Genomic DNA, 144,179 nt, shown 5'->3' with positions numbered 1-144,179 from the left:
ACACCGGCAATTCTGTCAATTACTCTAATACAACACACGCCACTCTAATAGAACGCACAGCTGGTAACAAAAAGTTCACTCGTCCATATTCCTGGTTGTGTAGTGCGACTGGCTTCCCAATGAAATTGTGCCCCTAAGGCTAAGTAAAGAAACCCTCCATTCCTTTGCCAGCACATGAAATAGCGGTCCTTCCTGAGGCTTGACCTCCATACTTCCGGTAACATGGAACGTTTCAGCGCGAACTCCGTTTCCAATCCTGGTCTGTTAAGTAACATACTATCTATGTCTGTATAAAATGTATGGGCTTCAGTTATCCAAACAATTCACTTATCTTAACACTTTTATCATTGCCTGAGACACATTTAAGCTCAGATAAGTGAGGGTACAATGAATGCACTAAAGTCAACAACTAGGGAAGAAGAAAGACAGCTTTGCCAAGAAGTTCACATTGTACTGAGACATGTTAACACAGAAGAGATTCACTAGAGCCAGTATGTCTATGCTTCATCTCATCCTTAAGATACATCAACACAGACACAGTATTCCCCAGGAACTTTAAAAAAAGATTCTACATGGTATTAGACTTGCACCATGGCTACATCAAGAAATTTAGGTTTACTTGGAGTACCTCACTTTGATACAATCAACAGCTTCATCTTTCAAACCGAGTGGTTAAACTGTATCTGATGGTCATCACTTGAACCATTCTGTGGACAGAGAATCAAACATTGCCCAACCCATGGTCTGAACTGGTTAAGTCCCAGGTAAAGGGTAACCACCAGGGAATCAAGAACACGCCATCTGGTCTCTTACCGTCATTATGGCAAAAACTGACAAGCTCTAAAACAGCAGCTAGCTCACCTCTAGACAGTCCAGGCATGGGGTGAAGTACCGTGGTACTTGTACTTAAGGACACTTAAGTACACCTTCTTGAGTACTTGTACTTATACTTAAGTCCTAAGTAATATACTTAAGGTACTTAAAGTACTTCAAAGTACTTATAAGTACTTTGAAGTACATGAAGTACAATGAAGTCCATTTACATATGTACAAGTGAAATAAGTTGTAGCTATATTGGCTGAATTTGGCTCAAAGATTATATATTCCTGGATTGACATGGTCAGCTTTTCGTTGAAGTCACAATTGCTGCATTTGCTCTAAAAACAGGTTTTAAAAGGTTTTTTTGCCAACCTTGAAAGCAGAGGATATTTCTTTTGGTTATCTTATTTGCTGGATTTTGGGCCATTGTTACTGCATTAGTTTCAACGTATTCATCCACCTGCTTAGTGAGTTTAGTGAGTGTACTTTGTTGTTGTTGACTTTCTGTTCAGGGCATAATCTTTCTTCTTAGCTGCTATGCTGTCTGCTTCTTTTATAATAAATCTTTCAGGCCAAAAGCAGTACAACAATTTCTAAGATCAACAGAGAAATGAATCAGAAGATGGGAAAAGAGTTAGTAGGAATACCATCTTCTTCTGTGCCTGTTAAGAGACTCTTTAGCATTGCAGGAAAGGTGTTTACTCCTGAAAGATTTCACCTTACTGATGGCAGATTTTCACAATTTTATTAGGTACAACTAAAACTACATAAATGTAATCGTGAACACTGTAAGCATAATCTGTACTTGTACTTAAATACTTTCAAAAGTACTTGTACTTTACTTAAGTACTTCTCTTAAAAACAATGTCATGTACTTGTACTTGTACTTCACCAAATGTCAAAGTACTTGTACTTTATTTAAGTACTTTCACATGTACTTCGCCCCATGCCTGCTGGACACAAAATCATGACGAATAGTTTCATTCACTACAGCGTGACTTGGAATACAGCCACCACTACATCTGCAAGACAAACACTTTACTACCACAAACATCAGTGTGGTCTACAACATTGGGAACACCAAGATGTAGATCAAAAGCAATCCTCAAAGACTCTTTATCCAGCTTAGTGCCCAAGGAAGGTACAGGGAAAGAGTAACAAGCCACACTCCAGACTCTGAGGAGGCAACTCAAGCCCTGAGCTGAAAAATGGTGTTCACAAAGCAGTTTGTCCCAACTGTGTTTACAAGTGTGAAGTATATATTGCAGTTACTCTTGATGCTCTATACTGCAAGTTTTGAGTCCAAGCTTGACAGTATTTGACTATTATTTCACGTCCAAAAACTTTGTTTGCTTTTACACGTTGTGTCATCGCTTTGCTATTCCCAAGCTCCTTTACCTCCTGTGTACTTCTCCATCCTGGAGGGTTTCTGGGCTTTCAGAGAAGTTTGATGAGTTGGTGTGTAGTTCTCTGTTATCACCAGTTTCTCTGTGTAGGCTCAGCCTATTCTCCCTACTGCAAAAGGAGACTTGGGGATATGTAGTGCTACAGATTTAAGTTTGCCCAGTTATCTTTCTTCCCTTCACAGTCCTCCAAACTAGTTTCCTCCATTGTACATCACTGTTAATTCTTGTCTCCTCCATGAGGCTCTAGACCAATGGTCCACTGAGTATGCTATGCCTCCTGAGGACCACAGTCATCTTCAAGGTTCAAGGAGAGCCCCAAGGATGAAGATAGTTCTAAAACAGACTGTGGAGAGTGCCATTATTAGATACCACACATTAAACGTTGACATCAGTTCACATAACTAAGGAATGAATGGCTAGACTAAAAAGGAGTGGACCCAAGGGGTTGCCTTGCTACACTCCAGTAGCAGATGAAATGATGGAGTCTCAGTAAGCTGAGGCAAGCTAGACAAACAACAGAGCTTCTCTTCAACAACATGAAAGGAGCAACATGACTGATGCTATTGATAGCATTGTGGCAGTTCACCTTGAGTAGAAGAAGTGGGACTTAATGACAAAATCAAAGAGTAGCATGAGCCACTGCTACACAGCCACTGAAGGTTTCCATAGTCTAAATGAAAATATGTTCCAATAGTAGAACGGCATAGTGCGCATTTCGTGCACTTTGTGATACAGTGAGCCTTATCCACAATGACGTTTTATAACATCACGAAAATAAAAATGGCCACAATAGTTGGGGGACTATTACCTGTATATAAGCGCCTATGAAGAAAAAAATTTAATTGTTCATATTTCAGTCAGGAAAGAAGATATCAAGCTCTAAACAACAGGTACAGTTAAGTTTTATATAAGACATTACAATTAACAAGTTTTGTCGCTTTTCAAAAATTGTATAGCCTCCCCACTCTTCAGAACTCACTTGATGTAGTTACGAACCCTCCGTTACACAAAATCTAGTAAGTGGGGCCCATCCTTAGACAGTAGAAGAAGGGGTGAGCTGTGCTGAAAGCTCACTTGTCCTTTTGGAGCAAAATCTAAAAACAGCTCATGGGTTATTGGATGTATTAGAGATCCGCTCTGTGCCCAGGCAGTTTTTGCATTACCTATTTCTAAAATTGTTACACTATCAATCACACACCAAAGTCCTACATATTCATAGTTCTAGACATTTACTAAGCTTCTCTGTCCCTTGGTAAACTATTGGTACTGCAGTGTACCTCAACAACAAGACAAGTCCAGTAACAAACTTAGCTTTAGTAGCGGGATGCTTCCACCAATATTGTGAGATATACATACAACATTGATAGAAACCAACGTAAAGCTCTGGAGAGGTCAGGGTGTAAGTGAGCCGTACACTGTATTATGTCCTAACTGCAAAGGAAACATAGAAAATGATTTATACACTGCTACACTGGTAGAGGTCACAATACTAAATTATTTGAAATATACAAATTCAAGGATTATCAAGTAATCAAATATATACACTCCTCTATGTGTGTTATATCTGTACGTGAGTGTGGTCCATATTGAACCATGTTGCTTCATAATACTGTCAGTAGCACCAGACTGATCAGTGAACAACCTTACTTGCTGATTGTCATCGTTACCACTTGAGCAACATCTTCAAGTTGTTTTAAACCCATGTTCTTCACACTGCCATGAAGCCATAGGCATTGACTATCTCTACTTTTACCAGTAGCCATTCTTACAATGTAACTTGCTCCCTCAGATACGTTTGTATTTAAATATCTGCCCATAAAATATCCACAACATTTAGAACATATCCAGAGGAGGTAGGACAAGCCCACGTGTATTACGTAATGTGTTTGAGTATTGTGCTTTGCCGTTGTTGTTTAAACCTACTAATCTCATCGTTTGTTAATACTCTGATTGATGTTGTACACCTGTCCAGTTTATTGTTATTGCTTTGTGGATTGAACCTCACCGAACCTCAGCAAAGTTATTTTATGGTGCATTTTAAATAGAGATGAACTGGGATAGCGACTCATGGTAGTAAGAACCTTTTTACCCCAGAAGAAGGCGCCTTGCATATAACCGTGGAAGAATGGACTAATACTGTCAGTAAAATGCGTGGATTGCGCCTAACCCCTAAGCTGGGGTAACCTTTTTTCCAGATTACCTAATGGAGCAAAAGGAAGAGTTCTGTTTCCCAGACAAGAGCAAGCAAACTTGAAATGGTTGAATGAAGAGGAACATGCACTTATTCTATTCCTGTTGTTCCATACTGATGGGAAGACCTGGGTAACGTATAAACATTAAAAGTTCTGGGAAGATGCTGGGTCAGCTTCATTTTCAATCTGCTCATTGCCAAACAAGTTAGCCAAATTTATATTTAAGTAACAGTGTAATCATTAGATACATATAGGTGCTTTATGTAGAGCAAGAGTTTTGAATGTTTTGGCTAAACAGTTTCCATCTCCTGTATTAGCCGAAAAGTATTATCGGTCATCGTCACAAGGAAATTCTGTGCAACTGTTTCTCAACCACCAACCATTACGCAAATGCCAATGCAGTGAGTTACCAACACCTAATGTAATGTTGCCAGCTTTGTCATTGCCAGAGTGCAGTTATCATCATCTCTGCCTATTGTTCCCCAGCTTTCAAGTTGTTCCTCTGTGTCAGTCACTCAGCCAAGTACATATTCAGTAGTCTCATCATCGTCTTTGTCAGTAGCAACAACTTTGTCCTGTGCAGCATCACTTCAGTGTAATCACAGTAGCACATGCAGCATCAGCACTATTTCCTGGTAGCATTTCTGATTATCCAACGTCTTTTACATGTGTAACAATGCCTCTTGCAACAATGGCTTCAACAACTTCACCAATGATCTCGAGTTGTATACCACTGCTGTGTTTACAAGTATCCCAGTGCACCTCATCAATAACAGTAGGACATGTACTGTCAGAATTGTCATCTGGTGATATTTCAGAACATAAACCAGGCCCCAAGAAATTGTGCTGAGAACACTTACAAGTGCTATCATGTGATCAGCAATGTGTAGTATTAACAAACTTACTTGGTAAGATTATGATGAGAAATAGTGATGCTGACTGTGTTCCTAGTGACTTTTTGCAACTTTGTGTGCAGGAATGGCACACCTGAAACAATGTCATCTATCTGCTGGCCAAAACACTAGGGACAATGAGATCAAATCAGTAAGATTCTCTTCTGCTGGCAAAGAGAATGCCAAAGATGGTGGGTCAGGGGAGATGGGACAGATGTCATTAAAGATCTATGGTAGTTAGTGTCTGGTGAATGGTCGGGTGATGTAGATCTGAATGATGGGAAACTCCAACACTTATATAACAAATTTCAACCCACCTTAACAAGGGTTGAGAAGAATTGGTCTCTCAACACCTCTGATGTATCCTATATAAAGAAGGATCGTGAGAACCTCTTGCTACCATCTCCTCAGATATTAATTTTATATCCACTGGTATGGAGTTATTATTTAAGAGATTAGATATTTGAATGCAGTAAATCCTATAGAACTACATACTGCTAATAGTACTTGTGAGGAGAAAAGTGGTGGTACCACCAATCAGACGATGTTTAGTTTATCCTGGGACGTTGAAGAGTTGAAAAACATCAGTATAGAATGTCGCCAGATGTACAGTGAGCTGACGGAGTGTATAAACAATTGTACATCTCAGTTGTTCCATCAATCAAACGTTCCTAGAAAACTTACACAAATCAGACAAAGATTAAGTGAGCTCACCAAAAGGATCAGACACTTCAGAAGGGAACCATCCATGCATATATTTGTGCTGATGATAAGCTATGATGCATGAGACAAGAAATCTTATGTTATACCAGTACAGTGGTCTCCATATGCTGGCCTTAAAGAAGTTGATCTTTGAAGAATTATTTCTGAATTGTGCAAGAAGATGATATCCCTAGGAATGAGAAAGTCTCAAGTACTTTATTAATACACATATTAATGGTGACTATGAAACATAATGACACTTAGGATTTAGTAGTGACGGAGAATTCAACTACTTACGTAGTAAGGGATATACATGTCCGTTGCCAGTATCGTAGATTCGCACCAACATGTGTACTAAGTATAGCAAGATGTGTACTAAATATAGCAAGATGTGTACTAAATATATCAAAATGTGTACTAAATATAGCAAGATGTCCCACTGGAAATTAACTGCCATGTTAACACCGAAAGGTAATTAACTTGTCATACTTGTACTTACAGTAGCTTACAATACATTTTTATTAGGGAGTCTCCCTGATGGCACTGTTGTAGCTAAGCTGTACAATGAAGCAGTACCCCAGAATGTCCTCCGTGACATATGGAACTGGAGAGAGCAAGAAATCAGTATGGAAGATATACTGCAACGTTTGAGGCCAAGGACCATTCCACCTGGTTATACCTGGAAGAAGTCTGGTATGTTTGTATATGAATCATTACAGATGGTTACACATTGTTGATCACTTTGTTTTGAACACAAAACATTACTTAGTCACCACAATTGACTTGCTAACTCTTACCACTCGTGATATTGTTGGTTTACAAAACGTTGCACCTATAGGCTAGGACTCCTACACAGATCTACTCTCAGAGGATTGTTTTAGTGTAGGGTCTTTATGTCAAATTATATAGGTTTTGTAAATTGAAAATTTTAAATCCCACCGTTACTTAAAGGTACTTCATATGGTTGTGTTAAAGTGAGCTACACTAAATACTGATAGTAATTTTAGAGGTTTATTCATTGCCTATTAGCGAAGGCAGATAAGATCAATATTGGCTCAGTTTGAATGTGCTGATGTTATGAGGCACAAGGGGTTCCATTTCGTACATACCTGTATGTTCCAGAAGAGTATCCTGAAACCAAGGCTATCTTTTATAAATGGGAAGACGAGGCTCATTTTATAAAGGTACTGGTGTAATTAATTTAGTGGTCATTTTCTGTATTGTTTAACGCAGTGTATTACAAGTCACACCAGAAGTGGAGGGCCAGCGAAGATCAAGCTAGAGTGTTACGCTGAAGCTCTCCATGATACCACTTCTGGTTTGACATACTCAGCACTTGTTGGAGCACGAAACAGTCTGTGGTTGATCAGGCTTGTTGCAATTGTATTTGTAATTGTAATTAATTACTAATCATTACCAATTTTCAAGTAATTGTAATTGTAATTGCTCACTGAGCATAAAAGTAATGGTAATTGTAATTGTAATTAGCTGTTCAGTCAATAATCATTATGTAATTGTAATTCAATGCAAGTAATCAAAGTTACGCTAATTATAACAGCACTACCCCATGACTTGACTAGTGACTATATATGTACACAATGATTTCTGACAATGCTCATCATACACCTACAGTAGAAGAAACAAGTGGAAAAGAAGTAGAATCAGTAGAGCCCCCAACTAAGAAAAGAAAATTGTGCTTGGCTGATACCTCAAACACAGTGGATGGTTTTAGAAGATTCAAAAGTAGAGAAAGAATTTAAAATGTACCTAGATGACACAGATTTTACAAAGGATGAAAACCCTTTAAATCTTTGGAAGATAAAAAGCAAATAAATACCCCATTTTAAGTACAGTAGCAAAGAATATGCTGGGAGTTCCAGCAACATCTGCACCAATTGAGCATACATTCAGCCATAGTGGCAATATTCTCAGGCCGAATAGATGTAGACTATTACCAAAAAAAAATTGAACAGTTAATATACCTAAAGATCAATGCTGGAGAATTGTACGTTATTGTTGTACCCCAATGTACAGTAGTAATTGAAAAGTAATTGTAATTGTTAATCATTATTTTACATACTGAAGTAATTGTAATTGTAATCATTAGATTGGCATTTAAAAGTAATTGTAATTGTACTGATTACTTTTGGTTGGTAATTACAACAAGCCTGTGGTTGATACAGAGCATCTGTTTTCCATCCAGCTGGTAACATTTATGAAGAAGGGTTATAATGTGGAGGCCACAAACACGACTATCTGCAATTGGAGAAGAGCTAGTGATGAACGTGGTCTCTCAAGTTTGACACGTTCAAAGTATAACTACTGCCCGTTGAATATGATTCTAGATGAATTGATGCCGTGGCACAGAAAATCATAAAATTTGCACTGCTGGAAGTCAACAGGTATGTATTTCGAGACATGACAAAATTCATAAAGCCTACTATAATATAATATACATACGATGCAATTCTTTCTCAGAATTTTCCCTCTGGGACCACACCAACATTTCAAATAACCGTATCAGTGTAAATGTGTGATTTTTTCCTTACCATACCAGCAATACTGACTGACTGCTCAACAGGTAAACTATAATGTATTCACATGTTTGTGTTATTTGTGTTATCCAGGAGCTTGAAAGATGTTCTGGGATTCTCAAAGGAAACTTTATCAGCACTGGTCACTGATATTGAAGGAAGGGAATGACATAGACGAGAGTGTTATGATGCCAAGCAACCAACTGAACACCCCAGGGCTAGCAGCACTGATGATGTTGAGTGTTTCATGAGGGATGCTATTGGATGTAATTTTTCAACCAAGGAAGTCAAGTTTGAAATTCACAAAGTTATAGCAGAATTTGTGAAGAGTTGACCCTGAGCTTCCACTCTATTACTATACGTCATACTTGTTTTCACAAAGGACCATTGACTTACCTTCAAAGAAGACACCAAAGAAGAGACGTGTTCCTAGATGAGAACAACCTGCTGCATTTTGGGCCCAGGCGTGCAACCATGCCAGTAAGAGGTAGCCTCTCAGTCAGACCCGCAATTCCACAACGTACCACTGTTACTTCCTCCTCCACCTGACAGCATTATTGTATTGTTTGAGCATTTAGTACATCAACACAAAATTAAATTAAAAAATAATATATCTACAATGTCATCTTAAACTAGTGGAACAGTGAACTGTTGTGCTCCACTGTCCCACTCTAGTAATATTGATACCAGCATACCATCTTGGACCAGACCATATCTAGTTCATTAGGAAAATTGCACAAGAAAACTTTACATCAAGTATCTTCCCATTTTGTTGAGCATCATGTACTTCATCTCGAGCCTCACTAACAATGTATCCAATCCTATTCCAATCATTTGATATCCAGCATTTGAATGCTATGGCCTTAGAATCACCTGGGTTAGTTGGTTCAGGATATATGTTGACAGGCACCTCTTTTCTTTCATCCAAGTGGCTGCTAACTATCTCTAGGATATGCTGTGCATGCACATCATGTTGAGTTCCAATACATTTAAAAGTCACTGTTGATGTTTGTTGATAGTTTTCGAGTTGAAGATTCTCCATGGAACAGTTTGTTTCATCAGAATCACTTTTTGCTGTCAAGGATGTCTCAGAAACATGATCTACTGATGCTTCAGTCTCTGAAATATGAGTGATTGCTGCATCACTATTACACTCTACCCACTCCCAAACCACAACACCCTGTGGTGGTAGGCACAGCTCATCAGTGATCACTCCCAGTTTGAAGTCTTCCTCCTGCAGGACACAAATGTGTAGTGACACACATGATTTTCTGTTGTACTATATACAGTGAATAATAAACACACTGAAAGCTAACCTAAATTACCGTAACTTCTTTCAAAGACAATTCACCAGGATAGGTTCTACTCATTGAAAAGTCATTTCTTACAAACAAGTCAAATGTATCCTTGGGCTTTCCCGTCTTCAATGAACCTTTCACTTGTACATGGCAAAGCTCCACTGCAAGAACATCAAACCCTGGCAAGACATACAAAAGCTTTCCTCCTACTGCCATGACACAGATGTCGTGATCTTCGATCAAGTCGACACCAACATCGCTGTACCGAGCTGACTTTTGTGATAGATATGCGCCCGTACTATTAGGGTCAGAAGGTCCTTGTGAATCATGCCCTGGTGAGTCACAGGGCCTGGGTAAATCAGAGGACATTGCTGACATCGCCATCTTCTGAACTTGTTTTTTTTTGGAATTCTAAGCATCCAATTACGGGCAGCCACACAGATGAATTGCATCATCTCACATGTCATGGTCTTGGATAGTGATGTACCGATTTCAACTTTTCTGAACTTTACCGATACCGATCTGATCTAGGAAATTAATTACCAATCTACCGATATTGTACCGATCTGACATCAGTTATCTAATATGATGACTGATCTCGTACAGGTAGTTTTTATAGCATTTTATAATCTCAGACTAAGCTAAGTGGTCAATTGCAGCATTGTTACTGGAGTCACTACCAATGGTGGTGTGGCCTCAATTACACCACCCAGACAATCAGCAGTGACAACACCCACAAATGTTTTAATGCATGCTCCTACTAATACTGTGTTCACACCAGCACGCATCTCGAGCCCAGCCTGGTACGGTACGGTTCGGTACGGAAAGTGCATCCATTCACACGTAACCTATTTGCGTACATCCACAGAAGTATAGGAATCACGTGTGGTCACGTGTTTGATGTTTATCTTGCAGCGGCAGCGCGTAATGGACCTAAGCGTGCAGTTGTTTCAGTTTCTCTGTGTGGAATCGACACGAAGAGCGAGGCTCAGAGCTAGGCGGGCCAAGAAGAGATTGCAGATCGCTAAAAGATCTTTAGAGAATTTTCGAAGGCAACAAGTGGCAAAACGAAGGATATTGATGGCCATCTCCCTCCTAGTTGCACAATTGCTGACACCAATAGAAAGACTATGCTGGACTGTGACCAGGTGACTAACTGCTAGCTATTATGTGTTGTTATGATTTTTACAGTCATTGCGTAGGTGTATGCTTGTCTTGATAACTGTTAATTGTAGGTCTGACACGTGGTGGAAGAACATTGTGTTAAGAACATTCACTCACCAGGATTGGTTGGAGAACTTCCGTATGAGTAAGGAGACTTTCTTGTACATTTGCAGGAGATTATCTGGAGTGTTAATCAGACAAGACACAGTTATGCGGCGTTCCATCTCTGTGCAACAAAGAGTTGCTATAACATTGTGGTGTTTAGCTACTCCAGCTGAATACCGCACTATCAGTCATCTCTTTGGAGTTGCACGATCGTCAGTATGTGAGATAGTGCATGAAACTTGCAACGCAATCGTAGATGTGCTACTCAAGGAATATATAAAGTTTCCGACTGGTAGGGACTTGGATCAAACAGTGAACTTGTTTAAAAGCAAGTGGGGTGTACCTCAATGCTTCGGTGCTGTAGATGGTTGCCATGTACCTATATCGGTACCATGTGAAAATCATACCGACTATTATAATAGGAAGGGGTGGTACTCTATGCTCATTCAAGGTTTGGCTGACGCCAATTACTGCTTCCTGGACATATGCGTGGGATGGCCAGGCAGTGTCCATGATGCACGGGTGTTCTCTCACTCTAATTTGTATTCAAAAATTACAAGAGGACAATTGTTACCGGATAAACCAGAACTCATTTCTGGCATCAGCGTTCCACTGTTTATGATAGGGGATTCAGCATATCCTTTACAGTCATGGCTTTTGAAGCCCTTCCAACATAACAGTGATTTAACTACCCAGCAACGTACTTTCAATTATCGAATTAGTAGAGCTAGAATTGTGGTTGAGAATACATTTGGCAGGTTGAAGGCTCGGTGGCGAAGATTGATGAAAAGGAATGACATGTTTGTACACAACATTCCACAGGTTATTGCTGCTGCTTGTGTTCTACACAACATTTGTGAGCAGCACAATCAACATTTCAATGATGCTTGGTTACAAGCTGAAGATACTCACGATCAACCAGCCACTACAATGTATAGAGATACGTCAAGTAGCAACAGTAGCAGATCAAGGCAAATCAGGAATGCTTTGGTCAGTTACTTTCAAACACATTAAGCAAGTATGTACTATGCAAGTATGTACTATGCATGCATGCATATAATAGACTACACGTATTAAAAACTTTACAAGATTAACTTTTCTTACTTGTATTTGATTATTATAATAACATTGGTACATTGAATGATGCGAAAAGTGTATACAACTATACAATTATGTTTCAGTAATCACATGAGATGTACCTTAGGGCTCTACAACCCATCTTGTGTGGCATCAGGATCATATGGGTCCGGATAAGGATAGGATGGGTATGGCAATTGAAATGAACTGGGATGTGGATTGACGTTACCTCTTGTAAGTACGTTCATCATTTGTAATTGGAAGTTTTGCTCATCCCTCCTCATTTGGGCCTCCAGTTCCATCTGACGTTCTTCCATTTTTGCTCTTTTGTTTTCTAGCTCCATCATCATCTTGTCTGATTTCTCCTGCATAGATATAAACTTGTCAAGCAAATCTCCTGTGACATCATACTTGGATTTCTTGCGCTTTCTTGTGTTGTTGACAGCTTCCTTTTCTGGTGGTGTTGTACTGTTGCCTGCAGGAGTCTCAGACGTTTCACTACTAGCAGATGGTACCAGTGTTATAGGGTCGGTTGTGTCACTCACTGCTTGTGACTCATCATTATCATTAAACTGCGTAGAATCATAGCTCGATGACTGATCAAAAGTGTCTGGAATAGTGTCTGGAATAGTGTCGTCCATTCTTGCAATCGGGTCATTCAGAGATGAATCTACAACCACTGGAGGTTGAGTAGCTGGCTTGTGACCAATTACTCCATCTATGGCATCAAAGTAATCCCACTCTGGGTATCTGCCTTGTCCAGTTTCCTTTCTTTTATCCTTTACTTTTTTATATTCACCTCTTAGCTTCTTCATTTTGTCCCTACATTGATCCATAGATCTAGTATAACCTGCATCTGCTAACTCATTGGCAATCTTTGTGTACACATCTCTATTTCTTCGACATCCCTCTAGCTGCTCTTGTATACTGGCATCACCCCATATGCTAATAAGTTTAAGTGTCTCTTCTTTGCTCCAGAACGTAGCCATAGCTGATTTTAGCTGTTACCATACGTAGCTATTAACGATCGGCTATTAACACACCACTTAACGACTGGTCACCACGTGTTGCACCACTAAGATTTCGATTTAGAGAGCACTTTAAATTGTGGGATGGTCCGAGTTGCCGACCCAAATTGTGTTCAGACGAGTGGCAACTGTGCGAACCGAACCGTACCAGTGCGAGCAGCCTCGTAATTTTGGCACGACTAGCTTGGTTCGGTGCGGGACGGTTGGTATGTGTTCACACGCGATACTTTTGCTGGACCGAACTGTACCGTACCGAGCAGTACCGAGCTTGCGAGCTGGTGTGAATGGAGTATAAGACTTGCCTGGAATGGTTTGTAGGCTGTTGTAGCAGAGATTCTAATAGTTTAGTCTATTTGATATGGTGTAGCACTATTCATTGTTTTCTGCCAAGGACCTCTGGTAAGTTCAATGGTAAGTTTCAGTAATTAAAACATCTAACTCACGTGTACTTATATGGCTCCTCGTAGTTTCAATGGGCACCAGGCAAAGAAATGGCACGATTCTTTAGCTTATTCGTAAATGGAGCAGAGAAATGATAGAAGAAGTGTAGTATGTTTGAAGAAATGATGATAAGAAAGATCGGTATCATGAATTGGTGGCTTCAACAGAAAATCGGTTTTACCAATTTTCTCAAATTTTCAAAATCAGCACCAATCCGATACTAGATCGGTAGATCAGTACATCTCTAGTCTTGGACCTATCGTGAAGTTACAGGTATCTACCAGGTGTCTAGTGCCTCTTACAGCATAGATTATAGAGTAGTACATCTATAATCTATATGCTTACAGCAAGCGCAAGCACTTTAAATAGTTTTTGTGGTGTTTAAATATGCTGCTCAAGGAAAGTACTGATACGGAAATTAACACCTCGATATGGTTCCGTTGCATGAAGAAGAAAGTGATCAGCTTAACTGAAGATAAACGGAAAGACAAGGCGCAGAGAGCACACACTTGTCAGAACCCCAAAATGCACATGCCACTGGTGAGAGCATTGTGGCCATGTGCTGGTTTGTTTGGCCTCCAACCTTGTGAATGTGATTGGGCAGGCGGGCAGGCAGTCCAAAATTCAAGTTTATATCCAGCCGCCTGTAAGTGTTTTCTTTGTTTAGTTCTTTAGATAGACTAGTAATATTCTGTGAAAGTGATTTTTGTCGCATAAGATTGTCTCCAGATGATCCAGGATGGTTTTTTTAAAAGGCGGAACTTTTAGTGGTGCCCGCCACTTTCGGTGTGATAACTACTTAAACAGTACTACCATACTGTTTGGTACACTATCAAACAGATCACACATTTTGTGTGGGGTATGCAAAATCATTCCTATATTACAAGGGAGTGATTTTGTGTATGGGATTCGCAAAATTACTCCTACATATTATGGGAAAACACCATAGCATAGGGGTACACTATTTGAATGCATGTACTCCAATCATATAGGAGGGCCTCTGGGATTGTGTATGTAAATAGTGTAGTTCTATCCTTAATCCTTAGTGGTCACCTCAGTAATGAGGCCACCTTGTTATAGTGGCAGCTACAGCAAGTCCAAACGTATTTTTACATTTACACTTCGGAAGGCTCTGTCTCAATATCAACATGTAATGGACATAATTACATTACTATCACAGCAAATTTTTAAAGAGTCCACGTGACAAAGTTCAAATGATGTCATATCTGGTCCAACGGGTATATAAGACGCCACGTGTCCCTTCTAGTTCGGCTTTTTATTTTGCTGTGACAGCACTCGTGACAATTTCGGCACTCATTGCGTTAGAACAGAATGTCTACTCCGCCAGAGAAATCAACGACGGACAATCTGTTGCAGGAACTATTGGCTTCTGTTGCAACCTTACAGAAAGACGTGAACAAGCTAAAAAATGAAGGAACAAGAGTTTACCCGCAGAAACGCCTTCACGATGGCGATGGCAATAATGATCCGGAGACCTCCGGTTGCAATGGTGACAACGTGGAAGGCAATCGCGATAGCGATTATGAGCAGGACCCATCCGAGGATGGTGAGATTCAGAATGTCACTGAGAGCGATGGCTCCAGTTTCAGACTGTCTGAGGAAGGCGAGGCCTTTTTAGAGACCGCTTGCGGATCCCGCCTAGAATATAAAACCAGGAAGGCAAAGGCTGGAAAATATGGAAAGCCTGACACAAAGTGGACGACTTGTCCCTCGTTGCCACCAGTGGTAGAGGCAACTCTTCCTAAAGATGCTGTGAAGGAGGACAAAATAGCTATTAGAACCCAAGAAATGTATATGGAGGCGATGGCCCCATTGGTATCATGCCTGGAACAGGCTAATGGTGAGGAGTTTACTCTGAAAGAAGCAATCCCGATGATCCAGTCTGCTCTAGTACTCCTGGGAGATGCAGTTCAACACCAATCCTCCTTGAGAAGGAAGGAGCTGATGAAACATCTAAATCCTCAGCTGCAGTCCTTGATGAAGGACTCAGACTTCAAAGATGCCCAACCATCATTCTTGTTTGGTGAAGACTTTGGGGAAAAAGCTAAAACCAAACTGGAGGCTGCAGCAGCACTAAAGAAGATGGTGTATCCACCATCAAGCAAGCCGAAGCATTCGGGTTTTCGGCCAAGCCACCCTCACAAGAACAACTGGGGCCACCAGGGTGGCAAGCCACTCCACTACGGCCCTGGAAAGAGCTGATTCAGCTCACTCCTTTGATTTCCCAACTGTTCGAAACCCTAGGCCTGGTTGTCAATCAGACAGTCAGTGTTAATTCCACAACAAAGGATGGAATTCTTGGGGTTTCTGGTAGATTCAGTGATACTGCATCTAATATTCCCAGCAGAGAAGCTGAGGAAGATCCAACAGTTGGCACAACGCCTCCTTCACCCACAGAGGGTCTCAGTGAGAGATGTGGCAAGGTTTGTGGGCAAAGCCTCAGCATCCATAAGAGCAATATGGCAAGCCCCATTGCATTACAGAGCACTGCAGTTTCTGATCAACTCAGTGATGCCAGAGAGCCTTGGCTAAACAGAGCATGCAACTATGAAATTCAATGCCAACTTGAATCTAACCAAGGAGGCAGAGAGCAACCTAAATTGGTGGATATCCCTGGACCGGAAAGTGCCCAATATTGTCTCGAATATCAAGTATGACAATAGAGTCAGATGCCTCCAACAAGGGTTGGGGAGCCCGACAAGGCGAACTGAGCACTGGAGGAAGGTGGTCACAGGAAGAATCCTCACACCACATAAACTACATAGAGTTATTGGCAGCCTTCCTTGCACTGCAGAGCTTTGCCAAGCACAGCCGCAGTATGACAATTCAGATGAAAATGGACAATGTCACAGCAGTGACATACATCAACAAGCTAGGAGGGACACACTCTCCCCTGTTGTGTCAATTGGCCTTGACAATAAGGGAGTGGAGCCTGCAGAGGAAAATATTCCTAGTAGCAGAACACCTCCCAGGGAAGGAGAATGTTGCAGCGGATCAGGAATCAAGACTGATGAAAGATAGCTGTGACTGGATGCTAAATCCCCAAGTATTCAGTCAAATACAACAGGCAATGGGCCCTCTACAAATCGACCTGTTTGCTTCTCGCCTGACAAAGCAACTACCGATATTTTACAGCTGGAGACCAGACCCGGAGGCACAAGGAACAGATGCATTCAATCAAGACTGGTCTCAGAGGAGGGGATTCGCCAACCCTCCATGGTGCCTGATCGCACGTTGTCTGAGCCAAGTAAAAAAGCAGGTAGCAAGAGTGGTGATGATCACTCCCCTGTGGGCATCCCAGCCCTGGTATCCAACCATCCTGGAAATGCTGGAGGATTTTCTCAGGCTTCTTCCAAGTTGGGAAGATCTGGTGATACTTCAGTCAGAACAGGACTTCATAATGAGTCAAGGTGTACCAGCACTATTGGCATGGCCAATCTCCGGGAATCCTTTACATCACAAGGAATTTCTCCAGAAGCTGCAAACCTTCTCCTTGCATCCTGGAGGTCTAAGACTAAATCAAACTATGATTCGTTGTTTGCAAAGTGGGGTCGCTGGTGTGAATCACAGAACAGAGATCCCACTACTGGACCTATAGAGGACATAATCAATTTCTTAGCAGAATTGTTTTGTGACGGTTACAAGTACCGGTCAGTGAATGCTTACGGGTCAGCTATCTCAGCACTACACTCAAAGGTAGATGGACACCCCATAGGGCAGCACCTTTTAATTACAAGGATGCTTAACGGGGTGTACAATGAGAGGCCCCCATTGCCCAGGTATTCATCCTTTTGGGATGTTGGAGCAGTCCTGAAGTATGTACAGAGCTGGGGTAGCAACGACAACTTATCACTCCGCCAGCTCACCCTAAAGTTGGCGATCCTTATGGCACTAACTAGACCAGCTAGAACAGTAGACCTGAGTAAGCTGGACATTGGTAACCGCTGTTTTACAACATCAGGTGTGCTTTTTAAGCCTCAGCATCCTCTCTAAACAGAGCAGGCCATCAAAACCTCTGGCAGATTTCTTCTATCCAAGGTATACAGAAGATGAAACAATTTGTCCTGTTGTCACATTACAGGCTTATGAAGTCAGAACATTAGAATTTTGAGAATTATCAACAGATAAAAAGAAGACTCTGCTCTTTTTATCATGGATTGGAAATCATGAACCAGTGACAAGCAGTACTATAGCCAGATGGTTGAAGACATGTTTAAGTGAGGCTGGTATCAACACTGAGATCTTTAAAGCTCACTCTGTGAGAGGGGCTTCAAGTTCAACAGCAGCAGCTGCTGGTGTAACTACATCAGAAATCTTGCAAGCAGCAGACTGGTCATCTGCCAGTACATTTCAAAAAATTTACCTTCGTTCTTTACAGGACACAGAAGACAAAATGTACTTTGAGAAAGCAGTTTTGTCTTCTTCTGTGGTAGCATCAAACTTACATGTTGATATTGAGACGGAGTCTTCCAAAATGTAATTTCCGAATGGCTCAGGGCATGTAATGCGTGCATGCTATTACGAATTACATGAGGGAGGTGAAGTTGAAATATCAACATTTCCACCCACCCTCAATACATAAGTGTATCACACTGTTATTGCTATTTTTCATTGTTCACGCACAGGTAGATTCTACAAAGAAAGCCGAACTAGAAGGGACACGTGGCATCTTATATACCCTGTGGACCGGATATGACATCATTTGAACTTTGTCACGTGGACTCCTTAAAAATTTGCTGTGATAGTAATGTAATTATGTCCATTACATGTTGATATTTCAACTTCACCTCCCTCATGTAATTCCTAATAGCATGCAGGCAATACATGCCCTGAGCCATTCGGAAATTATTGAACGGACCACTTCATTATTAAGGCCAGTACTACATGACCAAACTGGTAGAACTAATACAATGTTCCCTAGTAAAGAGGCCAGCTGACCAGCCAGTCAAGGTCACTGCGAAAGTTGCTGCTCTTAAGCGCATATTTTAACTACTGAAAGCTGTAACGGCAGTATACTTCATGCTTCTCCAACCATTATGTCTCAAGTAATGTTAGTACATTGTATTTTCCTACCTTTCTTTGTGGTAAACGCTTTTCATACTTATGGACCACCCCTGGTCCCCTTGGATAACTGAGGTTCCACTATAGTGTGTTTAGATCAATTGTAAATTGGTTTATTGAAAACCTCGATAGTAAGGCTTTAAGGCCACATTAATGGATATGCACATATTATTATTTGAACAAAAATTGATCAATAAGATTAGCAGCGTGCCCAAGAATTTTTGACAGTGAACTGAATCCCATACAAAATTGCAGGTGGCAAATGTGGCTCGGACTATAACTCACCACATGAACTACGTATGGAGCTCCTCCTTTCAGTTACTCTGTTATACATGTAAAGGAATCTATTGCTCTGGAGAAACTCTCGTAACTGGTCTACTTTATGTGATTCGCACTTTCCATGCATAACTACAATACATTCGTTCACTGTCGTGACGTAAGAAAACATCACGTTTTATTAGAATGTTTTCAGTCATAAAGTTAGTGGATATCCTCTATAGGACCACCTCAGTAACAGGACCACTTGTGGCCCTATTAACAAGGTTTCACTGTACTTGTGTGACTTCCACTATAGTGATAGAGCCAATCAAATCGCAGTATCTGACTAAGTATATGTGATGTAAGCCGTGTAGTTTGCACCATGAATAACACAATAATGTTGTTGTCGTACAGGTTTTCATTTTAGTTTTAGTACCAGTAGTAAACAAGTTGATGCTATGCTACTTCTAGAAACCAGGCAGCCATACAGTTAATACTTTCCCACTCTAACTAAATAGGCAATTAATCAACCATGTATATTTTATTCATGCTATTGCTATTATTAATTCAGCTAGATAACTGGATTTGTAAATATGTATTTCAAAATTCATGAATTATTTAGTAATTCTGTAATTACGTTGTTATACACAGCTAATGAAGCACAACTATAACAAACCACTTTAAACAGCAAATTACACACTGAAGTATCTTCTCAAGTGTTTTATAGTGTGTCTATTGTGTTTTCTCACACAAATTGTTTAGAGAAAGCCTTGAGGGTACCCTTCATTTTTGTTTGTGTAATATGGGTAACGCTCCCCTTTCAACTCAAAGGATACGTTATCTCTGGTAGCTTTAAGAGGCCTTCAACATTGTTTTGAAGTTGTGAAACATTTATAAAACCGAAAGGGAAGACCATCCATAAAGAGTCACCATAACCATATTTCAGACCACTGAGAAGAAACCACTGTAGAGCAAAGTTTGTGTGTGGAAGTTTAATACAAACTTAATTTAGCTTTCAATTCTTACATCCTGGCTAATTTTTACCATTTAACGATTTTGTTCACATGGGTACGTACAAACGAACATAGATAGATAGATAGATAGGTAGGTAGGTAGATAGGTAGGTAGGTAGGTAGGTAGGTAGGTAGGTAGGTAGGTAGGTAGGTAGGTAGGTAGGTAGGTAGGTAGGTAGGTAGGTAGGTAGGCACGCACCCACACCACACACACACACACACACACACACACACACACACACACACACACACACACACACACACACACACACACACACACACACTTTTACAAAAACAATTTCAGTTTAAAAACATTTTAGTTTTAGTTTAGTAAACTTAAGGTTATGGTATAGTCACGGGCAATCATTCAAAATTTTGAATGCCTATCGATTCTTTTTGAGAAGCCCATAAAACCAGGCTAGCAGCGTGAAAAGTTTTAAATGAAGGTGAAGCCCTTCATATTTAATGTTTTTATGTAGCTACAGTGTAGTTTGAGGCAGGTGGAACACTACAATTTGTTGTAGTAACACAAGTAAGCCAGCACGCACATTGCTCAGCTCCAGCTATCACTATCATGTTTTTCCGCTCAGCTCCAGCTGTCACTATCATGTTTTTTCCGCTGCCAAATACAGCAAAAGCTGTAGGCTCTATTGGAATTTCTGGGGCATAGTGATACTGTATATTAAATTTATTAGGTCCTGTGGAAGCGTTTTTGGCGTGTTTCTTCCCAGTGACTCAGATACAAGCCTTCAAAGAGCTTGTTTCACTCGAAAAAACTACTAAAAGTTCAATAAAACGTCTATACAACCAGAAACCTACCACACACCCAAGAACAGTCATAGTTCGTAGTAAAACAAACAAGCACAATTAATTGTATTGCTAACACAACACAGTTTTTGAAATTATTTATCCCGGCTTGGTTTATAGCAGGTTTTGTAATTTGTTCCGCCCACGCATTTTAAACTATTCTGTAACCTTAAGATAAAAATCTTTAGTTTTGGTTTGGTATATATAGAATACAGAAAGTAATTTATGCTTACTAAAATAGGTTTTAGTTTTAGATTACTACACAGTAACCATGGTGACCAAATTCAGATAGTTGAAAAGTTTATACTCTCCAAGCAAGACTCTGAGGTACACCTGCTGTAAGACTTATGTTGACAACTATGAAGTCTCATGCTTTCTTCACCGAGTTACAACAGCCTGAACAGGTAATTCATTACATCACTCACAATTTAAACCACATGCAATTGCATTCTGGTCACACACAAGCACCGTATACTATGGTCACCACTTTTACTCTAGATATGTGAAAGCAAGAGTCCATAATATATATACTAAGGAGGGTATCCTACTCTCATATACCCCTGTAGAAAGGCGTATCGTGAAGTTATGACATAACACTTCTGAGTTCGCCCGTTTTTCTTTGTATAATTAATGATGTCATTAGTTGAACATGGTATCGATTGAACGCGTGCCTACCAACGTCGCTAGCAACCAAATTCACTCCAGCTCTAAGCGTTTCTCACCCAACTACAATCGTTTCTTCATGGGTTAAGACCGCTTTGTAGGCGTTTCTTACTAGGCCATTCGCGAATACGGCTATCCTGAACGTCACAAGTGTGAAACGGTGCTAACGATTCTTGTACTTTTACGGCTTCATGTACGTCACAAACCACAACATCTTGTCATTGTGTCATAACTTCACGATACGCCTTTCTACGGGGGTATATGAGAAATGTGAATTCATCAGAATAACATACAAGAAAAAGCCTATATTTTACCATTACACTTTGTATGACACTGTTGTGCAGGAGGTGACGCACACCAAGTACCTAGGTCTTACTATTGACTCGAAGCTATCCTGGTCTGAACACATTAGACAGATAACTAACAAAGCTAACAGTATCAAAGGATTTTTACAACGTAACCTTCATAGCTGCCCAATCTCGGTCAAAGTGAGTTGTTACAAGTCACTTATTAAACCAATCCTAGAGTATGCCTGTGTGGTCTAGGACCCTTATACACAAAAGGATATCTTAGCTATTGAATCAGTTCAAAGACGATGTGCGAGGTTTGTGTATAATAATTATTCTTCATATGCAAGTGTCACAAACATGTTGCAAAATTTGAATTGGCCACCTCTGGCTCACTGCAGAAACCAGCTGAAAGCGATCACAATGTTTAAGATCATGCACCAATTAATAGATATACCGGCTGATACCATACTCATACCAGCTCCATCTAACTACTCTCTATGGGGTCATTCAATGAGGCTGTTACAGCCAAACACAATCATACCTTAACTCATTCTTCCCTTCAAGTATAAAGATTTGGAATAACTTACCCAACGACCTCATCACCTGTTCAAGTTTAGACCAATTTAAAGCAAGGCTAGCTGAACATCAATTAACCACATAATTAATTTTGCTGATTTATTATCTGTGCTTGTATGTACTCTTTGTAAGAGGTTTTGCACAGTAAACAATAATAATAATAATAAGAGTAGGATACTCTCCTTAGTATATATATCATGAACTCTTGGTGAAAGTGACTAGTTGACACCAAGGATCTGTACCTGTCAAGAGATTGTGACTGAACCCACAGAAATACAGTCATCAAGGCCATCATTACTTTATTCCTTGTTTCCCATCACCACCCACATCAATTTTTAGGTAGCCACACCAAAGTTTAATTGATTGATTATAGATCACATGAATGCACTATTTCATGATGGAGGGAAGCACAGAGTGACCAAGTGGTAAGGTATATGTATTAGATGTGTGTAAACATACTACAAGGATAATTAAAGGGGTTGGAGTCTCTCCACTGTTGTTCAGCAAGGTATGGGTGGACAGTTTTCAAGATCGAGATACTCTAATAGAGCAGTCATATACTCAAATGAGTGTATAACTAATGATCAATAATTACCTCCCACCCACATCAGTTTCTATTGCACTAGGTGACAGGAAACAAGCAATGTAATAATGATGGCCTACTGATGGTGTAAGACTGCATACAGGACCCCTTTGGAATATGCTGAAGAACACACACTTAATAGGTCACCTTAATGGAAACACATCCACTCACCAGGAGGAACGTCATAGGATCTATGCACCAACAGTCACAGGCCAATCAAGGACTGGTAGCTGTCCGGTCTGCGGCACGGCCACAATAGAACTGTAGGTATTTCCGTCCGGTCTGGTGGTCAAGGGCGACGAGTACTTCGATGTCGAGGCATGGTGAGGGTTCGGGTTCGGGTGACAAACGTTGAATACTCCAAATAACGATCACTAAGCGACGAAAGAATCAGCTAACACACACACACGAGAAAAGAACCTGCCTTGCCTGGGGAAGGGATCCAGCACGGTGAAGGAGTGGTGAAGAGAGGTGCAGGAGCAGAGCAGTCATTCTTCTATGCTCGAACCATGTCTGGCGCCTCCCGCCCTTACATTTTGCGAAGGGGCGGGCGCTGCCAGGTAAGTGGACACTTCAAATATTTGTATCATCTCCAAAACTGACTACGTGATTAATGCTGTGAAATCAGCTTAACGTCCTGCTGGGTTTTCCAAACGAGGTGACTTAGCTATTGCCATGTGACCAACAAAATTCAAATTCCCGACTGAGTTTAGCTACTCCCAAACTCAAATCACTATCTGGCTGATCAATTTTAATACAGTGTAGAGGGACAACTATGGACTGGCTGTGCTAAGTTAAATTAGCTCTACATGTTTCTGGTCCTACACAGCAATTTTTTTCCCGGGCTAGAAAATTCAATTCAACCGGCTCCATGGGTAAATTTAAACTACAGAAATGGTTGATATATTGTTACATCCCACAATCACAAGTGAACATGGAGAACATAGCAGGTTATACAATTTGAAACTCTATGAGATTAGGTATGTTTAAAGTATTAAGATGCAGTATGTAACACTTATCATGAATATGTGTCACAGATAGATTAATGTATGTTATTACTAGTGATGACTACTGACTCGTTAATTAATGTAAACAAACAAATATTTTGTGACGCAAGTTAATTTTACAACAGATGATTAAAATGACCATGTCATGATGATAAGATTATTTCAAACACTTAGCTATTGGTTGAAGAGACCATGGCTGGCATCTGAGTAGACAAGTACATCCTTGGGTCATTACTACCAACAAATTGCAGGTAGATCAACCCAAAATTTTGGGTCATTGTACCAAAATTTATAGGTGACCACTGACCAGGCTTGTTTATTTCTCGCTTGGAAAACTTTTAATGTGGTGGTCGCATGTTTGTCCGAGGATTCACATACTGCATGATCTTGATGGTTTTCTCTCCTTTAGTTCAGGTATAGGGTCAATGGCGGATCCAGGATGGGGCATTTGGGGCAAATCCCCCCCCCCCCCCCCCCCTTCAAGAAATTGCATACAAGATCGAGATACTCTAATAGAGCAGTCAATTACTCTAATAAAGCAGTCACAATGTTCATGAGGCAGTGTAGCTTACCTATGAAGCTATAAATAGGATTTTATTTTACATAACAGATGTGATATAGTTGGTAAGGATAACTAGCTATTATTGTTGTGGCCTTTTTTTTTTTTTTTTGGTCTTCAACTGGTTTTCAGCAAGTTTTTTTGGTCTTCAACTGTTTTTCAGAAAGGTGCCCCCCCCCTCTTTCCAAACTCTGGATCCGCCCCTGCAGGGTTTGTGCATCTCTTGATAAGAACAGAGTGTTTACAACACATAGCTAGCTAAAAGCCTTTCAGGCAACAGTACAAAAATTATAAACTGTTGACTATCATCACATTAGTAATGAAGAAGCTGTATGAATATTTGCAGAAATACACCTTGATTAGAAATACCTAAAACTTGACAACGCAAAGTACTAGCTATATGATTCTGAAAAATGAGAATGAAGTGGACAATAGCCTATTATGCCAATAGCCAGATGCAAGTTTAACTTAGCAGTAGTTTAATCAACTTATATGAGGTGCTGTTTCAGCTGTGATAAACAAATAACATTGTATAGAGAGTTCAGACACCAACATGTAACCCAGTAGAGAGTTCAGCTGCAAAAAGAAATGTCTGGAGTTATGTGGGAAATTTACAGAGTTGAATTTTGGAGCATATAATCAGTATCAAAAACATTAATATCATAATTAGCTATACAGATATATTATGTGTTAGTGATCACTTTAGCTTCATATACAAGCTCTATTGACACATGTAGTTGATTGGTGACAAATCTCTCGTGGTGAGTTAGAGTAAATGAATGGGAAAAGGTGTGCATTATTAGGAGATATTTATGTCACGACACCATCAATAATCTGGCCCAAACTGAAAAGTAATAGCTAGGTGCTTTGTACACAAAGCTCCTATTATTTTTGCAGTTTAGTTATTGATGGTGGGACAATACACGGACCTTGTGGCTAGACTGTGATGACATAATTAGTCTATGATGTGGCTTCCAGAGTGTATATTGTTCTTTTCAATAACTAATTCATTATGAGAAAACTACATGAACCTACTCGTGTAACTCAAACTTATTAGCATTATTAAATACGGGTACAAGCATGATCCTATTTTGTTGTGGAATTTTCCTCAGGGTGGAGCACCTTCTATTCTATATTTGAGTTGAATCTTCCCAGCAACCACTGAGATATGCATGTGCTAGGGATGCCACAATAGTCGACATGTCGTAACATAAAGCTCCATGGTATGACATGACATAGGCTTCTTTACCATTAATACTGGCATTGCTTATACCAGTACAGCTGCCACATGATACTACGATCCTTGAGAAGATATCACATCAGCCAATGGTGAAGAGAGGAAATTTATGCTATTCTCCTGGTCAAAACTGTAAACATTAACATTATGATGCCATAGGTTGTTGTTGACCTTTAGGGAAATACATTGAAAAAACATTTTATAAGTATTATTTCATTGTTGTGTTCATGTGTATGTAGCTATGTACAATAGTCGAGGGGGGGGTTGATTGCTATAGAAGCCAGAGTGTCATTTGAGTTTTACTACTGTGTTAAGAGTTTCACTGTCTTCCTATAATAAAATGTTGATTGAAACCATAACCATTACTATATGCATAACTTCTAGGGTAATTGCTAAGTTAATGTTTACTTACTCTATGTCTGTTATGACAAGATGGCCGACAGGATTGTTGTGCTGTATGTATGTATGTATAGTATGTTTGGCTGTTTTAGAACCTCATGCAGAGCCTCCCGAGCTACCTAATGTTACCGGAGGGAAGTTACAGTGAGTACTTATCAAGTTATGTCAGAACACACTTGATTAGTAAGTTTATACAAACCACATACATAAAAAATAATCTAACCATATATGGGGTAAACAGGATGTTACAATCACACAGTGTGTTGCATGATATTATCAGGTGATTGAGTTGGGTAAATCCTTCATTAAGAAATGGAGAATCTCTTGCTGTACTTGTTTTTCTCAGTGGCCCCATCTCTGGGTTCTTCTGGGCCTTTCCCCTCGGGAGTCTCCTTTATCCCCTCCTTCTCTCATGTCTTATTATTCAAAACTTTTGGTACAACAATGTTGTATCAAATTAAAATTTCTGATTACAGGTAATAATGTCAACATTTTGAAAAGCATAACTTGAATTCCTGGCAAATTTAACAGCTCTTCATTTATGAATACACACACACAAACCATGCAGGCCACTTGATCAGTTACAACTCTGATTTTCATCATTGCCACTTATGTGCTCCTGGATACAGTATGAAGTGTTGTTACAGTATGAAGTGTTGTTACAGTATGAAGTGTTGTTACAGTATGAAGTGTTGTTACAGTATGAAGTGTTGTTACAGTATACTATTATGCAATGTCACAATGACAGGTATGGTGAAAATACAACAGCTAATATTACACATAGCAAAATGAGTATATCATTAAGTATATTAGTAATATAACATTTTATCATTACTCCAGTACTTGTCATATAGCTAGCTCCAGACTTGGATACTCTTTCTACTACTAACATAGATGCTACCATTTCGACTGACAGCTATACCATCACTATAAGTCGAACAATCAAAGCAAGAAATGTAGTTACCAATGCAGTCAAAGACATGCACGCTACCACCAACACCAGTTACCAAGATTAAACCATCTGCATCAATTGCAATATTTTGTGGACTGATTTTGCCTGCATTAGGGGGACGTTTTTTTGTATCAAAGCTCTTTTTGTCTATACGATGATCCTTATATAGACCTTCAAGAGTAAAGGCGACTATGCAAGATTTTTTTGTATCAGTAACAAGCAACACATTCTCTTCAGAGTTAACTGCTACATCAGAGGGGCTATAAAATATCCCGGTATATTGTCCTCCAATGCAATTGTAGTACAAACCGTCACACGTAAACACTACTATACGCTTGTTTCCACAGTCAGCAACATACACTTTACCATTATGTACTGCAACACCGTGTGGATATTGTAGCTGGGAGTCACCGTTACCATACTTTCCAAAGCTACCCAAGTGTTCACCAGTGGTGGTATTAAACTTGTGTATGTAGTGACCATCCTGCAGTGATCCAACAACATACAGGTCATTGTTATCATCAAATGCAATACTTTTCGGCATAACTTTCTCACATTTTAATGTCTGAAAATGATCTGAACCAAAATACACGTAAACACAATTATTAGCTTCATCAGCTACTGCCCACCTCTTATCCCTAGATGAAAATGCAACACCTGAGAGTCTTCCATATCCATTTCTTTCCAGCTGGACATTCTTTTCCGTGTGGCTAAATTTTTGGTAATCCTTTGAGCTCACAATAATGCTACAAGGGCTTCCTTTAATTTCTTGACCATCTATAAACACTAAAAGTTTTGCCATTCCTGCTTGTGTTGCTGCAAATGAAGCTATACAAATACCATCATTGTTATCACTTATCTCTACCCTTGTATCCTCATTTGTACATGACATCAACTTGGCAGAGATATGGTTTCCACCTTTGCAGGGATATCCAGCACTATCTTTAACGAAAATGGTGACTTCATTTGTTTTGCCTAAAGAAAAATGAGTCAAAGGATTGCAATCTATCTTCGATTCGGTAGGGCTTGGTGGTGCATTTGAAAGCACTTTACCGAGCCATGGCAGCGACTTTTTTTTGATGGGAACAAACTCGACTGAATCTGCTTCAATAGGCCTTTTGATCGCTTTATTATACTGCTTAGTGACTTGTTCCATCTGGTCGGCAGTACTAGTACTTTTTATTGTCTCGAGAACTGATTTCAGTTCATCGCGCCGTACAGTGAGTTGCTCTTGCTTGGCTGCATCACAATATTGTTGCTTGATTGCATCTCTCTGCTCCGCCAAGTGCTCCGCTAGCCTCCGTTCTTCGTCACTGTAATGATTGTCAATTTTCTCTAATTCGTTTTTTATGTTTTCCTCCCCCGTATCAACACATTTCAGTTCTTCAGTTACATTTTGGATCATTTCTTCTTTGTCGGTCATTTTCAGTCGATTCGGTTTACTCAGTTTTTGAATCTCGTTATGTGCAGACTTTAACATGGCGCACGCCCCATCACGTGAGTTAAGACGTCAATTCCCGCGTGTATGATCAATCGTGTTTCTCCGCGTACCAGGTTTTACTGGTGCACGGAACTTTGGGGATTTGTGACTAATCCAAAGTTGTGATAACCACTGGATAATACATTAGTCGTCTATGCGCACCAACTCGTGTGTATGGTATTCAGAGACTAGTGTTGACTGAGTAGCTATACTATTTCCACACCAGTAAGCAGATTGTTTCAATGTATTAGTTTGCCTGCAATTCAGTTGTACCTCTGTATGATGCACACAATTTGTCAACTCTCCAAAGTGAAGTGTATGGGTTTCCTGTATGACAATAGGTATTACTCACAGCTCACAAAGTTGCATGCAAATTATCATGCTACCATACAGCAAAGGAGTCAAAAGATGGTATCAGAAAGAAGGGACTGATCTTAGTTTGACTACCACCTACTGACTTTACTCCATTCTTATACAACTCCTTCTCCTGCTTAGGAAAAAGCAAACTAAACTGTAAATACCTCATGGTTGGTGAGTGTAATTAATATACCGTGTAACACCTTGGAACCAGCTACCAAAAGTGTCAGGTTGATACCTTAACAAAGTATCTGGATCAGGTATTCTAAATTCCACTGTATGCTATTTACATGCACATACGTATGCACAAACACATGTACACACACACTACCCTAGATCATTATAGAAATTTGTTCTTCATCATGCATGGTCTCAAGGTATCCGGCAGAATTGAACGGTTTATAATGAAGTTATTTTTCATTCAGTTTGGCATAAAGTGAATATTTGTGTTGTCTCCAGTGTGTATGGAGATCCAGACAATTAAAAGTAGTAACAGTGAGAGAGCTATAGGGTCAATTCAAATGCCTAACTATTGTAGTATAACATGGTGACTATTCAGTGGACCTATCAGTCACAGTGTGCAGTGTATCAAGAGCAGTCTGAGCAATAACTGTTCAACTGTGCTGGAAAAGAGTACACAACACTCTGAGATAACAGCCAGTGATAGCTACATCAACTGTACACTGTACATACAGCTCAAGTATGGATAGTCTCACTGGACTGGCACAGCATCAGTAACAGACAATGTATCAACAGCCTCTTTATGAACCAAATGATAGAACTCAAGTGGAGTATAGTGCAACAAGACTCTAGCAATGATCATTGGCCTGAACCAATTACTGGTTGAAAAGTAGCAACAAAAAGGTACGACTGGACAGAATTGCTGTGCACAAGTGGAAACTGTTACATCCTAAAAATACCAGAGTGAGACATCGAATGTTGTTCCCATCCTTGGTGATGGTATCACAAACGTTTCTGGTATAGTTTCTATGTGTAATAATAAAATTTACTATTTTGTGCACAGATCATTGATATAGATTATTCTTAGTGATGAATTACTGAAATTTCTAACCCTGTGGTATGTTCAAGTATGGGAAATCAACTCATAAGGACACTTGGGTTGAGAAGCAGTTAAATACAACACTGCTAGCTTCACTTCATTGGTGATTGTTCAAAACATATGATGCTGCTGTCATCTTGTAAGCTTTCAGCATGTCAAGTTTCCTTGTTTCTTGTGAGGCTTCCCTTTTGGAACACAAGAAGGGTGACTACTGGATAGTTGATCTGTCTTGAAAAACCTACAGATTAATTACAAATACATAGCGTAATTCCAAATTCCCATTTTAGTATTCTCCCACAATATTATGGTCAGAACTTTTGAAGATATTTTTTACCGAGAGTTTATTACATTTTTATGGGCTTATGAACTTTCATTTTTGTCAAATGATTATACATACATCATATCCTTGTTAAGTTATTTGATTTCTCAAAAGTATATTTAAACACTTCTTTACTAGACTTTGTAGCAAGTCCATTGGAGATACTTGTGGATTACTTGTAGTAGCTTCTGGTCCAGTCTAAGTAGCCTTACCATTATCAGGTATATACTTGCAATAATAGGTTATAGTATTGTCAAACAAATCAGCCCCTCCTATACATGGAAGGAAAAATCTTAATACCATGGGTGTATAAAGCGTAGTAGTGTGTGTATGTATCTGTCTATATACGTATGTGTTACTGAGTGTGCATGTGCTGAGGCAGTATAGCCAAGTGGCTATAGCATCAGCCTGGTGTTCTACCTCCCGACACTGCTCCATTCCTATACAAGTTACCCTGGATTCATCTGAAACTAAACTGTAAAATGCCTCAATCATGGTTGGTTAGTACTTAAGAGTTATAGCTATACAGTGTATACATAATGTGGACAACCACCAAAAGTGTTTCAGGCCAGATTATGAACTAATATACCTGATTGTGCAGGTGTTTCACTGTACGTTATATTAGCACAGATGTATTATGCATGTGCACATCCTACACAGTGCACACACAAAGCCTCCAGAAGCCATGCAAAACACATGGTAGTCATTACTGACTGGTCCCATCCATCGTTTGACCTCTTTGCTGCTTGATGAAACCCATTGGATAACTTTAACTGTGTGTCATACATCAGCATTGAAACCGGGTCACTACTGCTGACCTGGATGACACACTGACCTGAATAACAATTTGCGTCAGATCCAAATCCAAGGCATATGCCAAGAATTATGTTTTGGGTGCTTGATTAGCATATTCATTTGAGTAAACAAGCAGCTATATAATAACTAAATGTATGTGCTGTTGGAAGTTTGCAGGTACACATGAAGCCTCACGGAAACTAGTTTTGCTGTTGCAATATCTTTCTGATAAATTAGTGTGGCTCACGTATGTCTATACGCAGTATTATCCATTTTGATATTATAGTGGGTGAGGCTCACAAAAGAAGCTGGCATAGACCATGATTTGTACAATAACAATCAATTTGTGGGCATGGCTTTTTGTAAGTCTGCAGAAAGTACTCGCACATACAGCTACATATTGCAATACACATATACTGATAAATAAGTATGGCTCTATGTACAGTAATCCCGATAAGTGGACATGCATACGTATGGCTCATGAAAGAAGCTAGGCTGCAAGACCATGATGTTGAACTAATTAATTCATTTCACACGCAATCCAGACCCATATAATCTATAAAGTGGAGGTGACCTGGACAAAGTCTGATCCGGTTTCCCTGGTTGGCCTTCAACACTACCATACATACAAGCCCACACATGGGAATGAAAGTATCCAAAATGTCATAAGTAAGTGCTTGTACAGTGGTTTGCAAAGTTCTTATCAAGTTCAGTATTTCCACCAAACTTTCGCACATGTACATACAATGCATACCTATAGGCACAGAAACAAATATGGCAGTGTCAACATGTACTGTAACATAACTGAATACCTATCAGTAAATAAGAGTATGTAGTTCTAGTAGACAACATTAATTTTGTGTTTACGGTTGAGATGAATGTAGAACACCATTGCACATGTGCAAAAATTTGAATTACGGGATTTGCTTGCAAGAACTTTGCAAACCCTTGTAGCAAGATCCACTGCCTTGTATGGTGAAACTGTACTTAACAAGTCCAAGGGGAATCACCAGCTATTGCAGTTAGCCAATGCCAGAAGCTTCTAAAAGCATGTGTTAAATGTGAAATAATTTCAAAGGGGGTTACATTGTGATTTTAGATATGAACAGTTACTCATAGGCACGTGTGGTAGGGCATGAATGAGTGTCAAATTTTAACATTTGGACTTTTTAAATTTTCATAACAAATATTGAATGTTGTTACACCCACTCGATTAATCTAATCAATGACAATAATGATTATGAACATGTACTATAAGCTGCACAAAAGGTAGATCTGCACACTTTTGTGAAACTTTTACCTTCAATTGCAAGAATATCAACCAATTTAAAGTAAAATGTTAAAAACAACTAGTTTAAAAGTGAAAACATACTTTTAAAATAGAGCACATGCAGGATAATGAACATTTGAATGTTGAAATTTACATTCAGATGTTAAGGTTAATGAATGTTTGACATTTGTTCATGTCCAAATGTGCAGTGTGTATAGTAATTGTATAGTGTGCATGTACACATAACATACATGTATACAGTATCTCTTAGTGGTAGTAGTGATGTAACTACTCAGGTGACAATCGATGAAATAAAGTGTCATGCCTTAGGGTCTATATTATTATTATTATTACTAGGCTCGGGGCACATACAACCACTAACAGGACAATCTACATATGGGGCATGTACAAACAGAGCACGGCCAGTACAGTGTGTGTTGGTGGGAAAGATGCACATACACAGTAGCACATACAATAAACATAAGTGATATATACAATTAGGATCGTGAGGAACTGTATGCAACAACAGAGGCGTAGCCAGGATTTTTTGAAGGTTCCAATAGCAGTAGTATTGAGTTACCAGAATCAGGGGTCTGGGGGTGCAGCCGCCAGCTGCTGAGAGACTTTCAATATTTTAATGAATCAAAACTCAGCAGTAGTGACCCGGTTTCAATGCTGATGTATGACACACAGTTAAAGTTATCCAGTGGGTTTCATTAAGCAGCAAAGAGGTCAAAGGATGGATGGGACCAGTCAATAATGACTACCATGTGTTTTGCATGGCTTCTGGAGGTTTGGGTGTGCACTGTGTAGGATGTGCACATGCATAGCAAATTGCTATAGTGTCCCTGGAATGAAGCTAGTACTAGATAAAGCTACCTAGTGGAAACAGACAGCATAACACATAGAGACACATATAGTAATCTGTAAGTGATAGTTATCTCACTGTGATAGGAACCATAAATCTACTGATACAAATAGCTATCATGACTTACAATTACAACTACACAAATATGCCCGCAAATATGCATAGCATGAATTCATTTTGCATAACACAGGTGATAAAACACTGCACACCAAAGCTACAGCAGTATAAGGTCATGCTCAGTTTTACATTAACGTTAGAATGACTGAAAAACTTCACTATAATGAAGTTCCTTAACATATGGATATTTACATGCATGTTTTATTAGAGTATATCTGACTGCTCTATTAGAGTATATACCTGACTGCTCTATTAGAGTATATAGATTTTTAAACTAGTTTTGAAGAGGGCTCACATTACCTCAGTAAATCCTTTCCTGAGAGATGAATGCAAGCTTTGTCAATTGTTGTGCTGTGCCATTACACTATATTACTTACTCGTTTTGTCCTACCACACTAAATGGTGTGTTAGGGTCCTAGCTGCTTGCAGAAGTCTATAAATTTTACAGGGGGGAGGGGAAGGGGGGTTCCTGAACCCCTTGGAATCCCCCCCTCCCTATGCCCCTGTAACAATATATTATTGCTGGGTATTGAACACTGGAGATGAAAATAATTCAGCTAGCAAACCAGGTAAAGGATGAACAGAAGTATACAAAATAATACAAACAAATACACAACAAACAAACAATCATGTTAACATGCACGAAAACATACTCTTTTTTCATCATTTGGAGCGTGTCCACTGGCACCTGGCATGCAGAGATGCCAACCTCTCAACAATTTTAGGAGTAAAACCTCAAACACACCAGCAATGGGACTAGTAGCTCCAGGACTTTGGTAGTGAAGACCCAAAAAAAGGTCACTGCATGCTCAAAGTACATAAAGAAACACAGGGATATCCAATTTTAAGCACAGGGCAAATTATGAAGTAGATCAGGCATGAGAACTAAACTGAAAGAGTGAGAAACAGAGGGTTAGGAGTGTGAGCGTGAGATTACCATCCAGAGACTCACAACTATTGCATGAGAGTTGGCATGTCTGGGCATGGCAACTTGGAACTCACTTTACCACCTGAAAACAGCTTAGAAACATTAAAACATACTTTTAATCTTGTTGTTTACATGTAAAGTAGCCTCTGACTCTCCTGCAATCACTTGCAGCTGTTTGCTAATCTTCTCCGGCCTGCTTTGAGCAATCTGAAATTAAAATGTTGTGTGGTACTGGGCGTTAGCTAGGGTCCGCAATGCGAAAAATCGATATCCTCCAATCAACTACCAAACTATTGTTATATGTTAGGCTAAGTGTAACTTGAATAACACCAGCGTGGCAGTCAAGTTTAATTTGTCACTTTCTTCTGGTGGAAAATGATACAGATGTCTTAAAATCATGTGATTTTTCATTGCAGCGGTTTGTAGGGTTCTTCATATACCATGATATTCACTCTCAACATTGTTGAATTAGTCTATCATTAATTCAAAGTATTGGTGGTTTAATTTTATTGGTCAGTTTCTGGTGGCAGCATAATCTGTGCAGCTTTTTGGTGACAAACAAAATGTTTCTTCCTCTGGAGCACAGGACAAGCAGAGCAGCAATTACACCGTGGGTCAACGATGACCAGTACGAGGTAAAGTACCTGCATGCGAAGTATGGTTATAATTGAAGCTTGTTAGCCATCCAGCTGAGCCATCTATATGCTGAAATTCAGCCAAAATGATGCAATTTTTGCAAACAAATACTTGATAAATCAGTGGAACAGTCTCCAACAGCAAGGATACGAAGCTTATAAACACCTAACAATATGACTATCTTACCCAATAAACGCATAGAGCAATCTGCCAATGCATGAAATAGGCACTCACATTATCAAAATTCAAATCGTGGAAAATACAACCACATCCTATTCCAATGACCTTAAAATCGCTTGAAATCAAGTGACAGTAAGTTTGTATGCAGTGAGTTCAGCATCTCGATTAGCCCAGCAGTATGAGACTCTCCTTATAATGCCATCACCTCGGCCATCACAGTATAGGACACACCTTCACTGCCCCAGAGTGAACAATTAACACAAATATTCAAAAAAGAAGTGCACTGCAAGGTTTCTTTTCAGAAATGAAAGCAATTTCATGGGTAATTCTGCGATTTGAATTTTGATCATGTGAGTGCCTATTTCATGCATTGGATTGCTCTATGCACTGAGCGAGATAGCCATATTGTTTGGTGTTTATAAGCTTTGTATCCTTACTGTTGGAGACTGTTTCACTGATTTATCAACCATTCTGGTATTTGTTTGCAAAAATTGTGTCATTTTGGCCGAATTTCAGCATATACATGGCTCAGCCAGATGGCTAACAAGCTTCAATTATAACCATACTCCGCATGCAGGTACTTTACCTAGTACTGGTCATGTACTGACCCACAGCGCAGTTACTGCTCTGCTCGTCCTGTGCTCCAAAGGAAGAAACATTTTGTTTGTCACCAACTAAAAAGCTGCAGAGATCGTGCTGCCACCAGAAACTGACCAATAAAATCAAACTACCAATACTTTGAGTTGATGATAGACTACTTGAACAATGTTGAAAGTAAATATCGTGGCATACAAAGAACCCTACGAACCACTGCAACGAAAAATCACATGATTTTAAGACACTGTATCATTTTCTACCAGAAGAAAGTGACAAACTTGGCTGCCACGCTGGTGTTATTCAAGCCTAACACATGACAATAGTTAGGTAGTTGATTGGAGTTTTTGCATTGCAGACCCCATGTTAGCTAAGAGTCCCTGGGGGTGAATTGTCAAAACCTTAGTAATTCTCCACCAGCACTGCCTGAACTGAGTAGATTGGGTGTGTGTTACTTCCATGACACCAATGAAGATTATACAGTAATTTTTAGTGTACTTTTTGCCTGCCCTGAATGATGCACCTATCAATGCCACACAACAAATGGGCGTGTTTATTGTGCATTTTGATGTTTAGTACATGAAGACCACTGTCCATACCACTATTCTGGGTTATACATCAGTGACCAGTCTATTATGCTGACATAATTTAGTGCATGAAGATGTCAACTATGTAAATTAATATATAGGAGCCTATGAAAAAAAGTTTGACTTGAATCAATTGAAAATGTGACCCAACATTTCGTGCAACTATCTAGTTACATCGTATATTGCAAAAACAATATGCTAAATCTTGGGTAGAGTATATTGCCAGTTGGCATCACAATACGGGTAGTATCGATAGTACATCGCAAAACTCTAGGCAAAAACATGGTAGAAACTGCCAACTTTTGCAGTGATACCTTAACTGTCTGCTCAGATGGTCTCAATGGGATACTATATTAGTTATACCAGTTTGGTCTTGCAGTATGTGGCCACTGGCCTTAATGAGTGTGACTCTATTAATGAATAGTAAGGAAATTACATCATCTGGACCTGGTCATGGCCTTATTAGTGAGGTGGCCACTAATTGAGGTTTTACTGTATAGAAAACTTCTAGTAAGACCTCATAATTTTATGCATCACGAGCACCTTGCATTGTAGATAGGCCCGAGTCCTTCATGCTCAAAAGTTTTGCCCAAAATGTTTCAGAAATTTCCCAAAATTTCACCTATTATGCTCTTCAGTGTTTAAATTCCCACTATGCTCTTAGGTTAGCATTACAGTTATCTTGGAACATTTTAATCAGTGAATGCTCTATTAAAGTATTTCACTACAAAGTGACTGTTCTATTAGAGAGCATCAATCTAATTTTAAGCTTCATAGTTTGAAATATCCACCATCATGCTGGCATAGTACTCCAGCCTATTATGTTTTAATTGTGCTGGCATATTTGACACAGGCTATACTGTAGAGGCTGCTGGCCATGCCTGAGGTAGCACATGTATCAGTACACTCGTGCTATACAACACATAGTCTGTAACACACTGTCACATACTGTAGCCAGTGAGACTACTTCTGGATTTTATATAACAAGTAGAAGGAAAAATTAGGAATTTTAAGCTGGATAAGGGATCAAAGAACAAAAAAGCAGGGGAACTAGGGAACAGCTAAAAAGTTGTGAAACAAGGGAGCTTGCCTATACCTGCAGATATACTAGTGAACTAGCTAATCCAGCTTAAAATTCCTAATTTTTCCTTCTACTTGTTTGTTTACTTTTTAAATAACACAATTATGACTACTGAATCCATGTGTACTACATTAAAAGAAAGAATGGCACCAGGCATTCCATAAAATATAATTTTGCATCTGAATGCGTGCCCCAATAATCAATTACGCACTGAAAAGTGAGGTGGCTATTACACTTCGTTTGTAGCTATGTCAAAACATGATACAGCCAGAGGAAAGCCATAATTTTTTTTCCCGGGCTTGATGGACTGCCCTTGCCAACTACCCCCAGCACTGATGGCATGTGCTGGTCAACCGAATAGAGGGCGTAATAAGAGACAAGGCCCAAGCTTTATTAAGTTAAGTGAGACTCCACTCTTAAAGATCCATTGGTGGTGGAGTCCTACTAAAGACACCAATGGATGAACATGCACCGCGAATGCACTGGATTGCAGAACGTAGCAGTGAGAAGCAGAGGCAACAATGAAGCCAACCCAGAACAACAGAATATTCATCTCCCCACTTGGTGGATAAAAGGCAAGCCAGATGTTTATAGAAAACACTAGCTTCATGAAAAAACCCTCTGGTGGCAGACAAAACAATTGGAGTAAAAGGAACATGCTCAACCTCATGAATGCATTGTCTATATTGATGTTCTCGTACTTCTTAAAAGTAGAAGACAGAGAGGAGGAGCTATTGGAGGGGGCAAGGGAATTAAAAACTCGCATGTTCACAAAGCACCTCTCTGACCAGCTGTCCCAAAACCCATTTGCAGCAATATCCAAGCATGCCCCCTTTCTGAGTGTTGGAAGTAGCAAGGGGAAATTCATCAGGATTGTGAACAGGCTGCAATTCATGCTCAACACACACCCAGGAACAAACCTCAGTAAGCAGATTAGCGGTGAGGTCCCTGATCTCGTTATGTCTTAATGAAGGTAAACCTCCTTTAGGACAGGATAAAACATGCTCCACTGAGAAGGGAGCTCCACAGGCACAAAGAGAAAGGGAACGAAGAGGAGGCCATCCATACCACAAAGCCAACGCATCTTGAAAAGCAGATTTGTGGAGGGCAAAACCATGCTCATTCAGAGGCAGTATTGTGCTATTGCAAATCGACACCTTGCGTTGTCAGCGAAAAGAACTGGAACACAAACAGGGGCATAGGAAGCATGGGTGCCATGGGTGATTCGGCACCCATAAATATTTCCAGTGGTGTAACTAACGGGTGTCAGCACATTGTACTATATATTACTGAAAAGATTGAGATATTCTAATAGAGCAGTCAATGACTCTAATAAAGCAGTAACATTCCATACCTTTTTTTGTTGTTGTTGTTGTTGGTCTTCAGCTTTACTACTGGGCACCCATAAGTTAAATATCTTCCTATGCCCCTACCAAAGGAGGACAAAAACAAGTCCATGGTACATGCATTGTATGTACTGCGGTTGGCGAAAAGGCATTTCTTGGGACAAAGCGATGTCGAACAGTGAAAAAATCAAGCCCGCCATAGTCTTATCCATTGTCAAGTTATATGCTTGGCTGAAGGCATCAGTTAGTAGATATTTAACTCCCCTCCCACTATTTGGTGATATTATGTTTTTATCAGAAAATTCCAAATGTATAGTGCGGGCGGGCGGGTCATTACCATTACCCATTGTTCCCGGTATTTGGCACAATATAGCTAGCAATAGACTTATTTTCATACCTCTACTCTCCAAGGCCTGATACTCAGACAATTTGCTAACTTAGTTTAACTCAACACAGCCGGCAGTTTGGCAATCATATCCGTCCTTCGTCACGTGATCACAGTTCCACTCGAGGATCAGTAAGCATCACTGCAGTCCAATTTTTCACAATTTCTTGGCTAGAATGCAAGGTAGTTACTGTGCAGCAATCTTGAAAACTGAATTGCACATCTTCAATATTTGGTTAATCAGATGAAATACTGATTAAATCTATCTATATATATAAAGCTGAAAAGCTGTCTGTCTGTCTGTCTGTCTGACGGTCACGCTGCTTACTCACCAGACTTGGCGCGAATCGACATAGTCTGTGCTGATAATGAAGCGCTCATCATCCGCCTACTCTAAGATTGTTATCACGAGCTCACGCGTGCTTCCGTTCGGTCTCTACAGCGCGTAGAAGGCCAAGGTGTAGAGAAAACTTGAGCAACATTCCTTCGAAAACCACAGCACATACTGTTCAAGTGGTAGAACGCCTGACTAGCGTGTAAGAGGTCGTGGGTTCAAATCCACGTGTTGACAGATTTTTTTCTTTCTACTCAGTACCTTTTTGTGAACACCTTTTTAAAACACGACTTTTAGCTCATCATATCTTGGCATGCAAAGCACGTATCGAGGCGGGACTTTAGCGAAATTAAACGCCCATCATCTGGCAACTCGAGTGTTGTTGCAGCAAATCAATACGTGCTTTTGTTCGCTCTTAATAGGGCGATGAAGGCACTGGTGTAGGGAAGGATCACTGAAAAGTTGAGCTACATTTCTGTCAAAACCACAGATAAACAACTGTGGCGATTTGTGCACCTCCCTCTGCCTTAACCCCAAGTTATTATAACCAGCCAGGGTTCACATAACTTTTTTTTTCACTTTAGGGACCTTTTTGATGCACCTTTTTGTTCTATCTGTTCCATGCAAGTCTTCATCTACAAACTCTTATGCTCAGTTTTTCAACACTGGCACTTAACTGCCTCACATCATAGGGACTCTTATAGCACTTTTGGGATAGGGCAGGCAAATTGCCAACACATTTGTCCATCTGTGTGTTGGTCCAGTGTGTTGTATTAGAGTAGGTAAAAGCTTCTTTCACCAGTATCCAGAATATCTACATCTTTGTTTTAAGCACATAGGTGTGCACTGACATGCAAAACTGTTTGTTCAGATTTACCTCATTACTGCTGTAGTAAATAGGCAGCTTGCATGATTGGACAAATACTACTGTGCATATGAAAAATGATAATACTGGAACCATGCAGATCTATAGTTTACACCGAGGAACTGCATCTGACCTGGCACAACTGTTTCATTATAATCCTGCTTACATGCTTTCACTCTAATGATTCATACATTACCTTAATGGTCAATTACACTGCAGGTGTTTCAAAACTGGGTTTTTGTATGGCAAGAGGTATATGACAACATCAGAACTGAAAGTACATAGCATAGGACAAGTTCTGAACCTTTGCTTGCCATGCAGTAACTATAACTGCAAATTGTGTTGGCTTTAAATTATGCCTAAGTTCATTTCTCTTTGTGACAGTTGGTAAGGTAAACATCATAATGTAGAAACTGAAACTGTACCATGTGTACACAACCTGTATGTAATGTAGGGTATATACTGTATACAATTGCCTTAGCTCGCATGCAGTTTAACTAATTAGCCTTGCATGCTCATTATTTCACTATAAATTATTATGTACTACATAAGGATCATGTACTTTAAAGCACTATCGACATGCATGCTACACAGCAAATATAGGACACTAATATTTATGCTTGGTTCCGAATATATTAATTATTGTTGCAATAGTTGTCATGTAAAGCAGCAAAGGTTTCATTTGTTCTGTACAGCACGTTGAAGTCACTGGTAGGAAAGATGCATTGAATAATTAAACTACATTCCTGTCAAAACCACAAACAATAAACTTTAGTGTTTTGCATCATTAATGAAATAAGGAAATCTCATGCTCTTTAAGACATCACCATGTGCTCTACATAGCTACATGAGCAGTGCTGGTGTTTAATGCTTGGTCCCTCTTCCTGGCATTAAAATGTTTAATGTGGAGATGGTCCTGCACATAGGGCAGGTACCAATGCTAGTCTTTAATAATGGGGAAATACGTGTGGCAGTAAAAATACACTCGGACGCTAATGAAAAACACAATATCACCAAATAGTGGCCTAATAGTTAGTTAGTTAGAATAAAATTAAAATTCCGTAGAAACTTGTAAGGGTTTGGGGTCACTCTGGCTGAAGTCATTTTTGGGCTTGGCTATGCCTAACCCATAGCTACTGTTGGGCAGTGCCTAGTTGTTATGAAGGAAATTCAAGGCTGGTTTTAGGGTGATATTTTTGGGCAAGAAAGCCCAAAACTGCATGATCCCTAATATACAGTATTACCGTACTGTATACTCAAAAAAAGGTAAGATCGATAATTTGTTGCTTTTATCACTAATTTTAGTATTTTTGTTAAACTTACAAACTGGTATAGCTAGATTATGTTTTTGTGAAACTTCAGTGTTATCAATATGCGATATCGATATCATTTTCTGATATCCAAACCATGCACTATTCTGGGTTAGATACCAGTGACCAGTCTATTATGCTGACATAATATTGAGCACAATATTAAAGCATCAAGCATAAGGCCATGGCCACTTATTGTTAATTTTATGTTTCAGATCAGAAAGTTAGCCTAAACCATGCAATGTAAGATTAATACAAGATCAAGATACTGTAATAGAACATTCAGCTAACTGTAATGAATCAGTCCAATTGTATAATGAATAATGACCCATCAATTCAGGAAAGTCCCTTCTCTATAACATTGGGATTGGTCTTCAGCCCATCTAATCTTCCTTTCTTAATGCCTAACTTTGTAAGCAATTAAGTTTGTTTATAATTTCTATGATACACAATTATCATTAAACATGAAGATGATGAAATAATAGTGAAAACAATGACCAAATTTAGATGGTGAGATGTAGCAATGTGCATGGGTGGGGATCTGAAACATGTATAATTATTCTTAACGCAATAGTTTAATTTGCATGTACAAGATCAAGATTTCATAATTTTAAAATCATTTAGTGCACTACACAGTTAATTCTGACAAGCTATATATACACCTGTATCAGGGGCGGATCCAGAGTTTGGAAAGAGGGGGGGCACCTTGCTAAAAAACAGTTGAAGACCAAAAAAAAAAAAAAAAAAAGGTCACAACAATAATAGCTAGTTGTCCTTTACCAACTATATCACGTCTGTTATGTAACATAAAATCCTATTTATAGCTTCATACGTAAACTACACTGCCTCATGAACATTGTGACTGCTTTATTAGAGTAATTGACTGCTCTATTAGAGTATCTCGATCTTGTATGCAATTTCTTGAAGGGGGGGGCATTTGCCCTAAATGCCCCATCCTGGATCCGCCATTGTGTATGGACTAACAAAATCTGTTAAGAGCTATGCAACTTTATGATTGTGGTGAGTGTCAAAAAAAAAAAAAAAGTAATTACATGTACATAATATAGCCACCCTCTGTTGGAATATATATGCCTTGTATTAATTGCTTTTGATAAAAATGAGACATGTGCTTTTTGTATGCATTTCCACTAAAATCCCATCTCACAAAAGTTTCCAGTTATGTGTCAGTGACAATATCTCATAACATAAGGTCACTTCACTTATTTATAATTTATAAAATTTAAGAATTTAAATTGCTAAAAAATGCCACAGCAACAGCAATTAAGAATCAGTGGCATGTTACTATACCATCCTAGAACTAAGATGGAACACATCAAACCCATTAAAGCTTAATTACACTTGGAATTGTCCGACACACAGATCCACTCTATTCAGACACTCAATGGATAGTGATTCATGTATCATTGGATTATGTAGAGATTACTACTGTAGACAATGATCTCATATTGGTTATGTTTGCTAATTAAGTTGTAGTAGCTGCCTTTACCATATCTAAAGTACATATAGTTACCAGAACAATTGCAGTGTTTATCCATTCATGACTTGTAACATACATCCAATGAGTCCACAAAGAAATATACACATGTGTGACAATTCCTGGTGCTGGGTTTGATATACGTAGTCCTAGAATTACCAGCACCAAAATACCTGCAAGTGTAGGATTTATTAGCTTAGTTACTCAGATCTACTGCCTGACAAAGATATCAGTACAAATTTATGCTTAAAAAGTAATCAAATAATTGGTCACTTTGTTCACAACTATTTGAATAGTAAAAATTGTTATTCATTTCAGCACTAGTTAATTCTCTACTGTCTCTAATTTGATAAGTTTGCTTTTAAAAAAGCAAGTTCACTACATTAATTAACAGTTTATACTTTGTGTGACTAGCACAAGCTTAAGGTCACAATCTCAGCTTCAAGGTCGGCTTTATTCACCTGATCAAAAAAGTGCTAACGAATATTCAAAGCATGTTAACAAATGAAATAATGTCATGCTGACTGAATAGTCGAATATCGAAATAATTGTTTCAGCACTAGTCCATAATAAAGACAGCTGGTCTGACTCCAATACATTTCTGTCTGAAAGAGGATTCTCATTGGTGGAACAAAAGCGAGGCAATAGATATATTCTTATTCTGAAAGAGTTTTAGCGGATTGCACGTGATTATGATGTTAAAATGCTTAGCGGCTGTGCATGGCTTAATGGAAAAGTGCTTCTAGATGTTGTCATCGTAATATCAGTACAGTAGTGTTAAATACTAGAGATCATGGGTGGGGATAACCACTAGAGTGGTGCATAGTCTGTCATTAACATAAAGAAACCTCATAATAAACAATGACAAAATTGTTTCATACCAAATACAGTTCTTTATGTGCCATAATATAAAGGGAAACTTTGGTGGGGAAAACTTGGCGAATTTGGCAATTCGCTACAAAATCGCCAAAGTTTAACCCACCAATTACTCATAGCGCCTGAGATTGGCTATAGGTTGAGCTTGACTTTGCCAAAGTTTCCCTCTATACGGCATCACACAACTGCATGCACCTTGTTAGGTATGGTTGAATACCATCAGCTGAAAAGATGTGATCTAAATAGCACACTTTAGGCTCACCAATGGTTCATTTCCTCCCACTTAGTGTTAGTCCAACTTTTTGAAGGTGACAAAACTTGCTGAAGTCCTTTTGGCATTCCTCATTGGATGAGTAAACCATATGTAATCCAAATAAGTAGATGTGAGTGGTAGACAATGCAAAACAGAGTCTGAAAACAGTGCTTCAAATGACATGTGGCAAAACTGTTAGAGTCTCAAGCTGATCAGCTTCCACACTGGGAACTGCCAGTAACTGTAGAGGTCCAATGTGGAGACAGTGATGTACCTCATCAGGGAGTGGTAACTGTCCACGTATACCTGCATGTTCACATCATTTCATTTAGAAGATAGCATAAGGCTCACATACTTTAAAGGTGAAATCACCTGACATGTTTCCTAGTTTTAAAACGGATATTTTGTGCTTCATGTCCAATGCATTGATTTATGTTATCGTTATTCATATGTGGAATCAAAAATTGTCCTGCTCTCACTAAGCCATGATACATTTTTATGGTCATAGTATTATTCTCCCTAATCTACATGCCAATGATTAGGCATTTGAATGTTCATTTAGATTGTTTCAAGAAACTGCCTAGAACACTTCATTGATAGTATGAGCGTGGAAGAGTGTAGTTAATAGTGAAATAGACTTGAGTACAGATTTCAGTCCAGTCCAGTCCTGGTTTTAGTTCTTCCTTATTTTTTTACTTTATCAGGAATCTACATTGTGCATGGTTACGTGATCTTGTGTATACCAATAGAATAGCCATCAGATCTAATGATGATATGTAGTTTCCCCCATGGACTGGGAAATGACCAATCAAAGTTCTAAGTGTACAGTGCTGGCAGACAATAATGAAAAAGATACTTTTTTTGGGTAGCATAGCAGCAGAGATGTTCTTCAAATGAAGTGTTCAAATTATGGGGAGTAACATGTTAGAAAATTTTTTCTAGTATTAACGGCTACAAAGTTATTAGAGTTTATGCAAGTCTGTGTGTTGACATTCAATATATAGGACATTGGTTATTGAAAGTTAACAGGTGCCTTTTCAGGGAAAGATGAAATAGTTACATGTGTTGTATCTATATATTTATTTAGTGGTAAGTACACACGTGATACTGTCCCTAGTGACCCATGAGTTGACTACTGACTCTACTGACTCATGATGCTCTACCCAATGACCCTGCCTCAACACAAGTTGCTTGGGTTTAAGCTGATGCTAAGAAAAGAGCTGTACAGTCTTCACCAAGTTATTCCCAATATGCCAATGATGACAAATACTGGGCACTGATTGATACCATGAAGGAGATAGCTAAGAAACACAATGCCACTAGCACAAATAGCCATTGCTTGGCTCCTCAAACAACCAACAGTGACATCAGTTGTACTTGGTGCAAGGACCAAACAACAACTAGCTGATAACTTGGCCGTGCTAATGGGAACCTGACTGATGAAGAGGTAAATGTTATAATGTTAGTCAGAACAACAACTTTTAATCTACTTTGTGTAGGTTAAGCTACTCAATAAAAAGAGTGATATTCCAATGCCCTACCCATATGAGCTGATAGACAGGATGAACAAGCAATGTTGAACAGACAAATTTAACAATGTGATTGCAATAGATAGTAGCATCATTTGTGTGTGTTTGGACACATTACTAGATCATTAGTTTATTAGTTTATGTATTTTTTAAACTTACAAGTAGTTGATTTGCTGTAATGATTTAACATGAAGATCATTGTTCCTTCATGCTCACATTAGCAGAGTGACTAGCAGAGTGACAAACAGACTTGAAATTCATCAATGACAATGTTTAGGGTAAATGTCCTCTCCCATCCCTACCCCACCATTGGACTTTTTTATTACAGCTATTTAAGTGCTATCTACCTGGTTAAGGGCTTAAATCTGCCTTTGATTTAATTTGTGTAGTCCCATCTATATACTACAAAATTAAATTACAACCAACAAGATACACTATATTATAGAAAAGCAACTGGTGTTGGCCTTGTATGTGCCACTGTGTATCTGTAATCAGTATAGCTATAGATTGCAATTAGCTATACCTTACAACTACAAAACAAGACACGTGCGTGACTTTAGCCTTGAATACAATCAGGCATAAATTAAAGTTATGGAATTCAAATAATTACACTTTTCATTTTTATGTCGTAATTGTGTAAGCTTGTCCCCCACTAGCCACTATTGTTTATTGTAATAAATTTTTAGTTAAGTGAGTCTTTACAGATGAGACACATTGACATAACTAGCTATTGGATGGCATTCAAAAAAATCAGTTATAATAACAGAGGGGTGAAAATGGTAATGCCAAAGGTTGAAGTGCAATGATAAAAACTCCCTGATTTTATGTTGAATGAACTGAACCAGATTTGATGTGTTGAAGAACATGTGTGTAGTTGTATCTATGTTTGTTTTTCTGCACCCACGTGAACAAATATCTTGTGCTAAAGTTGGTGGTACTGTATAACTGGCTGGTGATTTTCATCTGTTAGTGACTTGGTCACCCTTAGTTTGACATATTGACATATAAATGAATTATTTTACACTAAAAGATTCCTCAAAGTGGGACATTTTCCATACAAATTTGAGTCAGCCATCTCAGTGATATGCATCCTCATAGTTTGGATTATTTTTCTTTTCCTTTTTGTAGCACATGAACAACTCATTCAATTGGGGGGGGGGGGGGGGGGGGGGTATTCAAGAATTGCATTAATTTTATGTTATTTTCATTTTAAATATTGCTAAGTTGCTTGAGTGTTACTTGCTGGACAAGTTAAGTTGTCACAGAAACCAGCCAAGAATTGTACACTATACACCTTGTAACCTGCCAAGCTATAAACCTGAAGCATTACCAACATGCTCTAGTTGAACAATCACATATGCATTCAGCAAATTACAAATACAGTGGCAATGTTACAGAATGCAAACAATTGTGAGGGCTGTTTTGACAGTATAGCTAGCAGCTGACTGTGTTGCTAGGTATTCTCTATTTGGTGCATGGTCTATTTAATGTTGGTAATTGGGTACATATATCAGTATTCAAAATAATTATTTTGGCAGTACCTGTGATCTTTCTGTTCTCACATTTAGGATCGTGGTACTGAAATTAAGGACACCCTACATGACGTAGTGAGGACAAGGAAGGTACACTACATTGGATGGAGTGAGTAATGTAACTGGTTGGCAACTGCAAAAGATTGTGTAAACTAACAAGAAGTTTGGATATCTTCAAATAGTCAGTTTACAGGCAAGTTACTATTGTGTTGTAAGTGTATGTTCTATTAGAGTGTTTTATCATCATTTTTGGTGTATGGACAAACATGAGAAACTATCTTTGTTGCCATAGAGCCCTTTGAAGGGGAAAACAAAGGTGTTCCACTATGTTTCTGGGGCTCCCTTACGGGTGTTTTATTACACTTCATCAGGGTGTTACAAAACTCCCACCAAGGCGTTAAATAACACCGAATACTAAAAAGTCTGACCTTTTGAAGAGAGGGTATTGGGATAGGTGTCACAGGTGCTAACAGGATTACATCTCTAAAGTCAAAGGAAGTCTGCCTATTGAAATAGAATCATAACACATATACAATACATAACACACATACAATACATAACACAGCTACATGCTTTTTATTTATACCTTGCTTATAATGGTTAGTATTTTGTGTTAATAATCTGATGACCAAGCATCACTTTTGATTGTGTGTTTCCACAAATTTTGGCAAAAACACCCTATTGGTGCAGAAAAACACCCCTAAAGGTATGGGTGTAATTAAACACCTCCATTTTTACAGTGTAGGGAACAGCAGGTCCCTGTAGGATAGCAGTTATAAATTAGACTCTTTGTGGTAAGATATTATGTTGTTTAGAGTAAATGTAGAGAAAGTTTCAGATCCCAGCTGTTGAGGCTCCTTATAGGTAGTTACCTAGACTACATGTTACTAGAGGATCAAGTCACCAGCTGGTCTGGAATTGTTTTTTTCATGATCATGTGAAACTATTATAACACTATTGAGAATCTGTTTCTGGTATACGGTAACAATTATTTTGAAGTTCTCTAATAAAGTAGCCGACCAGGTTTGGACTTAATTTTTTTACAGTAAACAGTAATCGCTTGAAGAAAAAAAATTGAAGGGTTTGCTGTAAAGACAATAATATTGTGCACTGTATGAGCTAATGAATTCCCTTCAATAATGAATCATGTTAAAGAAAATTAATACGACATAGGAAAGGTTTACTGTCACATATTAAATTGCCATATGAATGTAATTTGCATTTGTAGGGATTCCATTGTGGTTAGATAGGCAACTGATCAACAACTAAAGACATTTGTATACATCTATCATTTCTCGGTATAGCTATCTCTGTTAAATGATAGAAAGATTTCAAACACTCTAATAAAGCGAGTCTGTCATTTTTTGTATTAAATTGTTCCATATGTGAACATGACAGCAACTACTCATGTCTTTCACCTATCCATATTCAACCCTTGATCAATGTAGTCCACTTGGAAAGCAGTATGATTTAAATATTGTGTATAAAAGCACTCTACATCATTATTTTTAGTTCAGAAACACAATAGCTTCTGGAGGTCTGTGCCCCCTAGACTCCCTGCTCCATAATCTGTTAAACCCTGTACCCACCCAGCCACGTGACAGCTATTATATCATTATTATATTTTATAATTGTAAGACTCATATGCATGAGCATATAGTACAACGATTAGTTACAAATGTAAGTAAGTAATTAAGTAATTAAGAAAGTAAATTAATCAAATGTAAGCAATTAAGTAATTTAAGAGATCACTGGTGTACAAGTGTAGAGAATTGTTGTAGAGTTGGTGCATTTTTTTTGACAATGACACTTGCATGGTAAAGCATTCCACTGAGGGATTACTCGTGGAAAAAAGCTGAATTTGTAGCTATTAACTGTCGAAGATATTGTAACAAATCTTTTGTTGTGATCTCTAATGATGAGAGTTAGTCATGCATCCTGCACTGTTAATATGAAGAGTAACCAGCACTCTAAAGAGTTCCCAGTGTAGGGAGGATTTAATATCCCATGGAGAGTAACCAACACTCTGAAGAGAATAACCATTACTCTGAAGAGTAAGTGACACTATATACCTTCAGAGCATGTGTTACTCCTTAGAGTAATGGTTACTCTCTATGGGGTGTTAAATCCACCCTACACTGGGAACCCCTTAAGAGTTAATTGTGTCTACTCTTCATTTTAACAGTGTGGGAGTGAAACGTCTATTAAACCATTTAAGATTTTATAAAGAACACATAAAGACTGAATATCTCGCCTTTTCTTCAAGCTGTCCCACTGTAAAGTTGATAACATTTCACTAACACTGCTGTATCTGTTAAAATTGGACATTACATATCTAGCAGCTCTCCTTTGAACAGATTATAATTTATTAATATTAATGTTGGTGTAGCTAGGGGGACCAAACAAAAGATATAGTCAAAAAGGAAATTTTATGCACATGCATATGGCATGTGCAGGCCTGTAACTGTAACTTTTCAGTATTAGGCCACGTAAACATTAGTTCCTCGTCCTCACATTACCATTTTTGTTATGATTTTTTGTAGCTATACCACTAGTGGTTGTGCAACACCTTTTAAAGTTAGTAATAGCTAGTCTAAGAAAATTGCATTCTTAGCTAGTTAATTCAACTATCCAGTTTAAGTCCACCCTCCTGTACTGCATGCTAGCTACTTGGAGTAGCTATAGGGAGGATGAGAAACTAATAATTTATTGATTAATTAATCCTGGGGTTATACCATGGATGCAGCACCCCCTATAGCACTAAAGATATACTAGCCTTTGTATAAATTGTATAAAAGCTTTGAACTTTGATAAAGATGTGGCACAGTGGTGAGATAGCCGTGAAGATCAGGGAGAAGCTCTAGTTCACAGATGCACTGACCTAAAATCAGTTTGGATGTGTTATTAGGCTGTTTTGATTTGAGGGTAGGAGGAGAAAAATTACCCATTCAGAATTTCTCCACTCCTGGTTAATCAGGTTGCTTAGCATGAAAATGTGGACATGACTGACAAAAGCACCAATTTTTTCTCTGAGTCCCTTTTGATGTTAGATTAAAATTTTTGATAGGAGCCGCCTCATCCATGCCTTCTAAGAAGCCATTCAAGCCCAGAAAATATGCATTTTTTCTAATTTTATATTTTTGAAGATTAATTTAAAACTATAATATAATTTAGAGCATTTAGGATGATAAGAGATTATAAATTATGTCATCTAAAGGTAAGTATTTATCTGCGCAAGGTAAAATAATATTTTTTGTGTCTCTATTACAGCTACTCTAATACTAAAGTCAGGTTTAATGTCAATGGGATTCTGCTTTCTCACATTTGCAATTGCAAAGGTGAGTACATTTCCTTTTCACATGCACACCTAGTACCACACCTATTTTATGCTTGCAGCAACATTCCATGCTTCTGCTGCAATTGGTATGGTGCTCCACACAACAATACATACGTTCTCCTCAAGCGTCCATCCCCATCCTTCTGGTAATGGAATAATTTGATAAGCCTGTTCTGAGGTACATCATATTCCTGCTATGCTTTGCATGCTGCAGCAGTGAATCCTCGGTTGGAGGAAGTCTTTCCATTCCTGCCTTGCTTCATTCACATACTGAAGTTGAGCTGTTTTATGATATAGAATAACAGTAAAACATTCAAGAAGTTGGAAATGAGCATTTTCGGCATTTAATTCAACATAAGGAAGAAGTGCCATGTAGGAAAAAGCTTGAGTCACTTTATCAAAACAGTTCCATCTTCCTGCAGACTTCTTTCCACGCCCACAAAATACAGAAGTCATGCCACATCCAGTAAAGCTGTGAAACACAAGAAGGGCCAGCTACTTTTGTCTTCCCAAATAGTCAAATACTTTTTGACAGTATAAATAGTTTTTCCTTACTGTAAATGCTATACAGACATTAACATTTAATATATGATTTTAGGTAGTGGAATTAAACCTATGATATGATAACTACTATTACATCAGTGTCAACAGTGCAGATCCAATAGTCATGGCAGCCATGTATAATTGCATCATTCAAGTGTACTATATATAAGCCTAGTATCAGCTTCGATTTTTCATGATTACATGGAGCCATAGACCTGTTACTTTCCTAATCATAGTTGTATATCCATGTCATTCATTAGTGATGACAATTTCTTTGTTGTTTAGATATTTCATTGCTACAACTTGGTTGTAAAGAAATGCGAATAACTCTTGTTTTTTTTGTTAGAGTCTCTCAAGAAGTTGGCTCATTTTCTAGGTGTATGCTTCTGATTTGTCTGTATTTCCTTTTTTTGGGGGGGGGGGGGGGGGGGGGCATTATAATGGCTCTGTGGGCAGATAAAACACATGCTCCTATCCATTGCTTGATACGCTACACAGAAAATATATGCATGCGTATTATCTATAAAAAACTTTATGCAATCTTCCGCAGTATATGAGCTCAGCCTTTAGTATACCATTCTCAAACACGTGGTGACACTAGTTAAGAAAATGCAAACTGTGGCTGCTACAGTAGGAAATATTTTGAATATTACGTATATTTATTTTGGTAAATTCTAATGAAAATGCAACTGTATAGGGAGCACCATGTGGACTCTAGGTCTTACAACGTTAGCATCAACTGCCACAAACTTGTGTCTGAAACTCAGTGACTATTAGACTGATGTATGTGTTACACTGTACAAGGTGGTGTGTTCACTCTGTTATTGGGTCAGTTCAATTTTCGAGTGTAAATATTATTGTTCAGTTAGAGTGGTGTATGTTCTAATAGAATAAATGGGTGCTCTATTATTTAGAACTAGCTCTGAATTAAAATGATAGCTACTGTATTTCCTTCAGTCCTTCACAGTTCAAGTTAATACTGTCAGAATTATGAAAACTAAAACCATCTTCAGCATCAGATGAACGTGTGTACTTTGCTACACTATAACAGTTAGTGCTCACCAGCTTTGATTAAACTACACTCACATGTCTCAATACAGTGCATCCTTGAACACTATATCATTGCTACTACACAAAAGTGTTCACGTACATAAGTTACCTTGCTTGGTGTGAGTTTTGCATTGATGGAAACTAATTATCTACTCTCTGCATGCAAAACTTTTCTTCTGCTCTCACAAATTAATATTGAAATATACATACCGTGATGTATCTGAACTAAACCTTATTGTTGCCAAGGAAATTTCACAAGAAGCAGTTTAGTTGTTGCACACACTTAACTTATATAAGATCCGGACTTTCAAACAGAACTCACATTTGAGATCAATAAAAGCATGTTTCACTAGTCTTCACTAAATAAACTTCTTTGGGGGAAAATTTGCTGTTTGTCAGCTCTTGTGATAATGCAAACAAATTGTTACACACTTGTTCTGTGCAAAAGAATAAAGATAGGCACTTGTATAGCTTACCGATTTTTAAAAATCTAAGATTGGCATTACAAAAAGTGCTTTTATTGACACACCCTTTTCAGAATAAGATGGCTAAAATTAAACCTTAAGGCAGTAGTACACATGTGGAGAAAAGTTGCTGCTTTTGTCAGTTGTGTCCACATTTGTGGCCTTAATTAAGCAACCTGATTAGGAATGTGACACTACCGATACATAAAGTTGATGTTGATTTGTTATGCTATCACCTCTGTCCAGATTTATCTAATGATATGGATAAATGCTTACATAAGGCGACTATCACGTAAGAAACAATGCCTCTATAACTTGGCCAAATTTTCTAACAGTAGGCATAACTGGGAAGTCTACTGAACCTTTAAAAGAAAAGTTCAAGGAGAATGCCGCAAAGCATATAACAACTACATTGGAGGACTAATTGATGAGAAAGGTTCTATTACAAAGAAACTGTGGTCTTATATAAAGAACCAAAGAAAGGATCATTGTGGTGTAGCACCTTTGAAAGTGGATGGAGTTGTCTACAATGACAGTCTAGATAAGGCTAAGATTCTTAATCATTATTTCACCTCAGTGTTTACAACAATCACAACGGATACACTCCCACTGATGAATGAGCCACCAACAGCAGATATTGATCCTATTCAGGTTGACATTAATGGTGTTGTTGAGCTATTAAATTCCTTAGAGACTCACAAAGCTGCTGGACCTGATGAAATACCAGCACAATTTTTGAAGGAATTTAGTGAACTTCTTGCTCCCTCACTTAATGTTGTTTTCCAAGCATCATTAATCCAGTGCTCTTTACCGTCTGATTGGAAAAGGGCATATATTGTACCCATTTTTAAGAAGGGTAACCGTGCTATCCCTAATAACTACAGACCCACTTCCTTGACTTGCATTTGTTCAAAAATTCTGGAACACATAGTTTATTCACATGTATTTGCTCATTTATCTCGCCATAATATTTTATGTGACCAACAACATGGCTTTCGTCGCTTAAGACCATGCAAGTCCGAACTGATATTAACTGTAAATGATTTTGCTGAAACCTTGAACAATGGAGAGCAGTCTGATATAATATTTTTAGATTTTTCAAAAGTATTTGACAAAGTGTCCCATTACCATCTATTTCACAAGCTCCATCATTATGGCATTCGAGGAGATATACTAGATTGGATAAAGAACTTTATGTTAAACAGATCTCAATGTGTAGTAGTTGACGGTCAACAAAGTGACCTGACTGGCCGCATGGAGTATCATCTGATGTTCCTCAGGAGACAGTCCTCGCTCCCCTATTGTTCCTTTGCTTCAAATTATCTGCCTAACAGAATTACATCCAAGATAAAACTTTATGCTGATGATGTGTTATTGTATACTACGATTCATTCACAAGATGACTGTCACAGATTACAACAGGATCTTAACACTTTAGAACAATGGGCAGCTGACTGGAAATTTCATTCAACTTACAAAAATGTGAATTTCTTAGAATCACTAACAAGAAGCACCCATGCAATATTAGCTCAATATACACTGCAAAGTAAAACTATAAAGCCGGAAGTAACACATGCTAAGTATCTAGGTGTAGCTATCGACAAAAACTTATCCTGATTAGAACTCATTAAACAAATTACTAAAAAGGCCAATAACACCAAATGCTTCTTGCAACGTAACTTGAGCAAGTGTCCTCTCCAAGTCAAAAGTAACTGCTACAAAGCTCTGATTAAACCTATCTTAGAATATGCAGCCACAGTCTGGTCACCCCACACGCGAAGAGACATTGATGCCATAGAAAATGTCCAAAGACGAGCAGCACGGTTTGTATTTAACAACTATTCTAGACATTCCAGCGTCACTGAAATGCTATCTAACCTTTATTGGCCCACCTTAGCCTGATGCAGAAACGAACAGAAGGCTACAATGTTATTTAAAATTATATCTCACCAAATCGATATTAATGCTGATGATTTCCTTTTTCCTAATCCTAACCTACATCACACCAGAGGCCATGATAAGAGATTTTTAACCCCAATGACTAGAATTGACTGTTATAAATTTTCTTTTTTCCCCTCTACAATCAGTGGCGATTCTAGACCTGACCTACAGGGGGGGGCCAGTAGGGAACAGCATAACTATTGTTGTTTGGCTATAGTATAAAGTAGGATTTTCAGGGGGGTCTGGGGGTGCAACCCCCAGAAGCTGCAGGATTTTTGCAATTTAAAGGCTTGAAAACAGCCTAAAATTTGTTCTAAAAACATGAAAAATGCTAAAAATAACAATGCCAATCTATACAGCAACTTTTCCCCAAGATTTTTTAAAAGTTATTTTTTAACAGGGGGGGCCTTGGCCCCCCTGGCCCCCCCTTAGAATCGCCTATGTCTACAATCAATATTTGGAATTCCTTACCCCAACACGTGATTGATTTAACAGAGATTGACCAATTCAAGCACAGCCTAGCTGGACTAGAATAATTTATCAATGTGTATATAGCTATGGTCTTGTGTATATATAGTAAATATTGTATAATTATAAAAGTTTGCTTTACTTTTGTAATTGACAGTAGCAATTGTACCCTTTTTTGTGCACCATACTCTTTTGAGGCCTGCACAACAATCAATAATAATAATAATAATATTGATGTTCATCATTCTGTATGCAATGCCACACCCATGCTTAATTTTGGCTGTTAATACGCATGCGCAATTAATAATTGTGAAGATGGCTGTGTCCAGTTTGCCTTACCGATTCCTGGGCACCACTGGTGTGAAGGTGACGTCGTTATGTCTTGGAACGATGACGTTTGGTCAAGCTGAGGTACGTCTTGAACGTTGAATAATAACAAGATCAGATTTTTTTTGCGTTGTAGGGGTCAACGCGCCCTGGACAAACGAACGAGGAAGAGTCCCACGCGCTTTTGGACCAGTTCGTTGCCGCAGGTGGTAACTTCATTGATACAGCCGATATCTATCAGATGGGGGTGTCTGAGACAATCATTGGCACGTGGTTAACTAAACACCCCGAGTTAAGGAAGAAACTGATCATTGCAACTAAACTGTGTGCGCCAATGGATCGTAGTGAACCAAACAGTGGAGGTCTATCACGTCACCACATCATGCAGGCAGTGGAGGATAGTCTTAAACGACTACAAACAAACTACATTGATCTCTATCAGGTGATTGGGTTGTGTATTTGTGTGATGATGTAAGGGAGTGTCATACAAAGGTCAATTTGCAACCATGACGAGAGGCTTGAAACCTTGTAAAGTTTGCTATAATCAGAAACCTTATCATGTGACAAAAAAAAACTTCATTTCTAGATCTGGAACATCAAAAGTTTTCCGATGTTGCAAAAATGTGTACTTTGAAGTCCTATTAAAAATCTTGAAAGATTTGAAATCATGGTCTTGGACCATGATCAAACTCAACATCATTGATCAAGGTTGAATCTTAAGTGGGTCGCAGCCAAATTCTCAGAGGCCACTGGCCAAATTGCCGAATTGCGTCATAATAACCCTCCAATACACAGAACTACTTAGTAACTATACCTCTAAATACTTGCTATAAACTAAGGAGGTTTACTATGCTTACATAACAGTGACCACAACGAAGCTATCGAACAACAAAGTCTAAACTTTGCTAATAACCAGCTCGAACAAACAACAGAATCCCAACAAAAGGTGTATTACACTCCAAAGAACTATTCTATATAGTTTATTTACATTCATTTCACAACTGGTTTCCTCGTGATTTGTCCCATTTTTTAGTGTTACGCATGTGTATCTGCACTTGTGTCCACCATGCCACATCTCGGATAAAGCAGCTGTCTCCATCGATGTATGAACGCTTTCTTTGTTATAAACTACCAGTTTTCTAACTTGAAGAGCGATTTAATTAAACTGGTCTAAAATAGCTACAAAATTAGCAGCGAGGCAATTTTACTTGTTTTGCATAAAGCTTTAATCTGACTTTTCACTTGTTATGAACCCCTTCTCAACTATATGTGGCATACATCAAGAAATTATTGAATGTTAGTAGCAAGTGTGCTTATAGTAGTGAAACAGTGGTCACAACTTTGAGGAGAAACGCTAAAGAAACAGCATGATCACTTTGAATCATAGCAAATTTTTACATGACTGTGTTCACAAATTGACAAATACATGACACACCCCTTATGGTGTTAACTGATGACTGACTTATGTTGTGATTTAGAATGATAAGTCCTACAGATTTGATATGTGCATCCATGGTTGTGGTTTATTGCTGTATACCTGAGTATGTACCTTCTGTGTGCTTTACCATGTCCCTACTGATGAATTTTGATATCCGCATAGCTCAAACCCAAACTACAATGAACTGTCAACATATAAAAACAGAATGGTGATATGCTTTTGTAATGATCAGATGTGTGCAACACTAATTTTGAGTGGAATTTGATTTCTCATTGCTAAAGTCAAGCAGTGTACTGTATAGTTCAAGACTTTGGCAGTAAAAGAAGTGTGACGAAACCCCTTTGTTGAAAAAATCAGCGGAAAAAACTTTGGTGATTGAAATAATATTTGGCAAAGTTTTTACTGTATGGTACATAAAGGTAAATGACAAGGTGTCAACTCATCAGTTAAGTAGTGTAGTAAGTGTATAGGTAGGTAGTGTTGTTGTAGCAGTACTTTTGTAGCTACTGATCTAATGACATGCTAACAAAGGCGTGCTTCTCTATCTCCTGTGATGCCGAGAGTGACCGTATTTACTTTTTCAGTGAATTCCAGTAGCAGAGGTTATCACGTATATCAAAGTATTTGGCCAAATCCATCGCAAGACGACGAACTAACTGACATGTGAACAGGAAGCTGGTTGGAAATGCTGTCCCAAGGTCCAGTGCTTATAACTGTGGGATACATTCCTAAGATCTCCAAAGTCAGCTCGATCTTTATTGCGTGGTGGTACGAGCTGACCTTCATCTCGAGTTCTAGTTCCTCAATGTGCTCATGTGATCATGTAAAATAATTGGTGAAAAAGCTATTTGCCAAATTCGCCAAAGTTTTTTTACTATACGGCAGTATTTGTGATGTCCTTTGGTCCCACAATGTAATTGTACAAAGTATTATGAATGTTATATGGGTTCTAATTGTAGCCAAACTTTTGTTGTATGTTGCCTAATGTTTGTGATCTGGGTGAATAGGTTGAGACTATATCGTGATGTGCCGTATAACAACAGATATTGACCAAATTGGACATCATGTTTCTGTGATGAGAAGCATTTTGACAGACACTTGCTGTTTGATATCTGTTCAAATATATAGTCTCTCTCTGTCTTCCAGACACACTGCTGGGATGCTGGTACTAATATTGAGGATACCCTACATGCTCTTAATGATGTGGTGAGGACAGGGAAGGTACATTACATTGGAGTGAGTAACGTACTTGGTTGGCAACTACAAAAGATAGCTGATGTTAACAAGAAGTTTGGCTATCCACAAATAGTCAGTTTACAGGTAGAACATTGTACTCTGGATGAAGTGTATGTTCTATTAGAGTATGTCATCTCCCACTATAGGCACAATACAGTTTACTGTGTAGAGAAACTGAATGGGAATTAGTACAAGTGTGTCAACATGAGAATATATCCATGTTACCATGGAGCCCTTTGAAGGGGTGAGGAAGATGTAGTAGGTATTAAGAACCATTCTAATTAAATTGTGTTGCCTCTTTAGTGGAATGCTGACTGGAAAATTTTCTCGTGACGCTGCCCCCACTGACCCCTCCTCTTCAAGAGTTGCTTGGGTTGAAGCTGATGCTAAGAAAAGAGCTGTACAGTCTTCACCAAGTTACTCCCAATATGCCAATGATGACAAATACTGGGCACTGATTGATACCATGAAGGAGATAGCTAAGAAACACAATGCCACTGTTGCACAAATAGCCATTGCTTGGCTCCTCAAACAATCAACAGTGACATCAGTTGTACTTGGTGCAAGGACCAAACAACAACTAGCTGATAACTTGGCTAGTGTTAATGTGGACCTGACTGATGAAGAGGTAAATATCATAGTGTGTACTGTTCCACCTGCATACCAACACCCTGTTCACACTACCTTCTAACCCGGGTAGAGAAATTTGTAGTGTAAATCAATCAAGCCGTGCCAAATTGGGTTCAGCATGGCATGACAAGGAGAGGTGAGCTGCCATGCAGGATAGGATACAAGTGTGAACGCATTCCAACCTGGCCAACTCAAGTTAACAATGTATCTTGCTTCTGTTGGCTACATAGCAAGTATATTGTATGCTCTAAAACTGTTCTTCAAAATGGTTATATACAACAAACCATAGTTCTGGTAGAGTTTATGACAGTTACGTTTGAGAATGACACATTAATATTCCTGAGCACCCACTAGCTTAAACGTGCCGGTTGTGCAACTTTTTCAGCTGGTTCAATGCTTCCTCACTACAATTCTAGGCCTTTTTATTAAACGCTTAAATAATCAAAAGTTCGTACGCTTGCTTTAGCTAATTATTATTCAGTGCTCACACTATCTAGCTTGTCAGTTGCAGTAGTGTGTACAAGTGCCAACCAGTGTTCAATAACCCGAGTTGAAAACACTCTGGCTAATCTGGGATATTGTGAATGAGGTGTAAGAGGAGAGTAGAGTATCCTACTCACATAGCCATGTAGAAGGGATTTATGACATAACAAATATTGTTGTGGTTTGTTATGTAAAGTGCAAGAAATATTGACCCACAACACTCAGGAAAGTCATATTTTCAAATGAAGAATGCCTACACAGTCGTCTATAAACCATGAAGGTACACTTGTAGTTTGGTGAGAAACACCAAGAGCTTGAGTTAGTTTGGATGCTAGTAACGTTGTTAGGCACAAATTCAGTTGATATTATATGTTCAACTAATGACATCATTACTTACTGGAGCGTTACATCATAACTTTATGATATGCCCTTCTACAGGAGTATATAAGAGTAGGATATACTCCTCAGTATATATGTGTAATGTTGTGAGGCATGTGATATCCATCACTGGCTTCCTATGGTGCTGTCTAGATATTTAAATATCTGCATACACTTAAACATCAAAACAGGTTCATCCAGTTTTTGGCTAAACACACTGTAACACAAAGTGTGTGGAGTCTTATAGTCTTAACATACACACATTGTTATATTTCGGTCTGTCTTAGTGACTGAACCTCCACTTTGTAAAGTACTAAGACTTCATTGTAAGCACTCATAGCTGACTTGTTATCTTCTAATGTATATCCACCATAACCATCTTCACATATTTACAGGTGAAACTTCTTAATGAGAAGAGTGATGTTCCACTACCTTATCCTTATGAGATGGTGGAGAGGATGAACAGGTGGAACCAGAGATATTGAAGAAGTAATTGTAGTACAAACAACGTGACAAGCATTTTTATTTATTTATTAAATTAATGAAATAATTGCTGCTACACTTTACCACCAGCCGGTCATTATTAACACCTTACACACTGTGACACTTATCTATACTCCTGCTGTAGTGCTCATGACTGGTGGAAGGAGGGTTGTCCTGCATGAACAGTAAAGTAGAGTCTTTCCTTTCCAGGGTATAGTCCAGTGTAGCCAGCCTGGGATGTTACCATTGTATTATTGTGTCATTGGACTGTCTAAATCAATCCTAGATACTCTACATGTGTGTACAACCTGTTGATCAGGGGACACCTGTATAATCTGGGCACTTCGGTAATGTCCTAAAGTATCCCCTTGTCTATCCAACTCATCTGGAATTTGTGGACTATGTAGTCATAACAAACATGAGATATACCTGATTCACTTCTTCAATCCATTAATATGGTCTATACTTCAGACAAGTCTGTATGAAGTGTCTGAAGCAATATCTGAGGGTAAATAAATTCAACACAGTTGCCCCCACAACATGAAGGACTGCAGCAAGCATAACTATGTAATCTGATTATCAACAATTTGTAGTTGTAGCATTTAAATTTATCCCCACTTATATAGCCATAGCCATATTTACACTGATCTGTGCTATATTGTACCTGGATTATGTTTGTGAATTACTGTATACAGTCATTAATGTTGTCATGAATTCTGTGATTTCAAAACTCACTTTATTTTTCCAAAAGTGTATGGGAACTAAGTTACATGCCAACAAGACTAGAGGTGAACTGATAATCACATCCTGATGTTGGGATTATTATAGTGCTAGAAATGTGTGGTATATACACATATACAAGTTTGTGTTAACATAACTTGTATAACGTTATAGCTATATGGACACTTGCTCTTGTAACATTCCTATGTACATGTTATATGCAGTGTAATTGCTGCTACTAGACTAAAAATACTTAACTTTGTAAATCCACAAATTGCTGAGGGAAGGGTGTACACTGATATAATTGGCACTGTTTATCATTGGTGGGTGGGTTCATAATAGGGATCTCCCCTGTTCTTGGCAAAAGTCTTAATAGAGCACACACCTAAAAATCACCTTGGATACATCCTCTAACTCAAAACAACTCTCTGGTAATGATTATTGGTCCACTAGTAAGTGTGAAAAGGAAACAGTATGTGTATTTGGGATAAAACTGAAAATGCTGTTGAGCTACATAGTGGTTCATAATAGATATTGCCTATGTTTTGCCAAAATTCTAATAGAACACTCACCTAAACACCACCTTAGGAAGCTCCCCTGGTAACAAATAATGTTGAGAAGAACAGGATGATAAACATGTTGCCAAAAATGACTACAAGCAGCAAAGTGATGACAGGTTTCATATTCCATCTTCGGTTCTCTTCGGTGAGGTAACTGTTGCTGACTTCTGATGATCTTGCCTCCTTTTCAATTTGCTTGGAAACTTATAAGCTTTTACACTGCTTGAAGGTTCTTAGTTTACTAATTTGTTAAGCTGCTTTACTGTAGTTGTGCCCAGTTATACTGATAGTAAAATGTCAGTAACTTTAAGTATATGGAACATAATTGTTTTACTAAGTTTTAAACTCTCAGTAAACATCAGTGAATGTAGGTTTACTGAAAAGCTACTAAAATTCCAAGCAATTAACTGTTCCATATACTGGGGATATACCACTCTAGTAAACTAAGAAACTTCAAGCAGTGTTAAGCCCAAGTGGCAATGGCAAGAATAGATTCTACAATATGAAGATAAAAACAAATCCAATGAAACCTCTAACTGAGCAAAATCACATCAACAAAATCATCTGATCTGAATCAAAGAAGATGATGGCATAAGCTGTAGGTATGAGGGCTAACAGCCATGCACCATGACAGATCATCATTTGCTTAAAAGAAGTTATCACTATCACTTCGTCAGCTGAAAGGGTACACACACCAGATGTACACTATACTACATACACACTAATAATAGTTGGACATCTGATGAGAGTTAATTATGACATCATCTGGATCATGTGATCAACCCAATATCATGAATAAAGTTCCCCACAACATACCATGTAGAGTTGTCAATGAGGCCATAAAACCCACACTAAATTATATACTAATTCAAAAGAAAAATACAACACAATTTTTATTAGTCCATATGCATGTAACAACACAATATCAACATTCACCATTACTGTACATTATTCCAGCAATCCAGCTAGTCTAGTTTATAGTCTGTTTAAAGGAAGATACTATCATCTTTGAAGTACTGATGTGTGGGAGTGATCTTGTGGAGGTGTTCATGGGAAATGAACAGAAAAGTGTACCACATGTAATAACCACACCTCTCCCCTCTGGTGACCCTCTTATGACCACTACCCCAATACTCCCCATTCCCTAAATTACGTTCACTGTTACTGATCTGGTTCAACAATTTCACCTCACAATGTCCCTTCAGTGGCCACCTTAACTGATCATCATATGGACCCTTCATGAGGAACAGCCCCACTGTCACGTAACCATCATAGCCAGCAGCATAGACATACAAACACATTTTGTATCCCTTGTGATGAGTATAGAATGAGTCACTGTACCACTTAACTGTATCACTCTTCTTCTTGGTATACTCTGACATCTTCACAATCATTGGAACAACTTGATCACCTGATGATAACTTGATGATGTAGTGTTGATATTAGTGTAATGTTGTATGGTCTCTTTACGTATACCAACAAAGAGTCTTAACATTTCATTTTCCTGATCTAGTTCAGTGATCCTCTTCTGAGCAGCAGTTTCAATCTCAGTGACCTTTGTTTGGAATTTGGTCTCCAGTTTAGATAGTACCTCATCAGTATTGGCAGCTAGTGTGATGTGTGTTCCTTTTCAGCTTTTGTAAGATTTTGACAAGTTGTGGCTAGTTGTTGTTTTGTAGTGTTAAGATCTCTTTGTGTGCTAGTGAGTTTTTGATTAGTTACTGCAAGTTGTTGAGTAAGATCATCCTTTGTCTTCCTGGCCTCTTCTTGGGTAGACTTCAAATCAGCTTTAGTATCAGCTAGTCCTTTTAGTGCATCAGCAAAAGACTTTGTCATTTCTACAAGCTCAACTTTTGTTTCTTCTTGGGTAGTTTTAGTTACTCTTGGTTCATCGTACTGGCTAATTCTTGCTTTGTTGCAAATTTGTTTTCTGTTTGTTGAAGCTTATAGAGTGAGATCATCTTTAGCGACTGCTAGTTGTTCTTCAGATTCTTTTTGTTGCTGTTCAATTCTCATAGTAAACTCATCTTTATATTTCTCCAGTTGAGATGCTGTATCTCTTTCTGTTTGTTGTAGCCTCTGCATGAGTTGATCAATTGTCTTCACAGCACTGCTCAGGTGTTGTTTACTAGTAGCCAGGTCTTTTCCTGTCAATGTAATCTTTGTTGTTAGCTTATCTTTACTGTCTACTGCCTCAACTTGACTATTAGCTAAATTGTGTTGAGTGTTAGTGAGCTGACGTGTGGTAAAGGACAAGTATTCTTCCATCTTCTCCTTGTTGTGTTTCTTCTGATCCTTACGAGCCATCCTCTCCTCACAACCCACCACGTGATACTCACACTGAATTAGCTCCAGTGGGTACATCTTCATGTGTTCTTCTACATCATCTCTTGGGACACTACCAACCTCACACTTGTTGGGACAGGCTATGGAGAACTTGGGACACTGTTCCTTGTGTTCACCCTCAATAAACTGATGTTCTCCTGTAATGTGGCAATACTGACAGTCAACCTTGAAACGTCGACACTCCATCTTGACATGGGTGGTTAGGTACCGTCATTGTAAGGTCATTCCACAATCATTAGGACAGGTAACTTCTTCAAGTAGACACATCTTCCTGTGTTCATCAATATCCTCACGAGGTATGTTATTAGCTTCACATTTGTAGGGGGGGAACTTGGGACACTGTTACTTGTGTTCACCCTCAATAAACTGATGTTCTCCTGTAATGTGGCAATACTGACAGTCAACCTTATGACATACACACTCATCCTCAACATGACTAGTTAGATATTGTTGTTGTAAACACTTTCCACAATCATTGGAGCATGTCACATCTTCAAATTGACAACCGTCACTGTTTCCAAGGTGATTGATGATGTCATTCACTTCACCCTGCCACTCACATCCTTTCTCCTTGTTAATACAGAACACATGAAGACTCCTGATAGCTCGGTCAGCTTGTTTGTTGTGTAAAGTGATGAATTCTTCATCTCGGCAAATGGGACAATCTTTAGAAATGGTGGCGGATTTCTTTGCAGCCTCAAGACAAGATTTACAAACTGTGTGACCACAACACGCGCTAAGATGAGGCTCTCTACTCGGGTACTGACAAATCTTACACACAAACATATCTAATGGAGTGTCTACAAACTGATACTCGTATCCACCCCCCACCATTATGCGTGGTGGCATAGATAATTATATACCTTAGTGAACTAATGCCAATAGTGAGCTGAATTTTTTCTGTTGCACAAATTCAAGGATGAGTCTGACTGCTAGGCTTGAATCAGGCTAAATGCCTAAACTCCAAGTGGATCAACCAGATCTCAACTATAAGCCTTCTATGCATGTGAAACCATGCCCATAGCCACCAGGCAAACGTGATTTGGACCAAGATGTGTGTGTAATTTCAATGTATCTAGTCAGACCTGAAATGGAACACTCACATTAACTACATACCACCTAAGAATCCTAGAATTTCTTAAGTGTAACATTTCACATGCTTCACTTCAAACAAAACAGGTTAAATTTGTTCATCTATTTTCAAGTGATTCCAGTCCAGCTGGTCCACGAAATTACAGTGGGATCACATGTATTTGTTACAGTGCAGGCTGCTCTATGTTGGATCTACTCTAGAGTTGAGATTTCAAGGTAGACTGCCAATGTACCGACACTGTTGTAGCATATTTAAGTGGACGACAAATGAATACAGTAATGCTAGATCATTTATGTATACAAAATTTTCGTCTATCCCATTTTGATTTGTACCTCCATTTTGCAACATATTCAAGAACAAGAAATTACCACCCTTTTAATCTCTAACCACTGTCATTAATTAACCAAGATCTCACTAGTTTGGAACAATAATTATTTAAAGGCTCTAATTAAAATTTAAATCTGTAATTCACCTTATTGTAGTTGTACTAATTTTATTGATTTGTCTGTATGTTTTCTTCATTTTCCTTTGAAGTTGTACAGTATAGGTAAACAAAGATAAATTTCTCTCCCATCTTATTCTAGGATTTCTATTAAAAACTTACTAGTAATTATTTGTATACAGGCTCAAATTGAGAAAATATAAAGAAAGTGAATTAATATTATACAGTCGGTTTGCTTTTGGATATTTAATGTCTCCAATTGCAACAAAAATTTGATGAATCCATGCATCTCATCGCTGGTCGTCTGAACATTCTGAAAGTGATATCTCACTCAATCAACCATTATATTCTGTTTATTAGACTGAATAAAGTCATGATCAACTAGCCTTTTCCTGTCACCAGTAACTTTCTAGTTAATTTCTCTGTGGATATTGTGCTCTGAAACTGAAGAAATTGAGTGGTCTTCTAAACTATTTATCTTGTCAAGATCAGCAGAAACAACTGACATCCAATCAGCTACTGTATTGTAGTAACAAAACTTGCCTTGGTCATGCAATAAATGAATTGAAGAGACCTGCTTGATATATCAGGCAGTAGAACAATCACTGCATGAAACAGCTATTAATATGTTATTATATCCTATTCCATTTTCCTGGGATAAAATGCAATTTCAGCAATGATAGCAGCTAGCCAAGCTGCAAATTTTGATTCAGAAAGCATTCCATTTTGTAGAATAGACCCCATCCCGGATTCAACTCACTATACTCAGGCTGAGATATCTGGCATTAGTCCACTACACTGTTAATGGATCATTGATGTTCACACAATATAGCCTCCTCGAGGTATCTGAATGTTTTCTCCTCACACACTGTACAAAATTCCTTTAGATTCTGCTTAGACTGAGTTGATTCAGCTTGTCACCATAGCTACTAGTTTCCTTTGTAGTGTAGCTAGCCAATTAGAAAGGCTGAGCCCCAGACTGTACATTCTAAAGTCAAAGTAAGCAAAAACAACTCACATACTAGTAAAAGCAAGTCATGCATTAAGTTCCCTACTTGATACATCCGAAGATGGACACACTGAGTCAGCTATTCCCACAATTAGTACTTTGTTACTAATGACAACCAACAAGAACCCACAATTGATCCTTAAATTGGTTTTATCTTTCTTGGGGTACGTTTGGAGGTGCCACCAATAACTTGTACAGCAATGGCAAGCTGCAAGCTTCAATTTGAGAAAGCATTCCGTTCCGTAGTTTAGTCCATCATTCCATTCCGTTCCGTTCCGTAGAATAGACCCCACCTTTGTTAACTTTTTCTGTAAATAACTGATTATTATGACTGGTGAACCCATACTGTATATGAAATGGCGCCACGCTCCCCAATTATCGTCTGAAAAGTGAAGTATTCATTACGCTTCGTTGTCAGCTATGTTCAACGCATTACGCAGCATTTTGAATCAAGAACTATTTGAAAAGCACCTCTGCAATCCACGCATACTGCATCTGAAATAGTGTCGCTTGCCCCAGTTATTGTCTGAAAAGTGAAGTATCCATTACACTTTGTTGTCAGTTATGTTCAATGTGTTACGCAGCATTTCAAATCAAGAACTGTTTGAAAAGCACCTCTGCTATCAAAATAGCCACTATGAAAAATATGGACGATTTCTGTTATGAAGGGAAACCATCACATGCTACCGCCAAATTGACACTTTTCGCTGTCAGCAAAGATGGATGGGACACAAAGGAGGACACTGGTAAGTCCATGAAGAATACACTGTACGTACTGTGGTACGCCAAAAGGCACCTGTCGGGCTGAATCGACATATGTTATCCCATGGGCCACGCCTACTCCTTTGTGGTCCCTACTATACAGTACTATCGTACTGTATGATGTACATGGGACATAGCACCATTGGAGGGTAACATTGCAGGCTTCCTTACAATAATGTATCTCCCATCCAACATGTTCAAGTACCACCTATAATTGTGGTCAAAATGTAGTTGCTTTTAACTAGTAGTAGTTCATGTAGCCTTGTTCAGTGTACACAATTACAAAACTAGTAAACAATAGGGAAATGGAGTTCACTAGGTACTCTATAGCCATCAAGACGAGCGAAAGTGCTTGGTTCTAGATGAAATTACTTTATCAGACTAATTAAATACACAATTAACTACAGAGCAATAATGCCACACTACAACACTATGTCTTGTGTTTCATACTTCATTCAAACTATTTGCATAAATTTTAAGTGTGTGCGTCTTCAATCTTTTCTCACATACCTTCACATTGGAAGTAAACGTGAAAAACATCTGGTAGTTTTTCATCAGAATTTCTAGCTGCTATCTGAGCCCCAATCCTACAATGCAACAGAAATTTAGCTACACCCAATTGGCCCATGTGAACCCTACCCACAACACTTACCTGTAGTCTTGTCATAGTAGCATGGTAGAAATGTGACTACAAGAATAAGAAGAATCAAGAAGAATCATCATTAGTGATCAACAATCAAGACACAAACGCAATACCTTGACACAGTGATCTCCTTCAATAGCTCATATAGCACCTTGCACCTGTGGGTGTGTATGATTAATATGGCTTCAACACAAGTTTACACACTCACAAAGTATAGTACAACAGTTTCAGAATACATTTGTGGCTAATTGTGGGATCGGCCAGTTGACAAAGTGGGATCAAATGGAATATATAACATTAACATTAATTACCATTGTACTCCAACTAAGGATGACATAATGGACACCATCAAGTGCGGCTGTGTACCTGTGAGTAGCCAATCAGAGCTGTGGGATTATCCTTAACGATAATCAATCTATCATCAATCTTCTTTCTGTATTGTCTTCTGCTTAGCTGGCTTCTCAGCAGGTTGTGTGCTTCACCAAATGTGCTGATAGTTACCAGTGCTCTCATTAAACTAACAGTACAACAAGTGATGTTACTAATGAATAATGAGATAAGTGGTGACAGCGTAGGCTAATATGTGTATATCATGTACCAACTTAGGATTTTAAGGTACAGAGGAGAGTTAATTATCATAACTAATAGAGGGAAGGTTGTTTGTATAACTGTAAAGCACATAAAATCAACCCCATTCATTTGCACACAGAGCTTTATTCATCTACTCTAATAGAACATACAAGTGTTGACAACATACTCTAATTGAACAGTCATTTGGTAGTTTTGGCTAACTGACGGTCATTGTATGGCCTCCTTACATAACAACTATCTAACACTACATATCATGATGCTTAAATTTGTTGGCATCAATGTACAAGATTAGTACTTTGTAATATTATATTAAACTACAATATTTAAAACTTTCCTACAATGCTGCTAGCAATGGAACTTAGTTCCCAAAAATGTAAACACCTTAATTGTGTATTTAAATTCCTAAAACAGCTGAACAATTTCCTCAACCTCAATTTTTAAGGTTAATTAATTATATAGTACTCTGCCACTCCCGTTGCACCTCAGTTAGGTACCTTCTTCCTTACCAAATAGCTCGCCAATCTCTGAAAAGGCTTAGCTCACATGATTCTCACACATAATTGGGGATCTGGGATAGCAGCTTACTAGATGAAGAAACAAGTCATATCACTGATGTATTGTTTTGACGCTGACTCATGTTCCTACACACAACAAAGTAATATGATAACAGTGAACAATGAAATGTACTGTAAGAAAACTTTGGAAAGAGAGTTTTGACTTTCTTTGGTTGTTTGAAAAGTTATTTTCAAGTCAGATCCCATCACATTGTCAGTAGTGATTTTTCTATTAGAGTATTTTGTCAATAACAAGTGTATGTTCTATTAGAGTAGTTGAATAGAACATGAATGGTCTCATTTATCTGAACAAGTTCACCATCTGAACACTTTTGTCACTAACTAACACAGAGTTAGTCAGATAATGGAGGTCCCATTGTACTCATTTCAATAATTACAAAAACATGTTTTCAGTCAAACAGAGCTACCACAAGGCTACGTATGTTAGTTACTTTAAAGAAGACACACTTAACCAACAAAACATTACTAAAATTATTTAAAGGTATACAAAGATCAAGGACGGACTTTTAGTAGCAATAGTAAATTTACAGGATTACAATAACAGAAGTTGTATATAATCTGAAACATTTTGCTTGTAAACCAAATACAGTATGACACAAGTCTTCAACATATTATTTGCAAACTCAGATCTACAGCAGGCTTGTTGTAATTATTTATCATTACAATCATTACAATTACCTAATTACCTGTTTGATTACAATTTCTAACAGTAATTACTTGAAAAAATAGTAATGATTAGTAATTAATTACCATTACAATTACAACAAGCCTGATTTACAGTTAAATCATCAAAATTTTATCACACCAAAAACCAAGAGTGTGTAACAATTATGCAATTGAGATTAGCTAATAAAAAATAAATACTTGTCACTCCTACCATGGCAGACAAACCGCTCAGTGGAATGATTTGAAAATCGGTGTATGGATGGATTAATCACCTTAAAAAGGCCCTCTGCAAACTTTGTAACCTTCTAAAATTTCTTATGACATCTTACAAACTTACTGGACAGCCAAGAAAAGATGTATAGAAATTGTTTCAGTCTCACATTTAGTGGCAGAACACATGAGGGACTGTCAGTGGTGAGGAAGCTGTGGTAGGGAAGGAGTAAGTGGTGATGACTAGGGTACTAAGATGGTGACTGACCTGTAGAGACAATCCAGAAGGTTACAGTGGAGTAGTTCAAATGATGACACACTGGAGTTGGGCTCTGTTAATATGTAGTGTAGTTCTCTCAGTGCTTGTAATGATGTTGATTTGATTTTTATTAATTTGTGAAAATTCACAGGGGAGAGTAAAAGGCTAAAGAGCCTATAAGAACACCTTTTCAAACACACTTTCTGTAACAACTTTAAACAGGCTGTAGGACCAGGTGTCCTACAGACCTTCAGCACTTGTGCTGTAAAGCCTTAATAAATAATAGCAAACACCCTCAAACAAATAATAACGCCACACAACACAAACTACAAAAATATTTACATAATGCAAAACAAACAAGAAGTTATATACATGCAACAGAACGAAAAACCTTACATGAATTCATTACATACAGAAGCTAGCAATTTATTTCACAAGAAAAACTATATGTACAAAAAAAGAGTAACGATATGTATTAATCACCGATGATTTAGTCATAATGTTGGTAACTATTGGGATACACACACACACACACTTGATGTACATTACACTACACTACACTACATACACACAATGTTTGAAATAATAGTTGATCATCTGACAAGCGCAGCAAATCTAAAGTATCTGATAATATTTAAACACTTGAGAGTTAATTATGACATCATCTGGATCATGTGAGTAAATCATCATCATGAATAAAATTCCTCACAGTGTACCATGTAGAATTGTCAATGAGACCATAAAACCCACACTAAATTATTTTAATATTATTTTGTCTACATAACAACACAATATCAAAATTCACCATTACTGTACATTATTCCAGCTAGTCTAGTTTATAGTCTACTTGAAGGAAAATACTATCATCTTTGAGGTACTGACATGTGGGAGTGATCTTGTGGAGGTGTTCACGGGAAATGAACTGAAGAGTGTACCACATGGGATAATTAGCCTTCTCCCCACTACTGACCACTACTCCACTGGTGACCCTCTTACGGTAATCATCCTGATACTCCCCATTCCCTAAATGATGTTCACTGTTACTGATCTGGTTCAACAACTTCATCTCACAATGTCCCTTCAGTGGCCACCTTAACTGATCATCATATGGACCCTTCATGAGAAACAGGGCCACTGACATGTAACCACTAGCACTATAGCTGCCAGCATAGTCGACATATAAACTCATTTTGTATCCCTTGTGATGAGTATAGAATGAGTCACTGTACCAGTAAACTTGATCACTCTTCTTCTTGGTATACTCTGACATCTTCACAATCACTGGAACAACTTGATCACCTGATGATAACTTTGATGCTTGATAGTTAACAGTGTTGTACCAGAATATGTTTGGGTCAGTTATTAACTGTTCAATTTGTTGTGTCTTCTGTTCCAGTTTAGTTTCCAGTTCAGTGATCCTCTTCTGAGCAGCAGTTTCAATCTCAGTGATCTTTGTTTGGAATTTGGTCTCCAGTTTAGATAGTACCTCATCAGTATTGGCAGCTAGTGTGGTGTGTTCCTTTTCAGCTTTTGTAAGATTTTGACAAGTTGTGGCTAGTTGTTGTTTTGTAGTGTTAAGATCTCTTTGTGTGCTAGTGAGTTTCTGAGTGAGATCATCTTTAGTGACTGATAGTTGTTCTTCAGATTCTTTTTGTTGCTGTTCAATTCTCATAGTAAACTCATCTTTATATTTCTCCATTTGAGATGCTGTATCTCTTTCTGTTTGTTGTAGTCTCTGCATGAGTTGATCAATTGTCTTCAAAGCACTGCTCAGGTGTTGTTTAGTAGTAGCCAGGTCTTTTCCTGTCTGTATAATCTTTGTTGTTAGCTTATCTTTACTGTCTACTGCCTCAACTTGACTATTAGCTAAATTGTGTTGAGTGTTAGTGAGCTGACGTGTAGTAAAGGACAAGTGTTCTTCCATCTTCTCCTTGTTGTGTTTCTTCTGATCCTTATGAGCCATCTTCTCCTCACAACCCACCATGTGATACTCACACTGGATTAGCTCCAGTGGGCACATCTTCATGTGTTCTTCTACATCATCTCTTGGGACACTACCAACCTCACACTTGTTGGGACAGGCTATGGGGAACTTGGGACACTGTTTCTTGTGTTCACCCTCAATAAACTGATGTTCTCCTGTAATGTGGCAATACTGACAGTCAACCTTACAACGTACACACTCATCCTCAACATGACCAGTCAGATATTGTTGTTGTAAACACTTTCCACAATCATTGGAGCATGTCACATCTTCAAATTGACAACTGTCAATGTTTCCAAGGTGATTGATGATGTCATTCACTTCACCCTGCCACTCACATCCTTTCTCCTTGTTAGTACAGAACACATGAAGACTCCTGATAGCTTGGTCAGCTTGTTTATGTGGCATTGTGGAAAATTCTTCATCTCTACAAATGGGACAAGCTTTAGAAATAGTGGTAGATCTCTTCGCAGCCTCAAGACAAGAGTTACAAAATGTGTGACCACAACACGCACTAAGATGAGGCTCTCTACTCGGGTACTGACAAATCTTACACACAAACATATCTAATGGAGTATCCACAAACTGATATTCGTACCCGCCCACGCCATCGGGTATGGTGGCTATTGCCATTCTTTCTCTCCTCAGTACAACACCTGATAATAATAAACACGGTGTAATTATATTGCGGTACAATATGACAAGTAGGCTATACTTTACCGCTCATCGCATGTTTCTTCTAGCGGGGGTTGCTACATCCGGCTAGTCTTATAATTTACGTAATTAATTTACGGAGAATTAATTTTGCCGGGTGCTGTGCAGCGGCTTCAGTTTAGCTACTACACACAGCAATTCCTGCTGCTGGTCATACTCAGCAATAGCTAAATCAGCCGGTGGAGGCGTTACACGCGGCAACTGTCAATACACAAGTAAAACGAACTAGAGGTTTTACCATTAAAAAATTCTGGAAGCAGAGATTGAGGCTCTGGCCATTTTATTCAAAAGTCCTATAGCTTTGATTTATAGACCAGCCATTCTTCAATGGTAAAGTGCTGTACTACATACTACAAGTATTGTCTGGGCTACACACACAAGATGTAACAGAAAGGATGGAAAACAAACCGGCAATGCCCAGGGGCGTAGGGAGGGGCGGTTCCAAGACGGGGTTCAGCAACCCCCCCACTGTAAAATTTAGACTTCTGCAAACAGGATCCTAAGGCCACTCCAAGAAAATCCATTGTTTCCCATTTCCCGCCCGCATCAGTGCAGATTCTCTTCCCGTATGGTCATTCATTAGTCTATTGCTGCCAATATTCAGTCATTATTAATTATATCCATGCAGTGACTGCATAGCAGTAACTAGTTTAGCATCCAGAAAGCTCATTTAGCTAGCTTTTCACTGTTCATGTTCTTAGTTTAAATATATTTCTACTGTATTCTTACCTGTAAATTAGTTATGAATTTCGAAACTGATTATAGTGGAAATATATATAATTAATGAATAGCTAATTGGTATAATGAATCGCCCGCCCGCATGTATTTCAGTTTGAGGTCAATGAAAGGAAAACAAGGAATTTTGTTGGAGTGGCCTAACACACCATTTAGTGTGGCAGGACAAAATGAGTGAGTGATATAGCTAGCGTAATGGCACAGCACAACAATTGATAAAGCTTGCATTCATCTCTCAGGGAAACTGGCCGGATTTACAGAGGTAACATGCATGAGCGCTCTTCAAAAGATATATATATATATATATATATATATACTCTAATAAAGCAGTCAGGTATATACTCTAATAAAGCAGTCAGGTATACTCTAATAGAGCAGTCAAGTATAGAACATGCATGTACATGTAAGCATCCATATGAAGTTTTTCAGACATTCTAACATTAAATTAAAAACTTAGCATGACTTTATACTGCTTTAGCTTTGGTGTGCAGTGTTTAAAGATATATTAGAACTCCAGTAGTTTACCACTTGTGTTATGCAAAATGAATTCATGCTATGCATATTTGATATTTATATAGTTAATAATGTTTTGATTGTAAGTCATGACATTTGTATCAGTATAGATTTATGGTTCCTATACCAGTGAGATAACTATCACTTTAGTCTTATATACAGATTACCATATGTGTTACTATATGCATGTGTTATGCTGTCTGTTTCCACTAGGTAGCTTTATCTAGTTAATATACTCAGTATTTTTGCACAAAACTATAGCAATTTGCTGAGTTTTGATTCATTAAAATATTAAAAGTCACTCAGTGGCTGGGGGCTGCAGACCCCTGCTTCTGATACTGCTGTTGGAAGTCCCCTTCAAAAATTCCTGGCTATATATACTCCCCTGAACAAACAAACAATTAGCTAACCTATAACATATTTACAAGGAGGAATCATACAAAGTTAGTGATCAAAAATTCAACCAAACTGCATTATCCATGAATTATATAGAATTAATTACATATTGAATAGTGGCAGCCATTCAAGTCTGAGACATGATTATGATTTTGCAAGCTAATCACAACAAACATATTGATTGTGAAGATGACACAAACATCTAAACAAATGTTGACCCAATGGAGGACCCCACATGGCAAGAATTTGTCACCAACATTTGTAAAATGTGTACTGGAAGATGATAGTACAGAGGAAGCCATACATTATACCTGAAATTTGCATGTAAGTTTGTGATCAGTTACCAATCACGAGTATTACTGAGTATTACAACCTTCACTACCACCATCCAAAAACATGTATGCATGCAAGTCCACGTACTACTACACTTAACCTAGCTACATTGTAAAAAATTAGTAGTGAATTTCACTAGCTAATTTCTGCCACAATACTCACTATTATTAAGTAGTGATGTTTACTACTTTTGTAGTGAACTTCACTACATAGTGGTGAGGGTCACATCACTATACATGGTAGTGACGGTCACTACAAAATTATTAGTATGAACGTCACTACACATGTACAAATAGTATATATTGTGGCAGACATTAATGATAGTAACCTTCAGTAGTTTGTTTTTACTGCAATGTGTCTTCCATTTCACTGTTTTTAATCTCTGGAGGATAAGTGTAGGACAGGTCGACTGGTCTGTTCACTTGTTTAACATAATATTATATTAGGGTGTATTTCTTGCACATGTGTGATACCAATGTGTTTATCTGTATGAAATGTCACCTATCATACAGCAGTGATATAAGTGTGCTCCATTCTGTTGCTACAACATACAGGAAACACAATCTTAAGTGTTTCCTACATGTGATTATAGCACCACAAACAGGTATCATCAGCAAACTGTAACAATGTTTCTGTAGTGTAACTGAATAAAGACACTTAAACCAGAATGAAGTAGCCAAGGGAACTGCCCTAACTACTGAGAGGTTTTCACGTAAACTTGTTGGTAAAATGCAATTTTTTCAGAACATCATTACACAGGAAACCAGCTATAGGAAATTTGTCAAACTGGCTTTAAATTAAAAGTGATTGTTTGGTATTTTTGCTACTATTTTGTTAAAAGTGTGAGTTTATCACAAGCTCAGTTACCACGGATAAGAAATGATTGCGACACTGAACAAATTATTACAGCAATATTGAAGAATTAATTGTGCGACAAATAAATAATTTGATTGATAGTGAAAGATGATTATCAAATTACAGAGAGTTATATTAGTGTATACTGTACATTGTTCATGACAGGTGGAAGGAGTGTTGTCCCTCGTGGACAGCAAACTGGAGTCTTTCCTTCATCACCTCAACACAAGTGTAGTCAGGGAGTTTCAGGTAATTGACACTGGTCATTACTGATGGTAAGAACTTGTCCACATTCTGGGGAGGCTCAACATTCCTTCGTACTATTCTCAGTGGAGGATTAAATGCTCAGAATCCTACAGTATGTTAATGATGTAACTAAACCTCACATGTTGTGTAATACACTTACCACCAACTGGTAGTCGGGGACTTCCTGTGACAAACTGAAGGAACATTCTTTGTTCATTATCATCATAGTAACTGAGAACTTCAAAGAGAAATTTAATTGCCTGGCTGTCCGTGATCAAGACAACAACATTCGACCAATTCCTGAACATCCCAACGATTGTGCTGAGCTCCACATAATAGTTAATCCATCTATAGTACCCGAGGAAGTTATAACAACAAGTGTTAGTAAACATGTTGTGGTCTGGTATCGGTATAGTTGTGTTGTCAGAGTATCCTCACTTGATAACAAGCTAGGAAACTAGGTGTTGTTAAAGTAACTAAGAAAGAGTTTGTGAGTGCTCTGAGAACACAACTCTACCAATTCATCACATTTTACTGAAGTTTAGTGTAGTGTATGATGTACAGTCAACCTCATGTAATCCTTATAAGGACTTAGCACTTCCACTAAATGCTACCCACCTCTCTAGGGTAGAACTGTTGTAGAGAGGAGATGGGGAAGATGGAATTGAAGCCCTCCCTGAATGCTGCAAACTGTGCTGACACACCTTTGACTAACGTCCAGTACACCACCAACTATTAGAACAACGACTAACACTGACACTACTGGACTAAGGAGTGACCTTACTTGAAGGTACTCATCAAGATTATGAATGCTCATGGGAATATCTTTACCACCAGGCTACACACCAAGTAGTAACAACAATACAATGGTTCAGTGATTACCTTTAGTTCTATGTCAGGGTATGCTGGTAAGTGAAGATTACGATCTTCTATAAGATGGCTCCGATAAACGAAGGTTTGTGGAAGAAAAGAAGTTGCACCTACCATACAAGGATCGTGTTGTGTACCTCCTCACGGCAAGCCTGCCAGTTTTACAACATTTTGGTGACTGCACTCAAAGCAAATGAAGGTGCATGTGTCAAAGTTTGAAGTTGTTACAGAATGCATGCATCCTGCACCAAAAAGACAAACCTCAAACTACAGATGGTACATTGGTGTAAAAACATTTTAGAAAAAGACTAATGAGGTATCACCATTGTGGGCATATCAGAAAGTACTGCCATGACCTAATTAAAGTAGAGGAACATCAGAAGGAGAAAGATGAAAAGAAAAAGACTCACAAAGCAGCTCCAGTATATATTCAGACAGTGAAAGTTCTAGATTCATTGCAAGCCATGCATTGTCAGCACTAAACCAAAATAAGAAGTGTGCCTGGATTGTTGACTCAGGAGCTACTTGTCACATGTGTCATGACGAAAAGAGTTCTACAGCCCTCTATCAAATAAAAGAACCAATAGATGTGGTTTTGGGAGATGGACATTCTCTCACAGCTACTGGAAGAGGAAAAGTGCATGGTTTTAGAAATGGTTACCAAATGGTGAGTCAATTGCAAAGTCTCATATGTTACATGATGTTCTCGATCTGCCAAAACTTGTTAATCAGTGTGACCAAAGCCTCTCAGACAGGTAAAGTAGTAAAGTTTACAAAGTCAGCTTGCTATACAATAGACAGAAACCACAATTAAGATTGTAGCCAAGGCTACCAAAGTAGGAAGTCTTTACCCAATTTGGCCACAAACCTAACCATGAAAGAGTTAATTATAATATTGTTAAACAACCTAAAACAAAAGAAGATGTTTGGTACAAACATTATGGTAATCTTGGTGTGAGTAGCCTTCAAAAGTTAGCAAACAAAAATCTTGTTGATGATTTTGATTTGTCTCAAACCCTTACCTTTTGTGAAGCCTGTTCTCAAGGCAAACAACATCGAAACAAGTTTATCCCCAGTAGTGGGGCAGATGAGTTATTAGAGCTTGTTCACAGTGATGTGTGTGGAAAAATGAATGAAAAATCACTAGGTGGTGTGGAATATTTTCTGACATTAATTTTATTGATGATAAGACACGGCATGTGTGGGTATATTGTCTACAGCGTAAAGACCGGGTCTTCAGAAACTTTGTGAATGGCAAGTAATGGTAAAGAGATTCACTGGTCAAGAGTTGAAGCTATATGCATAGACAATGGAGGAGAATTTACCTTCACTGAGTTTGAAGCATACCTACGAAAAACATGAGCTTAACCCAAAACAAAATGGTGTGGCTGTGACGCATGAACAGAACCCTTGTTGAGACTGTTAGGTCAATGCTGTCTTGACAAACTTACCACACAAATTCTGGGGTGAAGCTCTCTCAACTGCAGCTTTCCTGCATAACTGAAACCTAACCAAAGCAGTAAAAGGGATGCCCCATATGAGGCCTGGACTGGATCAAGACCAAAAGTTGACCACCTGAGAAATTTTGGATTTGTACATGTATTTCTGTACATGTTTCTAAAGATGATAGAAGAAACTAGATTCAAAATTGAAGAAGTCCAGAATGTACATGTATTATCATGGGTTATGGCACTACTACAAAAGGTTATAGGTTGCATGATCCACTTAAGCAAAAGAGTGGTGTTTAGTCGAGACGTTATTTTCAATGAACAGAAATATGGTCTTGAAGAGTCGACTCAACCTGAGCCAAAGAAATACGTGTATCTAGAGTACTGAGATGAACCAATAGATACTACCAATTCATCTGAACCTTCACTGCTGAGACGCTCTGAATGTGAAAGAAAACAGACTGAATTCTATGGACAAAGGTGCAATGTGACAGATATCAAGGAACCCAAATCAGTTTGTGAGGTACAAACAAACCAGAAGTGGCTTAATGCCATGGAAAATGAAATTGGCTGTCTTCATGACAATAACTTGTAGCACTACCAGAAGATCGAAAGGCAGTGAGAACACTGCTTATTCTAGGGTTGTTAAGGGGGGAATAAAATCTCAGACTCACCCCCTAAAATTGTGAGTGACTATTATACTACACTTAGGCTAAGAAAATGGCACACTAAACTAATCAAAAGGGCTCTCAGATTCAGTCCCAGGTGGTTAGTATGTAAAAATTTCCCAGGTTAAAAATTGCAATGACCCTCAAAATGCTCTCAGGTTTGTATCAGATCAACTAATTTTTAAAATCTTCCTGGGGTACATATACAACTAGCAAAATTTCATGCATGTAGTGATTGCTCTTCAATATCTGACAGCCCAGTCTTTTTCTAAATAGCATGCTTAACTCTCAAATAGTCCTTAAATTCAATCTTAGAAAGTTTAATTTTGTACTTTCAAAGTGACATGCACAGCCAGCACAAATACCCCCCAGATTTAATCTCAGAAAGCCTGATTTTTAAAAAAATTTCCTGTTTTGCTATAACCATGAAAGTATTCAATTTCAAACAGTTTTTATATTATTTCTTGAAAGACAACCACCTTTTAATTTGCTAGTGCTTAGTGGTATCATACATACAATGATGGTCAATACTGATCTCACTCAAATTGTTTATTCAAAAGATTCAACACTTGATATGCAGTGTGTTACCTATACATACAGGGTGAACATGGTTAAATATTACATTGTAATGTCATCACTACTATACACTCATACATCAAGCTCTACCAACCATAGGATCTGGCTTCATGCAATCGCAAAAATCAAAATCAACACTCATGACACAGCCTTAAATGACTGAACAGTTTGGTAGCTATATACTGTTTTACATAGCTGTGAACTTGGACCACTATATAACAGACTTTCGCCTGGTCGCCCCCAAACTTCCTGATTCCCCCCAAAGGAGAAATCCCGGAATAAACACTGAGTGGGAAGCAAATGGGTGTTTAAAGTGAAGACAAACTGCTGATGGCTTGCAAGGCTCATCTAGTTACTCAAGAGTATTCTCAACAAGAAGGGCTTGACTATGATGAAACTTTAGCCCAGTAGTAAGATCTGAACCTGTTCGCTCTGTAATTACTCTTGCCGCCATGAATAATTTGAGACTGCCGGGCACCAGATGGATATCACCACCGCATTCCTCTATGGTGACCTACAAGAGAAAGTATATATGAAGCAACCTGAAGGTTTTGTGGTACAAGGTCAAGATAACCTAGTTTGTCTACTGAAGAAAAGTATTTATGGACTCAAACCATCTCCTTGGTGTTGGAACCAAGCACTTGATGCACAGCTGAAAGAAATGAATTTCAAACACAGAGTTCCAACGATCTATGTAGTTATGTCTCCACAACAGATAGTTTGCTTATCTTAGTAGTATATGTTGACAACATTGTTCTGACTGGAAAATCACAGCAAACAATTGCAAAAGTCAAAGCTGATCTTGGAAAGCGTTTTCAAATGAAAGACTTGAAACTGCACTGGGCAAGATTTGAATTGGTCGACCATCCTATGCTCAGAATGTCTCAGAGAAATTTGGACTAGAAAACTATAAACCTGCTGTTACTCCAGTAGCCACAGGAACAAAGCTGTTGAAAGCTACTGAAGATTCAGAACTGTTTAACACTACTTTGTACCAATCTGCTGTGGGCATGTTACTGTATCTGGGATGGAGCAGACCAGACATCACATTTACTGTCAACAATGTTGCCAGATTCCAACCAAAGAGCATTGGGTGGCAGTTAAGCGTATCCTGAGGTATCTGAAGGGCACAATCAACTATGGACTTATGTATTCAAATAATGATAAAAATGACAAGACAATAACTGAATATCCGGACGCTGATTGGGCTGGTGATGCAAATGATCAAGAATCTACCTCAGACTACCTGTTTATGGTGAGTGGAGCACCAGTAAGCTGGAAAGCAGACTTTTTGCTCTGTCCGCTAACAGCTGAGGCTGAGCATGTTGTACTAGCTTATGCAACACAGAATTAAGTCACTTGGCTGAGAGAACAAACTAATTCATGAAAACCATCAAGCAGCCATACAAATAGGCAGAGTCGCCACAATAAGCACAGTGATATTAAGTATCACTATGTTCGTGAGAAAGTAGTAGACAACACCATCAAACTTCACTATTGTCCAACAAATGAGAAGTTAGCTGATATGATGACTAAAGGACTAACAAAGGACAAGTTAAAAAATGACTGGAGTAATTGAAACGTCTGCCTGAGTGAGGAGGGCTGAGAAGTAGCTTTAACTATAATTGTGTTATCTTTGGTGTGTAATTTTATTCATAGGTTGTACTTTAGCTATTTTTAGTATGTCTAGAACTTTCTTCCTGTAGTACTATATCTAATCAAAAACAGCCAAGCTGTAAAAAAAGGTGCGGTCCCCAAAAAGGCCATGGTGAAAAAAGATGTGAAATCCAAGGTGGCGGCCAAGAAATGGCTGTGATGGTAGGTTAATGGTAAAAATTTTAATAACGACAATTCAGGTGAATTTGATGCCAAGACCAAGTGGCACAAAATTCACCTGAATTGTCGTTATTAAAATTTTTACCATTAACCTACCATCACAGCCATTTCTTGGCCGCCACCTTGGATTTCACATCTTTTTTCACCATGGCCTTTTTGGGGACCGCACCTTTTTTACAGCTTGGCTGTTTTTGATTAGGTATCACTTCTTTTTGTATTTGTATACAGCAAAGCCAGCCTATGGCTGGCTTTGGGGCTTTTTTAACCCATGTGTTTTTTTATTTACCACAGGAAGAAGAAAAGAACTTATAGAAGATTTTTAATACTTCAATTATTTTTGATTTTATTAGTAATTACACAAATTATATACATATATTTATTACATGCCCATTATTCCCCACAGTATATTTTTTAGCAGCTGATCTCTCTACTGGGTGACTTAAAATATAGCTGAACTATATACAGGATGGTTTCTTTGTAGCTGAACTCTCTACAAGATAAATTCTTCTAGCTGATTTCTCTACAGGGTGATTTGTTTCTAGCTGAACTCTCTACAGGTAATTTGTTTGCAGCTAAACTTTCTACATCCATGGTGGTTTCTTTGTAGCTGAACTCTCTACATGATGGTTTCTTTGTAGCTGAACTCTCTACAAAGTGACTTCTTCTAGCTGAACTCTCTACAGGTGATTTGTTTGCAGCTAAACTCTCTACATCCATGGTGGTTTCTTTGTAGCTGAACTCTCTACATGATGGTTTCTTTGTAGCTGAACTCTCTACAAGGTGACTTCTTCTAGATGAACTCTCTACAGGGTGATTTCTTTGTAGCTGAACTCTCCACCTGATGGTTTCTTTGTAGCTGAATTCTCTACAAGGTGACCTCTTCTAGCTGATCTCTCTACAAGGTGATTTGTTTCTAGCTGAACTTTCTGCAGGTGATTTGTTTGCAGCTAAACTCTCTACATGGTGCTTTCTTTGTAGCTGAATTCTCCACATGACGGTTTCTTTGTAGCTGAACTCTCTACAAGGTGACTTCTTCTAGCTGAACTCTCTACAGGTGATTTGTTCGTAGCTGAACTCTCTACAGGTGATTTGTTTGCAGCTAAACTCTCTACATAGTGCTTTCTTTGTAGGTGAACTCTCTACATGATGGTTTCTTTGTAGCTGAACTCTCTACAAGGTGGCTTCTTCTAACTGAACTCTCTACAGGTGATTTGTTTGTAGCTAAACTCTCTACATGGTGCTTTCTTTGTAGCTGAACTCTCTACAAGGTGACCTCTTCTAGCTGATTTCTCTACAGGGTGATTTGTTTCTAGCTGAACTCTCTACAGGTTATTTGTTTGCAGCTAAACTCTCTACATCCATGGTGGTTTCTTTGTAACTGAACTCTCTACGTGATGGTTTCTTTGTAGCCGAACTCTCTACAAGGTGACTTCTTCCAGCTGAACTCTCTACAGGGTGATTTCTTTGTAGCTGAACTCTCCACCTGATGGTTTCTTTGTAGCTGAACTCTCTACAAGGTGACCTCTTCTAGTTGATCTCTCTACAGGGTGATTTGTTTCTAGCTGAACTCTCTACAGGTGATTTGTTTGCAGCTAAACTCTCTACATGGTGCTTTCTTTGTAGCTAAACTCTCTACATGACGGTTTCTTTGTAGCTGAACTCTCTACAAGGTGACTTCTTCTAGCTGAACTCTCTACAGGTGATTTATTTGTAGCTAAACTCTCTACATGGTGCTTTCTTTGTAGCTGAACTCTCTACATTACGGTTTCTTTGTAGCTGAACCTCTCCACATGATGGTTTCTTTGTAGCTGAACTCTCTACAAGGTGACTTCTTTTAGCTGATCCCTACAGGGTGATTTGTTTGCAGCTGAACTCTTTAGGTGGTGATTTCTTTGTAGCTGAACTCTCTACAAGGTGACCTCTTCTAACTGATCTCTCTACAGGGTGATTTGTTTCTAACTGAACTCTCTACAGGTGATTTGTTTGCAGCTAAACTCTCTACATGGTGCTTTCTTTGTAGCTGAACTCTCTACATGATGGTTTCTTTGTAGCTGAACTCCCTACAAGGTGACTTCTTCTAGCTGAACTCTCTACAGGGTGATTTCTTTGTAGCTGAACTCTTTAGGTGGTGATTTCTTTGTAGCTGAACTCTCTCAAAGGTGACCTCTTCTAGCTGATCTCTCTACAGCGTGATTTGTTTCTAGCTGAACTATCTACAGGTGATTTGTTTGCAGCTAAACTCTCTACATGGTGCTTTCTTTGTAGTTGAACTCTCTACAAGGTAACTTCTTCTAGCTGATCCCTCTACAGGGCGATTTGCTTGTTGTTGAATTCTCTACACGGTAATTTGTTTGAGGCTGAACTCTCTACATGGCAGTTTCTTTGTAGCTGAACTCTCTACAAGGTGACTTTTTCTAGCTGAACTCTATACAGAGTAATTTGTTTGCAGCTGAACTCTCTACATGATGGTTTCTTTGTAGCTGAACTCTCTATAAGGTGACCTCTTCTATAGGTGAACTCTTTACATGGTGTCTAGTTTCTACCTGATCTCTCTACAGGGTGATTTGTTTGCAGCTGAAATCTCTACATTGTGATTTGCTTGTAGCTGAACTTCTTACATTGTGTCTAGTTTCTAGCTGATCTCCACAGTGTGATTTGTTTGTAGCTGATCTCTCTACAAGTTGATTTGAGTGTAGCTGATCTCTCTGCAGGTTGATTTGTTTGTAACTGATCTCTCTACAGGGCAATTTGTTTGTAGCTGAACTCTCTATAAGGTGATTTGATCTCTCTGCAGGTTGATTTGTTTGTAGCTGAACTCTCTAAAGGGTGATTTCCTTGTAGCTGAACTCCTTACATTGTGTCTAGTTCCTAGATGATATCTCTACAGGGTGATTTGTTTGTAGTTGATCTCTCTGCATATTGATTTGTTTGTAGCTGAACTCTCTACAAGGTGATTTGTTTCTAGCTGATCTCTCTACAAGTTGATCTGTGTGTAGCTGATCTCTCTGCAAGTTGATTTGTTTTAGCTGAACTCTCTACAGGGTGATTTTTTTCTAGCTTATCTCTCTACAGGTTGATTTGTGTGTAACTGATCTCTCTACAAGCTGATTTGTTTGTAGCTGATCTCTCTGCAGGTTGATTTGTTTCTAGCTGATCTCTCTACAAGTTGATTTGTTTGTAGCTGAACTCTCTGCAAAGTGTTTTGTTTGTAGCTGATCCCTCTACAGGATAATTTGTTTGTAGCTGAACTCTCTGCACAGTGATTTGTGTGTAGCTGAATTCTCTAGAGAGTGATTTAATTGTAGGTGAACTCTCTACAGGGTGCATGACTTGTTTATAGCTGAACTCTCTTTAGTGTGACTTGTAATGTTCTGAATCTCTACAGTGATATAATTGTAGCTTAATTCTCCACAGGGTGACTTGCTTCTTGCTTAACTGTCTATAAGATTAACTGTTTGCAGCTGAAGTCCCTACAGAATAACTTGTAATGTAATAGAATTCTATAATGGAGTAAATATATTAACTGAATGCTCTATTAGGGTGACTGTTCTATTAGAGTATCTCGATCTCGCATTTGCTACACAGAGTTGGCTTTCGAATCATAACTCAGTGGTTTGTAATCCAATTCTTCTATACTACTGCAAGGACTTTCTATGAAGATTATTCCAGCTATACACCGATTTTCAGCTCATTGCTCTTAGCGGTTTGCTTAGTAGGCGTAAAAACTAATACTTTTTTATTACTAAAAATCGATCGCGTAATTGTGACACAGGTTGGATTTTGTGTCATATCTCCGTGGTCTTAATCTCGATTCCTTTCAAACTACCAAAAGGCACTCCTACGATGGTTACTCCATCTACATAGCAATTTTCAGCTCATTCCATGAAGCGGTTTACCCTGTAGGCGTGACAACAAATCGATCTTGTTTTACGCGAATAATTGGTCATAACTCCTGAACCATTCATCGAATTTGCACCAAATTTGATGCTAGGATGCGCCTTTGGACTCCCTTTCTGTGTGCCAAATTTCAAGGCGATCGGAGCACGCGTTTGCGTTTTATAGCAATTTTTGCAAGTGTGCGAAAAGATGAAGAAGAAAAAAAAACGAAGAAAAAAAAACGAAACTTTGGCCGCTCATATCTCGGAAATGGCTTGCGTGATTTCCTTCAAATTTGGAATGTAGACTCCCCTAGCTGGCGGGCAACTCTGCAGCAAATTTGGTTTCAATCGGATAAGCCATCACCGAGATACAAAAGTGTGAAAATGACGTTTTCTTTCTTCCTGTCAATATACTCACGGTGTGGCGCGCCGGCTTCTTGGGCCGCACGACACACTACCGTGTGTCTTGATAAACAGACATGTGCTTGTAAAATTTAGTGCAGTTACTTGAATTATTTTTGTGTTGTTTAAATGTTTGAGTTGTGTTTCTTGACTGCAATTTGCAAATGACCTGGCCATCACTGAGTCCACGTGCTGTGTAGTTACACCCTTCACAAAACAGCCACACCCCATTACCTATAAATCTTGTGCAGTAAATGTGTCCTCCATTCCCAACATCCACTTGTAGAATGCTTCACTGAATGGAATGTCCAACTAGAGCACCACCAGTGTGTGGGTAATGTGATGATGTCACATGTACACTAACTGACCATTCTTGAGTCCATCAAACTTCTTGCCACAAACTTTCCCATGAAAGAGAACTTGGCACAGACCTTGTCCACAACATCTGAAGGTGTCTTAAACAATATGATTACTTGGGAAGAGTCCAACTGGACTATGTACAAATTGTGTATTAATTGAGGCACCTGTGGGAGTACAACAGTTGACATCATGTGATCACACAAGGAGGGGAATACCTTGCTACCGGTTGGTAAGGGACAGTCATCACCACGCCGAATACCAAGATCAACGCGTTATAGTTCCCTGGATACTAAAGTGAAGAACTCCAGTGTTGGGCCCAGCCCAGTACCAGCCTAACACAAGGTATATAGTGACGTGTTTATAAATGATGACACTTTATTACCTCATCTTCATAGTACACCTCTAACATGCTCTTGATGGCCCCGAGGTCATTAATAACCTTTTCAGCTTGTGATAGTAGGTGATCTCGGGACACACTACACTACACTACACAGCACACACCATGACACCTTCTGAAGGTGTTATAACTTATATACATGTTGAGTAGCTCACCAATGTAATTTTGTATAGTTACATATTAGGTAGTGTGAACAGAAGGAGAAGTGTTTACTACACCAGCAATCACACAATTCATTGGTTACTAACTTAAAATGATTGGCTGACTAGCTATGTAGCTAGCAGTTCACTGAGCACTAGAATGGTATACAGTAACTAATGTAGTTATCTAAACTTTATTGTAGCAGTTTGTTCCATTGCGCTATACAATGACCTATTACGTATTTTAAGTACTGCCTAATGTTCCTTCACAATGTCAAGTTTGTTCCTTCATGTTGGTGGCAGGCATCAACCATTTTCCATAATACGGAACACTTACAAAAACAGGTGACCACAAATGCTACAGCATAGTTATATAGCTATGTTCTGTGATTGGTGTAATTGATTGTACAGTGAGCACTATATGGTATCCTTCAAACAGCTTGTCTAGCCTGATACAAATCTGTCCACTGCCGATTGATGACAACTAATAATTTCGATAATGTCAACACTAGAGCTCGGGAGCTGGAGTAGTACTGCAAACAAAGTGGGTGTGGTGCAAATCTGTATAGCTTTACACAGTGGGTAGGAATGGGTGGAGCTGCTGCAATACACATATGCTCATTAATAGAAAGCTTTGACAATACCATTGGAAGACAATAATATTAGAGAATAAAAAAGGGTGTCATCTGGGGTGTTGTGTAACACCCTAATGGGGTGCTATGGGAACTTCTAAAGCTTCCATTGGGTGAAACCCCTTTCATCCATCATCCTCTCTTGATTAATTTAGATAGTAAATGTGATCTGTTTTAAACAAGTGCACAAAAAAATTTGAAAATTTTCAACTAGAGTAGGGACCATAGGACATTGATAAAAAGTACTGAAACAAGCTGGAGTAGTCCATGATATTAAATCACAGTAAAACAATAAGAAGTGTTATATCCCTACTGTGCATTTCCATTATGGTATCTTGAGCACAGTAGGGATATAACACTTCTTATTGTTTTACTGTGACTTAGTATCATGGACTACTCCAACTAGTTTCAGTCGATGTGCTATGGTCCCTACTCTAGTTGAAATTCCAATTTTTTTTGGTGTACTTGTAAGGTGCCACAAATAGGGTGTTACAAGAACACCCAAGGTGTTGTGGTGGCACTAGAGTTCTACTGTGGCACTCCCTGCATTATACTTTAGAGTGTCACTGTATTTACAGTGTAATATTTCCCAAGAAGGGGGTGCTAAGCTAGGGGCATTTATAGTGGGGGCTAAAAAAATGTGTCATCTGGTTGATACAACTAGTAGTGTAGTGTGAGAAGAACACTCGACACAAACAGCTTGCTTTATCTAAGCGGTCTTGGAACATGCCCTTGCAGGAAAAGTTTGCAAATTTAGTTTTATGAGATTGAATTTGGCAATAATACTGACTGAACCTCATCAAATAAGCAATTGTGAGCCACTTTAACCAAGTGACATCATTATTCTCTAGCAGTAGTAACTAACTTTCATATAAAGAGTGCAACATAAATGCTACAGTATAAGTTCAAAGTGGAAGTTGGTCTTTGTTCTTTATAGTTTAAAGAATTTTAATGATGGATGTTCTATTAGAGTAGTTGACTGTTCTATTAGAGTATTTCAATATTTAGCAGTTTTTAAAGCAGTTTTACCCCTTTTGTTCCCTTTCTGTTGATTCCTAGAAGAGATTAGCCCTTCTCTTCTCCATGTTTTCCTGCTTTAGATGAAACTGCAATAGCTTCCAATACTTTTCTAGCTAGCACATGATAAAAATTTGGAGAGGGTGCTTCAGCCCCCCCAAGCACCCCCTAAATCCACCCTTGCTATATATACAAGGTGAAAAGATTATTGAATACACTAACTACTTCAATAATTACTTGTGCAGTAAACCAAGTAGTCACATGCATGCAGAAGAGAAATGGTACATCATTCGCCACACTCAATCACATCATACCAAGATTGAGGCATGAAGTATTAGTGTGGGTTACAAATTGCAAATGTCAACACTGACTTCATCCATGCCAGCAGATCAGCACTACTAAATAGCTTAGTGTGATCCATAGCTATAGTCATATATACACTGGCACACAACATCCAATTGGTATAAAAATCTGCAGCTACTTATATTATAGCTGTGATATCTACGTATATATGCTTCTTATTATGACATTGGCCTTAGTTTAACATCAACTTGATCACTGCACACTTTAGTATAATATTACAAATTTGTGCAGTGTTAAGGTCTTAACTTTAGGCTCTGCACCAAGACAATCACCATAACAGTGATCCATAATTACTACTCTTTTATCAATTTCCTCATCATGATCATCAGAACCAAAAAACACATGGTCACCAAGAACAAGCACATGATCAAGATCAAACACACAATGAGTAAGATCAAACACGTAATGATCAAAATCAAACACTCACCCCATACTATCATCGCTCCAAGCAGTGGCTGGTTTACTATATATACCCTCTGTATTGTTCTATAGTCTGTATGGTAGCTAGAGGATCAATCTTGACTGGTCCACCCCTCCATGGCTGGGACACTGTATCACTGACATGATGCTGCAACTGACACTATATCATCATCATCAACAATAACTAATGATATTATTAGTGTGTACTGATTACCTTGATCTGATGTGTGTTGAAGAACTTGAGAGACTGTGGTCCCCTGGATGAAGTGTAGGTGGATAATTATGTGTTAGCATTTACCACACATGATACGTGCACATCTCTTTTCACTCTGTGTATATACTTTCACTAGAAACTGTTCCAGTTGGCATGTAGCCTGTGAAGCAGTGCACTCAGCCTCACCCTCTCTGCAGGCTCCTACAACACACACAATGACCACCCCAACCTGCCCATGAGATAGCTGACTTATGTTCCTAACAATGAAATGTACCGCGAGAAAATTTTGCAGATAATTTTATCTTTAGATGACTTTCCATGGTTTGTCTTTCAAGGGTTAGGTTTCTTGGTCAAATAATAGAAAACTTTATAATCCAAACCCTTATTTGAATGTAAGCAACTTTTCTATAAAAGTGATTGTTCTATTAGAGTATTTTGTCAACAACAAGTGTATGTTCTATTAGAGTAATTGATCAGAACATGAATGGTCTCATTGATCTGAACAAGTTCACTATCTGAACACTTTTGTCACTAACTAACACAGAGTTAGCCAGATAATGGAGGTCCCATTGTACTCATTTCAATAATCACAAAAACATGTTTTCAGTCAAACAGAGCTACCACAAGGCTACGTACATTAGTTACTTTAAAGAAGACACACTTAACCAACAAAACACTAAATTATTTAAAGGTATACAAAGATCAAGGAAGGACTTTAAGTAGCAATAGTAAATTTACAGGATTACAATAATAGATGATAAAAGACTATTATAAGTTGTACTGACTGAGGGTCTGATAGCTTTGTAGCCTTCCAAAAATTCTTATGACATCTTACCAACTTACTGGACAACCGAGGAAGATGTGTAGAAATTGTCTCAGTCTCACATTTAGTGGCAGAACACATGAGGGACTATAGTGGTGAGAAAGCTGTGGTAGGGAAGGAGTAAGTGATGACTAGGGTACTAAGATGGTGACTAACCTGTAGAGACGATCCAGGAGGTTACAGTGGAGTAGTTCAAATGATGACACACTGGAGTTGGGCTCTGCTAATATACAGTGTAGTTCTCTCAGTGCTTGTAATGATTGGGGTACACACACACACATGCACCCGCACACACCACAATGACATACACACAATACTTGAAATTATAGTTGGACATTTCACAAGCACAGCAAATCTAAAGTATCTGCTACTCTGGATCATGTGAGTAACCCATCATCATGAATAAAGTTCCTCACAGTGTACCATGTAGAGTTGTTAATGAGGTCATAAAACCCACACTAAATTACTAATTCGAGGCATTTTTATATGAACGTCCATGTAACAACACAATATCAACATTCACCATTACTGTACATTATTCAGCTAGTCTAGTTTATAGTCTACTTGAAGGAAGATACCATCATCTTTGAGGTACTGACATGTGGGAGTGATCTTGTGGAGGTGTTCATGGGAAATGAACTGAGTACTGTACCACACGTAGTACCAACCTCTCTCCCCACTGAAGACCCTCTTATGACCGTCATCCCAATACTCCCCATTCCCTAAATGATGTTCACTGTTACTGATCTGGTTCAACAACTTCACCTCACAATATCCCTTCAGTGGCCACCTTAACTGATCATCATATGGACCCTTCATGAGGAACAGGAAGATTGCCATGTAACCACTAGTCCAGCCAGCAGCATAGACATACAAACACATTTTGTATCCCTTGTGATGAGTATAGAATGAGTCACTGTACCACTGAACTCCATCACTCTTCTTCTTGGTATACTCTGACATCTTCACAATCACTGGAACAACTTGATCACCTGATGATAACTTTGATGCTTGATAGTTAACAGTGTTGTACCAGAATATGTTTGGGTCAGATACTGACTGTTCAATTTGTTGTGTCTTCTGCTTTGATGATGAAGAGGTAATAATCTTCCACCAGAGGTCTTTGTCTGAAAACAAAACATCTTCTAACAGCTTAGTTTTCTGTTCCAGTTTAGTTTCCAGTTCAGTGATCCTCTTCTGACCAGCAGTTTCAATCTTGGTGATCTTTGTTTGGAATTTGGTCTCCAGTTTGGCTAGTGCCTCATGAGTTGTGGCAGCTAGTGTGATGTGTTCCTTTTCAGCTTTTGTAAGATTTTGACAAGTTGTGGCTAGTTGTTGTTTTGTAGTGTTAAGATCTCTTTGTGTGTTAGTGAGTTTCTGAGTGAGTTCATCTTTTATCTTATTTGCTTCTTGTTTAGTTACTGCAAGTTGTTGAGTAAGATCATCCTTTGTCTTCCTGGCCTCTTCTTGTGCAGTTTGGAGGTTTTCTTTAGTTGTTCTTGGTTCATCTTTAGTAATGACTAATTCTTGCTTTGTTGCACACGTTGCAAGTTTGTTTTCTGCTTGTTGAAGCTTTAGAGTGCACATGAGATCATCTTTAGTGACTGCTAGTTGTTCTTCAGATTCTTTTTGTTGCTGTTCAATTCTCATAGTAAACTCATCTTTATATTTCTCCAGTTGAGATGCTGTATCTCTTTCTGTTTGTTTTAGTCTCTGTATGAGTTGATCAATTGTCTTCACAGCATTGCTCAGGTGTTGTTTAGTAGTAGCCAGGTCTTTTCCTGTCTGTGTAATCTTTGTTGTTAGCTTATCTTTATTTTCTACTGCCTCAACTTGACTATTAGCTAAATTGTGTTGAGTGTTAGTGAGCTGACGTGTGGTAAAGGACAAGTGTTCTTCCATCTTCTCCTTATTGTGTTTCTTCTGATCCTTACGAGCCATCCTCTCCTCACAACCCACCACATGATACTCACACTGGATTAGCTCCAGTGGGCACATCTTTATGTGTTCTTCTACATCATCTCTTGGGACACTACCAACCTCACACTTGTTGGGACAGGCTATTGGGAACTTGGGACACTGTTCCTTGTGTTCACCCTCAATAAACTGATGTTCTCCTGTAATGTGGCAATACTGACAGTCAACCTTAAGACGTCGACACTCCATCTTGACATGGGTGGTTAGGTATTGTTGTTGTAAGGTCATTCCACAATCATTAGGACAGGTAACTTCTTCAAGTGGACACATCTTCCTGTGTTCATCAATATCCTCACGAGGTATGTTATCAGCTTCACACTTGTTAGGACAAACTATGGGGAACTTGGGACACTGTTCCTTGTGTTCACCCTCAATAAACTGATGTTCTCCTGTAATGTGGCAATACTGACAGTCAACCTTACGACGTACACACTCATCCTCAACATGACCAGTCAGATATTGCCGTTGTAAACATTTTCCACAATCATTGGAGCATGTCACATCTTCAAATTGACAACTGCCACTGTTTCCAAGGTGATTGATGATATCATTCACTTCACCCTGCCATTCACATCCTTTCTCCTTGTTAGTACAGAACACATGAAGACTCCTGATAGCTCGGTCAGCTTGTCTGTTGCGAAATGTGACAAATTCTTTATCTCGGCAAATGGGACAAGCTCTGGTAACAGCGGTAACATTCTTTGCGGCATCAAGACAAGACTTACAAAATGTGTGACCACAGCATTCACTAAGATAAGGCTCTCTACTCGGGTACTGACAAATCTTACACACAAACATATCCGATGGAGTGTCTACAAACTGATATTCATACCCGCCCCCGCCATTGGGTGTGGTGGTTAGTGCCATTCTTTCTATAATGATAAATACGATAGATAGATAGGTAATCAATTTTGTCATAAGGATGTGGGTACACACATAAATTAAATACAGACACATAAAACACACTATAATATACACAGCACAAATAACTACATAGTATAATTAATCAATTATAGATCCAGTGGTGGATTTAGGGGTGAGCCAAAGGGGCTCTTGACCTCCCTCCAAATTGTTTTGGTCAATTGTGCTCTATATTTCATGATAATCTTATTCAGTGATGTTTTATCTTTCTATTTTGTAACTTTTAGCTGTAAAATAGCTAGCACCAGTCTCTATCATATAAATACCATGCTCCCAAGACTCCCAACAGCCAACCTACATGCTGATTAAAACCCACAATTGAATATATTTGAGTGTTGTATAAAAGTACACGGCTAGCTGTGCGTATATGAATGGAATTGTATAATCAAACAAAATTTCTTTACTACAAATCCTTTGATTGTTGTCTAAACAGCTATATAGCTGTACATACCAAAATCTGTTAAATGTATACACCTTTCAGTATTCAGCATTTTTAAGGAAACTGCATTGAGTGCATTCTAAGATCCTGTCTAGCGACTACACCATTGCATCTGAGTGCGCAATGGCACAGAATTGCTGTGCAAAGCTGCTGTTTACGCTATATAAAATAGTTCAGCAGGAGGTTAGCTGGAAACCCTGGCCTATCAACAATTGTACACCATGTAACCATCAAAACCGAGGCATCTCGCTTTGTTGTTCTACCAGCTTAAATCAACTTCTGCCACACTGGATGATGAATAGTTTGTTTATAACTTAGTTTGTGTACACTAGTCTGTTATTCTTGGCACGAAAATGGTATCTGTAGCATACTAAACTTTATCCATGTTGTTTCTTATGCTGTGGCATACAATGAACCTTACACATGACGTTCATACTAAGAAAGGACACACTGCATTGTTTGAAAGGCTCTAGTGATCGGCTGTACCGGAATTATCACACTACCTGGTGGAATAATGTTTGCTTACAATTGTACACATCTGTCTAAAATAAATATAGTTACTGCTGATTTGACTTGATATTCGTGTCTTCTGGACTGTTTAAAGTAGTTGTAACCATGATGGATTACTGCTGTACAATGACAACCGCTATGAATCATTTATGAGATGGAAATTCTTCTGTGTTTATTGGAAGGAATGACAATGAAGTTAACTAGAAAAAAGAAAATAATGACAACAGAGAATTGACTAGTATCATGTTTAACTGGAAGAGTATTTGTAATTACATAAAAAAATTGAAATTTTCAACTAGAGTAGGGACCATAGCACATTGATAAAAGGTACTGAAACAAGTTGGAGTAGTGTACGATATTAAATCACAGTAAAACAATAAGAAATGTTATAGCTCTTTATACTGTGCTCAAGATACCATAATGGAAATGCACAATATATAGGGATATAACACTTCTTATTGTTTTACTGTGATTTAATATCATGCACTACTCCAGCTTGTTTCAGTACTTTTTATCAATGTGCTATGGTCCCTACTCTAGCTGAAAATTCCAATTTTTTGTCTACTTGTTTGTTAACTTTTTTTGTAAAATAAAATTATTATGACTGGTGAACCCACCCATACCGCATCAAAAGAAAAATGGCACTGTGCGCCGCAGCTATCAATTATCGTCAGTATTGGGAGTAACACGTTATGTAATATATATTATTACTTTTGTGGTAACTAAGTAATAAAACGAAATACACTTTAAAAACAGGTAATATAACTCAAGTTACTTTACTTACAAATGTAACGTGTTACCTAAGTAATATAGTTACTGTAACGAGTCTAATATTATGTAATATTATTACTACAAGTGACAAAGTTACTAATCTCATTAGTAATCCACTGAGTAATGCCTAGCCACAACGAGGTAATGAAGCCTACTGAATGAAGTTTATTCACCAGATTCTTACACATTGCCCAACAACGCAATCATGTCACGTGATAAGGTAGTAGTTTCACACGTGACAGTTAAGGCTGTGGACACAAAGTAATACAATATGTAATATTATTATAGTTATTTATTTTATGGGTAATATGTAACTGTAACTAAATATTTCTGTAACAAGTAATATGTAATATGTAACTAGTTACTTTCAAAAGTAACTGTCCCAACACTGATTATTGTCTGAAAAGTAAAGTGTCTATTACATTCCATTGTCAGCTATGTTCAACCTGTTACACAGCATTACGAATCAAGAACTGTTTGAAAAGCACCTCTGCAATCAAAGTAGCCACTATGAAAAATACAGACGATTTCCGTTACAAAGGGGAAGTTATCACGCACTACCGCCAAATCAACACCTTTCACTGTCAGCAAAGATGAATGGGACACAAAGGAGGATACTGTTAAGTCCATGAAGAATGCACTGTACGTACTGTACATGTGGTATGTCAAAAAGCACACGTCGGCTGAAGCGATGTCGAACAGCAAAAAAATCAAGCCATTATTGAGTCACAATTGTCTGAAGGCATCAGTTAGTTACTAGAAAATTCTGTTTAATATATATTTTAAAACTCTTATAGCAACTTGTTGAAAGCATTTTGGATCAATCTGAAGACTTGTTTGGGCTTAGTTTTACCTAACCAATACTGCTTCATCATCATCAGGGAAAAGGTAGGCTGATTTTTGAGTAATGTTCTTTCATGGGAACCTTTGTGGTCCTTACTATACAGTACTATCACACTGTATGATACACCCACTTCCAGGCACCATCAACCAACATATACAATGTTTTTAGAAATTTGGAGGCTTGTTACAAGCTTTCAAATGTTGATTGAATATGTTACACTGCTCAGGAGCAAGCCTTACTAAGCAGATAAGAAGGTCATTACAAGTTGTTGGCTATTATATATGGATCAAGATTCCCCCCAAAGGAGAAATCCTAGAATAAACACTGACCTCGATACATTGATACTCCACAATACACGATATATCAATATAACCTAATTTCATACTGATACATATCATGACCTCAATGTATGATCGATATGTGATATATCAATATATTATTGTTTCATCTCTAGACCATAGTATGTGGTACTTGTGTGATTGAAAAGCAAATGTGGTTTCAAATTTCTTTAGTGGTAAGACACAATATTACCAGGGAGGGCTGTTGTAACTTGTGGAAGAAAGTACAAAACTTCATACGTACTTCTCAACGTAATTATTTATGGCGGGTGTACCTCAGAGTACCATCGGTTGCTTTTCAACTATTGTTGTCATGGTTATTGTGTTATTCATGGTGAAAACTGCATGGTTTATGTCACAAATTCTTGGATACTGTGATTTGATTGGCTCTGCCACTATAGTGGTATTTACACAAGTTCCATATACCATGGTCACCATGCATAAACGACTTTTGTATCAACTAAGTATGTAGCTAGCTACTGCATGAAGTTACTTTTTAAATGTTGTTTCCATGTTTAAGAAATTATGAAATATGAAAAATGACCTCCTCTCCTCATGACTTTAAAAAAATATAATCTGTGAATCAATTTGTTCTGGCCTTATGACTTAAATTTTGTCATTATGGATATCGTCCATAGCCCACAGTGTAAAAAGTTTGCATATATCTTGTAAACGAGAATCCCATAGGTTGGCACACAACACAGTCAATAATATTGGGAGGTGATATAGTGCTGGCAGTCACGTGCAGACGAAAACCTAACAAGGTGAAAAAGAACTTGATTGGGCTGGGGCTCAAACATGGGCCTCCGTATTCATAGTCCAAACTCATAACCACTGTACCATCGGTGCTGCAGTTACCTATCTCCCTTAGTTTGTATCTTAAGCCATCATCATTAAATTCCTTGTTTCCCATCACCACCATCTGCATCAATTTTTAGGTAGACGCACCAAATTTGATTATAGATCACGTGAATACAATATTTCATGATAGAAGGAGGCACAGAGTGACCAAGCTGTTAAGGAAAATACATTACCTGTGCATACAAATATAGCAGAAGGGTGGAAGACTCTCCACTCTTGTTCAGCTAGGTGCATGGGTGTACAGTCCTGGCAACCTTCAAGATTGAACAGTCAGAGACTGAATATACAAGACTGAGTCAAGTGTATAATTAACTAATAATCAATAATCACCTCCCGTCCGCATCAGTTTTTGTTCCATTGGGTGATGGGAAACAAGCAATATAATAACGATGGCCTTATAAACGTCCAACTAATGATATATGTAATAGTTATACCATGGGCAAGAGTGCTTTGCCTGATATATACGCACAAGCCCGAGGGCGAGTGCATATATACAGGCAAAGCACGAGTGCCCGTGTATAACCAATATGTTCTACTTTAGCATGTAGACTCACTTAATTGGCAAAATCTTTAGTTGCTATACCCTTCTCTTATATAGGGAACCAAATAAGCTGTGATTGTGGGATTGAATCTTTCCAACCAAACTGTGATTGTGGGATTCAATTTTAATACATCAAACAGTAGTTTGATTTTATTATTGCTAATATAGCAATTTTAAGAGACTAGTGTTAATTATGTTACTTTAATTGCTACATTTACAAAGTAAAAAACAAACTACTGTTAATGTGTTAAAATTGAATCCCACAATCACAGGTTGTTTGGCAGAATTCAATCCCACAATCACAGCTTGATTGATTCCCTATATAAGAGAAGAGGATAATAGTATAACATCAAAGAAATCTGATGATTTCTGGATATAGTGTGCATACCTACTAGGTATGCAATGTCTCAAGTTAACGAGGTGTGCGTATATCTTGTTAAGGCAGTGTGTAACAAGATATATGCACTGCCTTAACGGGATATACACACTGGTAGTGCGTATATCTCATTAGCATTTTGAGTCAGTTGGGCAAGTTACTTTGTAAAAGTAACTAGTTACATATTACATATTACTTGCAACTGAACTATTTAGTTACAGTTACATATTACCCATAAAATAAAGTAACTGTAATAATATTACATATTATATTACTTTGTGTCCACAGCCTAAAGCTGTCATGTGTGAAACTACCACCTTATCACGTGACATGATTGCGTTGTTGGACAATATGCAAATTTTGGTTATAAGTAAGAAGCTGGTGAATAAGCTTCATTCAGTATAGGCCTCGTTACTTCGTTGTGGTTAGCCATTACTCTGAGGATAACTAACGAGATTAGTAACTTCGTTACTTGTAGTAATAATTTTACGTAATATTAGACTCATTATAGTAACTATATTACTTAGGTAACGCGTTACATTTGTAAGTAAAGTAGCTTGCGTTATATTACCTGTTTTTATAGCGTATTTCATTATATTACTTTGTTACCACAAAAGTAATAATATTACGTAACGCGTTACTCCCAACACTGCCAATATGTGATCTATATGCACTGGCTTTCCTTTGATCTGAGGTGTGAAAGTGGTATATAACTGATATACCACGCTTTGTGGCTATGCTTACCATATATGGTGTAACTTCACACATTCCGCGAAATCCTTATCTAAACGGTAAACAAGTCTCTAATAACAAGCGTCTAAATCAACCAACAATTATTCACCTCAGGAACTGGAACAAGTTTCAATGAACTCTTGTCTCCTTCGTGGATAACTCACTAATCGTGACTATGTGGGCGTGGCACTGTTAAAAGTGTAAAACGTCTGATCCATCAAAAATTTCTATTGATTTCCATCTCCAGGAGGTGCTGTTTCACTATAACTTACTATCTATAATCGTTTTCATCTACTAGGGTGTAGAATATAACAGTTATAACACGACTACTCGGGATATGACTAAATATACGCACTCTCACTCGAGCGCTGCGCTCTCTCGTGAATTGTGCGTATATTTTAATCATATCCCTCAAAAGCGTGTTATAACTATAATATATATATATATACTATATAACGGAAAATTTTGGTGAATTTGGCAAGTATGCATGGATTTGCCAAAATTTTACTCGCCATTTTTAAAATAAAAATACCAGACGCTGTTCTCCATCACTTTAAATCGGTGACAGTGAATATTGTTACAGCAGCTATTCAGCCTTCCCCAAGTATTCCATTCAACAACTTTCTATTGATATTGGTTTTACAATAATATAGTTAAGTGGACAGGTCATTCATGCCCACACATGTTCCAGTCTCGATTGCTACAATCTACTCAGCACTTTATTACCAATGGCACTGCTTCAATACTTTAAACTGAAGAAGAAAGTGAAACAGCCTTTACCTAATCCAAATGGTCCGTTGAGCTTGAGGGTACCATCTTCGGGGATATCGTCCATGAATGCTTGCGTTAGCAAATTGTTAGAATGTGGCACTGCCTTGGACACTCAAGGCCCATACACAATACTAGACCCTGCACAGAGGTTTTAAATTGGCAAGATAGCAGCAGAAATTGGTACAACTGATGCTATACGTTACTATGCCAATCAATACCTCCTCTGAAGGAAACCACAGTGCGACGATGTAAAAACTTATACTGGGACAAGTCAAAGACCAAGTTAAAGAAGCAGCATGCAGATCACGTTCACCTGATAGCGATAATGAAGAGTCGGATAGTGTAGTTCAAGAATTAGTTCCTAAGAAAAGAGGTAGACCTTTACTGATTGGCGATGACCTGGACCACCAAGTAAGAGAATATATCAGGGAACTGAGAAGAGAAGAGGTTGTCATTAATACCGATGTAGCCATTGCAGTTGGAACAGGTATTGTAATGAACAGTGATGCTGAGCTGCTAGTTGAAAATGGTGGCCACATTGACTTAATCAAGCATTGGGCAAAGAATTTGTTGACTCGGATGAATTTTGTTAAAAAGAAGAGCAAATACAAAAGCAAAAGTTAGCATGGAACATTTTGACGAATTAAAGAAGCTGTTTTTTACTTGAATTCAGCAATGTTATGGAAATGGATGAGGTACCTGCAGAGCTAGTTATAAACTGGGACCAGACGGGAATAAATTATGTACCAGTATCTTCATGGACAATGGCAGAGGAAGGATCAAAAAGAGTTGATGTTGCTGGTAAAAATGACAAGCATCAGCTCACTGCAGTGTTTGCCAGTTCTATGTCAGGAGATTTTCTTCCCATTCAGCTAGTTTACCAGGGGGAAACTACTAAATGTTTACCAAAACATAGCTTTCCTCCTGACTGGGATATAACTTTTACTGCTAACTACTGGTGCAATGAATTGACAATGCGACGATACGTAGAAAATATAATTTTGCCTTACCTTTGTCAAAAAAGACAGGAGCTGAAGCTTCCCCCTGGACAACCTGCAGTACTGATCTTTGATAATTTCAAAGCTCAGTGCACTGAAGAGCTGTTAAATTTTCAGATTCAAACAAGTGGTTCTTGTTCCACCTAATTGCACTGACTGCTTACAGCCCGGATATGCACATTAACAAAGCTGCAAAAGAATTTCTCCACAAGAAGTTTCACAAATGGTATGTAAAGCAAGTTTGTTCCCAATTGCAGCAAAAAGTCAAGACACAGCCAGCAGATCTGCGCTTGAGTATTGTTAAGCCTATGGGTGCCAAATGGATGTGTGATTTGTATGATTATTTAAAGAGCAAGCCAGACATCATACATAATGGTTTTATAGCGACAGGATTATTGAAATTGTAACAGGATTGTTAGAACTGTAACATCATGCATTTTACACTTTAATAAATAAAATAGCTAATTGTAATGTTCTACATGAAATTCATAACAGCTTTTTTATGCAAGGAAATGGGATGAGCTTGTTGTTCTCCAAACACTTAACAAGATGTGCCCTCATTGATCACTGCTGAAATTTTTGGATTCAGACCAAATGCAATACATGTAACAGATGCTATAGAAAACAACCCACAATCTTTCCCTCCCTTCTGCTTTGATGGACTTATTACTTTGATTATTGGGGTTCTAGTGGTTGAACTTCTAAGATGGTTGCTTTGTTTCATCATCTAGAGTCTTGAACAGAGAGTCGTATACATGCACTTCGCCTTGCTCACACTTCACAGTAGTTGCTACAATCCAGTGGTGTCGATCACTGCAGTGAATTATTTGAAGCTTATTGGTGATCTCATCTTCTGTGAATACCTGCTCAAAATCTTTACATTGCAAACGGGTCAACTTTAACCCTTTCAACTGGGAAACTGTGCCTTTAACAAATTCTGTGCCAAATTAACATGGATATCAGACAATTCATTGCCCATCACATTGTTTTCCATTTCCTTATTAGGTAACTTATGTCTTTTGGCATTGAGTGTTCTTCTGTGGTGTCCATTTGATTTTCTGCTTTACCTACTTCATCAATTTCATCAATGATTATTTGGTGCTGGACTTGACCATCTTGATTATTCATCTGCTTCAGCTCCTGAACTTCTTGTTTGATTTGTTGACCTTTAGCAGAGGTAGCTTGACTGTTGTCTAAACTTTGTAGAGGGATTTCAGTATAGGCGAGTTCAAAGTCATATTCCTTGTTTAAAACCCTCTTTATTACTCTTTCTATTTTGTCTGATTTGGCTTTGTCTGATGTTCGGAAAGTCAACATGCACGGTATTTCCAGGCCCCCTTGCCACAAATCATGGGAATAATGTCGGCTACCATTCACTTGGCAGGTAATCAACCCTCCGTCACGAATAAAAATTGAGCATATGGAAGAAATTGTGCGTGGGCAATGGCCAACAATCACTCCATCTTTTTTTTTTTACAGCAACTGCAAATGTATCATAGGCATTCCCCACTTTCCTCTTACAACGAAGAGCTTCTCCATCGATCGCAGCATCCCAAATGGCACAGTAAACATGATAACCTTGAACCTTTGATTGAACAGCAAACGTGTACTCCATCAGTCATTCTATCAAGTAGCAAAGGGTGTAGTGTCGTGTGAAGAATCACGTGAATGATGTGACGGCATTAGTGTTGCTGATCAACTAGCTATATACAGTTCACAGAATAAACATGATAACAGCGCATACATTTTGCCTAGTGAAGCATTAAAATATATGCTGTACATTTACCGTGTAGCTACTTAGTCCCAGCGTAGCTAGACTGATATCGCAACCTCGTCTCGAACTCGCACTGTCGTCTAATTTGCATGGGAGTATATGTGTGATCCATTCACCAAGATATTATCCGACAATTTCTGTCAATGACCAATTCGCCAAAATTTTCTCCCACCAAAATTTTCTGCTATACAGTACATAACAAGAGTCAAAAGAAACCAAAGCTGAACCCAACCCTAACCATATTAGGCCACTCCAATTGGTATACCAGTTTCTGGTCCCCCACCCGCATCAAAATATCAGAATCTCTTGATTAGTCATTATTACTATTATTACGATTTTGCTGCTCGTGCACATACTCTACTTGTCTATCCCGCTCATTGGTACATGTTGCATTGCTTTCTGGTAAGTGTTATTGTTGCTAATTGTAAGTGCAACTGCAGTATATGGCTTTTAAAGGTTGTTTGTAGAAGCCATTTAGTTCATACTTCATGATTGGTGTCTAAATGTGTCAGCATTTGTAGGTTTTACTTTGTTGTATATAAATAATTCATGCTAGTGCATGTATTATAGAGATGTTTCAGCATGTGATTTTCGTTACGTCATTTTCCGGAAGTTGCCATATTGGTGAACAGGTTGCTACAGAAGTAGCTATTGGTATACGGCTGTTTTTACTACGTTGAAGTATGCCTCTATGTCTATATTGCCTAAATATGCTGACAGCTTGCCACGTGAAGCAAAGGTTCGATATCAGGTTAAAATTCGCTTATTGGAGGAGTGGACCCGTTTTCCTCTGGTGAACTAGGGGTTGCCACTAGTGATGTACCACCTGTGGAAATGTGTGACTTGGCTTCGTACCTCGTTTTGAGGACGAGCTTTTTGATTGGTGAAGGATGTGCATACTTGAAAGGTGCTTGGAAAATATCTTTCAATATATAGGCTGAGCATGTTTATATATTGTGCATATATACTCTAACTATTGTTGGCCTGTTTAAAATCGTTGTAATAATAATTGCTTTGGACTGCGTCAAATATGCCAGCATAGTAAAAAGCATCATAGGTTGGAGTGCTATGCAAGCATAATGCTGGTATATTTAATAGGTGGATATTTCAAACTATGGAGTTAAAATAGATTGATAGTCCCTAATAGAGCAGTCAGCAAACTGAGAACACTCATAGCTCCTTAGATTGATACTCTCTAATAGAACAGTTTATAGTAAAATACTCTAATAGAGCATTCACTGATTAAAATTTTCTCATAATAATAGTCACAAATGTTGCTAACTTAGGAGCATAATGCAAGCATAATAGGAACACTGAAACAGCATAATGGGTGGGGAATTCCTGAAAGCATTTTGGGCAAAATTCTGACCATATTTGACTCAGGCCTAATATTGTTCTTGTGACTGTTTTAATAGAGTAGTTTAACTACTTGACCGTTTTATAGGTTCTTCATTCACAGAAGTTGAGTGAAACTCCTTTGAGCAGCTGGATAGTGTTGGAGGAGGATGGGGATATATGCTGTACTCATTGTACTGGCATGGCTGGCTTGGGCGAGATCTGTACACATGTGGCTGCAATTCTGTTTTACCTAGAGACACTCTACAGGATCGCCAGAATTAAGACACCAACAGAAGGTCCATGTAATTGGATTATGTCAACATTTCTAAAATCAGCAGAGTACCATTCAATCAAAAATATTGATTTTACATCACCCAAAGGCAAGAAGAGGAAATTAGATGAAACAATTGACAACATGAAATCACCAGACCAACTAGATGCAACAGCTTCAGTGGATAGCCCAGTAGACATACATAAAGAGATAATAGGAATGGAACTCCTTTTTGAAAAGCTTAGCATATGTGGAGCCAGTCCTGGTGTTTGGTCTCTTGTTCCACCATATTCAGACAACTATGTACCAAAATCCTTAATGGGCACCTTTCCAAACCACTTACTGAATTTTATAATCCAAATTTAATTGATGCTGAGTTTGATGACCTAAGAAGTACTTGTGATGCAGTATTCATTACTTTGACTGAAGAGATATTGAAGCAGCAACCAGATCACAGGCTAAATGTAAATTGCGGTACAAGTACAGGAGTGGTAGGGTCACTGCACCACGTATGAAAGCTATCTGCAGTACAGCAATTAAGAATCCATCACGAAGCCTCATTAAATCAATCTGTTACCCTGATGTTTTGTTCCTTTTCCAGCAAACAAACTGACTGGGGTACTAAGAAGGAAAAGTGTGCCAGGGAATTATACTACAAAGAAATTGGACCCAGTCACGAAAATTTTGAAGTTTCAGATGTGGGGTTTGTCATCAGTCCACAGTGGCCTCATCTTGGAGCATCTCCTGATGGTGTTGTTTCCTGTACATGTCATGGAAAGGGGGTTATTGAGCTCAAATGCCCTTATAGTCACAAGGATGACACCATCAAGAATGCAGTCACCAAGAACAACACTTTTTGCTTAATAGAGCATGATGGTAAATTGAAGCTACGCAGAGACCACACATGCTATTACCAAATCCAAACTCAGATGCATATTTGTGGTGTTAACTACTGTGATTTTGTTGTGTGCACAGTACTAACATATTTGTTGAAAGAATATTCCAAGATAACGGTTTGTGGGAAAATTGTCTTAAAACTGCAACTTAATGTTTTTCATCCTGTATACTACCTGAACTGCTAGGACACTGGTACACACGTCCTGAATGTGGAGCACAGAAAGAAGAGGATTGCCAATCTGAGTCTAGTGATGAGGATCATTTGTATTGCATTTGTAACCAACCCAGTGAAGGTGAGATGATAGGCTGTGACAATCCTGACTGCAAGATTGAGTGGTTCCACACAAAATGCCTTAAAATGAAGACAATTCCAACTGGAAGGTGGTATTGCAAAGACTGTCAATTTGAATATTAATTGTATAATATATATCTCTTTACAGTGTCATTACAATAGCTATATATCAGGTTAATCAAAAGGTACTACAGAATCACATACATTCGTTGATTCACAACATACACGTACAATATGGTCAATAAGTGGAGTATTCCGATCTTTTTACCTAGTAACATACTGAATTGGGATGGTACTTTGTAAAATCTTGAATTTCTGCTTAACGGAGCCAATAACACGCTCTACATGAATTCGAACATTTGCTATTTTCCTAGTTTACTCAACTTCTAGAGCAGACAGTTGGCTTTTGTTCCTTGTAAATGCTGGTATATGCAGCTTGGCTTGCATAGCAGCCACAGAATCAGCAATGTCAAAACTACGATCAGCAAGAACAACATCTCCTGACAGCAGTTTCTTCAAAATTCCACAGTGCTCTGTAAGGTGCACATCACTTACACGCCCACCCCAACATTCAGACACAAAACAGATTACTCCTTGAGGAGTAATTCCAAGCAGCAGTACGTTTGTTGTATTGTGATGCTTGTAATTAGACCAAGTGCTAGCTCTTGCTCGGAGGTTAGATGATCTTTCGATGTAAACCTTGAAGCAGTCTAAAATTACAGCAACTTTCTTTCCAAAAGAACATTGAAAGGACTGCGGCATTGTCTTTTGCAAAGCTTCTCTGTCTGGCCAAAGTATCAAGCCATGCAACTGTCTATCAATATGCGGTAACCATTTGTTGAAGATCCTTGAAATTGTTGCACATGAGACACTAAAGCGATGCGATAAATTTTCAATGTCTGCATTGGTCCTTAGCTTCAATAAAACACATGAAAATTGTTGAAAGAGTGTTAATTTGGTCTCTCTTTCATGTGACATACCAACTGAAACATGCTCAAATAAACACAACAAGACTTGGCGATTTGGCAGGCCAGTATGATACTTTGTAAACTCATCATCAACAAATGCATCCTCACAGAATGGTATAGAGGGTTTTCTCCTAGTTGCTGCATAAGGTTCTGGATTGTAAGCCTAGCTTGGTGTAACTGCTCTTGGAGCATCTGGACCTCAGCAGAACACTTATATACAGTGGGTTCTTTAGCTCTTGACACATCAATGTATTGCATTCCAATACTAATCTGTTCTATAGCTACATCCTTCACTTCTTCACATACTTCATCCATTAAGTCATCCAAAACATTTGGAAGCAAGTTCTTCGATACATTCATGCTTTTCCCTCCTACCTTTGGCTCTCTTATATCGGTCGTTACTGGATTGAATCTTAAGTTGGCTTGCTGCTGTGCTCTCTGACGTAGGCTCTTTGCCGAGACGTAACATTGGCAGCCAGTCTGGATTAGCTACGTATGTCGTATAACTCTGCTGGTTTTCTGGATAAAAAGTGTCTTGAACACATGTGCCAGTTCTTTAGTGATATGGGTGCGATATTCTTCCTTCCAATAGAAGCCAGGTAACTTGCTCTACGCTTTAGTCTTAATTCATAGTCTTTCCGCCCTTGGTACTTGTTCACTACTGGTAGCCTATAAAGAAACATTTTTGTCTCTTCCTGAGCGTTTGGAGCAGCCATATACTGTGCAAATCACCATCTGTACGTAGAAGTGTACTTCCTTTCGCCGACATAGCAAAAACAGCTGTACACCAAAGCTATGCCCTCCGTAGCAACCTGTTCACCAATATGACAACTTCCGGAAAATGATGTAACGAAAATCACGTGCTGAAACATCTCTATAGTCATGTAGCTGTATCCAGTAGAGTTTTAACATAGTGATTTTAACAGTATAATAATGATGACATAATTAAGATATTCGCCCGCCCGCCGCATACCCCTTTCAGTGTGAGCAGGACCAGAAACCGGTATACCAATTCACAGTCAAGGGGTAGTTACTTCATACCGCCTATTGATGTGCTCGCAACCAAATTAAAAGATCACCAAAATATTGCTTGATTTCATCTTTCCAAGAGCCTTGATTCTTGATCGTCAACTGTATAAGCTTAGTAAATTCCCTTCTCAAGTTGCCTTTCCAAAGGTGCTTGATCGCCACTTTTGCGGACGCCTTGATCGCTTGATTCACTGCATAAATACTCCTTGATCACTCTTGATCCCGGTCGCAAGTGCATCAATTAGTGGTATCATAGATATTAGAGTACAGGGATTAGAAACTAGCGCGCGCCCTGAAACACTCCGCCGTTGGTGAATTCATGAGGCCAAAATGGTGTCTTCTGCTCTGGACTACTTTCTACGGGCGTGGAGTATTTCATGACAATCTCTTTATGTTTTACAAGTACTACGCAAACTCCTATTGTAAGTCTTGTTGTGAGTTTTTGCCGCCATCAATCATTTTAATCTCAGTCGACACGATTTTTTTGTGTACCTGTTGTGTTCATGGTAAGTTCACTTTCGACTGGCAAACAATGCCACAGTAACCCTAAAGTAACATAGTTTTGCATGGTGTACTTCATTTTATTATTCCGCTTGATTAACGTCCTTTGGCAGTCTCATCTCGGTTCTTTAAAATACTAGTCCATGATTTATCAACTTCAACACAAGCGCTGTTATGCGAGAAACATCTTTCAGTGGTACTGTGCAAAACTTCAAAGTATTGCGAAGACTTCAGCACTATTTCCCCAGTGGAACTAGACTTCTGTTCTTCGTAACAGGTAGACAAAAAAACGGAGGTACCCATTGATGATCACAATGGTAAATGGCGATGAAAACCACCCAAGACGATTAAACAACAGAAGCCAGAAGCATTAAAAGTCTTGTATTTCAACTAAAATACCACAAGGTGGTTGAAATCAACTGTAAGACGACTAAACCACAAACTGCCATCCCGTCCGCATGGATTTAATCAATAGACAATATGCATACCGAAAACATTCTAATAAGCACGTGATCTTTTGACGGTGAATTAAGTGCGAATTGATTCATAGCGTGGCAGTATCAGCGATTCTTACAGAGCGGTGACTTCTTCTACCCAGGAGATAGTATAACTGGCGAGCGAAAGGTTTCCCGTAGCATTAGTGGTGAGTTATAGTCCTAGCGAAGTTATCAGCGTTTCTTACGGAGAGGTGATTTCTTCTATCTAGGAGGTAACACACCTGGCGAGAGAAAGCCTGCCTGTAGCATTAGTGGTGAGTTATAGTCTGAGCCGCATTAGCTACCCATACTTATGTATGGGATTTTCACAAAATTTCGGTAGTCGTTCACCGTCAACTTTTTTTGGAAAGCGTCGCCGCACTACTGTAATTGATCATTTTTCTTTCGAATAATATAGCATGCATATTGTCTATACCGAGGAGTGCTTCAACCACAATCAATGGTAGATATACACGGCGCGCGCTCGGTTGCCTATCCCTTCTCTCTAATATCTATGGCGGTATAGAGTTGACTACCCCTTGACAGTGGAATGGCCTAAACGCTAATAACTACAGCTGTCCACTGGCACTATAGCTGTCAGTTCCATAATATTGTTAGTCATTTACACTAGTTGCGAAATACAAAACAGAGTACACTGAGAAGTAGCTAGCTAGCTCCGTAACAGTGACAAAATACAACACAGGGAAAAAAATAACGAAGCCAAAAAATAAACAGATCAAAGTACGGTGTAATATTGTAGGCCAAATACAATATGACTAGTAGACTATACCTTCTTGATCATTCAAATGTTTCTTCAGTAGTCTCACGATCTTATTGAACACTGAACGGGCGGTTGAACTCGCCTGAGCAACTTGCGCCTTTAAAGTTCCGGAGTATAGTAGTCCGCTAATTTACGAAGAATTACGGCTGCAATGTAGTTACTTGCTGGCTGTGGTTAACTACTCGATCGTTCTTTACTTTTTTCATATCATCCAGGGACTGAACTAGCCATGACTGTCACTAACAATCTACCAGCACAATTAAATATCGTTTAACTAACTACTTATGGTCGCATTTTACTAATAACTTCAACCCAGAGAGAGCTTGTACATTTCACATTTTGTGCCCTTGCCACCGCTGCTCTAGAGCGCCAATTTCTACCAATTTTAACAAACTCTAGCTATCTATTGTAATTATAAGTAACTAACAGTTGTAATTATTAGTTATTGCACTGTATTGTATATGTATGCTTCTTTGGCAGTGGGTATCTATTACCCACTGACCTTTAATGCAGTCCTGAACTGCATTAAAAAGTATTAAAATAAAAAATAAAATAAAATAACACCTCAAGTATTAACTTAACTGATTGTCATTCATCAGATATACAGGTTTATTCAGTTATTTATTTATTTATTATCTACTTCATCCAAATAGGAAGGGGTGGCACCAAAAGGCTAGGCCTGCACGAGGGTGCTTCCCAAAATATTACACACATACTTACGTATATATATAAATTTATTATAAGGGGAAAATGAAGGGGCCTAGGGAACTGCCCCAACTACCGAGAAGTTTACATGTGAAATTGTTGGTAAAATGCTATTTTTTCAGAAGATAATTACACAGAAAACTAGCTATAGGAAATATCAGCTTTAAATTAAAAGTGATTGTTTGGTATTTTTGCTATTATTTTGTCATAAGTGTGACTTCATCACAAGCTCAGTTACCACAGATAAGAAATGATTGTGACACTGAACAAATTATTACAGCAATATTGAAGAATTAATTGTGTGACAAATAAATAATTTGATTGATAGTGAAAGATGATTATCAAATTACAGAGAGTTATATTAGTGTATACTGTACATTGTTCATGACAGGTGGAAGGAGTGTTGTCCCTCGTGGACAGCAAACTGTAGTCTTTCCTTCATCACCTCAACACAAGTGTAGTCAGGGAGTTTCAGGTAATTGACACAGGTCATTACTGATGGTAAGAACTTGTCCACATTCTGGGGAGACTCAACATTCCTTCGTACTATTCTCAGTGGAGGATTAAGTGCTCGGAATCCTACAGTATATTAATGGTTTAACTAAACCTCACATGTTGTGTAATACACTTACCACCAACTGGTAGTTGGGGACTTCCTGTGACAAACTGAAGGAACATTCTTTGTTCATTATCATCATAGTAACTAAGGACTTCAAATAGAAATTTAATTGCTCGACTGTCATGTGTGTAGCTGTGATCAGGACGACAACATTCAACCAATTTCTGAGCATTCCAATGATTGTGCTGAGCTCCACATAATAGCTGATCCATCTACTAGTATTTTAAAAATTGTTAATTTAAAAATGAAGTAGGGATCTATGCAATAAAAAGTAGTGAAAGAAGAGATGAATGATGGTATTACAGTATAGCTCATTGGGAAGTCCCTACTTTGGCATTGAACAAAATAGTAATATATAGCTAATGTGCCAAAGTAGGGACTTTTCTACTGAGCTATGCTGTAACACCATCATTCATCTCTTGTTTCACTACTTTTTATTGCATAGATCCCTACTTCATTTTTAAATTAACAATTTTTAAAATACTAGTTTTTTTTTTGTTGTGGCACAGCTAGCTACAGTGTTTTGTATTAGTCCACTTGTACTCCACATCTGTAGGTATGGGAAAGGCAGATACCATGCATCACTTATAAACATCTTGCCCATTTGCTCAGTGAGAAGTGGAGTTCCCCATATTATGTGGTTATATGCTGTATTTTGGGGTTTATGAATTAACGCCTTGATATGTTTTCGTTGGATGAAGAAGATAAACAGCCTGATTGAAGATAAAAGAAAAGACAAGACACAGAGGGCCTACACTCGTCAGAACCCCAAAAGGCACATCCCACTGGTGAGTTTGTTACTGTGGCGTAAAATAGTGGCCATGCGCTGCTTTGTTTGGCCTCTAGCCTTGCAACTGTGGTCAGTGAGGCAGAAAGGCAGTCAGGCAGTCAGTAAGACTAAAATTCAAAATTTGGCGATTTAAAAAAAAATTCTATATCCGGCCACCCGTAAGTGTTATATTTAATGCTGTAATATGGACTATTACTATTCCGTATAGGTGATTTTTGTCACGTAAAATGTCTCTAGGGTGATTTATGAAGGCAGAATTTTGGGCAGCACATGAAAGTTTCACCACAATCCCTACTTAAACGGTACGACCGTACCGTTTGATAGTACCAGAGGAAGTTATAACAACAAGTGTTAGTAAACATGTTGTGGTCTGGTATTGATAGTGTTCAGTAGTAGTGTTGTCAGAGTATCCTCACTTGGTAACAAGCTAGGAAAACTAGGTGTTGTTATAAAGTAACTAAGAAAGAGTTTGTGAGTGTTCTGACAACACAACTCTACCAATTCATCACATTTCACTGAAGTTTAGTGTAGTGTAATGTGATTTATGATGTAGCTACAGTTAACCTCATGTAATCCCTATAAGGACTTAACACTTCACTAAACGCTACCCACCTCACTGGGATAGAACTGTTGTAGAGAGGAGATGGGAAAGATGGAATGCCCTTCCTGAATGCTGCAAACTGTGCTGACATACCAATAACCAACGTCCAGTACACCACCAACTATAACATCTTCGATTCTCCACTCCTAGTACTAATGCTTTACCAGGCTAACATGATGACAATACTTCATAATATGGTGAAGTATTGATAGGTAGCCTTACCAGTAGGGAGTCTCTTTCTAAATTGTATTTCTTCACTGCAACTTCTGCAAGTTGTGGTACAGTATATATGACACTTGCTCCATTAGTTGCCTCTACATTGCTGGCTGACTATGTTTGATCTATAGAGGATTCTCCTTCCCTGCATAGTTGGTAACTAGCAAATAGAAGGATAGATGATAATGTGTATGTAGTATGTGCGTGTGTAGTGGGTGTGTGTGTGTGTGTGTGTGTGTGTGTGTGTGTGTGTGTGCGTGTGTGTGTGTGTGTGAGTGAGTGTGTGTGTGTGTGTGTGCGCGCGTGCGCGCATGTGTGTAGTGTGTGTGTGTGTGTGTGCGCGCGTAGTGTGCCAGCTGTCTATAATTGTTTAATGGTGTTGGGGTCGCTGTGGAACTTTTGGTTCCGTGACCTCTCTCTGTGAGACCTGAATACATAGTCCTCCTGTGAGTTACTAGTCCTGACCAAGGAGGTTTTGCCTGCACAAGGCTCAAGTGCCTGAGTGGTGCACAGGTGGCAATAGTTGTGTTTCGTACAGCTGCTGTATAGGCTTTGTGTGTGTGTGTGTGTGTGTGTGTGTGTGTGTGTGTGTAAATAAATGTACAATTATTTAATGGGACATAGCACCATTGGAGGCTTAAGCGTTTAGCTCCATAATTAATGTCAATGAATATGGTAAAGTGTCACCTAAAAGTATTGCTATAAACTAGTTTTTATAATATGGCATTTCACATCAGCTTCCTTATGGTTCATTAGATACTTAGATCATGTTTCATGTAACCTTAAAGGAAACATACTTCATAAAGCCACTATATGGTTTCTAGTGTGCTTTATGTATATGTAATGAGCCTCATAGGTAAGCTGACATGATGAACAACAACACTAGACCACAGCAGCAATGTAATATATCATACAATCACACAGAAACACAACTGGCTATAAGTACAGAATAGTTACTTATATATCTTACACTCACTTGACCTATTACAATGTCATAATATGTGTGTATGTACAAGTTAACAAGTTCCACCTATGACATATGTCACTTCATCAGACCAACAACATACACATGTATGTATTCTTTAAACAGGATTATAATCATTATTGTGTCTGTGTAAAAAAATGTGTGTTCGATCTCATCTGAGTCTCTAACTTACCTTCAGACATGAAAATACCTTTTCAGTACCTCATATAGCAACTTGGGCCATTATGGCTTCAACACAAGCTTGCACACTCACAAAGTATATACAACAGTTTCAGAATTGTTGTTAGACATTTGTTAGACCAGCCTGCTTAGCTGGCTTCTCAGCAGGTCATGTGCTTCACCAAATGTGCCGATAGTTACCAGTGTTCTCATTAAGCTAACAGTACAACAAGTGATGTTACTGCTGAATAATGAGATAAGTGGTGACAGCATAGGCTTATATGTGTATATCATGTACCAACTTAGGATTTTAAGGTACAGAGGAGAATTAATTATCCAAAAGCTAATATGGGAGGGGTGTTTGAGCAATTGAAAAGTACGTAAAATTGAACAGCCATACAAAATTTTGTACAACTACTCTAATAGAAATACACCTGTTGACAAAATATTCTAATAGAAGTCATATTGGGGATCAGATTATTGATGCCTTAGTTATCTAATGTTCAGATAATTGACTCTCCAGTGAACACATGGCCTACATAACTAGTCAAATCCAACACTATACACCATGATGATTGAGAGAATTTTCAGTGGTGGTATTGCTGGTACTTTGTACCACAGTGGCATTTGCTTAGGATAAAACTAACAATGTGGTATATTATTCCAGGGTGTCCTCCTATTTTTTAAACCCTTTCTACTACTAGCTTCATTGCTATAGTATACTATTTCAAGTTCAGTATTAATACAATAGTAATACAGCGGCGGCGGAAGTAGTTGATATGAGGGGGGGCTGGGCTGACCCAGACTTATTTCTATAGTTTGGTAAGGTGAGACCAAAAAAAAAAAAAAAAAAAAAAAAAAAAGGTCGCAACCAACTGACAAGAGCTTTCCACCTCACCAGCTACCATTCCTAGCTGATAAACTACATAAAAATCCTTTCATAGCTCGCTACACGCTGACTACTTTATTAGAGTGACTGCTCTATTAGAGTATCTCGATCTTTATCACGGTTTTCAGCCCCACTCCAAGAAAGATAATTTCGGTGTGATATCATTCTGAGGGGGGGCTAAGCCCCCCTTAGCAGACCGAGGGGGGGCTTTAGCCCCCCCCCTTTCCGCCGCCTATGTAATAATACTGCTAGCTTGCATAATTACTTTAATAATGCCTGAGAAATGAAAATTTACAACACTTATGGGTTTGAATTGTTCAATTTCAGTTGAATGTTTGTAATATTTAATAAATTTAACTTTCGTAGTTAATACAGTACACCACACAGCCTTACCTGTCTCACTGCTACCAGGTCTACAATATAGGAACGTCCTAACACTGCTATCCCCACTTCTTCCTCATGTGCTATATGACTAGCCTGCAAAGAGGAGGGGCTCAATGGGTGTGTACACAGCACAGTCACACCCACCTCTATCACCCTGCTCTCAGTAGAAGCATACTCCCTCCATTCTCCATCATTGCTCTGCCCTTCCCATTGCACCTCAGTTAGATACCTTCTTTCACCAAAAATCTCACTGATCTCTGACACATTGTTGTGCTAGCTCACATGATCCACAGCATGCTCACATGATCTTACCATCATTGGGAATCTGAGGTAACAGCTCACTACAAGTAGAAACAAGTCATGTCACTGATGTGTTGTATAACACAGTGATACAATCAGATAATGAGCAATATTTACTATATATCATCAAGAATATGTTTTCTCTCTTGTGTTGTAACAAACTAACAATGACTATTTAACGATGTGTTCATTACACTCCAATACTTAAAACACTTTCACGTTGAAGACAAATATTTGGTTCATATACATTTTACCTGATTGTGAACAATTGTAGCAAAACTTTCTTGAAAGAGAGAGGTCCTACTGTGTTCCAACCAGTGTGGACAGACCCTTACACACATACACCAATAATACCTTGCTAAGGAGATGATCTCTCCAGGAGAGTAGAGGACAAGCTAGATGGGTAACATGATCACACCAAACACAACACATAACATTCTCTTGTGTACCATCAGGTGGACCCAATATCAGATACCTCAGTGTGTCTGCTATATCAGTGTGTGTTATAGAGGACACCACTAATAATATGTTACTAGTAGACCTTCACAATGTAACATATATAGTACATAGTTATAATTGCTGTAGTTTTTCTTCAGTTACATGCTGGAAAGCTGGATATAAATACTACAGATCTGTTGTGTTAGAAAGTAGGATCACAGTTGATCAGGATAACTGTAGCTATAATGGACTTTATACAGAAAACTGCATGGTGTTATTTACTTAGATAAGATAATCTCCTTAATGTATCTATTGAGGCAACAGAACATTTTCTTTATTTGATGCATATTTTAAGTTATACCAAATACCAAGGTCAACACGTAGCTCCCTGGATACTAAAGTGAAGAACTCCAGTGTTGGGCCCAGCCCAGTACCAGCCTAACACAAGGTATATAGTTACGTGTTTATAAATGATGACACTTATGCTCTTGGTGGCCCCGAGATCATTAATAACCTTCTCAGCTTGTGATAGTAGGTCATCTCGGGACACACAACACTGCACAACACACACCATGACACTTTCTGAAAGTGTTAATATCATACCTTCTTCTTGTCTAGTCGTGGAGTGACTCTGTTATCTTATTAATGAAACATGATAACTGTTAGATTACAATCTGTTGTACAACATAAGGAGCAGTGTTAACCTTCATACAGTCGGGGTCAAAGTAACTACAGAAAATGATTGGACACGTGCTGCTGGCTAAATATTTACTGTGTACCAACTACAGAAGTGAATAATGTGGTAGGAAGAGTGTCCAAATTATTTCCATAGTGTTAGAGTTGATACTAAGGAAAGCTTCTGGTGACATGAATTCAACAAAAGATTACCAGAAATCAATTAATTGATGATTGGATCTGTGATGTCACATGAGCTCACATGACATCATGTGATGTAGTACACACCTTGAAATTGTCTCATAGCCTTTGTTGATATTTTCTGGTTGATGAATTCTATTGGTGGAACTATGGCCCTGGCAGCTATGCCCTGTGATTGGTGTAATTGATTGTACAGTGAGCCCCACCCTTCAAACAGATACAAATCTGATTGTGAACAAATAATAATCTTATTAATGTCAACACTGGTACACTGGAGCTAGAGAGGGAGGAGGGGCTGAAGTAATCATCGTATAGCTTTGTGTAGTGCAGAAGTGCTAGGAGTGGGTGGAGCTGCTACAATTCACACATGCTCATTAACAACACAAAATTCAGATAATACATAAAAATTAATAGTGGAGAATAAAATGGAAGCAATACAGTAATACTAAGTACAGTAATTTACACAGTACAGTAATTTACTCACTAAAGGATTGTAAAAGCTAAGTACAGTGGAGCTTCAATTATCTGAATGTCTTGATTAACTAGATGATGTGGTTCAATCATAAATTACTGTACTGTTTCAATTGATGTATGTTATATTAGAGTATTTTAATGTTCTGTCTGAACAAATACAACATCTCTACAATTGAACTGGCACACAGGTGATCAGATAATGAAAATTACACTGGTACCCTTTTGGAGCAACTAATTTAAAATTTGGAGAGTACAAAATCAACAATATAAATTTATTGCCCAATTCAACACACACACACACAAACAAACGCACATTTTCTCATATTAATTAATGGATATGGTAAAGTGTCACCTAAAAGTATTGCCATAAACAGTTTTTATAATATGGCATTTCAAGTCAATTCATTAGTTTCATGTAAACTTCAAAGAAACATACTCCATAAAGCCACTAATCCCACTATATGGTTTCTAGTGTGTTTTATGCATATCACTTCATCAGACTAATAACACACACATATATGCATTCTTTAAACAGAACAATGATGTCACATTATACTATAAAAAGTTTGATATCCTCTGACTTACCTTCACATCAGAAGTAGACATGAAAAACATCGATCTGGTAGTTGTTTCGCCTCCACCAAATGCAATTCTAGCAATTTAGCAACACCCACCATCCCATGTGAGCCCCACCCACAACACTCACCTGTAGTCTTGTGACAGTAGCATGGTAGAAATGTGACTATACAAGAATAATTATAAGTGTCATTAGTAGTCAAAACAATCAAGACACACACACACAATACCTTGACACAGTGATCTCCTTCAATAGCTCATATAGCACCTCGGACCTGTGGGTGTGTATGATTAATAAACAAACTTACAGACTTATGAAGTATAGTGCAACAGTTTCAGAATTGCTGTTAGACATTTATGATGAATTGTGCATGGGACCAGCCTACTTAACTGGCTTCTCAGCAGGTTGTGTGCTTCACCAAATGTGCTGATAGTTACCAGTGCTCTCATTAAACTAACAGCACAACAAGTGATGTTACTAATGAATAGTGAGATAAGTGGTGACAGCGTAGGCTTTATAATCCAAAAGCTAATATGGGAGGGGCCAGGAGTGTTTGTCTAACTGATACAAAACTTTGTTCAACTACTCTAATAGTACATACACTTGTTCGCACAATATAACAGTAGCACTTGTCAAGATTTGGTACTCAGATAGAGTATAGTTCAACATACAATATTGTTTATACTCATAATTCACTCAGGTAGTATGTGAACTTTTACTGGAAACTGTTCCAGTTGGCTGACACATCCATGTAGCCCCTGCAGCAATGTACTCAGCTCCACCCTCTCTGCAAACACCTACCAATGGCGTAGCTGACTGGTGTTTAGGCCTGAGTCAAATATGCTCATAATTTTGACCAAAATGCTTTCAGGAACACAAAATTTTCACCTATTATTTTCTTCAGTGTGTTCCCATTATGCTTCAACATTTATATAGCAACATGTCTTATTATCTTGGAACAATTATGATTAGTGAATGCTCTATTAGAGTATTTCACTGCAAAGTGACTGTTCTATTAGAGAGTATTGATCTAAGGAGCTATGTATAATGCATTTGAGTGCTCTATTACAATTTGCAACTTCCACTGACTGTTCTATTAGGGAATATCGATCTATTTTTATGGAATAAGCTTCATAGTTTAAATATCCAACTAATATACCAGTATATGCTGACGTAGCACTTCAGTTGGCATATTTGACGCAGTTTCTGCAAAAAAATAATAGCAATAAACAATGAAATGTATACATTAGGCCAGGCAAACAAACCTGATTACTTGTTTCTCATCCCTTCGGATTTCCATGCGGGCAAGGTCATTTTTCATTGTTCATTATTAAAGAAAACACTCCAAATCAAGCTGTCTGTTACTATAAGGCCCCTATTCGGTGATTATTAGTTTCTCATCCAGCCTTTCTAATTATTATGATGCGGGCGGGAGGGTATTACCATTATGCCATTATTTTATAATATTAACACACTGATGTACAGACCTTGTCCAAATTGTCTTTCTTTCTTACTACAAACATTTCCTTCACCAGCTGATTCTACTTTTCGTGATTGTCAACTGTTTTTCGACAGATAATATCTTACAAGGTTAATCTTCAACCTGAATTATTTTTCCACCTGAATTTGTCAAGTGCCACAAGGGGACATGACTTCAAACTTTTAAAACCTCATGCCCAAAAGAATGTTCGAAGTAAATTCTTTTCAGTAAGAACCATCAATTCATGGAATAATTTACCCAATTATGTAGTGTCGTCTAATTCTACTGACAACTTTAAAGTTTTGATTGATAACTTTTATTCTTAATGTAATTGTTTATTGTAATGAGCAGGACAGGACTCACAGGCATAATGCCTTTATCTCTGTATTTAATAATAATAATAATAATAATGACAGTCAACTGAAAGCCCGCTTTGATGAAGTCGATAGAGCACGATTGCAACTGGCACTGCAGCAATTTGCTAAGGAAAACAACAGTTCTCCTGGTGATATATAGCGCATTGTAGCGTTCATCAACAAAAATTATAACAGTTTGGTATCACGTGTTCTTCTGAGCATGCGCAGAGTAAATAATGGCTTACCATGCGGTAGCTTAAGAAGGATGCGGGCGGTGGATGAGAAACTAATAATCATGCACCAAATAGGGGCCTAAAGGTTAGCTAAAGTCTTTTAAGAACTAGTACTTACGCCTTTATCACTGTTTCTGAGGTGCAAGTGACATTTGCTGTGCTTGATAGATAGCTATAGCCTTCTTAGCATCAAAAAGCACTAATAATAATAATAAATAATAATAAAATACGTGCACGTGATTGATAGCAGCAATATTAATAATGAAATTAGAGGTGGTGGGATGCGGTCGGGGATGAGAAACAATTAAGCTGGTCACTGTAAAGAGAGAAGAACCATCAGTATTATTGATGACACAAACAATTACAATCAAATGTCCTCGGACACATGCTACCACAAAAATAGGGCATAAAAAGCCCCACAGGTGGGCATGGCAAGGAGTACAATTAACAAAAAAACAAAACACACACACACAATTAATAATGAAAAATGTCTTGCCAACATAATGTTCAAAAGTCCACACACCATTCTTGGCAGCTCTTCGCCATAAATATTCTCCTAGAAGAGGATATTGAAATTGCCGCTGCTAAATCAAAGATTCTCTTACATTGATCATGAGATTTTAACATAGTGAAATTATTTTGAATGAAGTTCACACAGTTCCGAAAAGAAGATAATGAACTTGGCAGATAGTGACCCAATACACTCATCTCAATTGTGTCATAAAAATTAACAATGCCAAGGCGATCTAGCTCAGACAAAAGTAGTTGATATTCTTCCTTTTTAAGTTTACGGTCTCTTGCAAGTTCAAGGTGACGGACAGAGTCCAGGGGACAAGTAAGCTCCAATAAGGCTACTGAATTACTTTCTTTATTGTGAATGTGCTAATAATAAATAATAATAATCAAGTTTACCCGGCGGGCATGGTCTGTCATGCTACAACCGGTCGCAGGGGCGGATCCAGAGTTTGGAAAGAGGGGGGGGGGGCACCTTGCTGAAAAAAGTTAAAGAGCAAAAAAAAAAAGGTCACAACAATAAAAGCTAGTTATCCTTTACCAAATATATTCTATCACGTATGTTATGTAAAATAAAATCCTTATTTATAGCTTCATAGGTAAGCTACACTGCCTCAAGAACATTGTGACTGCTTTATTAGAGTAAATGACTGCTCTATTAGAGTATCTCGATCTTGTATGCAATTTCTTGAGGGGGGGGGGGGGCATTTGCCCCAAATGCTCCATCCTGGATCCGCCATTGGGTCCCCCCGGACCAGTTGCAACAACCTTACTCGGTCCCCCCGGACTTGACTTGCAGCACTGCAACTTGTCCCCCCCCCGGACAACTTACGCCACCACAGTTTGTTTGTTTGTTTTTACTGTGCAGAAATCACAAATGATTATAACTAGCTACGCACAGATATAATTACTTAAGTTGTTACAAAAATTATCCAGGGAAGGGGAATTACTTGAACTATATATAGGGGGAGGGGGGAGGGGGTTCCAAAGTTTAATCACAGAGGGGAAAAAAGAAGTTGGTCCCCCTCTGCCATAAGTGGTCCCCCACTGGCTTTATCATAGACTCGATCATAGATCTTTGAGAAGGCGTAAGGCTAGGCACAAAGTGCCCCACTGTGGCACTCAAAAATGACTTCATGATAGTTCCTTCAATGCGTCAAGAAACCTAAAAGTACTCTATACTAATTGTGATCAATTATTAAATAAATTTGATGAGCTAAATTCAACTATTGATTTAGATAAACCTGATATCATACTGTTAGTTGAAGTCATACCTAAAGCATTAAAGGCCCCAATCCTATCTCCTAGACTTCAAATTCCCAACTACACTTCCTATACTAATTTTGATCCTGATGCACCTTTACAAAACAGCCCTAGAGGAATAATCATTTATATTACTGATTCACTCAATTCTAAGGAGGTATCATTTACTACTGAATTTCAAGAGCAGTTGTGGGTTAAAATAGAGTTATTAAACTACAGCTATTTACTAATTGGTACTATTTATCGTTCACCATCTACTGATCCCAATGTTAGCATATCCAAATTGTGTTGTGTATTTAAGGAGGTTTTAGAGTCAAGACCACCATATTTATTGATAGCTGGTGACTTTAATTTGCTTGGCATTGATTGGAGTGATGATAATTTTTCTGGCAATTCGTATGAGCAGGAATTCTATAATACAGTACAAGAATGTGTTTTATTTCAGCATGTTAATGAGCCAACACGTTTCAGACCAGGTTCATCTCCCCATGTACTAGACCTAGTACTTACCAATGAAGAGAACATAGTAAAATCCATCAAATATTCTTCTGGGCTGGGGTTGAGTGATCATTTGTGTTTGAATATTTCTCTTTCATGTTCTCCAATAACTATCAACCAGTCCAGTGATGTACTATCTTACAATTTTAACAAAGGGGATTATATGAAGCTTAAAAGCCTCCTTAACGAAACTGCCTGGTTGACGGAATTACAGGATCTAAATGTATGCCAGTCTTGGAATTTTTTTATGCAACGTTTTAAGTCTGCTATGGAATGCTCTATCCCAAGGTACCATAAACCCCAATATAGAAAATTACCATATACTAATCATAAAGTAATTGATCTTAAACATAAGAAGGAAACATTATGGAAAAGGTTCCGTAGAACTGGCAATCATTTGGATCATCTTAGGTTTACTGAAGTAAGAAATTCGCTTAGACGCCTTACACGTGACTTGAGATCTAAGTTCGAGATGAGAATTGCTAAGGAAGTGAAGACCAACCCTAAAGCTTTTTGGCGATATGTAAATTCTAATGTCAGAGTTAAACCCTCCATTCCTACCCTGGTTGATGAGTCACTTAATGATACTGAAGCAGCAACTGATGAAAGTAAAGCGGAAATGTTGAACAAGTTTTTTACCAGCACATTTACCAGAGAATCCATGGATAACATCCCTGAGTTTCAAGACCGTGTCTTTGTAACTAGTCTCGATGGCATATCAATTGATGTAGGCATTGTAAAAGAAAAGTTGTGTGATTTAAATTCTAGCAAAGCTACTGGACCTGATGAACTCCCCCCCAGAGTGTTGAAGGAAGCTGCTGCTGAAATAAGCATACCTCTGTCTATAATTTTTAAGAAGTCATTAAGCGAGGGTAGACTACCCCCAGACTGGAAAGTAGCAACTATTATCCCAATTTTCAAGAAAGGAAACAAATATTCACCCTGTAATTACCGTCCTGTAAGTTTAACATCTGTTGTTTCCAAAGTTTTTGAATCTATTATTCGTGAGGGAATGTTAGAGCATTTGTTTAACAACAATTTGATGTCACCATGTCAACACGGATTCCTCCCTCGCAAGTCTTGTATGACACAGTTACTGTGTGCACTTGATGATTGGACAGAGACTTTGGACAGTGGTAATTCAGTAGATGTTTTGTACCTTGACTTTAAGAAGGCTTTTGACTCTGTTCCTCATGAAAGGTTGCTCAAAAAGATTTATGCATATGGTTTTAGAGGTGATCTGTTTAATTGGATACAAGACTTTTTGAAAGGACGCAGACAAAGAGTTTCTGTGAATGGTTCAATGTCTGGTTGGAGTGATGTAATAAGTGGAATACCTCAAGGATCAGTCTTGGGTCCTCTCTTCTTTGCAATTTTCATCAATGATCTGCCATCATTATTAAGGAATAAAGTTCTTTTATTTGCAGATGACACAAAATATATTCCAGCATTAGTCGTGCTAACCCAATATCCTCCCTGTAAGATGATATTAATGCTTGCATTGAATGGTCAGTAATGTGGCAGTTGCCTTTCAACATTTCTAAATGTATGTAAAATACTACATATAGGTCAGTTTAATCCAAGATATTGTTATAAGATGGATGGGATGGACATTGTTAAGGTAAATGAGGAAAAGGATTTGGGGGTGTTGATTGATTGCAATCTCAAGTTTCATAGTCAGTGTTCGGCAGTGGTTAATAAAGCTAATAGACTTCTTGGCCTTATTAAATAGACCTGTTCGGATATTTCTGTAGATTCATTTACATGTTTATACAAATCAATAGTACGTCCTATTTTAGAATATGGTAACTTGGTTTAGGGACCTTACTATAAAACAGACATCCAAAAATTAGAAAAATCCAATGGAAAGCAATTAGAATGATCAAATCTATAAGAGATCTTGACTACGAGGAACGATTGAAAGTACTTAACTTGCCATCATTACATTATAGACATTATAGAGGTGACATTATTGCTGTCTAAAATATGCTACATGATAAGTATGATGTAGACCATTCTGATTTTTTTTTACTTTTTCACCCATTACCCATACCAGAGGTCATATATTTAAGCTATTTAAATATTTTTCAAGAACAGATGCCAGGAAATATTTTTTTACAAGAAGAGTTGTTGAACCATGGAATAATTTACCCCAAGAAGTAGCATGTGCAGCATCAGTTGATGATTTTAAGAAATTGATTGACCAATATTCATCTAACACTATGTATAAATGTATGTAATTAGTCTACTTGTACTTTTTTTATCTGTTGATCAGGTGTAACAGGCTGTTTAGCCTTATAAATTACCTGTAATAAATAATAATAATAATAATCTACTCCGGCATGATTGTCACTATACAACTCTTGATCAATGTAGTCCACATTAAAAGCAGTGTGATCTAAACCTTGCAAAATATTTTGTCCTGCAAAAAGATTAGCTTCTGGGGGACACAGATCCCGACTCCATATACTGGTGCACCCCCTTTGATAAACCCTGGATCAGCTGCTGTAAACATTATAGAGGTAACAACACTATAGCTATAGCTAGTACATACAGTGGAACCTCTCCTAACAAACTCCAGAATTAAGGACACAATAGAAAAAACCTCCATAATAAGGACAAAACTTTTGGTCCCAACCAGCCTGGTCAATAATTTTTACCTCTGAAAAAAAGGAAAATCTCTATATTACAGCAAAAAGTGGCCAAAAATTCTAGGTCCCGGTAATAGAGAGGTTCCACTGTAGAATTAAACCTGCAGCTTAATGCCAACAAGATAAATTACATATAAATGGCATAATAACAAAACTTTAGCAGATACTATTACTATTATTAGTAGCTAACTATTAGTGTTCACATTATTGAAGTTGACTGGCACAATCCACTGGCAGAGCAAGAGGCTGCTGGAGGTTTATCGGCTGTGATGCCTGAGCATATAATGTACCCACATCCACACATTACAGCTACAGTGCTATCTAAATGATAATGAAAAGTATAATGGCTTAATATACATCATAAGAGTTTCTTGGAAAGGTAATCTTATGTTGTTGACATGAAGCATGATTAAATTAGGAGCCGGATTTTCATACAAGTACATATACAGTAACACCTTCACTGATCTCATGCACAACACTATAATGCAGTCCACAATGAACTGATATTGTAGTCATTAAGTCACCAGGTAGGTCAGTGCCATCTGAATCAATAGCTATGTAGCAGCTGTAAACTGGAACTGCAATTTCACCATCAATAATTAAAGTACTTGAGCTCTCTACAGCTATTGACCATATCCTGCACAGTCAAGGAGTATAATGCACAAGAAGAGAATGTCATAATATCAAGCAATAGTGATACCAGATATTATTTTCAAGGATAATTGTTTGTAATGATCATGTAATCAATAACTAACTTACTCACACTTAACTAATAATATTATTTTATATTGCATGTATACTCTTTTAGAGTCCTGCAACTTTGAGTGGCCAGTACAATCTTCATGATGAATTGCGTGTCAGTGCTTTTGTGAAATGTTGTTGAGAACATGGTGAAACCTTTCCAATATAACCATGTGACCTGTGTAATATGGTGAAATATACAGTAACTTAAATAGCTGCATGGACATCAAGTGGAGCTTTCAGATTTGGCAATTATTAAACTTGATTGGTAATCATCCTAACCCACTGTAACACTGGCCAACAGTGAGGGTTGTCTGGTCATAATACTTATGCTTTCACACATTTGTAGGTAAAACAGTGGATATTATAGAGAATCCACTAAATGCAAATTTTGCCAATGCTGGTATGAATCTCAACTACACGCAGCATTCAAGAAATGGAAAGCGTGAAAGTACTAGCACTGACTCATTATCACTATAGTTTGAAATAGAAATAAATTAAAATTCCAATTCCACCTTTTGTCCCAAATATTTCTTGTACAACTCATTCAGCTTGTCTTTATCAGTGACCTCTACTAACTCCACACACACGCACACGCACACACGCACGCCATATCAGACAATTCAATGTATTTAAATGTCATTCAGCTACAGTATGAAAATGTACTGTTTGTTCAATTAGAATTTTAAAAATAAAACTGATTCTACAAAAACCTGTTAATTTTAGCAACTTTTATATGCTCAGCTGTATAGCACGTATATCATATAGGGGGTGAGTGGGTGGGAGGGTGCGGAGGGGAGGGGTGGTGGGCCGCCCACGCGCAAGAAGTGGTTGACAGTGAAAAAACAGTCTATAAGTATCATACAACTGTTTAAATATATACGTTCTTTGATATAGTATATGCATTAGTTTGCCAGTGATAGTTATAAACGGCGAAAAGAATGTAATGAATTGCCCGCCCATGCCCAATTTGCGCCTTCGTTAAAATGGCCTTGCTCAAAGACGATTAAATGTCTATGACATAGTTTTCTGTATAAATACTTTGGTTTGTTTATCATGCTGTAATATTGTGCTGCTGTGTTATGCTATAATAATATTAATGCTTATATTATTTAATGATGTTTGTTTCTATTACTTTAGTGCACGGTGGGAGGTGGAAGCGTCCATGATGATGATTGGGCAATGTGCAAATAAGGTGAGCGTATGCTTTGTAAAAAGAAGCCCACGTAGCTGTGCAGGGCTCATCTTCTGTACAGATCAGCTTCTGTATAGTCTTTCATTATTTTATTTTTCCCGAGGGGTAGCCAACGCCCACGCAAAACACAGAAATGGGGTTGTCAATGCCCAAGCAAAGCACCCAACTGGCGTATACGAGACTCCCAATCTTTATGTATTTTTAAAATCATTTAGTGATATTGCTAACTAGTAACTACCTGTATAGTTGTTGATCTACATCTTGTTCTAGTTATTCATGATCGATCATTGTCTACTTTGTTAAACTCACTTTCTCCTTTATTTTTACATGATTTAGGATTTAGGATTTGGTTTCTAATATATTTGTGTATTTCTGATTGGATTTCTCACATAGCATACAAGATTCCCAAGGCATTGGCTACCCCTCGCTTTTTACCAATAGCCAGTTCATCTCTAGTTGACAAAGATTGATATTACAAACTAAATTAAATTCTTGATCACAGATACACATTTCCCTTGTTGCTATATGTGGCACACCACAAAATTAACCAATGTAAACAACCATTACTATACCTTGTAGTGTTTTATTTTTATGTGAATATGTAGTGAAGTGTGTGTGTGTAGTGTGTAGTGTGTGTGTGTGTGTGTGTGTGTGTGTGTGTGTGTGTGTGTGTGTGTGTGTGTGTGTGTAGTGTGTGTGTAGTGTGTGTGTGTGTGTGTGTGTGTGTGTGTGTGTGTGTGTGTAGTGTGTGTGTAGTGTGTGTAGTGTGTGTGTGTGTGTGTGTGTGTGTGTGTGTAGTGTGTGCGTGATAAAGATTTTTTAAATTCACCAATTTAAATGTGACTGTTTTCTCCACAGGTTTATACGTTGGAGAACTGCAAACAAGTAACTTGAAATTTTTATAATGACCATTTTTCAAAATATTTATTTGATTACATGTACAAAATACAAAGATGTATCACGTGATCTAAAAAAGTTATTAGCATGATGTACAAGGACTATTGACCATTGAAAAGTTGATGAATTAAACATTCAAGAACGTAATACTTCTCCATTGCAACTCGCCCACGCAATATAGCGCGCGCGTCATTAATAATCAGTGCTCAGCCAGGGTATGCGACTATTGGATTGAGATAGTGATTTTTATAAAATTATTTGTACCGTGTAAAACGTTCGTCACGAACGGTATAGCTAGCTGAAGTATTCAAGAAAGGATAGATCTAGCCTGGTATAACCTGGAATCGTTAAAAAGTTTGCGCCTGGATTGTTGAGGTGAGCCAATATTTTCATGGCCAATGGTTCTATGTGTAATGTTAAACCCCCTACTTTGTACCATGAAGAAGGCCGTATTAAGCTGTTACATTTTACGTGAAAGTAGATGTCATGCTGGCCATTCCTGCTAGAACCTGGAAAGGGTTTAAAAGTTATCTGACGCTCCATAACAGAGCCTTGAAAAAACCTGCTTCCAGTGTAGACGCGTGTATCTTGCCAATAAAAATTTTTTATTAAAAGTCGCTTAATTGTTGGATATGCACACACGCACACGCACGCACACACGCACACACACACACAAATCTGTTGACAGCTGCTAAGTAACATTGCTGTGTACAGGGGCGGATCCAGGAGCTGGCAAGGGGAGGGGCACAAACAGGCTAAGTTGGTAGGTGGTTGGAGAGAGCAGATTCTCTTTGTTAGTTGCTGCATTTTTGAAGCAGCAAATAATCACCTCTTAGTAGTGTCTCACTGTTGATTTTTGCCATTTTGGCCTTTGCAGATGGTTAAAAAAATGCTCTGAATGTCTTAATAACAGCAACACGATAATTATTTTTAGAGGAGCTTAGTACGCACGAAGGTGCTGGTTCACTATTTCACAGCTAGTTTGACTTTGGTTTAGGTGAATTTGTAAGAAATACTATTAAATATGCATATTTTCATGAGTTTCATTAATTGATCTTGGCCTTAGTATTTACTAGAAGTATGGCTGGCTCCTCCACAAAGTCAGTGGGGGGAAGGGGGGGGGGCATTTGCCCCAAATGCCCCATCCTGGATCCGCCATTGGTGTATACAGTATCTGCTGTAATTTTACCTGATTTTGTAGTCCTAAAATGTTAATCCTTGCTGGTTGTCACAGTCAGTTGCTCAGCCAAGTGACTGAAAAGCACATCAAATTAAATTAAAGTGAATAACAGATTTGGTTATTCTCTGCTAGGCTTGAGCTAACTATGCTTTGAAAATAGCCTATTATACTTTTGAGCAGTGCTCAAAAATCCAGCCTATTATGTATATGCTCAAAATTTAAACATTGATTTTGAGCCTCAAGAGGTGGTCAAGTTTGAACAGCCACCACATTGATTTTTGAAACTGAGGTAATAAATGCTGCAGTGTAAATAAGTATAAGATATGGCTAGCATAGATCAATAAAACCACTGTGTGTGGTGATTCAATTAAACTGTTACATGTCATACTTTAGTTTACTAATTTATTGGTTTGTAAGAACCACTTAAAGTCACCATACTGCTAGTAACATTAGTGGAGAATTTAAAGTTTACACACTAAGACTATAGAATAGATCCCTTCAGCTATAGCTAGCCTGCTGCCTGCATATACCATTTTTGATGAAACAGACATTTTAGTGTATGCCGGCATTTTCAAAAAATTATTGTCTATAGTTATTGAAGCTGTGTATGAGGAATGAAACATGCAGCTAGTATAGTTCCCAATCACTGCCCAAGCCTATATCCAAGTAAATTAGTGACTTCAACTGTCTAATCTATACTCCAACCTAAATCAGAATATATAGATTAAATCAAGCTTTATATTATAGAACTATAGCCAACTGTTCTGTTGGTGTGTCATGGCCTCTGTTAAGTGGACATGGTAAATTGAGCATTACAAGCCACCGAAGTGATGGAGTTCCCAGAAGCTTTATCTAAGCCTCTTCTGGAGATGCATCTTAGTGTTATCCTGTCACATGCATACTGCTATTATTTATTATTATTATTATTATTATTATTAAATACAGAGAAAAGGCATTATGCCTGTGAGTCCTGCTCATTACAATAAACAATTACATTAAGAATAAAAGTTATCAATCAAAAATTTTAAAGTTATCAGTAGAATTAGACGACACTACATAATTGGGTAAATTATTCCATGAATTGATGGTTCTTACTGAAAAGAATTTACTTTGAACATTCTTTTGGGCATGAGGTTTAAAAAGTTTGAAGTCATGTCCCCTTGTGGCACTTGACAAATTCAGGTGGAAAAATAATTCAGGTTGAAGATTAACATTCCCTTGTAAGATATTATATACCATAATCATGTCAGCACGATGCCTTCGATATGACAATTAATATAGGAAGCTTGAGGGTAACCAGACGTTCATCATACTCTAAACTGGACAGATCCTGAACACATTTAGTTGCTCTTCTTTGCACTCTCTCCATCCTGTCACAATCTCCAATATAATTGGGTCCCCATACAACATTAGCATATTCAAGGTGAGGTCTTACCAGAGCCTTGTAGAGTATTGGAAGGGTCTTTCTATTTAGAGTGTTAAATGATTTTTTGATTAATCCCAATACACGATTGGCTTTGTTTATAGCAGAGGTTGCTTGGCTATGGAACTTTAAGCTAGAATCCACTATTATTCCTAAGTCTTGATGTTCTGATACTACCTGTAGGGGTTGTCCATCCATATAATATGTATGACATGGGTTAGAGTTACCCAGATGCATAAAAAATGTCTTAACAGTGTTGAAATTCAGCAACCACTTCATTGACCACTCTTTTAGTAATAAGATATCTTGTTCCAATTGATAGTTACTCTGCTGGTTTACAATTGGGCAAAACAACTTAACATCATCAGCAAACAACAACACTTGGGATGATACTACACTGGGAAGATCATTGACATAAATTGAAAACAAAAGAGGGCCAATCACAGACCCTTGAGGCATACCACTGATCACATTACTTGTTCCTGATTTAACACCATTAATCACAACAGCCTGTTTCCTTTGAGAGAGAAAAGATCTAATCCACTGCAGAACTTGCTGCTGGAAACTGCATGTGGATAACTACGTGATTCTAAGCCATGTCATAGTGGTGACTGTTCTATTAAAGTATTTGACTAGTTAACTGGTCTATTAAAGTATATGTTTTAATTGTTAGTATTTTTAAAGGGAGACACTGGTGCCCACAACGCGTACAACCACGTGCAGATGCAAAACAATGCAATGTTCAGAATTAGCTATATGTTTAAAAATAGGTCATGCATTACTCAAATTTCGTTTCACTGCTTCAGGACTTAGTCGTATTTCGTGGAGGGTAGTACCAGGCTTTTTTATCAAGACGTTGAGTTAGTACTGACTGGGAAGGTGATAGTGGAGATTTCATTGGGGGACCAGCTGCAGCAGGGCGGACCATCTGCAGCAACTTTACATGGTCCGGCTGGACCCTTTAAGGGTTTTACCCTCGGTAATACTCTTTTCACCACCTTTCATAACCCTCACGTAATATCAAGCTCAAAAGCATCCGGGCAGACTTCCTACTGTAGTTGTTGCTCTCTCTGTTCGACTTTAGGGCACGCATCTAGTAGTTGCCGCGAGTAGTCGACTTTAGGGGATGCGTCCAGTAGTTGCCGCAAGTAGTAGACTTTAGGGGAAGCGTCCATGCAGTAGTTGCCATGAGTATAGTCGACTTTAGGGCAGGGAAGCGTCTAGTAGTGTTAGCGTTAGGTTAGGGTTAGAGTTCAGCTTTGGTTTCTTCTTCACCTTTAGGGTCAGGTTCTTCTTACTATATACAGCTTATTTCGTTAGTCACTTTTATAAGATACAAAAGAAGGGAATCAAGGCAGCTAGCAGCGGTAGCGGCATAATCGCCGGGTAGCACGCTGGACCATTGACACTGGGATCCTGGGTTCGATCCCCCTTCAAGACCGCACTTTTTTTTCGCCTTTTTGGTTCATGTTTTTTGTCTAAGTTCTGTAGGGTTATGAAATAGGGTGAAAAGAGTGATACCCGACTATTTAAGGCGCGATAGTTGGTCTGGCCGGACCACTTGCGGCGGGGGACAAGTCTCGCGTGGCCAGACCATGCACTTTTTTTTCTTTTTGAAAAAGAAAACAGAGTGGTCTGGCCATGCAGGCGAGACTGTACCGGGCGTTAGAAAATTTGGAAAGAGAATTTCGGAAATAAGATTTTCGATCTGACATACTTTTTAATCTGAGACCTTAATTATCCGAAAGAAGTATCTATTATAGTAGGCATTCCAGCCCGATTTTTAAATTTTGGAAAAATGGGCTTTTTATATGCTCAATAGATAGAGTATTGATTGTCGATCTCAGAAATATATAGTTTGTTGGGTTGGAATTAGCTACTTTGGTATGCACAGTGCTTATAAACTGAAAAAATGTACATTTTTTCTCCAGGGCTCCCCATACATTTTAAAGGGAAAAATGACACAATTGAATCAAGAAGCCATCTAGCAATCTGGACTATCTTGAAACTGCAGTTGCTTCTAGCTGCAAGTTTGTATGCAGAGTATCCTCACTTGGTAACAAGCTAGGAAAACTAGGTGTTGTTAAAGTAACTAAGAAACAGTTTGTAAGTGTTCTGACAACACAACTCTACCAATTCATCACATTTCACTGAAGTTTAGTGTAGTGTATGATGTTCAGTCAACTTCATGTAATCCTTATAAGGACCTAACACTTCCACTAAACACTACCCACCTCACTAGGGTAGAACTGTTGTAGAGAGGAGATGGGGAAGATGGAATTGAAGCCCTCCTTGAATGCTGCAAATTGTGCTGACACACCTTTAACTAACGTCCAGTACACCACCAACTATTAGAACAACAACTAACACTGACACTACTGGACTAAGGAGTGACCTTACTTGAAGGTACTCATCAAGATTATGAATGTTCACGGGAATATCTTTACCACCAGGCTACACACCAATTAGTAACAACAATACAATGGTTCAGTGATTGCCTTTAGTTCTATGCCAGGGTATGCTGGTAAGGTAAAGTCAAGATCAAGATCTTCTATAGTACTACCACCCTCCATAGTGAGGTTCTCCACTCCTAGTACTAATGCTTTACCAGACTAACATGATAACATGGTGAAGTATTGATAGGTATATAGCCTTACCAGTAGGGAGTCTCTTTCTAAATTGTGTTTCTTGACTGCAACTTCTGCGAGTTGTACAAATTACCTGGCCATCACTGGGTCCATGTGCTATGCAAGGCATGATAGCCACACCCTTTTCAAAACACAGCCACACCCCATTACCTGTAAATCTTGTGCAGTAAATGTGTCCCCATTCCCAACATCCACTTGTAGAATGCTTCACTGAATGAAATGTGTGGGTAATGTGATGATGTCACATGTACACTAACTGACCATTCTTGAGTCCATCAAACTTCTTGCCACAAACTTTCCCATGAAAGAGAACTTGGCACACACCTTGTCCACAACACCTGAAGGTGTCTTGGGACCCAGCATACCTATACAGTGTACTGAAGCTATAGTCCTTTTACTTGGGAAGAGTCCAACTGGACTATGTACAAATTGTGTATTGCTTGAGGCACCTGTATAGGTACAACAGTTGACATCATGTGATCACACAAGGAGGGAAATACCCTTGTTGCCGGTTGGTAAGGGACAGTCATCACCATGCCAAATACCAAGATCAGCATGTTGTAGTTCCCTGGATACTAAAGTGAAGAACTCCGGTGTTGGGTCCAGCCCGGTACCAGCCTAACACAAGGTATATAGTTACATGTTTATAAATGATGACACTTTATTACCTCATCTTCATAGTACACCTCTAACATGCTCTTGGTGGCCCCGAGGTCATTAATAACCTTCTCAGCTTGTGATAGTAGGTCATCTCGGGACTACACAACACATGCCATGACACCTTCTGAAGGTGTTATAACGTATATACATGTAACAATGAGTAACTCACCAATGTAATTTTGTATAGAGTTACGTATTAGGTAGTGTGTACAGAAGAAGAAGTGTTTACTACACGAACAATCACACAAATCCATTGGTTACTAACTTAAAATGATTGGCTGACTAGCTATATGTAGCTAGCAGTTCACTGAGCACTAGTATGATGTACAGTAACTAATGTAGTCACCTAAACTTTATTGTAGCAGTTTGTTCCATTGTGCTATGTGATGTCCTATTACATATTTTAAGTACTGCCTAATGTTCCTTCACAATGTCAGGTTTGTTCCTTCGTGTTGGTGGCAGGCACCAATATAATGAACACTTACATAAACAGGTGACCACAAATGCTACAGCATAATTATATAGCTATATATGTTCTGTGATTGGTGTAATTGATTGTACAGTGAGCACTATGGTATCCTTCAAACAGCTTGTATAGCCAATCCAAATCTGTCCACTGCTGATTGATGACAAATAATAATTTTGATAATGTCAACACTAGAGCTAGGGAGGGAGGAGTAATAAAGCAAATAAAGTGGGTGTGGCTACCTACCTGGAGAAATTGTGGTGCAAGCTTTATGTAGTGGGTAGGAGCTGCTACAGTAGCTACACACATGCTCATTTACAAACAGAAAACTTTGACAGTATAATAACAACTGTTGGAAAGCAATAATATTAGAGAATAAAAATAAACTATTTTAAGTATTCAATTATCTGAATAACTAGATGAATGTACGTGTGGCCTGAAGATTTAAAAAAATGTACTATTAGAGTATTTGTTAATTGGTGTATGTTCTATTAGAGTATTTGAACAGAGCTCTATCATTCATCCAGACAGTGTAACAAACTAATTAACATCACAATTAAATTATCAAGATCAGATCTAGTTATGATCTAGCACTTAATGATCAAGATCAAACACTCACCTCATACTATCATCTCTCTTAGCAGTGGCTGGTTTACCATACCCTCTGATCAAATGTATCGTTCTATAGTCTGTATGGTTGCTAGAGGATCAACCTTGACTGGTCCGCCCCTCCAAGGCTGGGACACTGTATCACTGACATGACGCTCCAACTGACACTATATCATCATCAACAATAACTAATGATATTATTAGTGTGTACTAATCACCTTGATCTGATGTGTGTTGAAGAACTTGAGAGACTGTGATCCCTGGATGAAGCGTAGGTGGATATGCGTTACACATGACATGAGTACACTCACAGACATGAACAGATACACTGAACAAATACTACAAAAGAATTTGGTACTCAGAAGGCAAACTAAATCGAAACAGTAAATATCCAATATTGTTTAATCTCTACTACAACTCACAATCACTGTATTGAGACAACAGAACATTTTCTTTATTTGAAGTATATTTAAGGTACATGCGTATGTATATATATATATATATATATATATATATATATGTACCACTTTCACACCTCAGATGAAAGGAAAGCCAGTGCATATATATCACATATCGCACTGACTCAAAATGTTAACGAGATATACACACTGCTACCAGTGCGTATATCTCGTTACACACTGCCTTGATGAGATATAATCTCGTTAACTTGAGACATTGCATACCTAATAGGTGTGCACACTATATCCAGAAATCATCAGATTTCTTTGATGTTTTACTGTTATCCTCTTCTCTTATATAGGGAATCAAGCAAGCTGTGATTGTGGGATTGAATTCTGCCAAAAACCTGTGATTGTGGGATTCAATTTTAATACATTAGCAGTAGTTTGTTTTTACTTTTGTAAATGTAGCAATTAAAGTAACATAATTAACACTCTCTTAAAATTGCTATATTAGCAATAATAAAATAAAACTATTGTTTGATGTATTAAAATTGAATCCCACAATCACAGTTTGTTTGGCAAAATTCAATCCCACAATCACAGCTTACTTGGTTCCCTATATAAGAGAAGGGTATAGCAATTAAAGATTTTGCCAATTAGGTGAGTCTACATGCTAAAGTAGAACATTTTAGTTATACCACTGGCACTCGTACTTTACCTGTATATACGCACTTGGGCCTGCGGCCCTTGTGCTTGTGCGTATATATCAGGCAAAGCACTCGTGCCCGTGGTATAACTATTACATATACACAATATATGTATTAGATAAAGCACTGCCGCGAGTGCTATACGGGAAATATAGCACGAAAAGAGTGGGCTATATTTTGTCTCGAGACCACTCTTTGAGTGCTATATTTCCTGTATAGCACGAGTGAAAGGCAGTGCTTTATCTGGTATAGAGAACTGTCAACTTGAGGTACACACAAGACACATGAAACAATTAGAAACTTATGGAGGAGTGTTATCATCGGTAGAATAGGCATTGCGCCTGTGTTTAGCCTGCATTGCACTGTGCTGCGCCTTCATTAGTCATTTTGTGAGTCTAGTCCATCTTCTCAATACGTAAAGTTTTTGATTGTGGTATATTAATAAGTATATTTCTGTGATATTCCTAGGACTCATCCGTTTATGTGAGCAGAACGTACTAAGAATGTTCACTGCTGCTGACCACAAGAAACCATCATCGAAATCTTCAAGTGTGTCTATAAATAAAATCCAGTGGTTGGGCTCTTACTGGTTGGGTTGATTGGTCAGCCAGCACAGTCAGGCTATCAGTCTACACTGGCTTGGTTGATTGGTGGTACTGACCAGAATGAGTGATTACCCACTCGAAGTAGGCTATCAGCCTACAAAAATAGACCTGCCAGTTCTATAACTACCTGATATAGAACTGTGGTCTATTAAAGTGTTCTATAACTGCCCAATATAGAACACTTACGCCTTTATGGCGAATATAGAACACTTTTTTGCTTTGATACTCCCACGCAAAGTTCTTTATATATATATATACACAATATATATATATATATATATATCCACACACACACACATGTGCACATATATATGCTATAGCATTGGTACCTACCCTACATGCAGGACTTTAATTCCAGAAACAGACACCAAGTATTAAACACCATGTATAGCTTTGTAGCATGCAATTTTTTAAAACTTCTACTATGAGGTTTGTTTTTTCTGTGGTTTTGACAGGAATGTAGCTCAAGTGCTTGGTGAGATGTCCCTACCAGTGCCTTTAACATGTTGTAAAGAACAAACAAAAGCATTGGTACCTGCTTTACATGCAGGACAATTAATAATACATTGGGAACTGGGCCAAGCATAAATGTTATAGTGTCTGTGTATAGCATGCATGTTAGTGTATGATCCTTATGCTTTCTTTTAACTATGCATATATATAGTGAAAAAATTAAACTACATGCAAGCTAAGGTACCGTATAGCTGGTAATTTTCGAAAGGTTTTTATTTTCGGATATTTCGAAGAGGCCCTTCTCTTCGAAAATAAATTCCCACGTCCGGTTGTTTTTCGAAAATAAATTCCCACAAGTGAAAGCAACCGTCCAACTTTCGGCGATTCGTTCGTGTATTCCTCGAGTTTTAGCTCAGTATTGCTGATGATAATGGGTAAACTGTATCATTACTGTACCAATAACCAAAAAACAGGTGATCCAGAATGGGAATTGATGCCGTCTGCTCTAGAATCTATGGTGATATGAGCTAGCTCAGTATGATCGAGCGTGATCGTGCCAGTGAGTTCACTCCACCCGAGACTCCCTCAGTCTTCTCTCCAGTGCACAGGAATGGGGATTATTCCATCAGTAAGTCAGTTTTTGGCAAACATTCACGCATTTTCATAATTTGTGACACGAATTTCCGTTTATTTGAAATCCATCCGGACTTCGAAATATGCACTCTTCGAAATTAAAATCTTTCGAAATTCAGATTTTGCTTCTTGTACGAAAATTTCTGTTTCGAAAATAACCCGCTATACGGTAATACCTACACGACAGGTATATAGTGTACACATAGCACAGTTTCAGTATGCTATGTACTAATGTTGTAGTGACACAATAGCTATGTATACCTGTTGCCATACAAACCCCATGCAGGTGTTTAAACATTAGCATTAATTGTCCTATCATTTTCATTAAGGTAATGTGTGATTCTTTAAGCAGATCTAGATCTAGAGTGAAAGGATGTAAACAGGATTAGTGAAATAGTTGTACGAGGTCAAACAATTGCATACACAGTTCCTCAGTGTAAACTATGGTATCTGCGTGATGCCAGTAATATTATCACTTTTGAGATGTACGGTAATACCTGCCCATGCAATTATGTAATTACGTTGTTTCTTTTCTACAGCAGTATAATATCATACAGCTACATGCAGATTAAGTGTGAAAGAAGCTTTTATCTAGACACTGGACAAACACGCTATGCTGGTAATTCACCTGCCCTACTACAAAAGTGCTATAAGAGTCCCTATGATGAGTCTATGTGCCAGTGCTGAAAAACTGTGAGCATAAGAATTTATGGATAAAAAAATTGTATGGAACAGACTGATAGAACAAAAAGGTGCATCGAAAATTCCCAAAAGTGAAAAAAAGCCTGGTTGGTGCAATCTATTGGGGTTGAAGGAGTTGCACAAATCACCACAGTTGTTTGTCTGTGGTTTTGACAGGAATGTAGCTCAACTTTTCAGTGATTCTTCCCTACACCAGTACCTTCATCACCCTATAAAAGCACGTATTGATTTGCTACAACAATGCTCGCTTGCCAGATGATCTGCCCTACGTGTAGGGACCACACTATAATAACAACCAAGCATTAAACATCAGTGCCATTCATGCCCTACAACATGAATGGTGATATCATTTTAATACCACCATCTTGCAAAATGATGGGAAGCATGCAGGTACTCCAGAACCTGCAGAACTGCAGTAGCTAAACTGCTGTAGTAATATAACACGCAGGTGTGAACAATGTGGATGGTTCTAGTATAGTACCTGTCCTATTATGTAGGCTATACACGGAACATCATTTGATAATATCTTGACCACAAAAGACATTAATTTTGTTGGTACCTACCCTACAATGCAGAAATTTCCATATTGCAACAATACTATACACTCCCTAATCAGTTGAAACGCAAGCGGCAAAAAACGGGCGTATTTAGTTGCAGCGCAATTATTACGTAATGTAGAAAATGGCGATATCGGTGTTCCATGTCGAAGCGTAAATTAGTGCTGTAATTGTAACTTTGTAAGATTCAGATGCACTTTCACCGATAAAATTGTCGAAAGATAGTTGTTGAAGACGACTGTATAAGTTAGGTCTTGTTGGAACCAGCAAATTGGAAGTATGTTACAAACAAACTTTTATACGAATTTCACCTCTCCAAACTTCGCCTCACTGTGGACCAAAGGCAAGGAATGCACAAAATCTGATCTCTTAAAAGCGAAAAGGTATGTATGTATTTCTCATGTAAGCAGTATGGCTACATGTACTTGTATGAAACAAATTTGTACTATGTTTTGCTACGAGATATAGTATAAGTAGCTGGCTATCATGCACTACACACAATTGCAAACTATTATTGGAGTGATAAAACTATCATACAATGCCATAATCACAGGTACTAAAATAAAAGTCATCATCAGTGATAATTTCTTCTTCTAGCTGCATGCTCATCATTTTCAGACATACTACTCCCAGTCTCATCAGTTTCATTTTCACTATCGCTACTGCTGCTACTACTGTTCTCATCATCATCATCATCATCCTCAGGTAAGTGTCCCATTTGTTGTACATTGACATTAACACAACCCTGGCATAGGCATCCAGGCCCACAAGTTAATGATCTTTTCTTGCAACCACAAGTAAGTGTTTTGCAGCCCTTTTTACAGCTGCATTCTTTAGTTAAAAAATCAATATTACGTTTTATTCTCTGTTGAACTTCATGTGCCTCCCAGTCGATAGTGTAAATACTGTTGTTCTGTAATAGCCAGCCACTGCTCTCTGGTGATGGCAAAGCCATAAAGATGTCATGTTGACAAGATTGCTGCCACAGCTGACTTATCCAGCAGGATCTCTGCCAATGGCGCCAGAGAGATGAAAAGGTTGGTACCCTGTCTTCTTCATTTAGTATACGGTCACTACTTACCTCTCTAATGTTCTGCAACCACTTCTCATGTTTTTCTCTTGGTTGTAATGAAGCCTCTAGTGAATTGTACAAATGTGTTGGGGTTTTGTGTCCCTTCAGTGCCACAAAAGCATTCAAGTGCTTTTTGAAATAAAATGTCCCCACAAGCCGTATGAAAGATAAAAAACCGATATCTTTGTTGCTTTGTGAAGTGTTCTGTAGACTCCCTGGCATATTAGATCCAGCTATAAATGATGCATGTTGAAAGAAATTGTTTAAAACTTTTGCTTTGCCAATGGACTTGAAATAAGAAACATAATCGCACCCAGTGCAAATAAATAGTGATTGTAATATCTTACAAAGCCCATCTTGTGGAAGATTACTCAGATCTGGGTCTTTGAGCAGTGCTGCTCTCAAGTTGTTGAGATTGATGTATTTATGTTCACTTGAAGATGGTGTGTTGAGTTGCACTGTGTAGGAGGTAGTGGTTTGTTGATTGATGTAGTTTAACCCTATGTTGTACACATCAGTGTCTGGTGAATAGATAAGAATGTTGTCAGCCTGAGACTGTGTTGCATGTCTCCACATTCTGCTGTCAGCTTCTCCAGCTGTCGAATAATACTTTTCCAGCTGCTCTGCAAATAATTCACTAGGTTGCAACAGCCAAGCAATATTCTCACCAGAACCTGAAAAACACCCAGCTAAAATCAGCTTTTGTTGGCCCATCAAAAGAAAGCGTCCATTCTGCAGCAGACTGAGTCCAACAGCTTCAACAATAGATCTTTTACACTGTTGACACTGAAGGTGCTCTTGCCATTTGGTAGGTACATTAACATGTGGACTTATTGAACTGTGTTGATGTTCACTGTTGCTAGCAGAGTAATGCTTCATATGTTCTGGTTGTTTAGGATTAAAGAGTTGTTTGGCTGGCTTATCAAAAACTAGGTGTACCTCCAGTGTGCCTGCCTTAAAGTGCTTCAAAACAAATTGGTTAAATAGAAATTGAGTGTATTCTGTAAAAGACTTAGTTTGGTGTAGCGGTTTGGTGTTTAACATAAACATGGCATCAATGATAACAACAGAAAGTGTTGAAGGTAAGCACGACAAAAACACAGGGGGGTCTGCCATCTGATAACGATTCAGTAGCTTGTCAGTCCATGTACTCTTGTTTCCTCGGTGTGGGTGTCCAGCTTCATCTGACAGTGCACGAGGTAATTCAGAGTACTGCTCTTCCTGGATACTCTGTAGCTGTCTGTTGCTGCTGAGCCATGCAACGTGACGTCGCAAACACTTATTGACTTGCTTGGTTTCCATCTCCTTAGGTGTGTATCTGGTTTTTCGCATGGCTTTAGTTGTCATTGTAATTAGTTTGTTTGGCAAGCCATCAGGTGAGACCTGTTGTTGATGAAAATATTGAGATGAAGTAGGTAGTTGACAGACAGCAGACAATGATTGATGGACAGCGGACAATGATTGATGGACTGTGGATGGTGGTGTTACATGGACGGTGGTGGCTGGCAGTTGTTGACGGACACTGTCTGGTAGCTGTGATTGCGGTAGTTCTGTGATGGTGTATGGTGTCAAGTTAGAAGAGTTGGAGCAAACCACAAAATGGCTAGGGTGAGGCTGTACCAACACAGTAGTGCCGTGATAACTTCGATGTTGATCACCACAATACACTGCAGAATAACTCTGCAACATGTCAAAGTTGTCAACTGAGGCAATAGTAAAAACATTGCTAGGTAATTCATCCCAGACTTTAGCTTGACGTCTAGCCATTGCATGCTCGGTAACAAACCTATCATGGGTATCTGTAGAACTTGAACAACCCAACCTATTAAGTATCCTTATTAACCGGCATGACCCTCCACAAACTTCCGTAATGTCAGCAATAAGGTCATGGAAGGGTGTTGGCTTCTTAGGATTTGTACAGAACTTAAAATAAAAAACAGACGAATTTTCTTAATGTGTTCATTACTATCGGTGATTTCTCTTTCTCTGGCAGAGTTGGTTATGGAAGTTAAAAACTCAAACAGTAGTGGATTTATGTTGTCTAACTGCTCATTGATGTTTAGTGAAGTAAAATCAAATGATTTTTGTGCTTGAGACATCCTTTTAATTTCATCATGAATTAAATTGTTAACTATATGGCTTGCTTCTTTAAGTGTATTATCTGCATCAGAGTGTTTCTGTTTGATTTCAGGTTCGATCCAACAACTATTTGCTAGCTGTGAATTGCTAAGTGCCCAAGACAAGGTGGCTAATATATCTGCACCTTTACGATACAAAATGGTACCAAATTTCATATGCATGCACTTATGCATCATGTACACGTCTAGGTAAATGATAAGTTGGTGCAACAGCCAACGTGATGAAAAATGAACACTACCGTCTCCCACCTCTAGTACAACTTCTGCTAAGTTGATGTCTCCACTGTGCGAAGTGCCATAGGATTGAAGAAAAACAGTACATACCCAAGGAAGCAAAACAGCCTTGTGTGGAAGTAAATTCTTGGCAACAAATAGTACTGATGTTAATAAAGCACTGGTTAGTCTATCAGTGTTGTGAGCTGTCTTAGTATCTTCCCATTCTTCAATAGATCTAGCCAGCATTTCATCTGACCCAATTTGTTCACATTTTATAGACTTGATGATGGTACAGTGTGAGTTATAACAAGAAGTGCATATCCCGTCTTCTGGTCTTATATCTATGTCAGTTCCTGTGGAATCCTTAATGTACTTTGATACAAGTAAGGAATTGGGACTATGACGGCAGAATTTAGTACCATGTTTTGGCATGGCTCCACAAGAGGAGCAGTTTTGTGCAGGAGTACAGAGACGGTACAGTTTGGTGTAACAGGTTGGGCACAGAAGAAATGGCGTGTTTGTAGATGCCTATGCCCCAAGCTGTCTTTTCATATCAGCAATACTAGCAAAGGCTGGTTTGATAAGCTTGTCGCTGAATCTATTGGTACACTCAGGATTTATGCAAAAATTTGGAGATGTTGGTGCTGTTAGTGTGGTGTCAATGTTTTTCCATTTTGGTATATATTGAGTGTTATTGTGGTATCGTTTTGCCTCTATAAAATGCTTTTTACAAATATTACTTTCTTCAGGTGGAGATTCACTAAGGTGCTTACTTAAAAACTGTCTTTCTGCAGTTCCCCAATTGGTGTAACTAGTCATTTGATTGTCTTTGTTCCCACATAGGACGCAGCACAGATTTCTGCTTCCAGCTGATTCAGTAGTAGCCATATCCTGACACAGGGAGTCAACTAAATTTATATTGTTCATTGAAATATGTTAAATAATACTGTATTATTAACATGACAGCATGTGTGAATTGCAGCCAGAGTGCACAATTTTTTACTATGCCATTATTGTACCTATTTATTTGTCTACACTATTCAGCTGACTGTCAAACATTTAACAGTATGAAACAAATTTGTACTACAAATTAAAACCACATTGCAATTTCTTACTGAGTCTGTTCAGACGCTTGTAGCCGTTGCTACCACGCTGCAGCTGCCGGATCTGGTTACGGTGGGAAAGCCAGATGACGTGTTTTTGCGTTGTGGCAATTGGAAAGCCATAGTAAAATCTATTACAGGAAGTAATTGGTGCTTAATGTAAGGTGGTGCTTTACTGTAAGTAGCGCTTGTCTTCTCGCGGGCAAAGGTTGCGCTGCAACTAAATACGCGTAATAAAGCATATTTTTGCCACTTGCGTTTTGACTGTAATGTTCCCTTTACTATACTACAACCTATACCTATTGTCATCACCTAGCTCTAACCTCCCTACATTTACAGCACTACCATACTGTATGATATTTTGATTAAGCTACTGCTGACTATTATAACCTATTGTCATCACCTTTGTATAGCTACTACTAACAATTATCAACCAATGCAGTGGAGGATACCTGTATAATCTGGACACTTGGTAATGGTCGTAAAGTATCTCATAGCATGTAAACTGACCTGGAAACCTTGATAATCAAGACACTTTTGGTCAGTCCCAAGGTGTCCTTATACTACACAGGTTTCACTGTAGAGTGAGAAAAATAGCATGAAAAGAACATATAACAGAAAACCTGTTACCAAAAAGGCTGCCAAAATGAAAAAAAAAGTAGTAGCAAAGAAGAAAAAAAGTAAGGTTTGGAAAAAGAAAAGAAAAAAAAGTGACACTACTGGGATTTAAACTCACAACCAACCACTTTCAAGCTTCACGCTTTACCACATGCATTAAATGTCACTTGTGGTTACACTGTGTTTATAAAGGCAGGCTTAAGTTGAATGGAATAGGTGTTTACTTGCGGTTTGCATGCAGTTTACAGAAAGAATTCAGGCGAATTTTTGCTCTACACAGTCACCCTTACACTAAATGCACTGTAAACGATGAACGATGGCAGCTAGAAGCTTCATTTAAATGCTAACTTATTCCTAGATGATGAGCGCTTTGTTTGGTGCCAAAACTGCTTCGATACGTGTAACAACTGGTGAGAAGAATGCGTGAACTCAAATGGAATGCAGACAGAAAGACAGACTGCTTTTCAGCTTTATATATATAATATATATAAGCATTTCTTATGTGTTTGTGTATTTAACTAAGGCCCCTATTCGGTGATTATTAGTTTCTCACCCAGCCTTTCTAATTATTACGATGCGGGCGGAAGGGTATTACCATTATGCCATTATTGTATAATATTAACACACTGATGTACAGACCTTGTCCAAATTGTCTTTCTTTCTTACTACAAACATTTCCTTCATCAGCTGATTCTACTTTTCGTGATCGCCAACTGTTTTTCGACGGTCAACTGAAAGCCTGCTTTGATGAAGTCAATAGAGCACGATTGCAACTGGCACTGCAGCAATTTGCTAAGGAAAACAACAGTTCTCCTGGTGGTATAGCGCATTGTAGCGTTCATCAACAAAAATTATAACAGTTTGGTATCACGTATTCTTCTGAGCATGCGCAGAGTAAATAATGGCTTACCATGTGGTAGCTTACAGGAAGTTGCATTGTCTTTGCAACTACCGACCATGCGCGGTTTGAGCATGCGCGTGTTTTGAATAATAAAATGCGTGCAATACAGGGTTTTGGTATTTGCTAACTAGTGATGATCCTACCATTCCTGGTATACTTGCCGTAAAAGTGTGTATAATTCCGGTTATGCAATGATTTACAGGGGCGTAGGGAGGGGGGGTTCCGGAACCCCCCCTGTAAAATTTAGACTTCTGCAAGCAGGATCCTAACACACCATTTAGTGTGGCAGGACAAAATGAGTGAGCAATATAGTGTAATGGCACAGCACAACAATTGATAAAACTTACATTCATCTCTCAGGGAAGGATTTACAGAGGTAACATGAGCCCTCTTCAAAACTTGTTAAAAAGATCGATATACTCTAATAGAGCAGTCAGGTATATACTCTAATAGAGCATGCATGTAAATATCCATGTCCATATGAAGTTTTTCAGACATTCCAACATTAAATGCAAAACTTAGCGTGACCTTATACTGCTATAGCTTTGGTATGCAGTGTTTAAAGATACATAGAGCTCCAGTAATTTATCACTTGTGTTATGCAAAATGAATTCATGCTATGCATATTTGTATAGTTATATTGTTTGATCGTCATTTGTATCAGTGGATTCATGGCTCCTATACCACAGTGACCATCACTTACAGATTACTAGCTATATGTGTCTCTATGTGTTATGCTGTCTGCTTCCACTAGGTGACTTTATCTAGTACTACAGTACCTTCATCCCAGGGCCACTTAATGCATCATAATTAATGTACTTTTTGCATAAAATATAGCGATTTGCTGAGTTTTAATTTATTAAAATATTGAAAGTCTCTCAGCGGCTGGGGGCTGCGCCCCCAGACCCCTGCTTCTAGTAACTCAATGCTGGTGCTGGAACCCCCCTTCAAAAAATCCTGGCTACGCCCCTGATTTAACTGACGCGGAATTGAACGGCTTCGATACCTGCGTACTGTTACTGCTGATTGCACGAAACTTTAAAAATTGCGTGACGCATGCGTGTGTGCGCACACAAGATTTAAAA

The 144,179-nt window shown here is 38.3% G+C and overlaps 10 protein-coding genes and 3 long non-coding RNA genes across 23 annotated transcripts in view; 2 read left to right on the top strand and 11 right to left on the bottom strand.

Annotated features, from left to right (window-relative positions):
* LOC136240080 (uncharacterized) overlaps window positions 1-23,540 on the bottom strand; it is a 28,339-nt gene extending 4,799 nt beyond the window's left edge. Inside the window, exons 1-6 of one of the 9 annotated variants that reach the window (XR_010693647.1) lie at window positions 23,361-23,517; window positions 23,103-23,305; window positions 6,120-6,202; window positions 6,025-6,073; window positions 5,628-5,981; window positions 5,323-5,580 (exon numbers count right to left, since the gene is read on the bottom strand). Coding sequence is in view for 2 of the 9 variants with exons in the window: in XM_066030923.1 (XP_065886995.1) it covers window positions 9,262-9,780; window positions 23,103-23,117 (534 nt within the window). In the remaining 7 variants the exon portion in view is untranslated. Of the gene's footprint in view, window positions 1-3,719; window positions 5,273-5,322; window positions 5,581-5,627; window positions 6,203-8,960; window positions 9,781-22,590; window positions 23,060-23,102; window positions 23,306-23,355 lie in introns of those variants that run through there. The other 8 variants (XR_010693649.1, XR_010693646.1, XR_010693645.1 and 5 more) reach the window with 8 other exon arrangements.
* On the top strand, window positions 10,611-12,300 carry LOC136240078 (uncharacterized). The gene is made up of 2 exons (XM_066030921.1): window positions 10,611-10,992; window positions 11,080-12,300. The coding sequence occupies exons 1-2, from the start codon at window positions 10,745-10,747 to the stop codon at window positions 12,125-12,127; spliced, it is 1,296 nt and encodes a 431-aa protein (XP_065886993.1). The 5' UTR covers window positions 10,611-10,744; the 3' UTR covers window positions 12,128-12,300.
* A 1,454-nt stretch (window positions 23,541-24,994) lies between the features above and the next one.
* On the bottom strand, window positions 24,995-25,269 carry LOC136240059 (uncharacterized). The gene is made up of 2 exons (XR_010693641.1): window positions 25,199-25,269; window positions 24,995-25,073 (listed from the first exon to the last, which is right to left on the bottom strand). It is a non-coding gene; the product is annotated as an uncharacterized lncRNA (long non-coding RNA).
* Window positions 25,270-26,987: 1,718 nt separating this feature from the next.
* Window positions 26,988-28,508, bottom strand: LOC136239964 (E3 ubiquitin-protein ligase TRIM71-like). Its single transcript, XM_066030709.1, has one exon. The coding sequence runs from the start codon at window positions 28,506-28,508 to the stop codon at window positions 26,988-26,990; it is 1,521 nt and encodes a 506-aa protein (XP_065886781.1).
* Window positions 28,509-55,367: 26,859 nt separating this feature from the next.
* Window positions 55,368-60,143, top strand: LOC136240655 (1-deoxyxylulose-5-phosphate synthase YajO-like). Its single transcript, XM_066031678.1, has 6 exons — window positions 55,368-55,496; window positions 55,549-55,854; window positions 57,997-58,170; window positions 58,233-58,330; window positions 58,390-58,714; window positions 59,973-60,143. The coding sequence occupies exons 1-6, from the start codon at window positions 55,401-55,403 to the stop codon at window positions 60,060-60,062; spliced, it is 1,089 nt and encodes a 362-aa protein (XP_065887750.1). The 5' UTR covers window positions 55,368-55,400; the 3' UTR covers window positions 60,063-60,143.
* A 3,885-nt stretch (window positions 60,144-64,028) lies between these two features.
* LOC136239963 (TNF receptor-associated factor 4-like) lies at window positions 64,029-64,520 on the bottom strand. The gene has a single exon (XM_066030707.1). It carries the CDS (start codon window positions 64,518-64,520, stop codon window positions 64,029-64,031), a length of 492 nt encoding a protein of 163 aa, XP_065886779.1.
* A 6,167-nt stretch (window positions 64,521-70,687) lies between these two features.
* Window positions 70,688-72,705, bottom strand: LOC136240490 (TNF receptor-associated factor 3-like). Of its 2 annotated transcripts, none has more exons than XM_066031480.1 (2): window positions 72,641-72,705; window positions 70,688-72,576 (listed from the first exon to the last, which is right to left on the bottom strand). In XM_066031480.1, exons 1-2 carry the CDS (start codon window positions 72,645-72,647, stop codon window positions 70,763-70,765), a joined length of 1,821 nt encoding a protein of 606 aa, XP_065887552.1. In that variant the 5' UTR covers window positions 72,648-72,705; the 3' UTR covers window positions 70,688-70,762. The 2 variants fall into 2 exon arrangements, with proteins under 2 accessions (XP_065887552.1, XP_065887553.1); XM_066031481.1 differs by having other exon boundaries at window positions 72,636-72,700.
* Window positions 72,706-75,504: 2,799 nt separating this feature from the next.
* LOC136239962 (E3 ubiquitin-protein ligase TRIP12-like) lies at window positions 75,505-76,699 on the bottom strand. Its single transcript, XM_066030706.1, is given in 6 exon segments — window positions 75,505-75,819; window positions 75,873-75,982; window positions 75,984-76,060; window positions 76,331-76,444; window positions 76,497-76,550; window positions 76,595-76,699. Coding segments are annotated over 6 exon segments (657 nt in total). The 3' UTR covers window positions 75,505-75,622.
* Window positions 76,700-85,473: 8,774 nt separating this feature from the next.
* On the bottom strand, window positions 85,474-133,250 carry LOC136240552 (E3 ubiquitin-protein ligase TRIP12-like). 2 transcript variants are annotated; one of them, XM_066031547.1, is made up of 11 exons: window positions 133,207-133,250; window positions 132,999-133,155; window positions 131,922-132,011; window positions 131,754-131,871; window positions 131,515-131,702; window positions 131,404-131,458; window positions 131,263-131,349; window positions 131,006-131,207; window positions 130,840-130,953; window positions 127,192-127,256; window positions 123,374-123,490 (listed from the first exon to the last, which is right to left on the bottom strand). In XM_066031547.1, the coding sequence occupies exons 3-8, from the start codon at window positions 131,946-131,948 to the stop codon at window positions 131,071-131,073; spliced, it is 612 nt and encodes a 203-aa protein (XP_065887619.1). In that variant the 5' UTR covers window positions 131,949-132,011; window positions 132,999-133,155; window positions 133,207-133,250; the 3' UTR covers window positions 123,374-123,490; window positions 127,192-127,256; window positions 130,840-130,953; window positions 131,006-131,070. The 2 variants fall into 2 exon arrangements, 1 of the variants encoding a protein (XP_065887619.1); XR_010693884.1 differs by lacking the exons at window positions 123,374-123,490; window positions 127,192-127,256; window positions 130,840-130,953; ... (6 more) ...; window positions 132,999-133,155; window positions 133,207-133,250 and adding exons at window positions 85,474-85,702; window positions 85,759-85,914; window positions 85,966-86,082; window positions 86,133-86,864.
* Window positions 88,733-89,863, bottom strand: LOC136240555 (uncharacterized). The gene is made up of 3 exons (XR_010693886.1): window positions 89,777-89,863; window positions 88,934-88,976; window positions 88,733-88,879 (listed from the first exon to the last, which is right to left on the bottom strand). It is a non-coding gene; the product is annotated as an uncharacterized lncRNA (long non-coding RNA).
* LOC136241096 (TNF receptor-associated factor 3-like) lies at window positions 90,184-108,275 on the bottom strand. Its single transcript, XM_066032269.1, has 2 exons — window positions 108,172-108,275; window positions 90,184-92,605 (listed from the first exon to the last, which is right to left on the bottom strand). The coding sequence occupies exon 2, from the start codon at window positions 92,598-92,600 to the stop codon at window positions 90,300-90,302; it is 2,301 nt and encodes a 766-aa protein (XP_065888341.1). The 5' UTR covers window positions 92,601-92,605; window positions 108,172-108,275; the 3' UTR covers window positions 90,184-90,299.
* On the bottom strand, window positions 93,740-98,332 carry LOC136241105 (uncharacterized). Its single transcript, XR_010694163.1, has 3 exons — window positions 98,176-98,332; window positions 98,079-98,118; window positions 93,740-93,803 (listed from the first exon to the last, which is right to left on the bottom strand). It is a non-coding gene; the product is annotated as an uncharacterized lncRNA (long non-coding RNA).
* On the bottom strand, window positions 109,117-113,898 carry LOC136240553 (E3 ubiquitin-protein ligase TRIP12-like). The gene is made up of 6 exons (XM_066031548.1): window positions 113,655-113,898; window positions 113,520-113,603; window positions 111,100-111,253; window positions 110,889-111,045; window positions 109,500-109,701; window positions 109,117-109,446 (listed from the first exon to the last, which is right to left on the bottom strand). Exons 5-6 carry the CDS (start codon window positions 109,696-109,698, stop codon window positions 109,250-109,252), a joined length of 396 nt encoding a protein of 131 aa, XP_065887620.1. The 5' UTR covers window positions 109,699-109,701; window positions 110,889-111,045; window positions 111,100-111,253; window positions 113,520-113,603; window positions 113,655-113,898; the 3' UTR covers window positions 109,117-109,249.
* Window positions 133,251-144,179: the final 10,929 nt, after the last annotated feature.

Source organism: Dysidea avara, chromosome 12 (assembly GCF_963678975.1).
Source record: "Dysidea avara chromosome 12, odDysAvar1.4, whole genome shotgun sequence".
In the NCBI taxonomy this organism is placed as follows: Eukaryota; Metazoa; Porifera; class Demospongiae; order Dictyoceratida; family Dysideidae; genus Dysidea; species Dysidea avara.
The sequence above is the reverse complement of the archived record's forward strand: the minus strand, read 5'-3'. Positions and strand labels throughout refer to the sequence as shown.

What these genes read in the sequence shown, in the direction of transcription:
- LOC136240552 (XM_066031547.1), bottom strand. Translation starts at nt 131,948, where the DNA reads ATGTTAGAGGTGTACTATGAAGATGAG. An exon ending in GTTTGATGGACTCAAGAATG is followed by an intron (nt 131,459 to 131,514) that starts GTCAGTTAGTGT and finishes CATTCAGTGAAG; the next exon opens with CATTCTACAAGTGGATGTTG. An exon ending in TTACTGCACAAGATTTACAG is followed by an intron (nt 131,350 to 131,403) that starts GTAATGGGGTGT and finishes TGCCTTGCATAG; the next exon opens with CACATGGACCCAGTGATGGC.
- LOC136240655 (XM_066031678.1), top strand. Translation starts at nt 55,401, where the DNA reads ATGGCTGTGTCCAGTTTGCCTTACCGATTCCTGGGCACCACTGGTGTG. An exon ending in ACTACATTGATCTCTATCAG is followed by an intron (nt 55,855 to 57,996) that starts GTGATTGGGTTG and finishes TCTGTCTTCCAG; the next exon opens with ACACACTGCTGGGATGCTGG. An exon ending in TGGACCTGACTGATGAAGAG is followed by an intron (nt 58,715 to 59,972) that starts GTAAATATCATA and finishes ACATATTTACAG; the next exon opens with GTGAAACTTCTTAATGAGAA.
- LOC136240553 (XM_066031548.1), bottom strand. Translation starts at nt 109,698, where the DNA reads ATGGATCAGCTATTATGTGGAGCTCAGCACAATCATTGGAATGCTCAG. An exon ending in TCCCCAACTACCAGTTGGTG is followed by an intron (nt 109,447 to 109,499) that starts GTAAGTGTATTA and finishes AATATACTGTAG; the next exon opens with GATTCCGAGCACTTAATCCT.
- LOC136240078 (XM_066030921.1), top strand. Translation starts at nt 10,745, where the DNA reads ATGTTTATCTTGCAGCGGCAGCGCGTAATGGACCTAAGCGTGCAGTTG. An exon ending in CTATGCTGGACTGTGACCAG is followed by an intron (nt 10,993 to 11,079) that starts GTGACTAACTGC and finishes TGTTAATTGTAG; the next exon opens with GTCTGACACGTGGTGGAAGA.
- LOC136239963 (XM_066030707.1), bottom strand. Translation starts at nt 64,520, where the DNA reads ATGGTGGGGGGTGGATACGAGTATCAGTTTGTAGACACTCCATTAGAT.
- LOC136239964 (XM_066030709.1), bottom strand. Translation starts at nt 28,508, where the DNA reads ATGACCGACAAAGAAGAAATGATCCAAAATGTAACTGAAGAACTGAAA.
- LOC136241096 (XM_066032269.1), bottom strand. Translation starts at nt 92,600, where the DNA reads ATGGCACTAACCACCACACCCAATGGCGGGGGCGGGTATGAATATCAG.